This window comes from Miniopterus natalensis, chromosome 1 (assembly GCF_054644295.1).
Source record: "Miniopterus natalensis isolate mMinNat1 chromosome 1, mMinNat1.hap1, whole genome shotgun sequence".
NCBI lineage: Eukaryota > Metazoa > Chordata > Mammalia > Chiroptera > Miniopteridae > Miniopterus > Miniopterus natalensis.
Genome location: NC_142081.1, coordinates 60,213,383 through 60,332,332, shown reverse-complemented (window position 1 = coordinate 60,332,332; position 118,950 = coordinate 60,213,383). Strand labels below are relative to the sequence as shown.

Genomic DNA, 118,950 nt, shown 5'->3' with positions numbered 1-118,950 from the left:
TCCACTGTTGCCTCCCCCTTCAACCTCGGCTGCTTCCACCCCCACCCCACCTCCCGGAGGACCCGGGCATCCCTCTCGAGTCCCCTCGGCTGATGGGCTCAGCCCCCCTCCTTAGAGGGAAGAGAGCACTGGGCTGAAGCCGTTGCTCAATCCTGCTGGCTTCGAGGCTGGATGGCGATGGGAAACCTGTGAAAAGCCCAAGCCAAAGTGGTCAAAGCCCCGAGGGGAGCCCCGAGTCCCCGACGGCGTCCATGGCCTGGGCGGAATGCCCTGAATCTCCCCCAACAGCCTCGCCCTCAGCACCCGGCCGTCCCCCAGGACGCCCGGGGTCTCCTCCGACCTCCCGCCTCGGCGTCGGCTGCGGGGACGCCGTCCCCACAGCCCCTTTGCCTCCGCACGGCCTAGAGCGCCCTTTCCCGACCCCGCTCCGGCCCTTGCTGCTGGGAGAGAACCTCGCAGCCCAGCGGGTACACGGGAGGACGCCCCTAGAGAGGTCGGGCACTGTCTGCGCGGCCGCGGGACTCCAGGAGAGCGCCCCGGGCGGCTGGGGGCGCGCAGCCCGCGGGGCGGTCACGTGACGCGCCTGGCCCCGCCCCCCACGGCGGGGCGACCGCGGGGACGCCGCCATCTTGGTCCTCCTGAGCGTGACGCCTCTGGCCTGGAGTGTGGGAGGTGCGGAGGATCCTCCTCTTGCTGCGATGGCGAAGTTGGCGGTTTCTTTTAGGCTCCGCTTCCTTTATTATTGTTGTTACTGCTCCTTATCTTGTCGGCAGGGGCTGCCTGAGGCTTATAATTACACGTCGCCGCGACGACGTGGGCTAGCAGCCCAGTCTCCCGGCTCCACAGTCAGGCCTTGGGTGTAGCCGATGCATTTAAGAAAGATGAAATTTAGGAACACAGTGCACAGTTTACTAGGCCTTTTTATTGACTCTCATTTCCAAAAGGCACACAGTATAACCCAGGGCTGATGGATTCCAGGAATGAAGAGTTGGGAGGGAACAACATCCTGCGGGCTGATGCGAAAGGATGGGAAGCTGGGACAACCAAGGAAGGAAGAAGAAACGGTAAAGTGGAAGCTGAATGGGAAAAGGAATGTGTGTGGCATCTCGAGAAAGGATCTGGGGGGAAGAAATGGAGAAACGAGACAGGAAAAAGGCTGCTAAAGATTTGCTTGTTTTGACTTACGGAAACTGGTTTCTTTTTTAATAGTGAAAGGACGTAATTGAGGGCTTTGACGTATTGACTGATAGGACTAGGTCCCAGGACAGTAATTCTTAAGAACTGATTAAAATACAGTTATGTCTTGGTTGCTTCAAGGCTGATCGTGCTACAACATGGCTACTTCACTTTCACTGGTAACCCCGTTATTATTCGTCTTGAAAGGGCGAAAGTCTGTGTCTTGTACGTCTTTGGATTTTCACAATACCTGCACGTAATAATCCTCTATGCAAGCAGTTATTTTAAACATTTTGGAGGCCAAAAAAGAGATGGGGAAATTACTAATTGTAGTTTCAAAAAAAAGTTTAAAATTTGTTCTGGGAGTCCAAACATTTTCCAAGATGAAATACCCCTTAACATAATCATTACAAAACAAAAAGGATAACACTCCCTTAGGAAGGGTTGGAGAAGAATGTGAGTTGACTAGTAACAGTTGTAAAACTACCTTTTACCCACCTTCACCTGCCACCCCCTATTCAAAACTGATAAAGGTGTAGGAAAGAGTATTTAGGAAAGCAAGAAACCTCTTTTTTTTTTTTTTATCCTGAAAAGATACCAGTAAATTCCCTACAGTCCCTAAATTGGTGTTAGGGTATAGGATTGGTTGAATCAAGAAATAACCCGATCAGCTAAGTTTACCATGATTCTCAGACTTGTGGAAGAATTGCTTTGTGAAAATATAGGACCAAGGGCATAACTCCTAGGACATAATTTCTGTGGCTGTGTGGTATATGAATTTTTCACTGGCTACAGGAAAACTTAAGGTTGATCTAAGAGATTGGACATGATTTAAATGTATGTTAAGTGTCTATAGTAATGTTATACTTGTCAGGTCATCACAAACTTAGTGGCCAAAAGAAACAGCAATCCTTTATTTAGCTCACAAATATGCATTTGGGGCAAGGCCTCATGGGACAGTTTATCTTTGTATCACATGACATCAGCTGGGGCATCTCAAAGTTGAGGCCAGGTTCTGAAATCTGAAAGCTTGTTCACTCATGTCTGGCAGTTGATGCTGGCTGCTGGGACCTGGGCTGGGACCGTCAGCTGGAATACCTCTATGTGGCCTCTCCAAGTAGCTGCTTATCTTCCTCACTGCCTGCAGCTATGATCCAAAAGTGACTATTCCAAGAGAGACAAGAGGACAAGGCAGAAGTTGCATTGACTTTTATGACTTAATCTCAGAATGCAGTGGAAGTGATGCTATATGACTTCTATTTGTCAAAGCGGTCAAAGAAAACCCCACCACATTTACGGAAAGAGGACATAGACCACACTAAAGGGAGGATTGTCAGTCATAATGTGAGAAGAGCATGTGGAATGCGAGGTACGCTGCAGTCATTTAAGGAAAATATAATCTGCCATAATACTTATTTTCCTTTTGTCAGAAGGTCCCGTTTCCGGTATATTTCTTTTGGAATTAAACCTGAAGAGATAAAAAAACACAAAAATGAATTACAGTCCACTTCAATTACTTATGTATAGGTGTTACATGGACATGAGCTGGCCAATAGTAATACCTGGTAGCAATCTGATACACAGCCATGGCTGAAGGCAGGTGATCGGGTCTACCAGCCAACATGTTATATGCTAGTTAATTCTTACACAAACTTTCTGGAGCTACACTAAAAATAGGAAATGGAGTAAAAAAATAAGCAATCTCTGCCTCTTAGGTAATAAGTAATGGTCCTCTTCCATAATGAACAGTATAAGAAGGCATTCTCCCAATTTAAAAACACTGTGTTCAGAACTTACATGCATGTATGCGTGACCCAAGGACACAGGCAATAGTGTGGTGAAGGCCTGGGGCAACAGTGAGGTGCAAAGTAGAAGGTGTCAATGGAGGGAAAAAGAGGACATCTGTAATACTTTCAACAATAAACACAAATTTAAAAAACAAAAAAAACACTTTGTGTTCCCAAAGTTTTAAAGTTAGTTGTCTAGCACTCAGGATCTATTTCCCTATAGAAATAATAAACATGGTGACAGGGTTCCCAGGCAGGGTAGGGGGAAAAAGAGGGAGTGAGAGGCTCTAGGGATTAAGGACTTTCAGGGAGGTCCTATTCAGTCTATACCTCCCTCTCTGAAGGTCTTCCTCCTTCAGTCTTTTTAAAGAGTTACCTCTCATCCTAGGCAGTGTGGCTCAGTTGGATGAACATTGTCCCGTGTACCACAAGGTCACTAGTTTGATTCCTGGCCAGATCATATGCCTGGGTTGTAGGCTTGATCCCCAGTGGGGGGGGGGGGGGTGCAGGAGGTAGCCAATCCATGTTTCTCTCTCCCTCTCCCTTTCTCTAAAAAGTCATTCAGAACATTTTCTTTTAAAGAGCTACCTCTCTCATACCAGTAATTCACCCATTTAACAAAAACATGTTAATACCCTTGTGCTGGGAAGGCAGAAATACAGTAGTGTAGACTAGAACAGATTCTCATAGCTTTCTCCAATCACCTGATCCTTAATCATATACCTACTGGGATTTGCTTAGGAATTTTCCTTCTCTTAACCATAGGAAAATATGTATAATGGTTAATTTTATGTGCCAACTTGACTGGTCTATGGGTTGCACACATATTTGGCCAAATGTTATTCTGGGTTATCTATGAGAGTATTTCTGGATGAGATTAACATTTGAATCTGTAGACTGAGCAAAGAAGATTGCCCTCCTTAAAACAGGTGGGCCTCCAACAAACATAAGGAAGCAACCAAAGTGCCCATCAATAGACGAGTAGATAAAAACACTATGGGACATATATAGAATGGAATATTACTTGATCATAAAAAAGATGTTTCCCTCTTTCCCTCTCCCCTCCCCTCTAGAAATCAATTAAAAATCTTTTTAAAAATTAAAATAAAAAATGAAAGGAAAAGAAAGGACTAGAATTCTATATCCAATGAAAATATCCTTCAGGAATGAAGGAGAAGGGGATTGTGGTTTTAAAATTTGGTGTCCAATAACCGAACAATGTGAGAGTTTTCCCTTGGGAAGGTGAGGGTAAGTAGCAAGACCAGGAGATACACTTTGGAAGAGCAGGGAAGGCATGGAGAGGTAGAGACTCTTACTTGGAGAACTGAACTAAGTGTTTAGAGTAGACTTGGAAAATAAGAAAATCTTGGGATATACTGACAAATTGTGAACCCCACTTATACAATGACACTATAATCAGGCCATTGCTCCAAGGGCTTAGAGTTTATCTCCCAGGAGTTGGTTAAGGGTCAGTCTTTTGTTTGAAATACAGAGTTTGTATATCCCAAGCCTGCTGACTTAACCTTTTATTTCACATAGGGCAACCAAATGGAATTATGGACCTTGTTTGGATCCTGATTCAAATAAACCACTGTAAAACAACAAAACAACCACCTTTTTTCTTTTAATAGTTTAAGTTATAATTGACATTAATAAATTGCATATATTCATACTGTACAGTTTGATAAATTTTTATGTATGCATATATCTGTGAAATCATTACCAAGTCAAGATAATGAACATATCCATCAGCCCCAAGAGTTTCTTCTTGTCCCTCTGGAATCCCTCCCTCCAGCTCATCTCTGTCTTCTCTACCACAGGCAATCATTTATCTTCTGTTACTAAATTCATAGTTTTTAGAATTTCATATAAATGAAGTATGTACTCTTTGCCTGGCTTATTTCACTCAGCAAAATTATTCTGAGATTCATCTGTGTTATTATTCTTACATAGATAGTGTATTTCTTTTTATTGCTGAATAGTATCCCATTGTTTTAATATATCTCAATTTATTTTTACCTCAATTTGTCCATTACCTGTTGGTGAGCATTTGGATTGTTTCCAGTTTGGGGATTAAGGTGCTATGAACATTCATATACAAGTCTTTGTAGTGAACATATGCTTTCATTTCTCTTGATAATACCTAAGGGTGGAATAGCTGTGTCATACGTTAGATATATGTTCAACTTGTAAATTAAAACTGCATGATAGATCTACATGAAAAACCTAAACCTAGAAAACTTCTAGAAGAAGATGGGGAAAAATCTTTGTGACCTCGAATTAGGCAAAAATTTCTTGGTAACAAAAAACATTATTCATAAAAGGAAAAAAATGATAAATTGAACTTCCTCAAAAGTAGGAACTATTCTCTTTGTAAAACACTGTTAGAATGAAGACAAGTGACAGACTGGGAGAAAACCTTTGCAAGTCCCACATCTTATAATGGACTTCCAGAATATATAAATAATTCTCAAAACTCAATAAGAAAACAACTTAATTTTTTAAATGGCAAAAGATTTGGACAGAAGATATATGAAGGGCAAGTAAACACATGAAAAGATTCTCAACATCATTATTAGGGAAATCTAAATTAAGACACAATGAGATACTACTATATAGTTATTACAATGTTTAAAATTTAAAAGACTGACAATACCAATTACTGGCAAGGAGGTAGAGTAACTAGAACTCTCATAAACTGGTGGGAATATAAAATGGTACAGCTGCTTTGGAAAACAGCTTATCAGTTTCTTTTATTGTGCAGTTTTGACTTTGAAATAGTATTAAACTTACATGAAAGTTACAAGAATCAGTCAAAGAATTCTCATATATCCTTCACCTAAATTCCCCAATGGTTGATATTCTACATTTGACTTGTCATCTCTTATTTTCTGAATCATTTGGGAGCTAACTACATGTGTGGTATGTATTCCCCCTTAAGGCTGCAGTGTAAATTTTCTAATAAGAAGGACATTTTTCTATATGACCACAGTAGAACCATTAAAGTTACGATGTTAAAACTGATACAATACTGCCATCTAATCCACAGATCTGTCTGTCCCTCAAATTTTGCTAATTGTTTTATGTCCTTTATATGTCCAGCATCCAGTATGGATTCTAATTTTAGACAAATAGAGAATTTTAAACATATACTGGGTATTAAATGATATTGTTACATTTTTAAGCTGTAAGGGTGGTATTATGTCATGTTTGTAAAAAGTCTTTACCTGTTAGAAATACATATTTATGTATTTATAGAAAAAAAATGATATAATGTTTGAGATTTTTTTTGAGATTGACTCCCAGGAAAGTGGAAGTAGGGGAAAGAAATGAAATAAGGCTGGAAAGATACCTAGTTGTTGAAGCTGGATGATGAATACAGGGGTTTATTATATTTCCTCTACTTTTATGTGTGTTTGAAGATTTCCATAATTACAGTTTTTAATAAAAAGACCAGTGGAGAAATGGAAGGATTTAAAAGATTTAATATGATCATATATGTGATTTAGAAATATTACTCTGGCTACAATAGGAAGAATGGCTTCGAATGGAGCAAGAGTGAAGACTGATTGGTTTTCAAGGCCTGTAGGGAAGAGGTGATGGTGGCCTGAACTAAATTACTTGCAGTGGGGTGGAGTGAAGTGGATGGATTGAAGAAATTGTGACAATCTGGATGTGAGAGTTGAGAAAAAGGGAACCCAGGCTCATACTTAGTTCACTTGGGCCGATGTGAGGCCAGTAGTGACATTGATCTAGACAGGGATCACTGGAAGAAGAGTAGGTTCACGGAGAGAAGATGGTTTAACAGGGCCTTGGGTCAAATTAGTACATTTGTGTTATCCAGCCAAAACTGAGTGGATAAGTGACAGCAAGATACCCAAATAATTATTAACTAGCAAACAGAACAGGGGTAAGTAAGGTAGACAGAGAAAATGTCACTTAAACCTAACTTGAGGTAATATGATTATTCTACATTGACATGCAGCCTTAGTAAGTGACTGAAGCTAAAGTACAATGACAGTGTCTGGGTAGATAATTTTATAAAGTCCAAAAAAGATAATTGGAGGCAGAATATTTCAGAAAGATCCCTAAATTCACATTATTGGGCATGGAACGTAATACTTTTCATGGGACTGTAGTTCATGGAGATGCCTGAGTGGAAAGACTTTTCAATTGAAATTGCAACTGATAGATCCCTAAAGGTGGTAATGTAGGGACAGAGAGCATACATAGGATGTTGAGTCTGTGGTTTAAGGGGATGAGTTTGGGAGTTCAAAACTGGGGGAAAGGGAGTAGTGGTCATGACTTTTGGGAAAGTTTTAGGTGATCCTATGACTTGAAAACCCATCAAAGTCTGTCCCTTAAGATTTTCGTGTCACTACCTAAGCCAGGGTGAAGGAATTCCAGCAGGCATTTCTGTTAAAGAAACATTTCGTGAAAACTGTACCATTTGGCGTTATCATTCCATTCTGATTGATTTGATCTTCCGCGTTCCTCCAGATTCCTTTGCTCTGGTTCTCCCACATTACGCAGGCAGACTTGCGCGGCCGCCTACTCAGAACGCCAGAACCCGCCCCCGGCGCGGCGCCCCGCCCCCGGCACGGCGCCCCGCCCATGGACCGACCTGGCGTGGAGCCCCGGCCCGGGCCCGCTCCGCTCGAGCCCCGCCCACAGCCCGCCCATTGACCGCACAGGCGTGGAGCCGGGGCAACAGCCCTCCCACGAGTGGCTCCCGGCCCACCCGCCACTCCAGACAGCGGATCCCCGCCCTGGAGCCCCGCCCCGGCCCGCCGCAGCCACTGCCGGGCCGTCCCGCCGTGCCCGCCGCGTTGCAATGGCTGGGGGTCGTGGGGCACCCGGTCGCGGCCGGGACGAGCCGCAGGAGAGCTACCCACAGCGACAGGACCATGAGCTGCAGGCCCTGGAGGCCATCTACGGCGCCGACTTCCAGGACCTGCGGCCGGACGCGTGCGGACCGGTAGGAACCTGACTCGTGGAGTCCGGGCTGGGCTGCTGTGGCCCAGCCTCCATCCGCTCGGCCTCCCCGGGCCAAACTCGGCCCCGCCCTGCCGGAGTCGAGCCTCCCACCCCCTTCAGGATTATGCAGTCCTTTCATCTCCCCCAAATGCAGCCACGCTCACTTTTTGTCCTTTCAGCGGCTCGGCTGGTCTCCGGAACCCCCCCCCCCCCCCCCGGGCTGAATTCGCCCACAGTCTTTTCTTCACGTCAGCTCCTCTCTCTTACTTAGCACTTGAGTTGACACCCCGTAACCTCCCTGCTTCCTTCCAGTCATGCGCCTTTTCCCCCCTGAAAGTCCTTGAGTTTGATACAATAGCGCATTCAAAGGGGTCCATTGCAACTTTGTTCTGGGAACGCTTTTTGGGCGCTTGTACAGACCTTACTGATGAACTTAATAAAAATTCTCTTCACTCTCCCTTGTGTTCATAACTGTAAAGTACTCGAGACTTTACTTCCCAGGCATGCTCGCTGTGTTTTCCCGTATGGAGGAATTTTCCTGTACCTTCCAATAAGGCACTTGGCAGAGAGTTTAGAATACATTCATCTTAGCTGCAACGGAGAGGGCGTGTGCTGAGTCTAGACCTTTTTAAATGGCATTTGGTTTAAAAAATTATTTTTCTTTTTGTCTGAAAGTAAGTTAAGGCACATTATAAGCTGCTGATACAGTTTTTCCTCCATCCTTGAAGAGTTATATACCGAACGATTAGATCTCTGAATATTACCATTTAAAAGATAGTTTTTCCTTCACCTGCCTTTAATATGTATGTGGATTTTTTCCTGCCCTCGCTGGTTTGGCTCAATGGTTAGAGTGTGGGCCCCCGGGATGGAAAGGTCATGGGTTCAATCCCGGGTCGAGTGTCCTTACCTTTGTCGCTGGCTAGATCCCTGGCCCCCATAGACAACTAATCGATGTTTCTCTCTTTCCCTCTCTTTTCCCTCCACTCTCTCTAAAAAGTCAATGGAAAAACTATCCTCTGGTGAGCATTAAAAAACAAAACTCTCTTCCTATTCTCAAAACATTCTTAGAGAACAGCAACAACAATCACATGTCAAGCTTTACAGGTGTATAATAGATCCTGATCAAACATAGATCTAGATCTGCTGCCCCCTGCAGGCCCCCCTACTGGGGATTGAGCAGAAACCCAGGCATGTGCCCTGACCCTGAATCCAACCTGGACTTTTCTGTACATGGTCTGGTATAGGGTTAGAAGCTCAACCAACTGAGACATACTGGCCAGGGCCCTTCATCTGCGTTTACTTCTGACATTTCACAGCATCTTTTTGACACAACCTTATCTACACATCCACTATTTCCTCAACAAATAGGATCTTGGTTCTAGTCATTGGGAACAGCCCTAGACAAAAGACAAAACCCCTGCCCTCAGGGAACTTACTTATGTAGTGTTTAATTTGAAGAGTTACTTTTAACCTGAAATGTAAATATTCCCCTTATGCTTATAATAAAATAACATAACTTTCTGATGATCTGGTAATTTCTTTTCCTAAACATTGAGAACCAGCAAGTAGGCCCAGTAAGCATCCAAAATAGGTGGCACACCTGGACTCACTGCAAAGGCCCTAAGACTTTATTCAGAGCCAGTTTGTTTATTTTATATATGCTTAGTTATCTAGTCCAGTGGCTGCTGAAGGGAGAATGGAGCTGCTATAAGTAGGAATATCAATCCCAGAATTTATAGCTTGTGCCTTTCTAACAAGACAGAAGACTAAGCAAAAACTATAAAGGTCAGGCAGAAGAATTCAGATAGCCATCTGTGGTCCACCGTGCACAGGGCACATATCCTCAGCACTTCCATAGGCCCCACAGGCAAACAACTGATGGTTATAAGGATGAATCAGAGCGTATTATTCAGCAAGTACTTATTATCACCTGCTGTTTGCAGTCTTCAGGGAACGGTTACATAGCCACAGTCTTCTATCCAAAACTCTTGAGGCCTGGCGGATTTCGCAGTCCAGAAGTGTTTCCATTCACATTCGTTTGTGCATATGCCATACCTTACCTAACACCTCCCTCAGTGTGTGTTTGGGGCAAGTTGAGGGGCAGCATCTAAAATCAACTAAATGTGTACCCTGGATAAATAAAGACTATTAATAGCCTTGTGTCAGTTCAGGCCAAATTTGCTGCCAATAAATTCAGGTCAGAATTTATTGACCTGACTAAACTTCAGGTTTTTTAAACTTATGAAGTTTTTAAAACTTCTTTTTGGAGGATGTGTTATAATGTAGATTTCAATTTAGTAGCATATGTATATCACTTATAAATAGCTAAACATTTTGGGAGTGAATGCTAAAAATTATTTTACATATTAAAAAGTTTGGAAACCACTAGTTTAAAATATAATTGTCTCTAGAGTTATACACTTACTAATTTAACTATTTTGGCTAATTTCCCATGTCAGCAAAGGGTCTGCTCATTTTTAATTTGATGGCTATTGCAAACTTCCCTCCCCAAAAGGTTGATTCTGTCTCAAGTCCCACCAGTAGCGTGTGAGAGTAGTTTTCCTACATTTTCATCAATATGGTAGATGTCAGACTTTTTCATCTTTGCCAGTAAGTAAATGAACATTTTTATTTCTTAGTATTATGTAGGCTACCTTTGTTTGTAAGCAATGAATTTTTCTTTTTCTGTGAACTGTTTGTTCATGTTCTTTGGTTCATTTTTTCCACTGTATTGTATATTTTCTTGTTCATGTGTCAGAGCTATTTATTTGTTAGTAAAATTAGCATTTTGAGTTATATATTGCAAATATTTTCCCCTAATTGACCATGTGCATTTTGATATTTATGTAATTAACCCAATTTTTAAAACTTTAATATAGTCAAAATGACCTGTTTTTTGCTTTATGGTCCCTGTAGATTGTTTTATTTCTAGAAAATGTTTTTCTGCTCATTGTTATAAAAAATTGAAATCTTTGAGGTTTTCTTTTAATTTTTTCAAGACTTTATTTTTAAACTTTTATCAAATAAATACAGAAATAACTTTTTTTTAAAAGTTCTTATTTCCATCTAAGTATGAATCTAGGCTGTCCTCTCCCACTCCCAATTAGCCAGTTATATTAACACCAATGATTTTTTTTTTTCAATTTTTTCTAGTACTGTAGTTCCCACTTATCTGAGGGGAATACATTCGAAGACCCCCAGTGAATGCCTGAAACTGTGATACTACCAAACCCTATATGTACTATGTTTTTCCCTATACATACCTATGATAAAGTTCATTTTATAAAATAGGCACAGTAGGAGGTTACAGCAATAATAAAATAGAACAGTTATAACAATATGTTGTAATAAAAATTATGTGAATGTGGTCTTTCTTTCTCTCTGGAAATACCATATTGTACTGTATTCACCCTTTTTGTGATGATGTGAGGTGATGAAATGCCTACATGATGAGATGAAGTGTGATGAGATGAAGAGAGGCGAATGACATAGGCATTGTGGCATAGTTTTATTGATCTTCTGACAAGATGTCAGAAGGGAAGTAATCTGCTTGGGGAGATCCTGGGTCATCAAGCCATGAAGATATTGATAGTTGAAGATCCTTTTTTATTTTTTATTTATTTATTTTTAAATATGTGTATTGATTTCAGAGAGAGGAAGGAAGAGGGAGAGAGAAACATCAGTGATGAGAGAGAGTCATTGATCAGCTGCCTCCCGCACACCCCCACTGGGGATCGAGCCCGCAACCCAGGCTTGTGCCCTGCCTGGGAATTGAACCACGATTTCTTGGATCATAGATTGGTGCTCAACTGCTGAGCCACGCTGGCCAGGCTACTTTTTCTTTTTATTTATTGATTTTAGAGAGAGAGGAAGGGAGAGAAACATCAATTTGTTGTTCCACTTATTTATGCATTCATTGGTTGGTTCTTGTATGTGCCCCTGACTGGGGATTGAACCCACAACCTTGGGGTGTCCAGATGATGCTCTAACCAACTCAGCTAGTCGACCAGGGTAGTGAGGATCCTTAATAGTTGAATTGGATCACAGTTGACCTCAAGTAACTGAAACTGAAAAGTGTAACTACAGATAAGGGGGGATTGCTGTACTAATTTGGAACGCTACTTTCACATTATCTGAGACTGGTAGCTTCATAAGGACAGGATCGGTGTGTTTGTTCACAGCTACATGCCAAGTGCCTGGTAAAAAGCTCTCAAATTCTTTATTGAATGAAATAATTCCCAAATGTGTTTGGGTCTATTGTTGACTCTCTCTTCTGTCCCATTAATCTATTTAAGTACTGCTACCACATTGCTTTAATTATTATAGATTTATAATAAGCCTTAGTATTTAGTGTGGTCGCCATTTACTTTACAGAATTTTCCTGACTAGTTTTACTTTAGTTTTTCCATATAAACTTTGAAATCAACTTGCCTGGTTCAAAAAATTATGTTAGCTTTTTTACTGGAATAACATTACATGTATTTAATTTGGGGAGAATTCAGATTCTGAATATTATTTTCTTTCATTTTTTAAATTTTCTATTACTGTTGACATACAATATTATATTAGTTTTAGATGACAGGACATTTATATAACATGAAGTGATCACCCTGAGAAATCTAGTACCCACCTGACACCATACATAGCTATTAAAATATTATTGACTATATTCCGTATGATGTACTTTACATCTCCGTGACTGTTTTTATAACTGACAACTTGTACGTCTTAATCCCTTCCCCTTTTCCAGATTCTGAGTATTTTAATGTTTGTTTAAAATGGAGCTGTAGGTTATTAAGCTTTTTTAAGGAATCGAACATTGTTTAAAAATTCTTGCTAGCTTGACACACTTGAGAGCAGAGGTGAATGAACTTGATAATATTTACAAGATCGGTTACAGAAAGTATTCATTTTTAGGAAAAGGGGAGAAAAATCAGTGAATAAGGCATTTAACATAAAATCAGAGAAAGTCAAATATTGAATGGTCTCTTCTATATGTGAAATCTCAAACAAACAAAGCTCATAGACTGAATGATTGGTAGTTGGGGGGATGGGCAACCTATTAGGTTAAATAAGCTGAATTTTAAAAACATAAAATCTAGAAGAATGTTATCTAATTTCTATTTTCTGAGCTTTTACTATCATCATTTTTGTTTTTGATATCTTCACAGACTTATAACCAAAGGTTTGCCCAGATTACCCAGTTTATGCATGTTACTTTATTTCTAGATTTGTTATATTTTCTCACAGACTAGTTTCTTCCCCACAGAAGTTACAGAGTATGAGATCTGAAGCAGCTAAGAAACAAGAGGCCATGTTGAGCCAAATCTTGCTATCAAAATTTAAGAATGATATTAGCAGAATCCTAGGTAACACTTTTACGCCAAACATCTGAAAGTGATTTGAATTGTGTAACTTTTAAAAAATATATAATTGTGGTAAAAAACACATAATATAAAAGTTACCATCTTAACCATTTTTTTAAACATTATTTTTAAAAATACTTTTTATTTATTGATTTTTAGATTGAGAGAGAGAGAAACATCAATCTGTTGTTCCACTGACTTCTGCATTCATTGGTTGATTTTTTTTTTTCTTCACCCAAAGATATTTTAGAGAGGGATGGAGAGAGAGAGAAGCATCAATGTGAAAGTGAAACATTGATTGGTTGCACACCCCAACAGGGATCGAACCCCAAACCTAGGTATGTGCCTTGACTGGGAATTGACCCCGAAGCCCCTTGGTGCACAAGATGCCACTCCAACCAACTGAGCCATACGGGTCAGGGCTCTTTGGCAGATTCTTGTATATGCCCTGACCAGGGGTCAAACCCACAACCTTGGCATATCAGGATGACACTCTAACCAACTGAGCTGCCCAGCAGGGCCATCTTAACCATTTTTAAGAATACATTTTAGTAGTGTGATGTATACTTACATTGCATACAATGAAAAATTGTGTTGGTATTTTTAATTAATTTCCCAAACCTAATCCTCACTCTGCTGGTTATCTTGTAAGCAGGTGAAGCTTAATCATGGGCTGTAATTCTTATGCTTTAACCTTGGAACCAAAAAATTTGCTGCTGTGTGAAATGGCTGATAAAATCCTCAGTTTTTACTAGTCTTATCCTTTACTCCAGTACTTTTAACAGAAATAGACACATTCTTAAACCTGTTGATTTTGTTGGGCCTGTTAGAAAGTGCCTGAGGAAAGCACATTTCATACTGAGCAGCAGGGATTTGTAACAGCATTGGCTCCTCTAAGAGGTGTGCTTTGTGCCAGTGTTCCTAATTCTTTGTGGGTAATTTAAAGTCCTTGGGGTTTGTTTCTTGAAGAGCTTTGGGTTTTTTTATGAATTCTAAATGAGTATTACCTCTATTATGTAGGGCTGAATTTACATTACTCTCTCACTCTTTATATGCTTGAGGATTTGTTGGACTATTTTATAACAGTTCAGGAGAGTACCAGCTTCATGATCCTATTAGGAAGCAAATTTAACTCATATCTTACTGTAATATTACTTCTCTCCATTACTACTTTTTATGCGGCTTACATGTCACTTGCATTTCAGTCTTCCAAACAACTTTTTTTCTCAAGTAGGATTTTGTATATTTTGGAGCTGATACATATTCATTGTGTTTTCCTCTTCTTTAGTGCTCTCAAAAAATTTTGATTACTGTTAGGGTTTGGACCAGTGATATGGGCTGGGAAAGATTTCACAACTAAAAGAAGAGATACAGAAGGAAAGTTTATTTTTACTTTCTCCGAGAAGAGAAAGGGCCAGTGCATTGCTAATCAATACAAGGGCCAGAAACAAAAGGGCCAGCCTGCTTTTAAGCAGGTACTGTTGCTAGGTGACAAAGAAGGGAGGGGTTTGGGTTGTCTTGAAGTTGAGCAGATACCAGGGAGGTTGTCTTGAAAAGTTTTACTTTGTTTGCTTTCCAGGAGACAGTCCAGCAGATGTCCTAGTGAGGTGTCTTATCATTGTTTTTCCCAAGCCCATAAAATGTGCTTAGAGCAAAAGTTATGAAGAGTTTAAAAGAGGCTTGTTTGAAGGGGAGGGTGGAAGGGAACTTTCTACTGACTAGAGACTCCTTGGTGTGAATTATCCCTGAGTTGTGAAAACAGCAGCGAGGAGAGGGATGCAAGAATATACCTTGAGAGTAGCTTAGATTGTCTTGCAGTTTGAACAGAGGGGCTGTTTGAATCAGAGGAGCCAGCAATCTTGGGTTTTAATTACCAGATGCTTCTCATAAATCATGGAAGGCCACTGCACAGAAAAAGAAAGGCCTTTTTACTGGCATTACAGTTACCCCTTATTTTGTGTTTATTTGCCTGCAACTATTTCAAGATTTCCTTTTGCAGGTTAGGTCAAAGATTTTTATCAGTACTGAATTCTGGTGACTAGTTATCCTCTGAACCCATGAGCAGCCCTACCACACCCCACTCCCCAACACATCTTGGTTGTTAAATCATTTTTAATCAAGATATGTTCAGCTCCAGGAGCCCTTGAATGCCTTAATATGAGCTAATGCTTGGTATTCTAAACATGTTTTGCATAAAAGCTTCTTCACATACTGGGGAGTCTCTCAGTTTGCTTAAGAAAAACCTGACAAAGATTGTGTTATCTCTGAAATCACTGTTGCCTCACTGTTTTCCTCCCATAGGGAGCCTTTATTGGTTATGATTAAGTTTAGCAACATGTGACAGAAAACTACAAAGTTTGCTTTTTGCATGTAAAAGTCGAGAGTCTAGGGCTTTTTCTAAATTGCTGTTCCACCATTGACCTTCATGGTTCAAAATGACGGTTTGAACTCCCTCATACCTGCATTCCAGCCATCTGGAAGGATAAAGGAATGAAGTTGCATATGTTAGCTCTTTCATCTTATTGGCCAGAAATTAACTCAATGGCTACACTTAGATGCAAAGAGGTCTGATAAATGTATCCAGTTAAAAAAATCAGGAGTTCTATTCTTAAGAAATGTCAAGGGATGATCTTTGGTATCAATTCAGGCTGAAAAAGGAAACTTTGTTCAGTGCAAAACAGCTTAATTGTGATACAGCAGGGTGTGAAAACAGCAGGGCTGTGAGGCTGCCCTGGAGCCAGGCCCCTCTCAAGCTGGACAGCTTTGCTCTGCTTTTTTTTTTTAATATATCTTTATTGATTTCAGAGAGAGGAAGAGACAGGGATAGAAACATCAATGATGAGAGAGTCATTGATCGAGCCCGCAGTCCGGGCATGTGCCCTGACCGGGAATCGAACACTGATTGCCTGGATCCCAGGTCGACGCTCAACCGCTGAGCCACTCCCGGCCTGGCTGCTCTGCTTCTTGATGCGGCCCTCTCCTCTTCTCAGGCTGGTCTGCTCTGGCCTGTGCTGCTCCACTCCCCACCACCTTCTGTGTTTCAGCTTTCAGTGGAAAGGGAAAGTACACTCCCAGAGCCACAGGGGAGCTGGTTTACATAGACAGAGGTCCCCATTCCTGGCCTCTGATTAGTGTGTCCTCATGCAAATGAGGACTCCAAATCCTCGAAGTTTGATTGGTCTGAAAGGCACTTTCCTGATTGGTCAGAATGGAGATGCTCTGATTGGTTGGTGAAAATGTTGTTGGGGTTATAGCTGTGTAGCTTCCATAGATGGAAAGCTTCAATCCTATTTGCTGAAACAGAATTCCAGGAACTCTTGTAAGGGCTGGCTCCATGGCAGAAACAGTACAGCCAGGGAGGTCAGTGCAGAGGCATAGGGGTCATTGGAGGCCTTTCTGTGAACTACTGTTTGCATGAGCAGCCCCTTTGTAGAAATAGCTACTAGGTTCTGTTTTCAAAAATTTGAGTCCAGTTAGCCACCAGGAGTCCTCCTGAGTGGCTATTTCTTCCTCAGGATCCACAGAAATACCCTAAAGCATTCCCTTTAGTAAAATATCTTCAAAATGTGTGGTCCCCCAATAGGCCTCTGTGTGCTGAAGCCTGCTTCCTCTTTCAGAGAGACTGGCAGAAAGTGAAGGCCCCACCACTTGTACCATTTCCCAAGAAGGTTAGTTACATTCAGATATACTCTTCACTTTCTACATGAAGATGAAAGAGAATGTTAAACCAGACTTGTTATCTTATATATGAAGAGATAACACACTTCCTGTGGTATATATTGTCTGTATGTTACAAATTTGTTTCTCTGCTGGGCCCAAGAAAGGCCTATCCTTTGGTTTGCATTTGTAGTTTCTACTTATACAGCTTTCTGATATAGGTCTACTTCTTATATTTACATATTCTTGTTCTTTCCAGCTATAGGGCACTACTCCAACTTTGTTGCCTCCAAAACAGAAGATCTGCAATTTTTCCTAGGTGGTCTGCTTGCATTTTAACATTTTGACTTACCTCTTTCACATTGGGCTTGCCAGGTTTTGAATATTTTACTTTAAGACCATCTATCTGTATGGCATTTCCCCTCATTTTCATACCTTATTACTTTTGCCTCTTTTAAGCTATCAGTTGATACGGATTTAGAGCAGTATTCTCATTTGTTGTTCAGAAATAAAGTTTTCACTGGTCAACAGCCAAATGAGAAAATGAAAGGCAGAATAATGTATAAGTGAAGGTATGTTAGCATAAGATAAATTGATTCTTCTTAGGATAAGACTGAGCTCTACTGTATTTTTTTACTTCCTCCTACTTTCAGCACTAAAATATTCTTTATCTTCTAAAGTGATATATACAGTAAAGAGGGAACAAAAAAGTATTTTCTTGACAAAATTTATGTTGGTGATCGTAATGTCTCTCTAAAATCTGTGGCCTATGAGATGAGAAAGCCTATAAAGATTTGATCTTCTAAAAAGAAAACACAAGTGAAATTTTGTTTGTATCTGTCTCATTAGCCTGTCAGTTTTTATATATCTAAAATGGAGGTATATAACCTCTCTGCTTCACTGGATTGATAGAAAATGAGTAACAATACCACACACAACAAAGACTGGTTGGTAGGATTTACTTCAGAATAACCCAAGGTGGTGGTTGGAGGTAAGGGCAGCCTATAGATACACAAGATTGGCCATAAATTGGTAATTGTGGAAACTCTCTGGTACATAGTGTTCATTATATCATTATCAGCTTTGTTTGCAAATTTCCAAAAGTGAGCCTATTTAAGGAGACTGGTCAAGGCCATAGTCTTTCCTTTTCTTTTTAGCAACGAAAATGCTTCCTATGAGAAAGTCTCCCTAATATATAAAGCAGGTAACAGCTGGCCTGCCCTGGTTGAAGGGGGACCGAGAGGCCTGGGGCCCTGTTAGCTCAGTCTCACCCTTGCCCCTTGAAGGTGCCTCAGAGGAAACCTACCATGCTTTACTTGTTTTTTGTGTGTGTATTTTTAGTTGATTTTAGAGAGAGAGAATAAGACAGAGAGAGAGAGTGATTGATTTGCTGTTCCACTTGTTTATACGTTCATTGATTGATTAATCTTACATGTGCCCTGACCGGAGATCAAAGCTGCAACCTTAGTATCTGGGACAACAGGCTCTACCTGCTTTTTCTGTCACACGGAAGACAAGCCACATCTCCTGTCAAATACCAAAGCCCAGCCTGTCTCTGTCATCCCCCTCTGCCTATGGCCCTGTTCCCTGTGCCCCCTTACTGCCTAACCCAAACCTCCTTGAAGGGGTTGTTACCTAGACTTGCTGTGTTCTCTTCCTCGCCTAGCGTTTGCTCCCGTCACACTAGGGTCTGCATTCAGCGCCCACAGAAGCCACTCTCGTCAAGATCACCTACAGTCCCCGCATTACCCCAGTGCTGGATGCCATCTGTCCTCATCCTGCTCAGCCTCAAGGAGCATGTGTGACAAGATACTTTCCTTCAGTTTCCTCCCTTGAGGCCCAGTCTCTTGTCAGCTTTACCTTAAATTCAGATTTTTCTCTCTCCTTTGCTAGCAACACAGGCTGAATCATCTTAATAGCTTTTGACTTCTGCTCTTACTCTTCCCTATTCATTCTTTACTCAGCCACCAAAGTGATCTCTTAAAATATATGTTAGATCATACCATTCCCATCTTAAAACCCTGACAGATATTTAACCTGCCTGACAAGGCCCTCTGTGATCCAGCCTTTCCCTATGACCCCCACTTCACCTGTGTTCCAGACACACTGGCCTCCCCCATCTCTCCTGTGTTCCAGACACACTGGTCTCCTTTTGTTTTTTGGAATACACCAATTTCTTCCTTGCTTTGAGTCTCTCATATATTTTTCCCTTGTCTGGAATGCTTGGTCTCTGGCTTGTCTTAGCTTAAGTGCAACATTACAAATAGGTCTTCCCTGATAACCATGTCCAAGCGTGTTCCCTCCTACCCACCACCAGACATTCTCTAAGTACAGTGTAGGGGAGGCAACACTTTGCCTCTGTCCTCTTAGGGTCTCTGGCTGGGTCTGAGAATTAAATTAACATAAAACAGATTAACATAAGAAAAGCATATAGATTATTATATGTACATAGGAAGCCCCATAGAAAAATGAGGACCCAAAGAAGTGGCTAGGCCTAAAGTGTTTATATAGTAGGTTGAACAAAGAGAGGCAACTGTGGGAAAGTAAGTAAAATATATGAGGAGACTAAAGGAAGAGTTATTTTAACTTTGTTTAAAGTATGTTTTTATTTTATTTTTTTTAGAGAGAGGAAGGAAGAGGGATAGAGAGATAGAAACATCAATGAGAGAGAACCATCAATCGGCTGCCTCCTGCACGCCTCCAACTGGGGAGTCAAGCCCCAACCCGGGCATGTGCCCTGACCAGGAATTGAACCATGACCTCCTGGTTCATGGGTCGACACTCAACCACTGAGCCACACCTGCCAGGCGATAAGAGTTATTTTAACAGGATCTGTTTGCACATAATTCTCTTGGCCTCAACTCCATGTCGGTGGTGATAAGAATGTTTCCCTCTTCCTGGTATAGGAGGGCATCTTTCACATGGAAATATTGTCTCCTGCTTTTAGGAATAAAAGAGGAGGTGAGCCCGGCCGGGCGTGGCTCAGCAGTTGAGCGTCGACCTGGGATCCAGGCGATCAGGGTATGATTCCCGGTCAGGGCACATGCCCGGGTTGCAGGCTCGATCAGTGCCTCTCTCATCATTGATGTTTCTATCTCTCTTTCCCCCTCTCCTTTCCTCTCTCTGAGATCAATAAAGATATATTTTAAAAAAAAAAAAAGAGGAGGTCAGAGTGCCCTTCTTGTACCTGCTGCTGTTTTCAAGCACCTTTAGCACAAAATAATCCTTATGCGAAAGTGGTCTATTTTGGGATGGCCTATTCTGTCACCCTTCAAGGGCATCACACCATCTTTTCAATAGTACTTTCTAAACTTGAACTTACACGTGTATTGTTTGTTTTTCCCCACCAGACTGGAAGTTCTGTAACAACTGGAACCATGTCTGTTTTCTCACCTCTATGTGCTAACACTATCTGACAGCTGGCTCTCAATAAGTGTCAGTGACAAGGCACGATGGGTGAATGAGTGGATGAAATCCACTTATGGATCACAGATGTTTAACCCTCCCCAGGACGACATTCACAGAATTGTGCTTTCCTGGAGCCTTTCCACAGCTTTTTATCAAAGATTGTTATAAAACCATATAAAAACAGCTTACAGCCCTAGCCCGTTTGGCCCAGTGGTTAGAGCGTCAGCCCTCTGACTAAAGGGTCCCAGGTTCGATTCCAGCCAAGGGCACGTACCTCGGTTGCAGGCTCAATCCCCGGTCCCGGTTGCATGCGGGAGGCAACCAATTGATGTGTCTTTCTCACATCGACGATTCCCTCTCTCTCTGAAAAGCAATGGAAAAAATATCTTCAGTGAGGATTAAAAAAAAAGAAAACAAAAAAAACCCCTGAGCTTACATATTTTATACACATAGTTGATGAGAACTTTATCATGTAATTTAGGGTGCCATATGTAAGGTTCATGTTAAAAATTTCTGCTTGAGTTTAGTGTTGTAAAGTATTTTGTTGCCTCTAAAAGAATTTTTATGCTCGCTCTTTTTTGTAAAATGTGAAATAATGTCATATGTCTCTTTTTTCCCTGGCTGCTTGGACCTTCTAAGATAAAGTTAAGGCAACAGCCAGTCACAGCAGCTCAGGCTGATGAAAAAGACACAGGTTTGGGAGTTGGATTTGAATTCCAGCCTTGTCACTGTATATCTGCAGGCAGGAAACTGAAATCCTGAGCCTGAGCTGCTCCATCTATAAAATGGATGTAGCGCAGCCCTGGCCATTGGGGCTCAGTTGGTTGGGGGTCATGCTGTGCACCAAAAGGCTGCCAGTTTGATTCCCAGTCAGGGCACATGCCTGGGTTTTGGGCTTGATCCCTGGTGAGACCAAATGTTCTCCTTACCGGGTTCTTTGTCTCGTGGAGTGGAAGAATGAAATTCATGGACAACGTGAGAGTAAGGGAAAGAGTACAAAGGTTTATTGTGTAAACAAAGCAAAGCTCTTGGCGTGTGAGAGGGTTCCCAAAAGGGGTTGCCACCAAAGCTCACTAGTCTAGGGGTTTATATATTTCCTATATTTGTTCTTCATTGGCTCATTCTAAGAATTCTACCTGAGTAACAGCCAATCCCTCTTTGTCTTTAGTTTCCCACTTTAGGGGATCTGGTGTAGAGCAAACTTGTTTTTCCCTGTAGGGCAAACTTGTTTTTCTCATTTCCTGTTTGCTCAGAACATTTCACCTTTGCATGGTTCCTTTTTCCTGAGGGTCCCCAACACTAAACTGCCTGGCCGTTTTAACTCCTCACTGGTAGGGGGCGTGCAGGAGGCAGCTGATGGATGATGTTTCTCTCTCTCCCTCTCCTTTCCCCTCTCTCCACAAAGAAAAACCAATAAAAAATATTTTTTATAAAATAGAGACAGCACCTACCTTGCAGAGTTGGTAAAGTGCCTGGACCATATGAGTAGATGTTTCTTCCCTCAGCCTCCCCTTTCTCATGATATAAAGATAATAGAAACTGCCTCAAGTCTTTTTTTTGGAAAAGTATACTTAATACATAAAAGGACAGTAGAGTAGTTATTTGGTGAAAAGCAGTGGGTTGAAAGCATAAACAGTTTTAGAAGCTCTCAGATTTCCATGTGAAGGTTTTCACTTATTATTCTTAGTATCCACCTCTCAAGTGAAATATCCTCTGACCCCCACCTGTCTGAATGTCTTCTTCATGCCCCACTGTGTTCCGTTTCTTCACAGCGCTCACCACTATTGGAAAGTATTCATCTGTCTTCAGGTTTGCATCAGGTAGTTGGGTCCTTGTCTGTCTAAAGTACCCCTGTACTCCCAGCCTCTGGGACAGCACCCAAATGTAATTGCACTCAGTAACATTTGAATGAATGGAAGCTACAAAGAACATTTTAGTTCACTCCTTAGGTAACTTTGAAAAGGAAAATACATTCTTTCTGGCACAGGTTTTATTTTTAAACTATGCTTTAGGAAAATATGACCGAAAACTGTATCAGATATTATGTGTAATATTTAGAAAGTAGAACTTTTGAACTAAGATGATCATTATCTTAATCATTAATGATTGGCTCTCTAGAGTTAAAACATATATATATTTTTTTCTTTTTCTCTTTTAGGTCAAAGAGCCCCCTGAAATCAATTTAGTTCTATACCCCCAGGGCCTGGCTGGTGAAGAAGTATATGTAAAAGTGGATTTGAGGGTTAAATGCCCACCAACCTATCCAGATGTGTGAGTACATTATAAATAGCTATGATGTGATTTCAGTTCTTGGTTTCGACCACATAAAAACAGGTTGAATTCAACAGTATTTTCTCCTTCCTGCCGCCATTCCATTTAAAATCTCATTTCTTATCACTCGTATTTCATTAAAACTATACCAGCAATAGACATTTTCATAAAACCTACCTCTTGTTCAGTCAGCTTCTAGTTGTAGAATAGATACTACAGATACTAATATTTGCTTCATGACCAGTTGTTTGCTTCTTCTGATATGTTAGCTTTTGTTTGTTTAGTTCTTTATAAACTGAGGAGAGGAACAGTCTAGAAGAAAAGGAGAAAGGAGTGGTAGCTTGTGTACTCAGTTTTTAAGTGTGACCAACCTTAGGACTTAGAGTAGCCTTCTGGGACGAATGGGACTTGACTCCCTCTAGAGCAGGGATTTAGAGTCACCCTGCACAGCATGTGGCATCCCTGGCTCCTACCCACGATTACCAGGCCTGTTCTCTAGCCAATGAGATGACCACAGAACCCCACATATTTCCACATCACCTCTGGTTGAGAAGCACTGATAGAGAAGAAGCAGTAGCAATCAGGACTCAAGTTCTTTTTCTGAAGTATCATACATGTTTCCTGTAATCTTTCCCCCAGACATTCCGCACGGAAAGGCAGATCGGCCTGGATGATGTTTTGTGGTTTGGTCTTATTGTACAGGGAATCAGTGAAGAAAAGTGACAATAAAAGGAAGCACTGCCTTACACAGAGGGTGGTAAATTTATGGAGTTTGTTATCCTAAGAGGTGATGGAGGATATGCAAATATACATAGTTCAAGATGAGCTCCTTAAAGTTAGTGACCCTCTTTTGCCCCAACACTGTGTCCAAAGTAGGTAAGTAGGTATGCAGAAAGTTTATTAATGAATTGATTAAAGAATAATTAAATTTCTGAAAGCAGAATAAGATAGTGCCTCTCTAGGTTTTACTTCTCCTGATACCAACTGAATGTCCAACAATTCAATTCAGTTCTGATACAAACTCTTCTTAGTTATTGCAGACCCCATGGGTTAAGGCTTAGTCCCACAAGGCTTCAAATGCCAGTTGCAAATACCAGTACTTCTGACTAGCTAGCTATAAATTTGCAGGTTCCCACAACCCCTCCTTGGGTTCAATAGTTTGCTAGAACCACCTCACAGAACTCAGGAAGGCACTTTACTTACCACTGCCAGTTTATTATAAAGGATACAACTTAGGAACAGCCACATGGAAGAGATACATAGGTGAGGAATGTAGGAGGGGCATGGAGCTTGACATTGACAGATGTCCCTGGAGGACGATACAGTCACTCTTGGTTGAGAACTACTGCACCAGAGAACTATTCAGGTAATCTTGATGTGTCCACTTGGTAAAAGTATTATGAGATGATTTTTTTAAAAATAACATGGAAATGCTTATAAAAAGTAAAAATTCTAATATTAGCTACATAAAATTATGAATTATGTGGCTAGGGCTTAAAGAGAACATTGGTAAGTTTTATTAAAATTTAATTAGTGTTGTAGATGAAGTTTTCACTATTCTGTTAATACTGCTACATAATAACTGCTTAATTTAAAAAAAAATTATGTCAGGCTTGACTTGGGGAACATTCCTATCCTTTGAGATGATATGGTGCAGGAACTTTCCATTTCTGCAAAATAGTCCTTGATGCCACTGTAAGAGAATCCTGAGTTAGATGGACACACATAGGCTCAGCAGGGCTATATGGTACTTTTACTCTTTTTCTCATATATATAACCTAGTTTCTCAGATTCCCATCTATTCAAATAGATAATGATGGTAGCAATCTATTGTAACTCAAGCATTGAGAAAACCCATAGGTAATGAGTAGTAAAGGGTGTGCTAAGGTAAAACACCATGAATTACTCAGAAATGGTTGGTAGGAAGTGGAGTCATCTTTTGTTCAAAGATTTGATTTATAAAATCAAATAAAGCCTATTTAATCATAGTGAATTGTTATTGGATGTTTATCGGTTGGGAATAAAAGGAAGCCTGAGGACTGGCTGTGTATTTCCCTTGAGTAGACGGTGTTGAGTCTTAGTTGTGCTCTACAGGGATGAAGAGGGGTGTGAGTTAGGCATCTTTGGAAGAGGCAGAGTTTGCAGAGTGTGCAGGACTAGATTTACACGAGTGAGTGAGCATTTTTCCACCTCGTTTACAATCGGGGTGAGTGACTGGACACAGCATGTTGTGGGAATACTAGACTGATCAAAGCACTTGGCCTCTCGGGTGAACTGTCAGAGCTGGGTTAACTGATGTTGTGGGCCAGCCAGGGTCGAGCATTACCAGAAAAGGGAGTGCATGGTTAAGCTACCACACTGGAGTCACACACAGAGCTAGAGTGATTTTTTTTTTTAAAGGTGGTAAAATAGTAGTTGATGTGTAAAATTTTAATCAGATTGTGAAGCTGAAATCAGAGACAGAGGAGTTAGGGAGATCCTGGGATCAAGCCCCAGTAAGTCTTGGGGATCAGGGCATCTGACAACCCACACTGATGACTGGCCAGCCCACTCGCTCCCCACAGCCTGCAGGTGAGTCCATCATGAGCACTGTGTCAGCCGAGTTGCTGGGGTGTAGTTGAAATCCTTTTGAGATGAAAGGAAATGTTGCTGGGGGTATAGAGGGAGGTTCACAAATGAGCCCTATATGACATCCCCAGGCTTAGTGCTTGGAACTTAGCAAATATTAATGCAAACAGGTTACACTTTCTAGAGTAACTCCTTTTTGGTTTTTGGTTTTTGTTCTTTTCTTTTCCAGAGTTCCTGAAATAGAGTTAAAGAATGCCAAAGGTCTGTCAAATGAAAGTGTTAATTTGTTAAAATCCCGCCTGGATGAAGTGGCCAAAAAGCATTGTGGAGAGGTAAGATATGTTTAACTGGAATTATAAGAGCACAGTAAAATCTCATCAGTGTTTGCCTTTCTGCCTCTTCTTTGGCTTAAAGTTTTTTCCATTGTACCGTAAGTCCAGTTTTGACTAGAATGTTTTGTTTCTTACTGATATCTACAAAGGAGTACATTGCTATTTGTATTTCTTTAATTTACATAACTTATAATTTACACATTGTAGAGTGTATATAGATGGTACTGTTGATACTTAAGAATCTTCCCAAAAACAGTTCATATGAACCTGGCCATATTTTTTGCACACTTTGGACCTGGCCCCATGACTTGATCTTGGTTTGAACCTTTATGTTGGAAAATGTTTGCAGAAAGTGATTTCTGACCAAACTTTGGCACTTCGCCTCCTCTGTACCAGAAGAACTAACTGTTCTCCTTGTCAGCAACTAATAACATGGTCTAGTCCTTCAATACCTCTTCTCTACCCAAGCACTTAGTCTTAGTTCAGTGCTAACTCTTTCTTAATCCTCTGCACATCAGGGTCTATCTGAGCTCTCCCTTGGGTGACACAACTCTCTCTCCCTTGGGTGACACGACTCTCTCTGGAGGGCTAGAATAGGTGACTTCTTAAGGTAGAGTATTATTACTGTGTGCTTCTTAGGTCAGACCAATTCCCTTTACATATAATCCTCACTTTTGTGTAAAATCACAAGGCAGCTCATGCTTAACTGTTCCATCTTGTAAAAACTGAGAAGAGTTAAGTTAGAACTAGCCCTAGGGCCATGGCTGGTGTGGCTCAGTTGAGCATCATCTCATGCACCAGAGGTTGCTGACTCGATTCCTCCGGTTCGATTCCTAGTTAGGGCACATGCCAGGTTGCTAGCTCAGTCCCCATTAGGGGGCGTGCAGGAGGCAGCCCATCACATTTCTCTCTCTCTGTCTCTCTCTCTCGTCCATGTCTCTCTGCTTCTCCCTACCTTTCTCTCTAAAATCAATAAAAACATATTTGGAAAAAAAAAAAGAACTAGCCGTAGGTCTCTGTTCTGTTTCAGATCTCTAATAAAGTGCCTGGACAATTTTCACTTGTGTTCTACAACATAGTGAGCCACAGTGTGGCCCCCAAGATGCTTTCTGGCCCTAAACATTTTGCCCATTTGAGTTGTTGTTTCTACAAACTTCAGTGATTGCTGGGGTACAGCCAGTGATTGTAGAACAGCCCAGACAAAAAACTAGGCCTTGGGAATTACTCCAAAGTACTTTGTAGTGTAAGGTGACTCTAATGTCTAACTGAGAAATAATATGGAACTGTATTGAAAATTCAGCTACAGAATCCTCTGGTTTCTTGAATTCACGATTTATGAATCTTTTGAAAAAAACTTTTGCTCTTTATAGTACAATATTATTAACTACAATCACTATGTTGTATACTAGATCCCTATCAGTTATTCATCTTATGACTAGATTTTGTACCCTTTGACCAATATCTCTCCTATTTCCCCTACCCTCTGGTAACTACTATTCTAGTCTCTGTTTCTATGGATTTGGCTTTTTCATTTTTCATTTGGCTTTTTTAGATTGCACATATAAGGTGCTATCCTACAAAAGTTGTCTTTCTCTGTCTGACTTATTTCACTTAGCATAATGCCCTCAAGGTCCAGCAAGATGTCCTTTCTCATGACTAAATAATATTCCATCATATGTTTATATTTTATATCTTTATTCATTCATCTGTTAACTCACAGGTTGTTTTCATGTCCTAGCTATTATAAATAATGCTGTAATAACATAGGAGTGCAGATATCTCTTCAAAATCCTGTCTTCATTTCCTTTGGATATATATTGAGCAGTGGATGGCTGCATGATATGTTAGTTCTAGTCTTAATTTTTTGAAGAGCCTCCATAGTGGATGCACCAGTTTACATTCCTATCAACAGCGCACAAGGGCTCCCTTTCTCCAATTCCTCACCAATACTTGTTATCTGTCTTTTTGATAATAGCCGTCTAAGAGATTGAAGTGACATCTCATTGAGGTTTTGATTTGCATTTCCCAGGTCATTAGTAATGTTGAGCATCTTTTCATGTACCTGTTGGGCATTTATATGTCATCTTTGGGAAAACGTCTATAGACTTTTGAGTTAAGCATATTACCCTCCATAATGTAGGTAGATCTCATCCAGTCAGTTGAGGGCTTTAATAGAAAAAGACTGGCCTCCCTAGAAGAGGGAATTGCCAGGAAATGGATGGCCTTTGGACTTGAACTGCAACATTAACTCTTCCCTGCTAGCCTACCCTGCAGATTTTGGACTTGCCAGGCTCTATAACTGTATAGTTGCATGAACCAATTCCTTAAAATAAATCCCTCCCTCTCTCTCTCTTTCTGAACCAATTCCTTAAAATAAATCCATCCCTTCCCTTCTCTCTCTCCCTCCCTCTCTCTCTCTTTCTGAACCAATTCCTTAAAACGAATCCATCCCTTCTCTTCCTCCCTCCCTGCCTCCCTCCCCCTCTCTCTCCCTCTCTCTCCACCTCTATACACACACACACACACACACACACACACACACACACACACACCACCCCCCCACCCCCCGCCCCGTTGGTTCTCTTTCTCTGGAGAGCTCTAACACAGATGTGTATTGTGAGAGTGAGAGTGGCTGTTGTAAATAAGTTCAGGAGAGGCCTCTGATAAGGTGACATTTGAGCAGAAGCCTAAGGGAAGCAAGACAATGAACCATGTAGAGATGGGGGGAGAGAGGGACAATTGCCAGTTTTGAAAGTAGTTTTTATTTTCTTCTAGTATATATTTTATCAGATTTGTTTGTATAGAAAATGCTAGTGAATGAAACAGATTGGTAAAAGAAAAACCCTCCATCACTTGGCTCCTGGCTCCTCTCTGGTATAGAAGCGGTTTCTCTTTAACATAATAGAAACTGCCTACTTTTCCCAGCTTTTCTTTATTTTTTAATCCTCGCCTGAGGATATGTTTTTATTGATTTTAGAGAGAGAGGAAGGGAGGGAGAGAGAGAAACACCGATATAAGAGAGACATCGATCGATTGCCTCTCTTTCTCGCCTGAACCGGAGATGGAACCCACAACCTAGGTATGTGCCCTGACTGGGAGTCAAACTGCCAACCTTTTTTGGTGTACAGGACGACACTCCAATTGAGCCACCGGGCCAGGGCTTAAAAGAACTTGCCTCCTAGACTCTAGACTAGTATTTCTCAACTGCAAATCAAAGTATATCCAGTGAATGTCACAACTTCTGATATTATAAAAAATACTTTAATTTTCCCTAACAATAGCTGTGGTTTCTTTGCATTTACTCCCTGAGAAGGTAAACACTAAGTCAGTTAGCTTTATATTCTTGTGTACCATGACTTCTATTACTATTTATCATCATGTTAAGTCCCTTTAGAAGATGTTTTAAACGTATAATTGAAATAAGAATTTTTAAGCTGTTTCATTGTATAATTGAGGAAAAAGAAATATCAGTGTGGTGGTTCTCATGTGCAGAATTCTGGAGCTTGGCACTCTTGACCTCGTTGGGGTTGGGGTAGTCAGTCAGTGTGGGCTCCCAGAAACCCTTTTCTATTGATTCACCAACTCCGGTGTGATTTGTGACTCCCAGGAGCAGGGGAAGGTGGCTTCCTGTGGTCACATGAGTGTCTGAGAGGAAGGCCTTTTTCCTCCTGGTACTGTCTGAATGCTTCCCCAAGTGTGAATGAAGTGCCTTCTAGGTATTGATCAGCCTCCTACTGGCCCATTACTAGCAGCGACATAATGCGGGCTTTAAATATCAGCTTCCTGATCCCCAATAGAATTATTTTTAGTATGCAGTGTGGATAGATGAAAGCTCTGATGTTAGCAATGATTATTGTCTGCTCAGCTGCCATTTTGCAGACAGGTTTTCTAGTTAGTAAGGTAGTTTTTTCTTTTAATGCAGCCTTAAACATTTTATCAAAATATTTGTACAGGAAAATATTTTATCAGATTTATTCTACAGAAAATGCCAGTAAATGGAACAGGACTACAGAAGACAAGTGAAGCTTTTTATTAATCTAGCAGTTTGTCTTGATAGTAACACTATGAGATGAGTCCTGTAAAAGCCTTTTCCTGCTGTGATCAAATCGCATTCTTAATTCAGAATATGTGATGTCAAAATGCATATCGCTACTGCAAGTGGCTGGCTGATTTGCTCGCATGTTTTTATGTAGTCTCTCCTATGTGCCCTGTCTTCCCATTATTTGACCATTTGTGGTTTATTTTCACCTCCATGTTTAGGTGATGATATTTGAACTGGCTTATTACGTGCAATCATTTCTCACCGAGCATAACAAGCCCCCTCCCAAGTCTTTTCATGAAGAAATGCTGGAAAGGCAGGCTCAGGAGGAGCAGCAGAGGCTATTAGAGGCCAAGCGGAAAGAGGAGCAGGAGGTGAGACCCTTGTCACCACGGGCGGCCAGCCTGGACGACTGCGAGCTTCTTTCTATAGGTTGTGACTATCTCCACCTACACACCTATCTATATTTAAGTTTTGCTCAAATTTGATTCAAGAACTGTGGGACCATGTGAGTAGACTGGCCCTAAGTGTTGAGAAATTCTATGAGCAGTTCCCTTCTATCAAACATCAGTGCTGCCCCTAGGGCCCTTAGTCCAGGCCTTTAAATAAAAGTAAAAAGAAGGCAGTTTAGCCAAGTGTCTTGAGAGCTGTGCAGGAACTGAGTTTTAGAGCCTATTTCTTCTTCCCCTGTGGAGCAAGTATCTCATGCCCAAATGAGTAGCAAAAGGCAGAGAGGGAACTTTTTTTATGTTTACTAACCATTTGTAATTTTTCTTTATTTGTATAAGGATACCCTGTGTTATTTTTAAAATCCTTTTATCAGAGTTAATATACACATCTAAATTTCCTTCTCAGTTTTTAACTTGGTGAGGCTTTTAGTTCTGTGCCTACAGATGTTACTGTTTCTTACATTTTACTCCTAGGGTTTTGTTTTCCTGCTTTTCTTAAGTCTTACTCCTGGTTCTTTTTTTTTTTTCTTCTTCATTTTGTTCATTCTGTGCTGATGTTCACACTATCTCTGTGGGTCCCATTAATTTTGTTATTGTTTATCTCCTATTTAATTGTGCACCCTCATTACCACTTAGAATTTAAAGCTCCTTATTGTCATTGTTTTGAGGAAGGCACACTTTCATTGGAAGATAGTGAATATTTAGCTAACAATCTTGTTTTGATGTACTGCTGTAACTGCCTGTAAGTTTGGAGTATGTTGTTTCATTTTGTATTATTGCTGTTACAGTTTTTGGTGAATGTCTTAATGGTTTTGATATTAAAACCTTAAATTTTAGGGAACGTCTAAAAGCACATTATTTTTCCCTGTCTAAATTTAGACGCAGTTGAGCAATACAAATGTGAGTCAATTGGATGGGGATCAAAATACCACTTTAATACTGATGCAGCTGTTTGTCTGTGGCTGCGGGGGTGGTGCCGGTGCACCCTGGGCCCAGGACAGCTCAGCCCACTCTCCTCCAGGTCGGCCCCGGACCCCACAGCAGAAAGCAGGCACAAGTGCATGTTCCCCAAAGACAGGCAGACACCAAAGAGGAGGGGCTAAGTCAAGTGGGAGGATGTGAGAGTTGCTGTAGTGAAAGGCCCTCCACATGGAAACATGAAGAGTAGGGGGTAGTGTCGCTCCCCACACAGTCTTCACATTTATTTAAATGGGAATGCCCATTGCTTAAGAATGCCCATTGATAAAACTGACAAAACTACAGTTTGTACTGAGGTTCCATATATTCAGGTCTCTTAGGAAAGGAGGGCTCGAATTTTGTAAATTCACAAAGAGCTTTCGTAATTTGAGAATTAATTTGTCATAGAGGTTTCAAAGATTGGCCTTTGATGGCAATATGGTTTCTTTCAGCAACGTGAAATCCTTCATGAGATTCAGAGAAGGAAAGAAGAGATCAAAGAAGAGAAAAAAAGGAAAGAGATGGCCAAGCAGGTACTCTGTAGCAAGTCTGCCATGCTAAAATAGCTTACATTTTGTTAAACATAAAATCTTTTTATTGCCATTGGTGATATTTTCCCCTCCTGTGTTACTGTCAGTAGTAAAGCTTAAGACGAAGCACTAGAAGAATCCCCCAACAGGACGCAAAGTGTAGAAGTGCGTAGTATCTGTAGATGACTTCGGCTTATGCAACTATAGTAGTTTATCAAATGAGTCGAGGGAGAGAGGATACTGAAGCTTTGATAATTAACCCAAACTGGAATTCTTGATATTTGGAAAATAAAGCAATTTGTTCATACTGAGGAGGGAATGGAAACCATACGGCTGTGCTTGAGATTTTCATTCAGCGATGGAAAAGGGTTTAACAGAGCAGGCTTAAAAAGCAGGGGCGGAAAATAATAAAGTCTTTTTTCCTGTACTTCTCCTGTGTCCAGCTCAATAAAAGAGCCAGTTATGCATGTCTGGAGAAATCTAGAGAAAATTTTCCTCATTCTGTTTTCTAGAATGATGGCAGTTAACGTACAGGAAACTGTGAGGTGTAGTGGGAGGAGGCACTGGCGTACGAGTAAGCAGCACCTGGCTTAAAGCGCTGGCTGTTTTACTGCCAAGTTCTGTGACCTTTAGGTGACACTCTCTGTGACTTGCTCTCCTCATCCCCTAAAATGGGACTTATGATGCATCCCTTTCCACCTCGTGTAATTATTCCCACAGATAAATGTACTACCCTCTCTGAAAGTACAAAGTCGTGTACAAATGTAAGATGATACTGCTGTTCCCACCAGCTCCCCTGCCTTAGCCCGATCTGCCTTCCTGTCGGCCACTTTGCTCTCTCTTTGAATGCCGCCTTCTGTTCACTTCCTCTCGCTCTTCTTTCTGACTTTTTGTGCATATTTCAAGATTCTAGCATTTCCATTTTAAATTCACATTCTGTTGAAAGAGTTATCTGACCTTCAGTTCCTGAACCAGTACCTATTTGACCATTACATTTTTATTATTTTTATTCATTTATTTATTTTCCTTTTTATTGAATTTATTGGGGTGACACTGGTTAGCAAAATTATACAGGTCCCAGGTGCACAATTTCACAACACATCATCTGTACACTGTTATCATGTGTTTACCACCCCAAGTCAAGTCTCTGCCCATCACCATTTATACACCCTTACCCTCCTCCACCTTCCCCACCCCCAACTCACTCCAGTAATCACCACACTGTTGTCCGTGTCCATGAGTTTTTTCTAGGACATTAAATTTTTTAAAGTTGAATTGAATTTTATTACACTTGAAAGCATTCAGTTTAAATAAAAATGTGACCTCTCTACTGAATTCATAATTATACACCATGACTGTCTTCCATTTATCACCTGTGTCTAAAGTAGGTTTACTTTTCTTTTTTCTAGGAACGTTTGGAAATTGCTAGTTTTTCAAACCAAGATCATACCTCTAGGAAGGACCCAGGAGGACACAGAACAGCTACCATGCTACATGGAGGCTCTCCCGACTTCGTAGGAAATGGTAAACATCGGACCAGCTCCTCTGGAAGGTCCAGGTAAGTCCTTGAGATTTCTGATCTGGGAGAATAAAAGATGTAGAAGGAATAAAACAACTTGGAGTGAAATCTGATGACTTTTCAGATAGTTTTAATAACTTTTTCAAAACCTATATATCTTAATATACTGTTTGTTAGCAATATAAAACAAAATTTTCATTTGTTTTAACACTTTCTGTTGACACTTCCTAAGTATATTTAAACTAGCTTTATTGCTCATTCACCTTTATAATAGCCTATCACACTTCATAATCTTGCCTCTAATGCAGTTTGATCTGACTTTTAATGGTCTTAACTACTCAATAATTGATTTAAAATTTTTTCTTCCATCGGAATCATCATCTGGACAAATTTCACACTGTAACTCCTCAGGCCCCGCCCCAGATGTGGGGAATGCTTCCCGACGGGCCCAGTGTAGGTGATTCTTTACCTGAGACTAGAGCCCCGGTTTGTTGCCAGGGCTCCTTCCTGTGGCTGCTGAGGACCCTGGGCTTCCCTGTCCATGCAGGCGGCCTCCTGGCTTGTTCCCTGTCACCACGGGTCACATGAAAGATACTACCTCTTTCTCCATGTCCTTTTCCACCGAAAAACTGAGACATCCCTGAATATTTGTGGTGACCCCTGTGGATAAGAAATAAATTTTAGTACAGAATCCATTTATGGGTGGGTGGGTGGGTGATCAAGTAATGTAAGTATTGTAATTCAGCTTTGTTACGTGTTTAAACTATCTCTTTTGAGAATCTAAGCAGCACTTAAAACCAACATTTTTCTCTATGGAAAGAAACATTTTAGGTACCAAACTGAAGACTTATATAAACTTTCGGGTTATAGTTTGTTTATAAGAAGGAAACATTTCAGTTCTTTCCCTAATTACCGACTTGAAAAAAAAAATTAGCTTAGAAATCATTACCATTAAGGTGAGCTGAATTTTCTTTTGAATACTCAGGGGGAAAAAATAGAAAAGAGAAAGAGAGGAGGAGGAGTTGGGCTTTGAGTGTTTAAGAAAAGTCAAGAAGGGAAACGGCAGAGTATCTATCAAAGAGAATAAATGAACATTCAGTGATTGGGAACCCAACTGGAGACCAGGAATTTGTAGTGCTCCAAACCCGCTGCTTTTCAGCTTTCTCCAGAAATGCATTTGCATCTGGAATAAAGAGATTGTGGGGTCAATGTGGTTGAGCTAAATCTCTGTAGAACTGCTATGATGATGGAAATGTTCTATATTAATGCCATTCAATATGGTAGCCACTAATGAGTTGTGGCTATTGAGTACCTAAATATGACTACTACAGTTGAAGAACTGAATTTAAAAAAAAATGTTTTTATTGATTTTAGAGAGAGAGGAAGGGAGAAAGAGAGAGAAACATCGGTTGGCTCCCTCCTGCAGGCCCCCTACTGGGGATCAAGCCTACAACCTGGGCATGTGCCCTGACCAGGAGTCGAACCGGCAACCTCTTGGTGCATGGGACAATACTCAACTACTGAGCCACACTGGCCAGGGCAAAAAACTGAATTTTTGACTTGACTTAATTAGTTTAAATTTAGATAGCCACATATGACTAATGACTACCATATTGGACAGCAGAGATCTAGAGTTGGGGGTTTATAGAGTTCATGTGGAGAACTCAATGGGGAATGGGAGAATTGAACAACTTTCCCGTTAGCCCCATAAGCTAAATTCCTAGTAGAGATAGATGTTAGACTATGAATGGGCTAGTAAACAGGAGAAAATGAGGGGGCAAGAAGTTGGAAAAAAATAATCATTGTCCAAATTTATTTTTAAGGCGAGAGCGGCAGTATTCTGTATGTAGTAGTGAAGATTCTCCTGGCTCTTGTGAAATCCTTCATTTCTCTGTGGGTAATCCTGATCAGCTCATGGTGCACAAAGGAAAATGTATTGGTGAGTAAACTAGCTAACTTCATTTAAAATTTTTAAAGACAAAATTTAATCATGAGGAAACGAGGTAGAATAGACACCGTGTCCTTTAGACCATGCAGTCCAAAGAAGACTAGTAAGCCAATAGTTAGTCATTCTAGTTGCCATTCCTAATGACCAGAACAAGAAGTCATGCAGGTTTCCCCTCTGTAAGATGGAAATTAAAACCTAGGATCTTGGAGATATTATTAGCAGAAAGATAATTTAAAGTTTGCCATCATTATAATTAGTTGAGCTTTTTGAAACCAAAATGGTTGAAATATTATGAATTCTAATTTTACATTGTGTCCATTTATTGCTGATGAAATATATGTGACAAAATGAGTTCTAGTGCCTATGATCTTTTTTTAAAATAATTTTTAATTTTTCAGTTATAGTTGACGTACAATATTACATTAGTTTCATTAATGCCTGTGACCTTTAATGACCAAGTCCTATTTTCTTAAGTTGATATCCATCCACTTCGTATTTTCCTGCTGGGCATGTTGTACCTGACTAGGAAAACCACTTTCTTTTCTCTCCTTTTTTTCCCTATTTTGTTTTCTGTATCTTATTTAGAAGTTTTGTCTACTGATGGTTGTTCGGAGTGAAGCTGGTTCAGCAATTTGTAATTTGAATTGTTTATATTAAAATCAAGTTTTCAGTATCTACTCCTTTGCCCTAAACGTATGTCATCTTTTACCAGCCATACCAGTATAGCCACTAATGGTGTAGGAATCACTTGCATATAATTAATTTGACAATTAATTTTAATTTTAATTTTTTCCAAATTATAAGAGAAAGTTTATTTAGAAAATTACAGAGGTAGTAGAAGTGAGCCAGCTGAGCTGCGTAGGCTCAGGAAACAAGTTACTAAGGCAGAAGGGCCCTTGGAGCTTAGCAGAGAGAAAGGCAAAGGTAAGGGGAGGGGGGAGGGAAAGGTGCGGGCATACCCTCCCCCTCCCTCCCCCACCCTGGCCCCGGGGAGAGCACACCCAAGTTTAATTTTTAATTCCATGAATATTCTTATCACAGCTAACAGGTAGCCAAATTGCCTAAATTGGATTTGCTTTATTTTAGCATCTTTTTTCCTTCCTCTTTAAGGAATTACAAATAAGCAGGGCAGCTGCCAGGAAGCAGGCAGCAGGTAGAGGGAGAAGAAACCAAATATCTGAATAGTCTGTGAACTAGACACTTAACCTTGGCTGCCTGAACTATACAGAATTCTGCGCATAAACAAGGCCTGCCCTGTTCAGACAAAGCAACAATTTGGGCAGGTTCAAGACCTTGGTAGAGATGATTAGCTTTGGTTTTTGAGACTGTCCTTGACTTAGGGCATTTCAGACTCATGAATTGGCAACATAAAACTCACTACTTTAGTAATCTGGGGAGGTCAGGAAGGGAAATTAATCTAACTACTTATTACCTTAACTTGGTTTCCTATTGTCATCGATACCCATTAGACAGATTCACCTTAGCTAATACCCTTATCAGGAGACACATTCTCAGTCTGAAAGTTTTTTATAAAACAACTACAGAAGTTATTTTGTTTTCTCACAACGGATCTAGTTTTTAAAATATGTCCTAATTTTCTGTGAAATGTTTTTATAAAAGATCAACTAATTAGCATTTGTTTTTCAGTTTAAAGCTATTAGAACTTCCTTCTGGATATAGCACTGTAGACTGTTTAAATGATGATCGTTGTGAGCATATAATAGAATCAGTCAGAGTTCTTTTGGTAACATATTTTCCTTCAGCCTCATTATAGTTTGTTCTTTTGTCCCTTTTGTTAACCCCATCATGCAAAGGTGACAGGGAGAAGATGGCAATGATAAAATTATAAAAAGCAAAAACCCCCAGCAATTATGAAATACCCATCTAGCCCCAATTGGGGCAGGAAATACTGCAAGACATTGTGCTGCATAATGCACACATGTAGTTAGGCTTTATATAATAACGTCACACTTTATCCCAAAGATATTTGATATCTGTGTCTCCAATGTGTGCTGCTTAGATCCCACGTTGCACAGGTTGCTTCCTTTGGTTGACAGATTTTCAGACATCAGAGTGTTTTCCCCTTAGCCTAAGAATATAAGGAGTTGTTTATGATTAGCATAACAGATCATTTTAATTAAACTTTCTTAAATTGTCAGCATTTCTATGAAATAAAAACTGCTTCTCAGATAAAAAGTCTAGGTAAGCTAATTCAGCCACATTTCTCAAAGAATTTTTGCTAAGGCCACTATGTCCTACATATACAGGTTACTTCACTTTTCATTTTTTTAATGGAAAAAAACTATTACTGTTTCTTTAAAAAATTATTTTCCTTTTGAAGACAGTACATCATCATGGGAAGCTATTATTTATAAAACAAGAGAAAAAGACAGAGTACTATATATCAATAGTTCTCAATTGGGAGTGACGTTGTCCCCTAGGATGATGTCTGGAGACATTTTTGATGGTTAAGACTAGGGTGGGGGTGCTATTGGCATCTAGTGGGTAGCGTCAGGGATGCTGCTAATAAACATCTTACAGTGCACAGGATAATCCCTCAACAAAGAATTATCTGGTCCAAAATGTCAGTTGTGCCAAGGGTGAGAAACCCTGTTATATATGCTATGATTTGGTAAATTACGGGTGGGAAAAGGGTAGCAGAAACTAGAGGAGAAATAAAACAAAATGGTGATAATGTGGGTGATATTTCTTTTTATTTCTAATTTTTTGTTATCATCTTTAATGAAAATATAGATTTTTATGTACAGCACAGTGAATATAGCCAATATTATCATAGTAACTTTTCCGGGTGGCAGATGCTAGACTTGTTGTGGTGGTCACTTCACAAGGTATACAAATGTCAAAATCACTATGCTGTACACCTGAAACTAATATAATATTGTATGCCAACATACTTTAATAACATTTTTTTTAAAGAAAATATGGGTTTTTATAAGAAAATTTTTGGTATTACGGAAATTTAGCTCTCTAGGTACAAGTGAAAACCAAATTCCTATCACTAAATAAATGTATCTCTCTCTCTAGCTTCAAATTTAAGCTGTCATTCTGGTTCCTTCCCTCGAAACTGTTAGCCAGTTTGTATTTACTGAATACATTCAGATTTTGTGTTTAGAAAATCATTGATGTTTTCAAATTTCCAGATTACTGAAACCCATATATACTGTGCATGCTGATGTACATTGGTGGAGTAACCTGGGTGAAGTGTTCATATTTCCAAATTCCTCCTGTCACATGAGTTGGTATTTAGCTTTGTGAGGCTACACTATTGCACCGAGAGGCAGTCATCAGAGGTGAACTGGCTATGAAAGTAACATTGAATCCTGGTTACTAGAAGAAAACATTTGTCAGATACTAAGATCTCAGTGTTGATTCTGTCCCTCTATAGTAATTAATATTTTAGAGCTCATAGTATATTGTTAAATATGAAAATTTAGTTACAAAAGAGCATGTGTTATATGAAATCCTATTTTTCATAAGTAGCACATGGCCTCCACTGGCAAACGAAAGTATACGTAGCCACTCTTTTTTTATCCCCACAGAAGATGTACTAGTGAAAGTTAGTTACATTTTCTTTTACAGCCTGTGATGAACAGCTCGGAAAACTAGTTTACAATGCTTTGGAAACAGCCACTGGCAGCTTCGTCATGTTGTATGAGTGGGTCCTTCAGTGGCAGAAAAAAATTGGTCCTTTTCTTACCAGTCAAGAAAAAGAGAAGATTGATAAGTGCAAAAAGCAGGTAGGCATCCAAGAGGGCTCACTGAGCAAACGACTTAATCTCAAGCTTTAGGAGATGACCAGCCAAATATCGCTACATTTGATTGGCTAGTAAAGATGATCAGAGTGGTGTGAGGTCTCTTTATCCAAAGAGATGGTGGGGGACCAGCACCTTCTTTACCAGTTTCCTCAGCTTCTTGCTGCCTCTTTCAGAACTTTCACAACATGGTCCAAGCTTTTGCAGCTGCTTTCTTAATCTCCTTTCTCAGCCTCTGTTATGGCAATAATAGCGATCTCTCCAGCAGGGACTAAATAGTACTTCATAATCATACTTTTTGCAATCTTTTGAAATATTGCTTTAAAAATGAATTCTAGGGGACTGGAAAATTTTAGAGTAATTTATAATACTGAATTTAAAGAGAACATTTAATATAACATATTTCAGTGTTATTTAAAACCGTAGGTAAAGCTTTGTGTTTAGAAGGTATATGTGTTTCTGATAGAAGAAAAACTAGAAGTGATTACACCAAAATCATAACAGTTGTCTTTGGGTGATGACCACATAGATAATTTATTGTTTTTTCTTTTGTGGGTGTTTTTTTTTTTTGTATTAGTACTTATGAAAATTTTGACAGTGAATCTTTATAATCAGAAAGGATTATTTTAAAATTAATGTTTCTTGCCTGGCTGGGTGTGGCTCAGTAGTTGAGCGTCAACCAAGGATCCAGGCGATCAGGGTTTGATTCCTGGTCAGGGCACATGCCCGGGTTGCGGGCTCGACCCTAGTCGGGGGCGTGCAGGAGGCAGCTGATCAATGACTCATCATTGATGTTTCTATCTCTCTCTCTTTCCCTCCCTTCCTCTCTCTGAAATCAATAAAGATATATTTTAAAAAAACAACATATTCTTTAAAAAAAAAAAAAAGGTTTCTTTTCTCTGGTGGCCTTATCAAAAGAAATTTTAAAAGCTGTTCACTAATTTTATAGTATTTGAACACTAGGTTTTGAGATCAAAGAAGTTGAGAATTAACTAAATTTTTCCCATTTTTATGAACTATTAGGTTGACCATATGGTTTTGGGGAGTCAGTTCTGGGCATATTCTTTCTCTTATCCTTTGAAAGTATGTTTTTCTATTAAATATTTCACTTTTGAAGTGAAACACCAGTTAATGCTGATCATCCCAATATTACCTTTTTTTTCTTTTCTTATCAGATTCAAGGGGCAGAAACAGAATTCAACTCGCTGGTAAAACTGAGCCATCCCAATGTAGTTCGCTACTTTGCAATGAATCTCAAAGAGCAAGACAACTCCATCATGGTGCACATTTTGGTGGAGCACTTTAATGGGGTCTCCCTTGCTGCACACCTGAGCCACTCAGGCCCCATCCCTGTGCATCAGCTTCGCAGGTACACAGCTCAGCTCTTGTCGGGCCTCGATTATTTGCACAGCAATTCCGTGGTGCACAAGGTTCTGAGTACATCGAATGTCTTGGTGGACGCAGAGGGCACCATCAAGATTACGGACTACAGCATTTCTAAGCGCCTAGCAGACATTTGCAAGGAGGATGTGTTTGAGCAAACCCGAGTTCGTTTCAGCGACAGCGCCCTGCCTTATAAAACAGGGAAGAAAGGGGATGTTTGGCATCTTGGCCTGCTGCTGCTCTCCCTCAGCCAAGGGCAAGAATGTAGAGAGTACCCTGTGACCATCCCGAGTGACTTACCTGCTGACTTTCAAGATTTTCTAAAGAAGTGAGTATCATTGAGATTCTCTGATTGCACGTTACTCCTGTACCTTTACTGTGCTTGAGTGCTAACCGTCTAAGTGATGTGCGTAAATTGCAAGGTGAGCAGCTGGACTAGAGTTATCCTTTGTTCTCCAGTCCTTTCCCAGCCACCTGTGTTGTTTTCTTGCTTGTGTTTATTACTCCCTTAACTCCCACATTCTCCTAAATTCACTTGGACTTAATATTAGATTTTCAAGCTGCTTTTTGGGGACTGCCTGGTATGCTCTAGGAAGTCAATAGGGTTGGCTACGGGGGAAATGCCCCAGGTATTCCCAAGGGGTCCAAGGCAAGGCCTCCTATTTAGAAAACAGCTTTAGGAGAGTAGTAATTCTGCCTCGTGTTTTTCTTAACCATTCTTCATTAGCCATGTCTCATTCAGCCAAGCCCCAGAGTGCAAATGACTTTCTTGCTCTAGCTGGAGGATTTTCAACATTTATGAATTACAGGTGCACGTTTAACTACAGAACCAAAAGAATCCTTACTGAGAGGTTTTCCTCTGGCCTGCAGTCTTCGTGCAGCTCCTTCCATTCAGTGTTTTCTAGGTTAGCCCTGCCTCTGTTCTGAGTCCAAGCCAGACACAGGTTCTCTGTTTCTCTATTAAACGGGGAATAAGATCCCTTAAGTTTGGGTTTTTCTAGATACTCCCCTAGTCCAACTTCCCAGCAAGTTGACCTGGACTGATTTCTTCACTTTCTAACAATCTATTTCTCACTTTATTTCTTTTTCCCAACCATTCATTTTAATTCATTTACCCCCTACATTTCTTTTCTTTTACCCTTCACATATCTTTTTCTATTTCTGTCTATCCTAACTGCCATCTGACCTAATCAGTGTTATTTCCTGTCACTCATCTTACCCATTACAAAGTAAAATAGTTGCACTTATCTTTAAATAAGATAGTTTCTGTGTACCATGAAATAGAATTGGACATGATACGCATACAGTTGTGGAAATGGGCCAACTTTGATTCTTATGCTATGTTTTCTCAAAGTATATAAACATCTTAAGATTGCTAAAGAAATCTTCTGTGGTTTATCTTAAATGCCCTAGAACTTTAAAAGTATGTATTTAAATACTGATGATGTGGTTGGCTAAAATTACATCAAAAGAAATACGGCTATAGACTCATTTCATTCTTCAAAAGGAGCCTTTAGCCCTGGCTGGTGGGCTCAGTGGTTAGAGCCAGTGCACTGCAGGGTCTCAAGTTCAATTCCCAGTCAAGGGCACGTGCAGGAGGCAACTAATCAATGTCTCTCCCCCCTCTTTCTCTCCCCCAGTCCCCTTCCCTCCCCCCCCTTCCCCTCTCTCAAAATCAATGGAAAAAATATCCTCGGGTGAGGATTAACCAAAAAAATAGTAAAGCATCTTTAGCTTTCTGTCATTCCTCAAGAATAATTCATTGAAGGTTAGCAATAGCATTATGTATTTTTTAAAATAGCACCAGGAGAAGTGCAAGTAGAACACATCTCTCATATTAAATAGCAAAAGGACCGACTCAGTAGCTAACTTTCCTAGTTCTTAGAGAATAGCTCTACACTCTGTCAGTTTTGAACTTGAGCTCTGCACTATTTCTTACTCTGTTAACATGGTTGTCCTTCAGAATATTCTGGATGTTCCTCTCTTCCTAGAGTGGTTTCGTAGACAGTGCTTGGTTAAGAAAGCCTGCACAGTATCGTTTTACCACCTTTGCTGTCTAGCCCCCTATTAACAAAAGAAAAAAGTCACTCACAGACAATGAAAAAATGGCAACATTTCATTTGTAGTTATGTTTTTGCTTATTGGTGAACATCCTTTCGAGAAAATTTTGTTTCAGATCAGTTTCTGTGATGGGAAAGAGCCCAAACTGTGGAGCCAGACTGCTGGGTTCACATCCCAGCTCTAATCCCTAGGGGCTGAGTGACTTAAATGCCCAGCCCTGAGGTTCCTCCCTGTAAAATGAGAATAGCTCTGCCCGCCCAGTTGTGAAGATTAAATGAGCTCACACCTGCAGAGTACTTTCAGTAGTACCTGAGCCTTGGGGTGCTGAGTCAGGGCTTGTTATCTCCATTCTCAGTAGTGGGAACTATGAACCTAATGTGTAACTTTCCACTCATTTCATCCCTTTGGTTCAAAGCTGGACCTAGCATTTACCTCTGCTACGTATGGCAACTGTGATGCCAAAAGTATTGGCTCAGAGAATTTCATCTTTTTAACTGAGATCTCTTGAAGATACAATTCATTCTAGATAGGCTTTATAATTTTCTTGATTCAGCTTTGTTGCGATGTCAGTCACATTACTGTCATAGTTGGGTTGATTTGATAAGGTACTTAAGAAACCCAACAAGATGTGGATAGCAGTGTTCATTGCAGCATTTTGTACCCGTGAAAAATTGGAAATAATCTAAATGTCCAACAGTAGGAGTATGTGTAAATAAATTCTAGTAAAATTTAAGAAGATCTCTAAGTACTGGCTTAGAAGAATCTCTAAGACACATAGTATGATATTGTACTTTGTAATAAGAAATATATACTTTATTTAGTCTTTGTTCCTATTTCCTGCACAGCTAGCTCCTAAAACCCTTAGAATTTCCTAAGTGTTGACAGCAGCAAAGGTGTCCCTTATTATGTTAATAACGTGACTTTTGACTGTTCCTTAGTTACATCTTTTCATAATAAACCAGTAATCTAGTATGTAAAATGTTTCTCTGAGTTCTTTGAGCCTCTTTAGCAAATTAATCAAATTCAGGTGGGAGGTCATTGGAACCTCTGATCTATACTAGAAGGTCAGAAGCTCAGGTGACAACCTGGGCTTGAGATTGATGTCTAAAGAGGTGTTGGGGAGACAGTCTTGTAAGACTGAACCCTTAGCTTGTGGGATCTGATGCTCTCTCTAGGCAACTAGTGTCAGAATTGAGCTCAACTGTGGGACACCCAGCTAGTGTTGAAGAATTGCTTATTGGTGGGGACCCTCCACCCCACCTCCACAGTGGAACTTGGTGCAGAATATTTTATGTGGTCAAAAGATAAAAGCAAATTGAAGAATAATATGAGTAGGATGATGTCATTTAAAAAATTCAGTATCCACAAAACAAAACTATATGTTTTGTTTGGATGGTTGTCAAAGACTTTCAGTAATGTTTTCATAGTATTTGCAAGAAGAGGTATTCATGTTTTGCTGACATAATTAAAAATTAATTTTAAATTTAGGGGGAAGTATCTTATCCATATGCTTTTATTACCATCTTTTCTTGCCCTTTCAATGTATTAAATTAGGAGCGCTTTACTTTTTAGTGCTGCGATATAAAAAAATAAAATATTACCACTTATGATAGTTGCTGTCACCACTTTATATAGGTATAAATTTTAAGTCCAGAATTCAGAATGATGGTTGATTCTTTTAAATACATTGTTTATAATTAGGGTCAAGTGCTACCAAGTGGTGTTACTTGGGTCATTTGTGATGAAAGCCAAGCAGATTAGATTGGTTCGAACAGTGGTCCTCAGACTTTATCTTGCAATAAAACTACCTGGGGAGCTTGTTAAGGCACAGATTACTGCCCAGACTCCCAGAGTTGCTGATTTACTAGGACTGGGATGGAATAGAATTTGTATTTCTAACAAATTTCCAGGTGATACTGATACTGATGCTGTTGCTCAGGGACCCCAGTTTGAGAACCACAGGGTTAAAGGTATGACTTGTTTTCATTCATTAAAAAACAAAAATAAACAGTAAGTTAATAAGCTCAAAGAATGAGAATTAAAAGAAGGTATATGATAAAGCATGGGACTTTTAAAAAGCAGTTCTTAATTGTTACCAGCTTCATACTATAATGAATAGGCTTTATCTAAAGTTTATCATGTTGGGCCCCCACCCTACATGAGCTATCTGGTTTGCTTTTCCTTTGGAAAGCATTATGACTGGTCCCTGAAAGGTGTGGTTTAGCATGGCAAGTCATTGAACTGTTAATAAGAGTGAAAATTCATAGCATACCTGTACTATTTTAGATGGTTTCAAAATCTTTCTATGAGGGTAAGTCTTTCTGCCTCTGGAGTCTACAGTATACCCCCTTATCCAAGGGAAATACATTGCAAGACCCTCAGTGAATGCCTGAAACCACAGGTAGTACCAAACCCTATATATACTGTGTTTTTTCCTATATATACATACTTATGATAGTTTAATATATAGAATAGTAAAAGATTAACAACAATGACTATTCATAAAATAGAACAATTATAACAATATACTGTAACGAAAGTTTTGTGAATGTGGTCTCTCTCTCTTTCAAAATATCTTATGGTACTGTATGTACTCACGCTTCTTGTGATAATATGAGATGATACAATGCCTACGTGATGGGATGAAGTGAGGTGGGTAACATAGGCTACTCTTATGCATTATAAAGTAAAATAAGGGTCCCTTGAACATAAGCACAGTCAATCTGATAACTGAATTGGACACTAAGTGACTAACAGGCAGATAGTGTATATGCTGGGTGAAGGGATGAATTCACAGAGCAGAACGGTGAAAGATTTCAGAGCAGAATGGTTCTGCTCAGAATGGTGTGCAATATAAAACCTAAGAACTGTTTATTTCTGGAATTTTCCATTTAGTATTTTCAGACCACAGTTAACCGTGGGTAACTGAAACTAAGGGAGGACTACTGTATATATTTTTTCAATTCCCCATTTGTACCCAGCCTGGTGCTTAGCATGTAAATCTTGCAGGAATATTTATTAATTTATATTTACTTCTGAGTGCATTTTGGTCCATAAGTAATATGAATTCTCTAATGTGTATGTTTAGAAGATAAATCCATAGGTAAATGCTTTGGATTAACTAGCTTAGCATGTATTTTGTATGTTACTGAGATTCTTTCTTCCCTCTCACTGAGATGTGTTTGCCTGGATGACAAGGAAAGATGGAGTCCTCAGCAGCTGTTGAAACACAGCTTTATAAATCCTCAGCCAAAAATGCCTCTGCTGGAACAAACTCCTGAAGGTGAGTCTTTTACCATTCTTTCTTGATACGCTGCTTGACATAAATTATTTTGAAAGTATATATAAACCTAAAACTGGAAGGGACTACATGAATGATTTAAATTATACTGAGCTATACATAAATCCATTGACTTAATGTTCCCTGTGTGCCTGGAACTGTTTTGCCATCCTGGGTCCCCTAAATTCAATCAAAATACTTTTCCAGTCTCTACTGATGGAGTGTCCGTCGGTGTAGCCTCCTTTAGTGTTTAGTAACCTTTCTTGTCAAGTCACCCTTATTACCGTGTACTGGATTTCCCTGCTGCTACTTAAGTAGCATATTAAGGAATGTCAGTAGAGATTGGGATGAATTAGGAGACCTGGGTTTGGGTTTTGACCCAATCGCCCAGTCGTTTCCTTACTCTCTGTCTCAGTTACCTCCACCCGTAAACTCAGGCTAATTATATATTTCTACCTACTTTAAAGAGGACAAGGTGAGGAAAGTATGAAAGGGTCTTCCAGGTAAGAAATACCTTTTCAAACTACTGGTTGGGGCCCCTTCTTCCAGTGCCCAAATCGTCTTTGGATATTGTAGCTCTTCCTGTATTTCTCATGTCTCATTTGCCTCTTGCCTTTTGTTTTATCTCAGATTCTGGAGGACAAGATTACATCGAAACTGTTATTCCTAGCAACCAGCTACCCAGCGCTGCATTCTTCAGTGAGACCCAGAGGCAGTTTTCCCGCTATTTCAATGAGTTTGAAGAATTACAGCTTCTCGGCAAAGGAGCTTTTGGAGCTGTCATCAAGGTGTGATAGAGTTTTCCCCAGTCCCTTTTAGAGCTCCTGCTCTGTTCCATTTCTGCAGACGTATGGACTTGACTTCTATTTTGAGAGCAGGGAGTTAAGTGAATCCAACCATTTGAAACTCTGCTCATCTTCACCTTTATGGAGTTAAAGGCTTTATTTAAAGTTACACTGGACACATTAGGAACACATCATTTCTCTTCCCTTGGTTGATGCAGTGTATTAATGTGAAAACCACATGATTATAGCAGCCCAAGTGGAGTCAAGACCTTTACACAAAGAACATTTTTGTGTGCTTTGGTTCAGAAAGAAAATTCTTCTCTTTTTCTCCCATTTGCTTTCAGAGTTGCTGTAGATAAAAGGGCTGCAAGGTTAGAACTAAGATGGACTTCCAACTGGGAAATGGCCCCAGATGGTCTTGGTGGCTTTTATTTTCCAGCTCTTACTGAGATGGGAAATTAGCGATACATTATTAAGGTATGCTGTTGTTAGGTCTTCCCTTCTGTCCAGTCTATTTAGGTGACTTCTATTATTATCTGCCCCTTGAGAAAGAGATTTCAGCTGCTTTTATATAATTTAAGTATTTTGTTTGAATTTGGGAGGCCCAGATTAATGTAGTATTATTAAATTCATCTAAGATATAACTCATCTTACAGATCAGAAAGTAGGGCATATATCTATTTTTATTAGATAAAAGTGTTATTAGGAAACATTACTATTATTACTGTGAAAGGCCCTTTATACCAAAAAAAAAGAATTAAATTAGTTTTTCTGTGGTGATCAGGGACAGAAAGACCATCTTAAGCAAATTTTTCAAAAGGATGTTATAGTATGGGAAATTTTCAACTTTCTTCTTGAGATTATAGACATTACATTTAGGTGATTAAATAGCTATACTGTGGACAGATATGCTGATCAGGTCGTCATGGTTCTATTTAAGAGGAGTGAATGATTAAAGTATATATTATCCCTCTAGCTCAAACTGTAGTTTTTTTAAATATGTTTTCATTTTAGAGAGATAGAAACATCGATAAGAGAGAAGCATCATCGATTGGCTGCCTCCTGCACACCCCCTACTGGGGATCAGGCCCCCAGCCTGGGCATGTTCCCTGACCAGGAATCGAACCAGTGACCGACCTCTTGGTTCATGGGTTGGCACTCAACCACTGAGCAACACCAGCTGAGTTAGAAGTAGTGTTTTGGTAATCTAATTGAAACCTATGAACCAAACATGAGAATGCTGTGCTGTTTTGTCTTTTGTAATCAACTAGTTTCTCCCTCTGTCCAGGCCAAGTTGTTGATTTTCATTACCTCAATTGACCTTCAGGGTTAGGTCTAGAATATTCTGGTGAGTGGAATTTTATAAAAGGTACTTCAGTCAACCCAATTGCACAATGAAATTGCCCAGCATAAGGAGACTTGCCTTTGAAACTTTCACTTGTATTGTTCTTGTATTTTATTGTGTTCCTAATGATACTGTTCTAGTTTCAGTACATATCAGTGGTAAATCTTCAGTCTTTGTAACAAAATCAGTGGACAGTAGTTGTGTTAATACCAACTGCTATTACCTACTAAGCACCTTTCTCTGTGCAGCCTTGATACAGGTGCTTTATCCAAATCATCTCATTTATTTATTTATTTATTTATTTATTTATTTATTTATTTATTCCTCGCTCGAGGATATGTTTTCATTGATTTCAGAGAGAGAGGGAGGGAGGAGAGAGAGAGGGAGAAAGAGAGAGAGAGAAACAGTGATGTGAGAAACATTGAATGGTTGCCTCCCAGGATCAAACCTGAAACCTAGGTATGTGCCCTTATCCGGAATCGAACCCAAAACCTTTTGATGTACAGGACAGCGCTCCAACTGACTGAGACACCTGGCCAGGGCTCAATTAATCTTTATAGTCACCCTTTGAGGTAAGGAAAGTGGGATAGATGCCGTTTTATAGATGAGAAAATGAAGTGTCAAGAATATTAATTAGTCTAAGTTCACATAGCTTTATAAGTTGAGAATTAGAATTTTCATTTAGGTCTGCCAACATTTTTGGAATTTAGTTTGTGTTTAGTGACTTTGTAAAAAAAAACATAAGAAACTGAAATCGTCTTCTGAAACCTTACACTGACTTCAGAAAATAATTATTTTTAAAACAAGGTTAAGAAAACAAGGTGTACTCAGAAATTTACATGGCAGATGTGATATTGGAAAAGCAGGGATGTAATTGTCAATAAAAGTAATTGTTAAAGTGGAGATGGTTTTCCTCAGGGGCTCTTAGCAAGTTAAGTACCTCTAGTTTGGGGTGAGATGTTTGCTAAGCTTGGGGCAGTCGGGACTTTTCCCGGCCTGCGTCCGGCCGTAGCTGTTGGCTTGCACCCAGAACTCCGGGTTCCCCGGGGGCGGGTGACGCCGCGGGCGCCCGTCTGTAAGGCTCCGAGCGACGGCGGTGCCAGCCCTCCCCGCCTCGCCTCGCCTCGCCGCAGGTGCAGAACAAGCTGGACGGCTGCTGCTACGCAGTGAAGCGCATCCCCATCAACCCGGCCAGCAGGCACTTCCGCAGGATCAAGGGCGAGGTGACGCTGCTGTCGCGCCTGCACCATGAGAACATCGTGCGCTACTACAACGCCTGGATTGAGAGGCACGAGCGGCCGGCCGGCCAGGGCACCTCGTCCGAGAGCACCGAGGACACGGAGCCCCGGGCCCGCGACAGCCGAGCCTCGCCGCGGCTGCGGGCGGGCGACGGCGACAGGGACACCCCGGACAGCGTGGAGGCCGCCGCGCCGCCGCCCATCACCAGCTCGGTGGAGTGGAGCACTTCGGCCGAGCGCTCGGCCAGCGCCCGCTTCCCCGCCTCGGGCCAGGGCTCCAGCAGCGACGAGGACGAGGACGAGCGCGACGGCGTCTTCTCGCAGTCCTTCCTGTAAGCACCCAGGCGCCCAGCCCGGTCCGTCCCCAGTCCCCGGGCCGCCCCGGGAGGAGGGGCCTCGGCCAGTCCAGTCTGCCGAGTTAAAATGCGCAACAAAATATGAAACCCGCTTTCACAGGGTAACCACATGCAGTCCAAAGGGGTTTTTCCCCATTATCTTCAGAAGAGCTCCAAAATCCAGGCCCAGGAGAATGGAAAAATATAAATTTCTTCCAGTACCTCATCTTAATACCTTTAATAGACTTTTGAAAAGGCCATTCTTTTAGATAAGAGCTTCCAACTCTGTGGAACATTGAAGAACTGATTTGGAGTCTTGATATAGTGCCAACTGCAGCTCCAGAAAAGGTTACCAAACCCATAATTATGATCCTAAACTATAGTTACTCATCTCAGAATCCAGTAATTTAATTTCATGACTTGACTTCATTGTATCCAGTTGGATACAGTTTATCTTAACTCTTAGCTATTAAATTTTTTTCAGGAAAGTTACTCAGGCCGATGTTTCATTTAATCGAGTCTGTGTTTCATCCTATATTGGAATACAAATCAGCATGGTGTTTTGGACAGATTTATGCCTGCAGGGTCATGGTACCGTGTCTCTAGACTTTGCTTTCTAGTCATTAAGTGTTGATTTTCACAATTTTAACAGGGATTTTGGCTGCTTTAGTATTTTTCTATTTCTCTTTTTAAGACCTGCTTCAGATTCTGAAAGTGATATCATCTTTGACAATGAAGATGAGAACAGTAAAAGCCATAATCAGGTAGATGTATAAATAGAAATTACACAATTTTCTTCATCATGGGGTGGGTATGTAAGAAAACTAACGTTTGGTGTTACAAACCTCAGGTAAAACAGTAAACCCTTAATCTGGTATGCAAATATAGAACCTTCGGTTTTAAAATATTATTTATAATATATGCTAGTCACATGTTTATTTGTAGGACTTAATTTATCCACCTAATAAAACATGCTTGCTTTTAGAAAAGAGAAATAAATTAATTCCCAATATTTTTTTAAAATAAAAAAACCTTTTTCTTGAGGATTTTGGGAAACTTTATATGGTTAGGAGTGAGGATTGACTGTAAATTGAGTAACTGAACAGCCTAATTGTAGGGTTAAGTAGGTGTCTCACATAAATTAATGTTGATTTCTTATTTTCATAATCCATCTCCTAGAGCAGTGTTGTAACACTGAGCCATGACCCTGTAACAGGTTATGAAATCAGTTTCGAGAATCACAACCAGATTTATTTTATTCTTAATGCTCTAGAGAGCAGTGCAGAATACCAAATGTATCACAGTAATAAAGGTAAACTCTGGAACTTGTCTCTCATGAATAGGTGTACTTGGTGTGGTGTAAAATATATTTATTTCTTCATGTGGATCATGGTCATAAAAGTTTGAAAAACACTGCTCCAGGCCTGAAATCCCACTTAATTCTGGTGTTTTCCTCTGCCCAGGCCAGCAAAGTCCCTTGATGCTGGTGCATGGAGTCCAGGGTGAAGCTTTTTAATGACTAGGGCCTCAGTTGTTGATGCAGAGAAGCATTCTGCACCTGGGGGTTGAATTCGATGACTTTTTTCCCAGAAATAAAAATATAATCATTAGTAATTATAAGGGGCATTCATAGTAGATAAAGAAAAGTCTACATATAGATTTTTAGGTAAGCAGTTAAATTGATTTGAAGGAGGTTTGAATTCATTAGCCAGTGTTTTTTCTTTTTTGTTTTGTTTTTTTAATGCTCACCCTAGGATATTTTTCCCATTGCTTTTCAGAGAGTGGAAGGGGTGCGGGGGGTACTGGGGGAGACAGAAACTTCGATGTGAGAGAGACCCATTGATTGGTTGCCTCCTGCACTCACCCTAACTGAGGCCGGGGATTGAGCCTGCAACCAAGGTACATGCCCTTGACTGGAATCGAACCCAAGACCCTTTAGTCCTCAGGCTGACGCTCTAACCACTGAGCCTAGTAACTGGATAGCCAGTGTTTCTTACAAGTACTTTTCTTTTTTTTAAAATAACCCTTAAAATTGTCCTCTCGATTTAAATTTATAAAGTTAACCAGGAATAATAGTATAAATACTTTAAGTTGCTAAAGCAAACGTACTTTGGTTTTAACATTAGTTATGCATTTGATTATGATGGGAGCATCAGATTTACAATCCTGGCTTTGCTCCGTTAAGGACACTGTCCCACGGGCATTCTAATTAATGGGGAGAAGCCTCCAGGAGATTAACAATCTTCTACAGATAACCCCCAGAGTATACAAATGATTCAAGAGCAGGATGTGATTGTTTCCAGATCAGAGTTTTTTTCTTTAATAAAGGGAAAATGTTGAAAAATGCTTCCACAAAGAAAATGTAAGTCAGAAATGGTCAAGGCCTCAGGCCCAAATGGCAAATTTTTCTTTTTACTTACTGAGGCCATTTTGAAATATATTTTGAACTGGCATATTTGGTTAATAAATGCAAGCAATTTGGAGCAGAATAAAGACACTAATGACAGAAAAAGAAACAAGAAACGGCCAAATGCTGCCTGTGCCCAGGTTGGGGGTGGGCTAGTTACGTCTATTAGAAGAGAAAATAATATTTTGAAAATAGGTTCATGAGTTAGAAATTAGCTGAAGGGGACAAGCAGACTAGCCATGCGGAAAAGTGGCTGAGAGAATCAGTGGTTGTAAGTGGCAGTGGAGAGCCTGCTCTGCAGGATTGTAGCCCAAAGGGCAGTATGTTTTTGGCCATATGGTCCATTTAAATTGTTTTAGCTAAAGATGAATTTCTAATCTTCTGTTTCCAAAGGAAGGCATTCTAGTAAAACTGAAATCTTAAAATATTAGCCTGTACACAGTCTGCTTTTCTTATCCATAGAAAGATTTTTTGTTTTGTTAATCCTTACCCGAGGATATTTTTTCCACTGATTCTTTAGAGAGAGCGGAAGGGAGGGAGAGAGACAGACAGAAACATCAATGTAAGAGAGACACATTCACATTGATTGGTTGCCTCCCACATGCACCCCAACCAGGGCCAGAGATTGAGCCTACAACCGAGGTACATGCCCCTGACTAGGAATCGTACCCTAGACCCTTCAGTCCTTGGGCCAGTGCTCTAACCACTGAGCAAACTGGCCAGGGCCATAGAAAGATATTAATGGTAAGAAAGAATTGACTTGACATGGAGTCTTTCTGTAGATTGCACCTTTAATACCTACCTGTTTTCCATCTTCCCTTTCACTTATTCTGTACAGTGACAGACCTGGAAACTATACAGCAGATTCAGATAAAAGCAAAATTGCCTTTTGAATGCTGTAAGCAGCTAAAGGACAGTGGTTGTGTTCTGCCCACTAATCTCCCCTCTAAGGCAACGGGATGGCCATGTATTTGGTGGGGGGCAGGTACAAATGACTTGATGACAATGATGACCTTGTTTGATTTTAGCTCCATTTTGAGTTCTTGTGTGCTCCTCTTGGTCTAGGATAAAGACTGCAATGGAAAAAACAGTTGCCATGAAAGTGAGTCATCGACAACCACTGAAGCTGTGCACTACCTCTATATCCAGGTGAGGCCCTGGCATGCAGTGTGGTGACCAGTAATTGCTGGTGGGTACGTTTCAGGAGACTAGAGCAAGACAATGGACAGAACAGGACTCACTGGCACTACCAAAGGTGAATTGGCCAGAGAAGTTGCAGCAGGGAGGCCCTTTCCCTCAGCCTCTCACTCATGCTTTCCTGTACCCATAGCAGGAGATGGCATAGGGTGGTGCCCTTGGGCTCCGGACTCAGGCTGTGTAAGTTCACATCCTGGATCTACAAATCACAGCCGTGTGAGCTCAGGCAAGGTTCTTCAGCAGTCTGTGCCTCAGGTTCCCCGCCTGTAAGTTAAATAATAGCTGTATCAATGACTTGTGAAGCATAAGTGAAATAATGTATGTGAAGTAATTAGAACCGTATCTGAGTTCCGTAAATGCTAGGCTGTGCACGTAGGAAACTACTTTGCCTAACAAGTTGAATGTGGACAGTTAGGATAAGATGCACAAACATCCTTGTGTGTGCAGAAGAAACACCAACATGGCTTTAGGCAAACTGGCTTGTCCTGGAACCTCTGGGGGACAAGAGCCACAGGCAAACCTGTTCCAATGACTGAAGAAGAGCCTATTGGCTTTGGCCTGCTCCCACGCCTGAGGACTGGTATTCTGGACAGCAGTGAGCTCTGCCAGTAGAGGGACAGCCACAGACTGAAGAGAAAAACTTGCCTCTACCTCAAATGAACAGGACCATGGGTCATTATTAGTATATTCAGTCATATCTGCAAGTAGGCAAATCTTCAACCCTACGATACCATGTGGAAGATAAGCTTGACAGTTTCAGACAAGTGTTGTGTTTCAAAAGAGACTTATTGGGGATTGGAACTGGTTTTTGGTATTCCCTAACAGAAACATCTTTTTATTATTGGTTTAAGAGAAGGAGAGAAACATTGATTTGTTGTTCCACTTACTGATGCATTCATTGGTTGCTTCTTGTATGCTCCCTGACTGGGGATCAAACCTGCAACCTTGGCATACCAGGATGATGCTCTAACCAACTGAGCTACTTGGCCAGGCCTGACAGAAACATCTTTGAGATACTACTCACACACACAATAAAGCATTTGCCTCCCAAACCACTAACTATTGAGTATCTACTACATGCCATTATTCTCTAAACAATTATGAGACAGAAGTGCATAGAAGAGATGCGTCTGAGGTGTGGTAGGATCATGGGTGGGAGTCAGAGGCCAATGTGAGGCCTGGAGGGTAAGTCATAGATGGTTATTCTGATCATGAGAGGATATTCCTCTCATTTAAAATGAGATCTTCCTTTCTTTAAAAACAATAAAATCCTCCTTCATGAGAAATCTCAACTGATTTGAAACATATAGTCTAGTTTCATAAATCAAATGCTACATGTTGATTTAAGATTTAAATGATACTCCATACTCCATTGTTTTCTGATACATCAGTACACTCAAGGGGTGAGATAGAGTTCTTTCTGGAATGTTTTTATATTTATAGTGTTTTATTCTAGACTTGAAGGTCACTGTCATTAATTTAATGTACAAATGAGAAAGGGTAATGACATCATTAATTAATTAGTCCTTGAAAATTTGGGTTTAGAAATAGTCTTATAAATCAATAAATAAAATTATACTTCTCAGTTTTTTATATTATTTGTGACAGGGATTTTAAACAAGTAAATTATGTTTTAAATGAATAGTGATATGAAAAATTGGTTATGTTAGGATGCAAAGATTATGCATATTTCCTCCCCAATTTTTTTAATACTCTTGGTTTCTTTTTTCAATTAAAAAAAATCAAAATTTGAAACCTGTGGCACATGTTTTAAAGTGAAGGATTACATTAATTGCAATTGTCCCCCTTAATTGAAACTATATAATCAAATCCTGCCTGGTTTGTTCTTGTCCGTAGATGGAGTACTGTGAAAAGAGCACTTTACGCGATACCATTGACCAGGGACTGTATCAGGACACCATCAGACTCTGGAGGCTTTTTCGAGAGATTCTGGATGGATTGGCTTATATCCATGAGAAAGTAAACTTTACAACATTTCATATCTGGAAACTTCTCTTTATATAAAATTTAGGACCAAATAAAATCAAATAATATAAGATTGGAGGAAGATGGAAAGTTATGGGTATATTGAAAGAATCTATTTTTATAGGAACTAGAACAGTGTGTCAAAAGAAGAAAGTACAAGTTATCAAAGTTAAAAGAAAATATTGAAGGTTAGAACAAGGACCAGCACACTGTGTCCACAAGTCAAATCCAACCCACCTTTGTAGGGCCTGGCCTGTGAGCTAAGAATGGCTTTTACATTTTTAAATGGTTATTTTAAAAAAATCAAAAGAATATTTTATGACACATGAAAATTCTATGAAATTTAAATTTCAGTGTCCATAAATAAAGTGTTATTGGAGCAGGGCAGTGCTCATTTGCTTACATATTGTGTATGGCTGTTTTTGTGCTACAGCTGTAGAGTTTAGTAGCTGTGACAGATTCTATGGCCCATAAAGTCTAAAATATTTACTTTCTGGCCCTTTACAGAAAAAGTTTGCCAACCTCTGGGTTAGGAGGACATGCATGAACATACATGGAATGTGAGGCAGATTCCTAGAGTGGTTTAGAAGACAGTGAGAGTGTGATTGACACATGCCAAGTTATCTGATTGTGACTCAGTGTCACCCTTCCTAGGAACATGGAGAAACCAGAAAGTCATCTAGCAAGGACAGAGATGAGACTCTTTGAGTAACACGGTTTGCCACATGTATAAAATGCCATTATAAAGCTAGAAATTGCCATTGCAATGTAAATGCTAATGGGCCTAGCTTCAGGGTAAAACACCTATTACTTTTTAAAAAGTGGAATTGTCTAATGCTTTAGCCAGTATAAATACGTTATCTCCTTCGCCTCAATTTTCTTTAACCTCAAAATATTTATACTGTACCATATTACTACTAAAAAGCCAGGACTATAATTTACACATGTTTAGTTTGTAAATGATTTGGTGTAAGCAGAATTTGCAAGGCTGAAAATAAAATTGAGTTCTAATGAGGGTCACTAGAACTCTTATTACTGTGATATCATCCTGGGGTCTTACAACCGTGCCTGTGTGCTTTCTTCTCTTGATCTAATTTGCTGAGTATCTGCTAATCATTTGTTGGGTGTCTAACATTGTGCCACACCAAGAAATACAGAGAGGCATGGGTATATGATAAACCCCATACTTGAGAAGGACTTCTTGTTTATTGAGGGAGCCAAAATTCACCTTCGTGTAAAGGTAAAAGGGATCACACAGCGTACTTTTATTGCATTTAGTTATCTCCTGTTATAGTACCTGAAACAATAAGCATTAGGAGAATGCCATTAGGAAGGGGAGAAAGCACATTCCTGTATCAAGTAATCATTGAGCACCTTCCGTGTGTGCTGGTGATGCACAGTTGAAGTGTTAGAATTACTGTGGAAGGCTTCATGAAAATGTGTTGGCACTTGAAAATGTTGGTACAATTCAAATGAGTGGAGAAAAGCAAGAATTTCCTAGGCAGAGGAAATAGTGTGAAAAAAGGAATGGAAGAAGGAATGAAAATAGTGTGTGTCTCCCTGACCAGAGCAGGGGTTTTGTGATGCATCAGAGAAAGAAAATTGCAGACCTAGTAGAGGAGCTTGCGGTAGACTGGGACATTGTGGCAAGGTCATTGACAGGACAGTCGAGAGACACTGCAGAAGATCAACAGCCCAGACCAGCACGGTCTGTGGGAGAAAACTCCTCCAATTTTGTCACTGAATTGGCCTTTCAAATTAGGAAACTTGGTTTCTTTGCTCTCTTCCATCAGGGAATGATTCACCGGGATTTGAAGCCTGTCAACATTTTTTTGGATTCCGACGACCATGTGAAAATAGGTGATTTTGGTTTGGCGACAGACCATCTAGCCTTTGCCGTGAGTATTTTTAAAGTTACACTGTGCCTGAAAATTGACCTGCATGTCTTGATAGTCATGGCAGTGTCAGAACACAGGATAGTAATGAGTTCACTGAACTCTGCTGTGTGATCCCCGGAAAGCGATACAAGTGCAAAGGGGTGCGCTGTGAATGATCTTTTACGCTTTGAAACTGAATACATTTTAGTCAGTGCATTCCACGTGAGGGACATGACTTAGGACATAATTATGTCACTAAGCATACAGTACTTTATGAAATAATTTGTATTTTGGCCTACCACACCAGGCACTGAGCTAGGTGCTTTGCACTTGAGGAGCTTTTAGTTAAAGGAAATAAGACTCAAAAAACATAAAACATCACTCCTAGACAACACATAATCCACAAGTATGTGTTCTTCACACATTGTAGAGTAGTTGTTTAATACACAAAGCTAAAATAATGTGAAGTGAGAAGAATAATGATAGAGGAGTAAAAGACAAAAGGAAATTTACCTGTGGTTAGGAGGACCAAGAAAGGTTGTATAAAGAAAACAGCATTTCAAATGTGCCTTAAAGGATGGGTGGGAGTCGAGCAGTCCAAGCTTGAGGGCAGGGTATGGTGACACCAGGATGGGAGGTTCCATCAAAAATGGCGTAAGCAGAGGCCCTGAGGTGAACAGACACGATTGTTTGAAGGCCAGCGTGCCGTCTGGTGGTTGGAATGAGGTACAGGAGAGCAGTGAGAGAGGCTGCTGGGAGGCTGAGAGTCTTGTAGGCGGCAGACCTTGAGTGCCAGAGGAAGGGTTTTACTTGACATCGGAAGCCTCAGTTATTAAGTACCAAAATCTGTAGTAAATGTCGTTAATTTTAAGGGTGGTCAGAGAAAATAGGATTTGGATTAATGGTAAATAATCCATTTAGATAAATGGTAAATAGAGGCTGAATTAGAAGGAGCAGAGAGGGAGGAACTGGAAGGGGGGCCGTAAGAACCTGGCCCTGACCAGAACAAGACATTTTGAAGAGTGCTAAGACCAAGAGAGGGCTAAATGATCGGGATCTTGATCCCCAAACTCAAGAATTTCCAGAAAGCAAGCTAGCGCTTGCTTTCCTCATATAGTGAGGTAGATAAGAGCACAGCTCTGGAGGCCCACGGACCTGGGCTAGAATCCTATCTCTGCCAATTCTTCGTGGTGTGACGCTGGGCAAGTTAGTTAACCTCTCATGAAACTCACTTGTAAAAGGTGCCTAATACTAGTACCCACTCCAGAGAGTTGTCAGCAGGATAAAATAAGACTACAGGTAAAGCAGGTGGACAGTGCCTGGCACCGAGAATGTTAAGGCTGCTAATATCGATGGTGGTGCTTGTAATAGTGACCTGTGGAGTGATGTCAGCAAAGTAGTGGTTTAGGGTAATAGGTGAGGCAGCTCTGTCACAGATACAGTGGAAGAAGGTGAGGGTACTTAAGAGGTGTTAGCAGTGATAGTGGGATAGATTTGGTGACCAGCTTCTAGGAAAAAAGAATGAAAATTGACCCAGATAAATGGGAAGGTTAGAAAGTGAGGTGGTGGTGGTTAGTGTATTCTTACCCTTCCTAGTAAATAGATTCTGTTCTCGCATTGGCTTCTGTGAGTTTCCAGGGGCTTCTGTCACGAAGGAAACAGTTCTACAGTGAATTGCCCTCCTTCTTGATCTTGTTTGGTTTCTGGTAACCTTTGCATTAGTGGGCCAAGTAAACAAAACATTTTAAAGCTCAGAAAACACACATTATCATTATTCTGGTTTCTGTGTGATATTTTTCATTCAGTCTTCACAAATAAGCCATTCTGATGGAATAATATAACATTTTAATGATATTTGGCTTGCTTGTGTTTTTAGGCTGATGGCAAACAAGATGATGCATCAGGAGATCATTTAATTAAATCAGACCCTTCAGGTAAATCCAGTATATTTAATTCATGTATAAAAAAGCAGACCACAATTTTTCTTTTTTTCTCTCTTCTTATATTTTTACATACAAGAAGCTGTACATATGTGGTGTGTACAACCTGAGGGCTTTGTAGATACATAGACACCCAGGAAACCCTCACAGTCACCTATGCCACAAACGTCCATCACCTCCAGAAGTTTTCTTCTGCCCTCTTATTAATTATTATTATTAATTTATTTTGTGATAAGAATGCTTAACATAAGATCTGCCCTACAGTATAAAATTTCTTAATTCGAATCCTGTTTTCATTCGTAAAGATTTTATTGTAAGGCAAATTATAATTAATCATTACATTAACAAAATTATGAAAATGCTTTAATTATTTTTTTCCTGTTTATTATATTAATTTTCTTCAGAAAGTCAAGAAATTACAGGTTCAGTTAGAGTATTGACTCCCATGGATAGACAGTTATACTTTGTCAGACCCCTGTGGAAATGTGCGGTCACATCAGGGCCTATTGGGTCTTCTGTCTGGACCGCCTCTCCTCTGCAGCAGCAGACATCCTATGTGGAACAGAGTGTGTGGTCATACATGGCTTAGTGTTGATTTATTATGAAATGCACACTGTTTCTTCCTGTGAGTAGTGTGAACAATTAACAGATCATGCCTCATTCTTAAGAAACCTTTTGCTATTGATTTATTTCAGAGAGAGAGAGGAAGAGAAAGAGAGAGAAACATCAATTTGTTCCACTTATTTATGCATTCATTGGTTGATTCTTGTATGTGCCCTGACTTGGGATCGAACCCACAACTTTGGCGTATTGGGAGAAACTTTTTTTGTTTTTAAATACAAATTTGAGCCCTGACTGGTGTGGCTCAGTTGGTTGGAGCATTGTCCCATACACCAAAAGGTTGTGGGTTCGATTACCGGTCAGGGCACATACCCAGATTACAGGTTCAGCCCCCACTCGGGACATGTGCAAGAGGCACCAATCGATGTTTCTCTCTCCCTTCCTCTCTATGGAATCAACTTTTTTTAAATGTTTGTTTTTTTTTAAATTGCCTTCTCTGTGAGTCCTATTATTGGAAAGCCTTCCCTCGCCTTCTTCCATGCAGGTCATTTGACTGGGATGGTTGGCACTGCTCTGTATGTAAGCCCAGAGGTCCAAGGAAGCACCAAATCTGCATACAACCAGGTAAAGGGGAAGCTTTGGGGAGAGAAAGAAAGGTCTCAAGAGTGAGATAATAGTGCGAACATCAAGGTCATGGCATTTGGGATTTAGTTACCAGCTGAAATAGTCAGGAACATTTTATTCACTTGAAATATATCCATATGTGTATTGAATGACTACACTATAGACAGGACATGGGTTGCCCAAGGACAGTGACTGAAGCTGGCACAATTATTGCAGAGATAGCTTACAGTCTCTCCATCCATTCAAAGAAGATTTGAACTTACCGTGGTCCAGGCCATGCCCCAAGAACACAGGGAATAAGGCAGTCAAGTAATAGGATAAATATCTTATTCCAGCCTTCCAAGAGCTCATCCAATAAGAGCTAAGAAGAAAAGGAGTCCATTGACCACAGAACAATAGGGACATTGTCTTTACATTGGACCAGAGAAAGGTTTCTAAGAAGGTGACTTTTAGGATAAAAGAGAAGGGACAAACCTTGCAGAGTTGGAGGCTGGAGCATGTTTGGGAGGCAAAACGGGAGACACAGAAATAGCACGCATAAGGAGAAGACTGGATGAGAACTCGCTTGGCACGATTAAGGCATCCAAGAGAAGGCCTGTGTGGCTGCAGTGTGGTGAGCAGTGGGGAAGAGGCTCGAAGTGAACCCGGAAAGGGAGCAGGGGTCAGATCATGCAGGGCCAGCTTAGCTGTGATAAGGGCCATGTGCAGGGCCCACTGAAGGATCTTGAGCAAGAGTTCAGTCTTGCTGCTGCTTGGAGGCTTTGCAGAAGTCCGAAGCAGCTGGTATCTGGAACCAGAGCGGCAGCAAGTGAGGTGTGGAGAAGCATGCTGATACAAGATCATTTGAGGAGGCAGGGGTTCACAGGGTTTCCTCATGGAGTGGATTTGGGTGAGGAAAAGGGAGGAAAACAGGACACTGCTCAGGTTTCTGCCTGAAGCAGCTGGGAGAAGGGAAGTTGAATGAGATGAGAAAACCTGAGGAAAGATGTGGGGAAGAAGGAGGAGACAATGGCAGAAAAATTCCATTTGAGATGTTAAGCTTGAAATGCCTCATGAGAAATCCAACTGGAGATGTCCAGCAGGTTGCAAGAGACTCAGGCTCAAGACTAAGAAAGGCCAGAGTAAGAAGTATAAAATTGAGAGGCATGAGCACACAGAGATGGGATTTAAAACCATGAGACTGGATGAGATCACTTAGGGCAAGAGTTGTAGAGCTAAATTTTTAAAATATATTAGGCAGGCATTTCACATCAAAACATATTTTTAGGCTTGTAGTGGAAACACAAGACCGGGTTTGGCTCCAACAGGGAGCACTTAGCAGTGACAGAAAGTTAAGACAGACCTCTGACAGACCCATGGAGAGTGAGGTGAGGGCGAGGGGAGATGGACATGCACACACCGCGGGTGTGGGAGGGGACCTCTGTCATCTTTCTGAGTGCAGGTTGGAATACCATGATGAAATCCTTAAAGGGGACTCTACTCTTTGGCCCATCAGTTCCACCTTTTGAAATGTACCCAAAGGAAACAACCGGGGTGGTCCAAAAAGATTAGCGTAAAGGGTATTCTCCATAGTATTATTTATAACAGTGAAAAGTGACGAAAGTGTTTAAAAATAGAGAACTGGTTAAATAAATTATGTCACTTCCACGTAATTGAATACTGTATGTCATTTAAATCATATTTTAGAAGCTTGTTTTAGGAAAATGATACAGTATTTGAATATGTTCTCACAAAATTAAGGGGATAAAAGTTATAAAGAATAGCACTGGCTCTAGTTGTATAGCGTGTACATGTGTGTATACATTTTAATAAGCACGAAGTGGGCGTGTCTTAGACACTAACAGTAACTGTCCTTGGGTGGTGGGACTGAGCACTTGCTATTTTATTCTCGGTGCTTTTCTGTGGGTTCCACATTTTCTACAGCCAGCACGTGTAGGAAGTGCCACACTGAATGTTTGCTTTTAAGACTTCAGGGGTCATTGGTGATCATTAGAGAGGCTCTCCTGCTGATCCTTGAATCCAAATTCATTCAGGAGTTTTTCTTGGAAGTGGCTGCCGTGCCTGTGTGCAGTGCCCACGAGCAGGCTCCCCCTCAGCCGCTGTGCTCGGCTGCCTCAGGCACACTGCCCTCTGAACAGCATCCTCCCTCTGGCAGCTCCCTCTCAACCTTTCTCTTCATTACTTGCACTTTATTTCGTTAGGATATGTCACATCATCTTTCTGTGTACCATTCCTGTGCCTCTTTGGTAGTAGCTTTGCAATCAACAGCTGATCTTTGCTGTTAACTGCAGAGTTTGGTCTGTGTTTCACTTTGAGATTAGTAAAGATGCAAAGCAAATTCTTACAACAAACTTCGGTTGTCCTTGCTCTTTAGTTATTATCCTCAATGGTTGGCCAGTGGTTATCTCTGTCTGTGTATGTAGCTAAACCAGTCACAGTTTTCAAGGAAAATGTTGAGACGTCATGCCAAATATTTAATCTCATCTATACTGTATACCTATGCTTCTTTAGAAGAAATTAATTTTTTTCTATTTAATTGGCTTGTTTTTCACTTGTGCAGACTTTAATTCCAGTTAAAAGTGCTCATGAAATAATTCCCTGGTAAATAATATTTCATATTAAGAATCTCTAAATACAAATCTTTTTTCTCCAGAAAGTGGATCTCTTCAGCCTGGGAATCATCTTCTTTGAGATGTCCTATCACCCCATGGTCACAGCCTCAGAAAGGATCTTTGTTCTCAACCAACTCAGAGATGTATGTATCAGATGTTTTAGTGCATCATTTTCCAATAACCTAGACCTTAGCATGGACATCAGAATTCAGTGCAGGATATTTTTCTGATATTTATAATATAGAGGAAGCAACCTTGTTATAGTTTTCTATATTTCTAATAAGTAGAAATCTACCTCTTACATACCTCCAGTGATGAGAAACTCCCCAGTTTTGTTTATTTTTAGAAATCTTACTTGGAGAAATTGCTCGGTTATAGTTGCTTTTTAAAAATGATCCTGAGAGATTTACTCTTATATTTTAAAACAAAGGAGAAATCCAGGAGTTTTTGCATAATATCAATACAGCCACAGCAGTGAGGATGGGTTATAAGGATAATGGATATTTACTTCTAAAAATTAAAGGTTCCAGCTGGTGCCTAAAAAGGTTTAACCAGAAGTCAAAAGGGGTCTGGGGAAAATATCAGCCACTTGAATTTTTCCCCCAATGAAATTTCCATTTGTGTTCTTGGGATTAATCCTTGCCTCTGTTATTACCCACATTAAAAAGGGACTAATGTTAACAGTGTGCGAGGTCAAGGACGCTCATTAGAGTAGGCATGAAGATGAAAGTGGAGAGTAAGGTTTGGGTGAGGGTGATTGGGATTTAGATTGATGAGCAAGAGGGATCGAGCGTCTTCCTTTTCCTTCCCGAGCAGAGCTAGTGTTTTGGAAAACCTTTGAATTGTTTTACTGCCAGTATAGCGTGGACAGCTTTGTTCATAAAGTAGGGGAGTAAATAAAGTGATTGCTGTGCCCTTCCCTTGACTTGATGAAGTGCCTTTCTTTAGTCAAAAGTCATGTTTGTTCTCCCTTTTCAAGAATATCTAAACTGTCAAGTTAATGTTATACTTAGGGTCTTATTTACCAGAAAGGTGAGTACTTTGGGGGAAGTAGAGGTTTCGGTTAATATTTTTCTGTTACTCTGTGTTGATGGTTTGGTATTTTTGCCTTTTTTCATAAAAGCTACTTTCTCATTTTCTGAAACCGTTAGATTTTTAAATACTTTGTCCTCATATAAGGTGCTTTCTATCACCTAGGCTGTCACTTGGGTAAAGTGTATATTAATATGTATGTACTTGGAAGAATGGGCATCGGGTTTCAAGAAGGTGGCACCTCAGTGTTCCCTTGTTAGCAGATTTTCATTTCTGTATTTGAATTTCTTACCTCTAGTGAATAAATGCTTTCACTGTGGCAGTCTGCCAAGCGCTTGCTAATTTGAATGTAATATTCTTTTAGCCCACTTTGCCTAAGTTTCCAGAAGACTTTGATGATGGAGAACATACAAAGCAGGTAATTTTCTGATGCTTTAAATACTGTCTTCACACTTGGGTTTTAATTACTATTTTTCTTCTTTTTCAATTAGTAATCTTCTGTCACTCATTCTCTTGTGTCCTGGGAACAACGTAGGGGGGGAAATCAAAAGATAAAGCACTTAAAATGTTACTAGACTTGAAATACACCATAAAGTGCCAGGGATTGGCACAGAAAATGAACAAAGTACAGGATTCTTTTGTGTGGTTCATTGTGCTTTCGAGTGCTATTTGGAACCTTGCCTTAGCTGTTAAAAAAAAAAGAGAGAATGCTTTTACAGCTCACTGTTTTAGAGAAAGCTTGGGAGTTTAAGAAAAGAAAAATAATTTAAAACTATAATTTTGTTCTGTTTTCTGGTTCAAGTAGCTCAGATTGTGAAGGGGAAGATCAGATAGTCTGAAGTTATAGTATTTTAAAGGAAAATAATTTCTCTTCCATGCTATAAATATCTGAGTGTGTGCATGTAATTCATCATAGGTTAGTATTGGCATCCAGCTAATATAAAAGAATAATTATTAGTGAATTTATGTATTGTACTTCTGGTGTGCACTTTTTAGTTGCTTGTTTGTCTTGGTGAAGTGTTCCGTGGCTAATACTCTTGTCATATGGACATTTATTCCTTAAACCGACTGTCACATAACAATGTTTGGGTCAACGATGGACCGCAGATACAATAGCATTCCCATTAAGATTATAATGGAGCCCGGCCGGGCGTGGCTCAGCGGTTGAGCGTCGACCTAGGATCCAGGAGATCAGGGTTCGATTCCCGGTCAGGGCACATGCCCCGGTTGCGGGCTGCAGCTGATCAGTGACTCTCTCATCATTAATGTTTCTATCTCTCTCTCTCCCTCTCCTTTCCTCTCTCTGAAATCAATAAAGATACATTAAAAAAAAAGAACTTCTTAAAAGTTTAAAAAAAAAAAAATTATAATGGAGCCCGGCCGGCGTGGCTCAGCTGTTAAACATTGACCTAGAATCTAGGAGATTGCTGTTCGATTTCCGGTCAGGGCACTTGCCCTCTCCCTTCCTCTCTCTGAAGTCAATAAAGACATATTTTAAAAAAAGATGATAATGGAGCTGAAAAATTCCTATCGCCTAGTGTTATCATAGCCATCTTTTTTTTTTAAATATATCTTTATTGATTTCAGAGAGAGGAAGGGTTAGGGAGAGAGAGAGAGAGAGAGAAACATCAATGATGAGAGAGTCATAGATCGAGCCCGCAACCCGGGCATGTGCCCTGACCGGGAATCGAACCCCGATCGCCTGGATCCCAGGTCGACGCTCAACCGCTGAGCCTCGCCCGGCCGGGCTGTCATAGCCATCTTAACATTGTAGCTCAATGCAACACTCACGAGCTTGTGGTGGTGCTGGTGTAAACAAACCTATAGCACTGCCAGGCATATAAAAGTACAGCACGCACAATTATAGTAGTGAGATGTCCCCACCGAGGTTTGTGTCAGTACACTCTGTGATGTTCTCACAATGATGAAATTGCCGAAGGGCTCATTTCTCAGAATGTATCCCTGTTTTTAAGCAGTGTACAACTGTATTAATGTGGGGAATAGGAGAATAGAAACCTAGCTAGAACATGGCATTAATTTGCTGTTTCTTGCTAATTGGTTATGTATCTGGGTGGACAATTCACTTTTCTAGACTTTCGTTTTTCTCACTTGTAAAATAAAGGGACTCAATACCCTTTATTTATATATCAGCACTAGCAACCTGTAACTCGGTAGTGCTTATTATGACATTTATAGCTAGAGGAACCTGTTCTGCCTCATCTATTGAATTAGTAAAGAACCGCTAGAAAATACATTGAGTCATGTTTCTACTTCTTTTGTTATTATTTTTTCTTGTGTTTCTGGATGTCATAAGAAAATGTTCATTTCAAAGCCTTTCCCTGTAACAAGGTCAGTCTTACTCAGTATTTCCACATGTTGGCAGCTGTGGCGGCTCAGGAACTTTATTAAACTACAAACATGAAAGCAACTGTCCATACCATTCTCACAATGTGATTGTTCTCCATCACGACAAGTACTTACTGGGTACCCTTGAGCATTTGTGTTTGGACTATAAAACTGACAACCAAACCACCACCACTGCCACTTCCCACATCACAGTCACTGCTTTTCACCTGAAAGGGGGCAGCATAGAAAATGCTTATAGATGAGTGTAACACAAGCTCGCCACGCACAGAAATTAAGCAGTGTAATGGGGTCTGTTTTGCTGAATAATTCAGGCTATTGTTTTTACCAGTTTAATTCAACATAACTTTTCATAAAAGTTGTGACATGTCAGTTTCTTTCTTTACACGAAAAGCAATTACCTGTTTTTATTTCAGCCTGGGCCTGGGGTAGGAGTTTGGGGATTGGGGTGGTGAGGGGAGCATATATTAAAGATATATAATTAGAAAATGCTTAATATGATTCATCTAAAAATTGAGATTTTTCTGATCTCAGATATTCCTGTAATTCCTTGTAAATCCTTATTGTAAACAAGAGAATTAAGGAATCATTAAGGAACCTTTCGAAGGTTTATATTACCTTCCCATTGTTCCCTGCTTAATGCGGTGGTAGCTGTGACGGTAGAGTGTAACATAAATCTAGAGAATTCAAGGGAATGCTATCAATGCAGGTAACATAAATGGAGAAGAAAAAATGAAAACATGTTTTACACTGCTCTAAGTTACTACACATTATAATTTATACTAAAATTAGACATCTAAAAGTATTTGTTTTATATTCTCACTTTTTTTTTTGATACACTATTTTGTGTGTTTAGAAGGCCTAAGCTCTGCTTCTAGTTAGTTGTTGAGGATTTTGGGGGTCGTTTATGTCACTAAAATATAAAAAGAGCCTCTGTCTTTTAAGAAATATTCATGTTACATTGTTACACAACACTATGGTAGTACTGAAGTACAGCAAGGGGAATGACAAATTCAAAGACTTCCAGAAATGAAAACATACCCACTAAGTGCAAGAAGTGTGGTGTCTTTTCTTTGACTGGAAGTAACCACCAGCTTGTCAGGAGAATTCCTGAGCATCACCTGTTGCTTCTGATCACCGGTGTATGCTTGGGTTTTGTTACAGAAGTCTGTCATCTCCTGGCTGTTGAACCACGATCCAGCAAAGCGGCCCACAGCCACGGAACTGCTCAAGAGCGAGCTGCTGCCCCCGCCCCAGATGGAGGAGTCGGAGCTGCACGAGGTGCTGCACCACACCCTGGCCAACGTGGACGGGAAGGCCTATCGCAACATGATGGCCCAGATCTTCTCGCAGCGCATCCCGCCTGCCATCGATTACACCTATGACAGCGACATACTGAAGGTGGGCTTAAGCCAGGCTCAATAGAGAGCTTCACCTGGTTCATAGAAGGATCAAGTCAGTTTCTTATTTTTCATGGTTCTTTTAACATAAATTCTTAATCTGAGGTCTGTGTATTCGAGATGTGTGCATATGCATTAGTCTGGGAAGAACCACCCTTTTTATCACTTACTTGAAGGAATTTCTGACCCACCCCCTTCCACCCACCCAAGAGATTAGAAGGAGTACTTTTAGAGACTGAGCCCTGGCCCAGCTGCCCAGAGCCAAAGACAAGCAACCAGTTCAGTTACTGATCAGGTAGTATCTCCCAGTGCTGGCTGCACGTCGACCATACAGGGGCCCAGACCCTGCATCCATTCTGGAGACAGAATCTTCAGGTGTGAGGTACTTCAAGAGTCTGTTTAAAAGCTCCCAGGTGGTTTCTAAAGCACACCCAGGTTTGGGAGTCAACATTTTCTTTAAAAAACAAAACAAAAGGGAGGGAGAGGGGATAAAAAACAAAAAAACATGATCTGAAGCAATATAGCAAGATATTAAAATTTGATAAAGTTGAGTGGGTGAATAACAGATTTTTGTTATATTGTCTGTATGTTTCTGTATGCTTAAAATATGATATAATTTTAAAAGAGTAGCAGAGGAAGTAATGATAAGGTTTGTAGGAGATCAGTATAGATATTAGGGGCCAAACAGATTTTGCTGGCTGTCAATATTAGAAAGATACAGAATTATGGGTGACTCTTGTCTTTTTGCTTATCCATTGTGTCTAAATTTTCTCTAGTGAGATGGTACTACTTTTTCAATAAGAAACAAGTGAAAAGGAAAGCTCTTTACAAAATATCTAAATGCCACTTGGCTTTCAAGGGGCCCACTCTGAATCCCTTAGCTTGTGGGAGAGGGCCTGATGCTGTCTGATTGCCCCACAGTGGCCCTGAGAGTCCTCAGGGTGAATGTGCGTATTTGATCAGCTGTCTCTCTGAAAGGCAAATATCAACTTGGTTAAGAGCTTGGACTCTGAACCTAGCTGGCCCTCCTCAAGCAAGACGCATTGTAAGACTTGTGGTTTCTCTTCCCTGTTCAAAAAGGGACTGACTTGTTGACATCTCTTCTGTGATCCTCAGAATAAGCAATATAACTCCGACTGCAAGCCACAGATTAATATTTTAGGTGATCCTTTTGATTAGGCTTTGATGACATTTTAATTGGTTCTATTTTAGGGCAACTTTTCAGTCCGTACAGCCAAGATACAGCAGCATGTGTGTGAAACCATTGTCCGCATCTTTAAAAGACATGGTACGTCCTTTTGAAAAAACCATATGCCTTCTCAAAAGATGTTCTTTTTTTTAAAAGTACATTAAAAAGTACTGTTAATGGATTTGGGTGCAATTATATTTTACTTTTAAATACAATTACAAACAACTAACATGAAATTTAAGCTTATTTTTACAATACAGCTTGTTGAGGAGAAACAGATTTAATATTACAAACTTTCTGATTTGTAGAGCCAAAAATATGACTAGATTTGCAAACTTAACCTTAGGTGAGCTCTCCATTGAGAACTGACCACAGACTGATGATGATTCCCAGTCCCTGTAGCAGGGGACCTCACTGTCAGGTCTGTGTTCTTTTTAACTTGCCTCCTAGGAAGAACAAGAACCTGATGATTAGTTATTTTTCTCTACTTTGGTGTAGGAGCTGTCCAATTGTGTACCCCACTACTGCTCCCCCGAAATAGGCAAATATACGAGCACAACGAAGCCGCCTTATTCATGGACCACAGCGGGATGCTGGTGATGCTTCCTTTCGACCTGCGGGTGAGGCTGGGCACACTCTGCTGGCAGTTTGGATGCCATGTCTGGTCGCGGGGGTGGCACGTCTGTTAAAAGGTTACCCCCACCAATCTTTTTGGTTTTGGTTTTGTTTAGGCTGGACTTATAATCTAAATGTCACCCTTAGGGAACCTATTTCTTAATGAAGTTGTCAGGGTGAGAGCATTACTGGAATTTAGTAATCCTTTGACCCTGTGTGCATCCACTTTGCTAATCGCACAAGTGCTTTTGGCCCTAGAAACTGGGACCCTGCATATTTGCAGGTGCCATGTCTATACCTCAAGGTTAGCTCTGCTGAGTGACCATAGCAAGTTAACTAGGCCAATTGAGACAAATAATAAGTGGAGTTTTTTCTCTACTTCCTGGGTAGATCCTTGGTAACTTCCTATCATGTTGATGTCTAGAACAATTAAATTCTTTTTTTTAAAAATATATCTTTATTGATTTCAGAGAGAGGAAAGGAGAGGGAGAGAGAGGGAGAGAGAAACATCAATGATGAGAGAGTCATTGATCGGCTGCAGCCCGCAACCCGGGCATATGCCCTGACTGGGAATCGAACCCCAATCGCCTGGATCCTAGGTCGATGCTTAACCGCTGAGCCACGCCCGGCCAGGCAAGAACAATTAAATTCTTATAACAGCAGTGTCTCTGCTAACTGGGTGTGCTGAATTTTACTCATGCTTGCTTTCCTTTCAATCCCCAGGGTTCCTTTTGACGTGACACTCTTACCAGTTGTTCAGTCACAGGGTTGGCTGCTGACAAGCCCATCTGTGGCACTGTACATGCATAAGACAGACAAGAGTTTAACACTCCTAATGTACAGAAAGCACTGAAAAGTAGAGAAATGAGCAAAGGATATAACCACACAATTCTCAAAAGAAAATGCACAGGGCTAATAAACTTCTGAGATGTTCAGTCTCACTAATAATGAGGAAATACCAAGCAAAGGCATCTCCACTTCACCCATCAGACTGGCAAAACTATTAAAATTTTTAATATCCAGAGATGACAAGGGTGTAGGAAAATAGGTGCTTTCATATGTTGCTGATGGGAATGTAAATCGCTAAACCTTTAGAAAAGTAATCTGAAAGTATTTAATAAAACAAAATAAAAATTTGAAACACGAACTATACCCTGTGAACCAGCAACTCCACTTTGAGGAATTGATTTAAAGAAAATAAAAATACATTGGTGTGTGAATATTAAAAGTATGTTTATTGTTATATTATTTTGGTGGTCAAAAATTGAAAACTGCATGTTCATCTATAGGAAAATTGTTGAATAATTTACTATGGACTATTAAAGAGGTATAAGATCAAAATATATATATATGTACTCAGGTATATCCACATCTATATTTGATCTGTAGAAATGTCCATGGTATAGTGTTGGCTGGGGAAAAAAGTATGTTTCAAAGGAACTCTAGTATGATCCCATTTTTGTTATAAAGAAAGAAACTTTAAAAAAAAAAAACACAAAAAAACTGAGTGTATGCATAAGGCACACTGTATGTTTGTAATACCTTGTGTGTGTGCGGTATAAACATGCTCACATATATGTGAATGACCACGAACACCAGCTTGTCTGTATCACCGTAGAGTGAGTGTCAAAGAATACGCTGAGCCTCTAACTATTTTTCTGGAGAGGGTATGGAATCAAGGCATTTTCTTTTTCATATCTGTATTGTGTAGCTTATTGCAAGAACATGTTTTGCTTTTATGGTTTAAGAAAAAATGTCTTCCATATTCTTGGCTTGTTTTTCTCATACAGTAAGTAAAATGATTTTGGATTATTTTGAGTGAGAGGTGAATAAATAGCATATCAGACATTTGGGCTCTGTTGAAGAAAGGGTAGAAGTACGGACATTTACATAGAGATACTTAAACTGACCACTTCTGCCCTAGCCGATTTGGCACAGTGGTTACAGCAGCAGCCCTCGAACTGAAGGGTTCCGGGTTCAGTTCCAGCCGAGGGCACACACCTCGGTTGGTGGCTCGATCCCCGGCCCCAGTTGGGGCATGTGCAGGAGGCAGCCAATTGATGTGTGTCTCTCACATCCATGTCTCTCTCTCTGTTCCACTCTCTCTAAAAAGCAATGGAAAAAATATCCTCCGGTGAGGATTAAAAAAATAAAACTGGCCACTTCTTCTCTAGATGTTAGGAGACTAAAGTGTAGATTTTAAACATGAGCTCCCTTTCTGTGAGCTGATAGTCAGTTACAAAAGATAAAAAGTAATTTCCCTTTAGAATCTGACCCATTAGTTAATGATGCTTTCAGATCTCTTGGGGCAATCTGAAAATGGTTTTACAAGTTGTGATGATTATTAGTTGGTAGTTATTACAAATTTCTCCTAAAAGATCAATAGGAACATTAGGAAATTCACCACAAGAGAGCATACCCATTTTGATTGCAATATCATAAATGACACTTTTTAAAAATTCACAAATAACTTGCACTCATTTTAACTTGGCATAATAAAATTTTCCAGAGTATATTTAAAAGTGAATTTTTCTCAAACTTAAAAACCAAAGAAATACCACAATGAATATGGTTGGTGGTCTGTCCAGCAGTGGGTCTGCTGCTGGCTGACAGGAACATTTTAAGGATCGTGCATGACACGCAGTGCACAACTTTGTGAATGTACTGAAAACCACTGGATTGTACACTTGAAAAGGGTGAACTCTATGGTCTATGAGTTATATCTCAATAAAGCTGTTATTTAAAAACCAAAAGGAGTGTGCTAGTTGGCACATCTTGACATTGACCTTTGCAACTTTATTTCTCAGGTTCCTTTTGCAAGATATGTGGCAAGAAATAATATATTGAACTTAAAACGGTAAGAAACAATGGAGGTTTCATTTGGTGGGTGTGGGTGGGGGGAACCAGAAAGAATGTTTTATTTTCTGTGATCCTTACACAGTAAAGAATTTGAGGTTTAAAGTATTGCGCTTGGAATATGATCATAAAAACCCAGGCACAGTAGCCCTTTCTATAAAGTGGTGAGGAGAGTCAGCCTCCCCTTCAGGACGGTAGCAGTCAGGTAGGTACCCTGAAGCTCCTACAGTCTACTCTGTGACTTCTAAATATCCCCAAGCAACATAACTAATTATTTTCACAAATAGTGGCTTGGGGGAAAAAATCTGGCTGTTCTTGGATCAGAGATGGCCCCTTTTAAAATATATTTGGAGGGGTAAATGGGCAATGGTCCCTGTGTGAAAACTGCCTGCACAGGTAACTGAACAAAATCTGTGTGCAGGGCAGCGGAGTAAACCAAGCAGGAGTGCGAACACTGAGGAGCTCCGTGCACTTAGCATGGGGGGTATTTTCTGTACGTTCAGATACCGCAGGAGTCTAACACCGCGGGCTTCCTGAATTGGAGCAGTACTGTTGTCAACGAGGTATCCTACCTTAAGGCTCCTTTCCTCAGAAGAAATCAAAGCTCTTTAACATGCTTTTATTCTCAGCTGCAGGTGAAGTTAATAGTCATAGTTCTGAGGTGTGGGTATCACTGTGTAGAAAGCAAGCGCTTAAGGTAAAGTTATTTTTGTGTGTAATTTCATCTCTGTTTCAGACATTTAATGAAAAAAAAATAAGCCTTGTAGTTTAGTAATGCGAAGGCTAGGAGTTGGAACCTAGATCACAAGGCAAGATTGTTCTGGGCAAATCTGTCTTTAAGCTTTCTTGGTCATACCACTGATTGTTTTCATATTTGTTACTTTTATCTTGTTCAATGATTTCTTATGCATATTTGTTCCCAGTGAGCAATGACCTTAGAAATCCAGTTTCTCTCTCCAGATACTGCATAGAACGTGTCTTCAGACCTCGCAAGTTAGACCGATTTCATCCCAAAGAACTTCTGGAATGTGCTTTTGATATCATCACCTCTACCACCAACAGCTCTCTGCCCACTGCTGAAGTCATCTATACCATCTATGAAATCATCCAGGAGTTTCCGGCCCTTCAGGTTCCTTTCCGTATTCTAATATTCTGAGGTTATCCCACCAGAGTCCTCCCATCCAACGTGAGGTGGGGGCACCGGCCGCAGGACTGCTCCTCAGTGTGTGCTGACAGTGCACCACATTTTTACTAAAGTGACAGAAGAGTTCGATGTTTACCTCAGGCTCTTACCTCAGCCTTGACGTGAACAGCCTTTGTTTTTGTTTGTTTTGTTTTGGGAGAAGGGTGTTGTTTTTCTGCCCATTCTTCCAAAATGCAAGAAATTAGGCTAAGATTCCTGGGATGCTTTTTCAGCACATTCTAGCCTCTCCAGAGTCCTTGTGGCTGCCTCCTACACCCAGTCTCTCAACTCCCCAATGTCACTTTTGATCATGTCTGTCTGCTCCAGAGCCACTGGAGACTGGCACAAGGGTGTGCTGTCCTCGGGCCTTCCCTCCCCATCCCATGCGCCTGCGCTGTTCACTCCCCCCGCAGCGCTGTCAGTCACGGTGTCCCTTGTCTTGAAAGACTTTTCAGTACCCAGCCATGGTTTGGGTCCTTTCTCCCCAAGGAAGCCTGACTGCTCCTCCACTAATGGGCTAGCAAACCTTTCTTTTTCAACTCTCACAGCACTTGAGAGGAGATATCACCTGCTTCCTTGAGTTGTGTTTGTTGTCAGTTGTTCAGAGTGTGTGTTTTGTTTGTTTTTTCAAATTATTAGGGAAAGTTTATTTAGAAAGTTACAGAAGTAGTAGAAGTGAGCCAGCTGGGCTGCGTAGGCTCAGGAAACAAGGTATACAGAGGCCGAAGAAGGGCCCTTGGAGCATGAGGTGGGGGTGGGCAAAGGTAACACCTGGGGGGGAGGGGAGGGGAAGGGAAAGACTAGGGTGAGCTCCCTGAGGCAGAACTCGCCCAGAGTATGTGCTCTTTCAGGGCAGAACCCATGTGGCTGCTTTTCTGCATGCCCCACTGCACCTAGCTCAGCACACAGCTCATGACTCTGAACACTCATTAATTGGCTTGTGTGGACGAAAGCAAGAATAGCTATTTCACCAGCCATTGAACCAGATCCTTTCCCTCTTGAAATCTGTGAATTTGCTCAGCTTTTTTAACATAGCTGAAGGCCAAAGTATCTTTGGTGTGTGTAATAAAGTGTTAAAATATACTTTACTCTTTGATTACAACAATGTAAAAGGAATGTATATGAAAAAATAAGCTAGAAAGCAATATGCTAAAATTCAATCCTTCATGTTCAGTCCTCTCAGGTGTTAGGATCGTAAATTGGTGGTAAGACCCTAGGTTTGGTCATGTACCTATATTGCTTTTATAATTAAAATAATCTCTTTTGGGGGCATATCCTAGGAAAGAAATTACAGTGTGTACTTGAACCACACCATGTTATTGAAAGCAATACTCTTACACTGTGGGATCCCGGAAGATAAACTCAGCCAGGTCTACATTATTCTGTATGATGCCGTGGTAAGCATTTAATTACTTTGACTTAATATTGAAGGATAAGAATAGTTCATGGACATTTTCTTACTGATGTAACCATAGCACTGACTTGGGAGTTTATCTCCTTTCCTCATTGTTATAAGGTAAAAGAACCAATTCTCTGATTATATCAACAGTTAACAAGTTGAGCTTTTATTCTGGACTAAGCCTTGTACTAGTGGTAACCTCCAGGGTGCTTTTTTAAGGGTAACTTCTGATTTTAAAAGATCAGATTGTCTTATTTCATTTGCAAGGTAATAAAGTTCTTCACTAACCTACTTCTGGAGGCAAAAAAAATCAGTCCTGATACTTGCCAATAATGGCCTTTATTGAGGACCTACCCATGTGGCGAGCATTATTCTAATCTCTTTACATGGATTAACTCACTCCATCCTCACAAGTGCTGTTATTATACTTAATTTACAGCGGCCAAGAGAAGGGAGTGTCAATATTGAGAATAAAAGGCTATGTCCTGCCCTCGTTCTTTCAACCTACCTGTGCTTATCAGTCAAGTCATTTGCAGATTTGGATCAGCTGGATTGGGGGAGAGTGGTTTAAATCTGCTGGAGCCTCATTTACCGCCTCCTTCCTGTGGGACTGGGGCAGTGGCACCTCCAGTTCCTCTTCCGAATTAGCCACATCGTAGTATCAACTACTCTATAGTATGTGCAGAGCCTGGAGGGAAAACATTGAAACTTTTAAATAGTGTGATATTCGGAGGCTGGGATGGAAGTGAATGCTTGCTTATCTTCTATAACTTTTTTTCATATTAAACATTGTTTTTATAATAAGAGGCATCGAGGAGATTCAGTCACTAACAGTACCAGTCTGTAGTTAAGGCAGAACAAGCAGTGGTTGTGTTTTATACACCAAAAGGCTTAACTAGCTTTCCTTGCATCTGGCAAGTATACCTCGAGGCCCCTGACATTACTGTTTGTTTCCAGTGGTTCTCTCCTCCCCCAAAAGTGCTGCTGCTGTTTAGCAGTGACAGATACTGTATGATGTCAGTCAGACACTGGCAGAAGCCCCAGGGGTCTTGCAGAGGGGCCTCAGGTCAGCCTAACTGCCAGCGTGGTATGAAATGCTGAGCCTGTCAGTACGTGGTTTTTATTAGGGGAGCACATACCAGGTGACTCCCTCCCAACCCAAACAGAAACACCCTTATTAAGCCTATCCAACTCTTGAGTTGCCTTTTTTAATTCTTTCATGTCAGGGTTTTTCAAATTTTAAAACAATGTTAGTTATAGTTTTATGTGAAATGGGGGGGAAAATTTGTAAATCACAGAATTAATACATCCTTCATGATTAGGAGCAGTTTGTCCAAAATGAAGACTGTACTTATCAGAATTATCCTGGAAATTGTATCTTGTTTAGGGCCATTTGGTCACTCTCATTGTTACCTTTTTCTTCTACATTAGACAGAAAAGCTGACGAGGAGAGAAGTGGAAGCTAAATTTTGCAATCTGTCTTTGTCTCCTAATAGTGTAAGTACCTTCTAATGGTGTTATTATAGCTCTTTCTGTGAATTTGTGATACCAGAAAATGTCACCAAATTCTTGTTGCAGTGAGGCAGCAGCACTTCTGCCACCTCACAGACAGTTTTTCCCTTGAGTGTTAACAGGTACCATGGCAACATGGGATTAAGGGAAGAGGGAAACCAGTGCTGTGATCAAAGAAAGCCTCTCCATGCTGTGGCTTAATGTGCTGTAATCATCCTGTTCTTTCTCCATCACTAGACCAGAACTACTCTTTCACTCCCTGTAAAGGCCATGCCTGGTAGCACCTCCTGCTGAGCAGGCCTCGTACTAGCTATCCTATTCTGAAATAGATTCTATGGGACTAGAATGAGGCACAGAGCTCTGCGGATTCATGGATATCCACCCATCCCGCACCCCACCCCACCTGGGTCTTCTCACACCTCAGAACTGAATTGAAGCTCTTGCTTCCCTGGCACATTTCCTGCTCCTAAAATCTTGCATTTGATCTCATTGGCCATGATGAACACCTCATGGGATAACCTGGTTTGTATTCTTTCTACAGGCATCAGATGGGACCCAGATCTTTGGCGTAGTAACCCACACTTAACTGAGCTGCTGAAAAGCAGAACACAACAGGGACTTCTTCCATTTTCCTGAATATTTATATAAGAAGGGAGACTTTTTAAAAAAACTTTCCAGAACTCTTGTAGCCCTTGGATGGACATCATCCTGTGATCAGCAGAATTCACATATGGGATGGATTAAAATGTGATTGTGCACAGGTCAAGCAGAGTCGCTCAGTCTTTTGGACACTTAGTGTGGCAGGCAGGGTGCTAGGGATGGAAAGGAGTGGGTTGAAGAGTCTACAGACCACTTTCAATTCTTAATTAGTATTGGCCTTTAAAAAGACATGAGGGGTTACATGCGGCATGTATCTACCCTCAGCTCTTTAAAACAGCTTTCACAGGGCACATGTAGACTACAATGTAAAGAAACCACTCCTACAGTTTGCAGGCAGGGAAAGTAAAGCAGATATGTAGCACTGGGAGCTCTAGAAATTCAGCCAGGTTAAATTTTAAATGTTAAATATTGGAGGAGATATTGATGATATGCAAAGAGATCCAATGGCATAATATTCTAATACAAAAAACGGTATTTACATAATACCATAGACATGCACAGCTCATACCTGTGTGCACAAATAGCCCTGAGTATAAGTAACACAAAGAATTTGTTCAGGCCCGGCCGGGTGTGGCTCAGTGGTTGAGCATTGACCTAGGATCCAGGCGATCAGGGTTCGATTCCCGGTTGGGGCACATGCCCGGGTTGTGGGCTCGGATCAATGACTCTCTCATCATTGATGTTTCTAACTCTCTCTCTCCCTTTCCTTTCCTCTCTCTGAAATCAGTAAAGATATATTAAAAAAAAAAAAAAAAAAAAAGAATTTGTTCAGGCCCGATTCAGTAATTCCCTACCTGACAGTTCAAGCCCAAAAGGTTCTTGGGTCTGATGTCATATTTCAAAACTATTTCACACTTGCACATGAAAGCTAAGCATTGGTTGCTTAAAGTATTGGCTTTTTTTTTGCTAAATCTCTACCCACTGGTCATTTGATGATGATAAGCGTTAATTCAGAGTTATGTGTTTGGTTAGTTTAAAATGGAACAATTAGTATCTAATAAACATAATTAGTACTCTCATTTAAAAATGGAACTCTAAGTATATTAAAAAGGGGAGTAGGAATTCTGCAAAACAGTTTCAAATACCTGGCCCAGTCTTCTTATTTTACAAATGAGGTGCCAAGGCCCAAAGAGATACTATGAGTTGTCCATAGTGCCGAGGAGTTTGTCAAGGACCCAAACCTGGGGATGTTGATGCTATTGGTATTTTATTAATATGGAAATTTAATGTTAAAATTTATTGAGAAGAAATGTTTATTAAAAAGAAAAAATTTAAATGAATTTTTATTTAAATTAAATTTAAATTTAAAATATTTTAAAATTAAAATATTTTATCTTTAGTAAAGGAATTGTAGGAGTTTTTAACACTTTGGATATTTTAAAAAATATAAATAACTTATTATTATATTAAACTATATTAAGCTGACTGTTCATTCAACTCTTAGTTTCCAGGTGCCAGTTTAGAGGTGAACCAGGTTCTGCTCGCCTAAAGCCTTAAAATAGCTACAGTTTTGTTTCTTAATGGTTTCCACTTTCGGTCGGAGAGTTTTCCCTGGTCCTATGATCCTGTCCTTTCCTCTTCACCTGCTCTGTGCCAGCGCCGGTGCCTGGCCCGCAGAGGGGTCCGCATGGCCCTGCCCTGTCCCGGGAGAGACGGGGTGTACCACTGGCAAGAGCTAGGGGCTGGTGTCGGGGTCTGAGCTGGAGGGGAGGAAAGATAGGGGGCTGCCTGCAGGAGATGACAGCCGGGCTGCATCCCCCCTACAAATAGTAATCCCTGCAGCAGAGGGAGGAGGGGGATTTCTGGCTGATCGGCTGTGGTACCAGATAGAAGGAGTCGGACTTTGCCTCCCTTCCCCCCCTCCCCCGTGTGTGCCTGTAGTATGGGAATTCGTGAGAGCGAGGACAGAAAGGGGAGCAACACTGGCTCGAAAATAGATGATGGAGGCTCTGCTAGAGCCAAGGTCTGCTCGGCTGGGGTCAGCGTTAACTGAGCAAGTGTGTGACTAAGAATGAACTGGGAGGAGGCTCCAGAAGCACTTCTGGGAGGTGCCTTAGAGCTGTTGGGAAAGGATCATCCTCATCGGGGATTATGGTGAAGGCTAAAATAACCTTCAGCTACAAAATCCTCCCCTTGGAGCTGCCGGGCTCTGACGGCTTCCCCTGGGTGTAGGACACGCTGTGCAGAGGGTCTTCCCTGCCGCCGACTGCGCGCTGACTGTGCCTCTTTGCTTTCTAGCTGTGTCGACTCTACAAATTTATTGAGCAGAAGGGAGATTTGCAAGATTTAACACCAACAATAAATTCATTAATAAAACAAAAAACGGGTGTTGCCCAGCTGGTGAAGTATGGCTTAAAAGATCTAGAGGAGGTTGTTGGACTGTTGAAGAAACTTGGCATAAAGTTACAGGTTTGGCAATTGTTTGATTCTGGTGGTACAGATCTGTAGCATTAATAACAGCACAAAAGGGAAATGGGGTTTGTTGTATTCATGCTAATAAGTGTTTCCTTGTTCCAGAAGAGCTCTGCTTTCTACATTTTGGAACATTTGATACTTAGTAATAATTTTGGCTTAAATCAGAATTCGCTGTGCAAGCATCACGATTCCTTTTGTGCAGCAATTCTTATGTCATTTAGCCTCAGAGAACACAGCTGTTTCTCTTGCTTGGCGGGCTATAGCGAAACAGACTTCGTGCCAGATCTTACTGAATGCTAAATAGATTGTTCTGATGCTATTGATGGAAAACAGTGCCTTTGATCTGTTCGTGTGGCATTTTACTTGACAGGTCTTGATCAATTTGGGCTTGGTTTACAAAGTGCAGCAGCACAGTGGGATCATCTTCCAGTTTGTGGCGTTCATCAGGCGGAGGCAGAGGGCTATCTCTGAAATCCTTGCAGCCGGGGGCAGATACGACCTGCTGGTGAGGCTGGCCCTGGATTCATTGATCTGTTCTAGCTTAATTTCATTTTTCCCCTCAATTTGTTATTTTGAAGTTTTTCAAACCTACAGGAAAATGAAACCAGTGGTATAATCGAACACCTGTATATCTTTTATCTAGGAATAGAAATGTCTTGTGAACCACACTTGTAATGTTTTTAAACTTTTATTTTAAAATAATTTTAGATTTACAGGAAGTTACAAAGATAGTACAGACAGGTCTGTATACCTTTTACCCAGTTTCTTCAGATGGTTAAACCTGGCATAACTCTAATATCAGCACCAGGAAATGGGCATATGCATATAATTCTATGCCATTTTATCCAAGTGTAGATTCCCGTAACCGCCAATGAAGTGTGGAAACCTTGGCTGCCTTTATGTCCCTTTATCCCACCCCCCATTTATAATGTAATTGTTTTAAATACTTCCTCTGTATACATTGGGATCTACATCAGACAATGTTATACTTGTTACTTTGACAGTCAAACTCTGAGAAACTCAAGAGAAGAAGAAAGTCTGTTGTATTTCCCCAACATTTCTGGTTTCTGATTAGAAATCTGCTGTTATTTGAATTTTTCTCTATAGGAAAAGTGAGTCTCACTTGATAGTTTTAGTTTTAAAGAGTTTTTTTTCTTTGTCTTTATTTTGAAGTTTAGTTGTGATATGTCTTGACTGGAACAGGGCAGTTAATTGTCTGAAAGTTTCCTGTCCTGCTGGGTTGCCCCCTTTTTGGTCTTTTAGCTAGAAAAAGCAGGTTTTCATCAGGCTTTTTTGTTGGTTCCCCTTGGCATGTCTGGGTTGCCAGTTTCTCCAGCACCCAATCCAGGATATATGAGGCAAAGACCAAACCTAGGAAGTAGCTATGTGTCCTGTGGGCTCCTGGCCAGTCTGCCGCCTTCTCTCCATTTCAGAATCTTCTTACGTTTGTTTTATATGTAGTGTCCAGGATTTTTAGGTGTACTTAGCAGGAGGAATAGGAAGAAGTATACTTACCCATCTTGGGTCCAGAACCTACATGTTACATTTTAAATTACCTAGTATTATAAAATAAGAAACAGGTGGAATTAATTTTAATAATATAGTTTGTTTAATACAATATATCCAAAATATTATTTCAACACGTAACCAAAATATTTGAAATTTTAAAAATTGAGCAATTATACCTTCTTTTTTTATTCTGAATCTTTACAACCAGTGTGTATTTTACATACAGCATATGTCAGTTCAGATTAGCTGTATTTAAAATGCTCAAGCCGCGTGTGGCTAGTGGCTGCCATATTGAACAGTGTGGTTCTAGATATAACGTTTTCCTGAATTGCAGTTTCTTCTCTTTCATAACCAGAGCTGTGTGTCTTTCTCTGCAGATTCCCCAGTTTAGAGGACCACAGGCTCTGGGGCCAGTTCCCACTGCCATTGGGGTCAGCATAGCTATAGACAAGATATCTGCTGCTGTCCTCAACATGGAAGAACCTGTAAGTTCTGACTTTGCTTTCCAGTGCGCTTTGAGCTGTCTTTTATTTTGTAGTCATTTACATGGAGCCCCAGATGCAGCAGTGATAGACTAGGGTTAGGGAGACTACCTTTGCCATGATAGACAAGCCTAAAACTTGGTGTGAGTCCTTGCATTTCAGTCCTTAGTCTCTAGCCAGGGGACCTCAGACAATCCATCCTTCCTTTTCTAGCCTCACTCTTATCTGCAATGAGCTATGTAGGTGTGAGGTATTACAGTTGTTTAACAGGCTTATATCAAAGCCCCTTGTTCAGAAATCCTGCTGTACTCTACAGACCTAAAAATGGTTCTTTTTCCTTTGTGTTTCAAGTAAGATTAGTTTTCCAAAAGGAAAAGTATCTTCCTGATTGATGACTTAGGGTAAGCTGAAATAATTTCTATCTTAAAAGATGAATATTAAAGTTTTTTATTGTGCTTTTTTTTTTTTTACTATATAATTTTGAAATAAAGGCTTCCACACATATGTTGCTGTACAAGATTTCAAAATGCCAGTCTTCACATGGGTGCTGCCTCCTTCCTGGTGCTGGTCCCACCTACATGCCTGTAGTCTGGCTCTTCTAAATGTTATCACTCTGTTTCTGATCCAGGTTACAATAAGCTCTTGTGACCTCCTGGTTGTAAGTGTCGGTCAGATGTCCATGTCCAGGGCCATCAACATAACCCAGAAACTCTGGACGGCGGGAATCACAGCAGAAATCATGTATGACTGGTCACAGGTAATGAGACAAACAGCACCAGTGAATGGAGTGCTAATAGTCATGGCTTCCATGGCAAATCATCCTCTACCGATTTGGGTTTTCAGACTCTTATCTCTGTGGTTACAGTTGCTTCCTGCGTTAGTTTCTGATTGCAGCAGTAAAAAATCACCAGGAACTTAGTGGTTAAAAACAACACAAGTTCATTAGCTTACATTTCTGGAATTCAGAAGTGTGAAATCAGTTACTAACTGGGCTCAACTCAAGGTTTCAATAGGGTCATTCCTTCTGGGGGGAGAGTCCATTTCCTTGGCTTTTCCAGCTCCTAAAGGCTCATGGCCCCATCCTCCATCTTCAGACTTGGCAGTGTACGGCCTCCTTTCCTCTCCAACCTATGCTCCTGCCCTTACATTTCTAACTCTGACCCTCCTGTCTCCTTCTTACAAGGATCCTTGTTATTACACAGAGATCACCCAGATATCCAGGATAATCTCCCCATCTCAAGATCCTTAACTTTATCACATCTGCAAAGTGCCTTGTACCATAGAAGGTAATATATTCACAGGTTGTGGGGATTAGGACATAGACACCTTTGCAATCCATTATCCAGCCTCCCACACTTCCCAAAGGCATTCTGTGTATAGTGTGTTTGTGGCTTTATGTCGTCAGACCTCCCATAGCTGATTGAATACCTGTCTACCCTTTAGAATGTGGGGCCTTTAGATAAGTAACTTCTTACTGCCCCTCGGTGATCATCCAAGCTGTCCACACGTTTACCCACACCCAAGGTGCCCCAGAGCCTGAAGAGATGCCTGGGGAAACAGAACCCCCGCCCTCCGTCCTGCTCCTTTCACATCACCTGCCAAGTTGTTTCTGAAGCTACTGCTGTCCATTTTTGTGTTATATAAAACATCATATCAGAGTAGGCTAAGAGATAATTTTTTAATCATTTGAAAGTGCAGTATCTCTTCCATTTGTTAACTTGTTTCATAAATTGTTAGAGAAGTGCTCTGTGTTGCCGTAAAATATAAGCCCAGTAACGATGACATCAGTCCTGCACAGTGACACCCACCTGTAGGCTTCTCTGCTCTGTTATTCTTTGCTTTATGATTCAGTTCTGCTTTTCACCCTCCACTATTTCTTCTGTTGCCTTTGCTTTCCGCACAGGCTGTGTGTGTGTTGTGTTGTATAATTTCTGGCACCTTCCATCAAAATTTGAAGCTTCTGAAAACCTCTTACTGTGTCCTGACCACACGGATTGCCCATGGCCCCTTAGGACAATAGTGAAAGTAATGAAAGCAAAAGAGGTTGTATTCTGCGTTTGAATTCTGTACACTTCTTGCTTAATATTTATAACCCCTGAAGTCAGCATGTTCACTTTGAGAATACAATTGAACACAGTGTTTTCATTCTTTTTAATTCCTTGAAGCTGCTCCAGGTGCTCTGAGTTATTTCATACACTGTTTATTTATTTCAGTCCCAAGAGGAATTACAGGAATACTGCAGACATCATGAAATCACCTATGTTGCCCTCGTCTCAGATAAAGAAGGAAGCCACGTCAAGGTAAAGACTGGAGGGAATCTTTCACAATTCAATAGATTCCAAAACTGTGTTAACTGTGGAGCACCCAGCTTCCACCTGCATATGGGTGGAAATCCATTACTTTGCTCTCCCTCTGAATTGCTGGGCTTTTTATTGGAGAGAATATGAAATAAGGAAGAGAGGATCTAAACAATTCCTTAGAGCTTAAAAAAATAGAATAACTGGCTACAGTTTTTTCCTGCTTTTTTCCCCTTGTTTTCTTTTTCCATCTAAGAAAATAAGAATAATAATTAGAGCTGATACTGCCAATTGGCATATCCTCTGGCTGCTTACTATGTTGCATTTAACTAAAAATGCTCAGAACTATGAGTTCATAACCTTTATTTATGTTTTTAAAGGAAAAAATCAAAATCAACATTTTTCTTCTTTTTCTCTTATAATGTCTTTGGTTTTAATATGAGGGTAATATTGGCTTCATAAAATGAGTTGGACAGTGTTCTCTCCTTTTCTGTTTCCTGGAAAATTTTGTTTAGAATTGGTATTATTTCATCCTCATATATTTGGTGGAGTTTGCCAGTAAAGCCACATGGGCTTAGATATAGAGCTATTCAGGTTGCCTCTTTATTCATGAGTGAGTTTGGATAATTTGTATCTTTCCTAGAATGTTTCCATTTCAGTTAAGTTTTCAAATATTCCCTTGTTCTTTCACTATCTGTGGGATCTGTAGTGATATCCCCCTTTCATTCCTGACATTAGTAGTTTGTCTTCCATCTTTTTTTTCCTGATCAGCCTGACTAGAGGTTTATCACTTTTGTCTTTTCAGAGAACCAGCTTTTGGTGTCTGAGGTTTCTCTAATTTTTGGTTTTTTGCCTTCTATTTTATTGATTTCCATTCTTTATTATTTTCTTTATTCTGCTAATTTTGGATTTAGTTTATTCTTTTTCTAGTTTCTTCAGACAGAACTTTAGATCAGGGTTTGACAGATTACAACCTGCAGGCCAAATCCAGCGCAGAGCCTATTTTTGTATGGCCTGTGAGCTGCAAACTGTTTTTATATTCTTTGTTAAAAAAAAGAAGAAAAGTAAAAGAGTATGTGACAGAGACAGTGTATGGCCTAAAAAGTATAAAATATTACTATCTGGCCCTTTACAGGAAAAAAAATGCTGGCCACCTGGCTTAGATCACAGATTATAGGTTTTCTTCTTTTCTAAGTATGAGCATTTAATGCTATAAATTCACTCCAAGTACTGCATTAGTGGCATACCACATATTTTTTTTTGTAGTACTTTTATTTTCATTCAATTCAGAATATTTTCTGATGATTCTTCTTTTACCTATGGGTTATTAAGAAGTTCGTGTTTTAATTTCCAAATATTGGGGTAGTTCCTAGATATCTTTCTGTAATGATTTCTAGTTTAATTCCTTTGTGGCCATAGAGCATACTGTGTGATTTCAGTCCTTTAAATTTTATTGAGACAGGTTTTAAAGTCCAAAATGTGGACTTGTAAATGTTTCATGTACACTTCAAAAGAACGTTATTCTACATTATTAGGAGGAGTGTTTCATAAACATTAATATGCTCATGTTAGCTGGTACCATTGCTTAAATCTTCTATATCTTTACTTTTTTGTCTATTCTATCAATTTCTGAGAAGCTATAATTGTAGATTTATCTATTTCTCCTTTTAATTCTATTACTTTTGCATCATATATTTTGAAAATCTGTTATTTGGTGAATACACATTTAGGATTTTATACTTTCTAGATGAATTGACCTCCTTATCATTATGAAATGTTCTTTATCCGTGGTAATATTTCTTGTTCTGAAGTCTTTTGGTTAGTGTTTCCATGGCTTTTCTTTTTCCATCCTAACTCTATCTTTATATTTAAAGTGGGTCCTTCAGAGATAGTCACTATTTGAGTTTTGCTTTTTTATCCAGCCTTTTCAAAAACTGGAGTGGTTAGACCATTTATATGTAAGGCAATTATTAAAATGGTTGAGTTTAAATCTACCATTTTACTATCTGTTCTTTTTCCCTTTTTTTTCTGTTTTCATGTTTTCTTTTAAATTATTTTTTATTATTCCATTTTATCTCTACTGTTGATTTTACTGACTATAACTCTTTGTTTTTGGTGGGATTTTTTTTTTTTAGTGACTTCTCTAGGGTTTATAGTATACATCTCTAACTTATCACATTATACTTTAAAAGAATATGTACCTTCACATATATTGCAACAAAATAATATTACAACAGAATACTTCCATTTCCTCTCTCTCTCATTTTTTGTGCTATTGTTGTCAAATGTTTTTTGCTATCTATGTTATAAATCCCATAGTACATTGTTAATATCTTGGTTTTAATTAGTCAGTTATCTTCTAAAGTAATTTTTAAATAAGGGGGAAATGTCCTTTATATTTACCCACATATTTACCATTTCTGGAACTGTTTATTCCTTTGTGTTGAGCCAAGTGTCATTCTGATTTAATTTTTCTTCTTCCTAAAGAACTTCCTTTAATATTTCTGTTAGTGTAGGTCTGCTGGTGATAATTCTCTCAGCTGTTACTGGTCTGAAAAAGTCTTCATTTCACATTTCTTTCTTCTTTTTTTTTTATCCTCACTGCAGGACATGTTTTTAGAGAGAGAGGAAGGGGGGAGGAGAGAGAGAAACACCAGTGTGAGAAAGAAACATCAGTCCGTTGCCTCCATTCTCACTGATCACGTATGTGCCCTGACTGCGAATCGAACCCACAACCATTTGGTGTATGGGACTATGCTCCAGCCTACTGAGCCACCGGGCCAGGGCTCACTTTCTTAAAGTTATTTTTGCTAGGTATAGAATTCAATAATTAAATTTTTCTTTTCCCACTTTGAAGATGTGTTTTATTATCTCCTAACCTGATTTAAAATGTTTGCTTTAATTCTCTGAATATAATGTATTGTTTTTTCCTGGCAGCTTTTAAGACTTTTTCGCCATTGGTTTTCTGCGATTTGAATATTATGTGCATCAGCGTGGTATTCTTTGTTTCATGGGGCTTCTTTGACCTGTAGATGTATATAGTATTTATCAAATTTGGAAAATTTTTAGACATTATTTCTTCAAATTTTTTTTACCCTTTCCCCTTTTTCTGTCTGGGACTCTGATTATAGTATATTAATCATTTGATATTGCCCATAGCCCATCGAGACTCTCTTTTTGTTTTACTGGGTTTTTATCCCCTCTCTGCTTTATTTTGAATCAGTCCCTGATATTTTCTTTAATCTCTAATCTGCTGTTAATCCCATTTCTTATTTTAGATATTGTATTTGTTTTCATCTGTACAAGTTACATTTGTGTCCTTTTTTATGTCTTCCATTTTTCTCATTGTGGTTCTTATTTGCTTTACATTTTTTATAAGATTTAAAATAGGTGTTTTAAGGTACTTGTCTACTAATTCCATCATCTCTGTCATTTCTGGGTCTATTTCTATGTATTAATATTTCACCTGGTTATGAGTCATGTTTTTTACCACTTTGCATTCCTAATTTTTTATTGGTTGTTGGACATTATGAATTTTACATTTTTGGTGCTGTGTTTTTTTAGGTTCCTATAAGCACTGTTGACCTTTGTTCTGGGATGTAGTTAGGATGCTTGGATTCTGTTTGATCCTTTCCAGGCTTGATTTTAAGCTTTGTTAGCGCAGGTTCAGGGCAGCCTTTAGTCTTGCCCTAATTTAGTCCCTAGCAAGGCCCTTTGGAGTATTCTGCCTCGTGCCCTATGTATTATGAGATCTCTCTACTCTGGTAAGAACGAGAACTATTTCCATTCCTGTGAGTTCCAGAAATTATTACGCGTGCTTATTACTGGTGGGTGTTACCTCAGCCTTGGATGGTTTCCTGTCACCCATGCCAGGTCAGTTCTCTGGCAAAGATGTGAGTAGACTCCTCTGCAGAGCTTCAGAAATCTTTCCTTTTCTATGAGTGTGTAGCTCTCTCCGCTTTGGTCTTCTGCCCCACAATTTCTAGCCAACTTGGCCTGCCTAAACTTCAGGCCGTCCCTCCAACTCAGCAAGACTCCTGGTCTCTGTTTAGGTACCCCTCCCCAGCACTGCAGTCTACAGACTTCCTCAACACAATAACCTGGGGCACTTGTAGGAGAATAGTCCTCCATTGCTTATTGCCCAATGTCTGAAAACTATTGTTTATGTTTTATCTGGTTTTAGAGTTTAAAGCAGAAGGGAAATTCTTGTAGTAGTTAATCCTTCATGGACAGATTTGGAAGTTCCCACTACCGGTCTGCTTATTACTCACAAAATCATAAATAACCCTAAGTTCCACTGATCAGGCCTCTTCCAGAGCAGTGATTGCTCCTGCAGTATTACCAAGAGATGACTGACTAGCTTCTGCTGGATAATTCCAGTGTCATATGCACTGCTATGACATTTTAGAAACTTGAATCAGAATCTGCCTCCCAAAATTTACACTCACTGGTTTTAGTTCTACCCTCTGGAATAATCAAGGTAACACATCTAATTTTCCTCCTTCAAGTAAATTTTAGGAGACAGCTGCCATGCCACTTTAACTGTCTTCTTTTCTGGTGTAAACATTGCAGTTACTTAAGCCATTCATCATAACATGGTTTCCAGATCCTTGACCCTCTTAACCTCCTCTAGACACACTTAACTTTGTCAGTGTCTGTCTTTAAATGTGATACTAAAATTCTACAGAGTGCTCTAAGCATGTTCAGAATAAATGGGAAAGATCTCTGACCTCCCTCAATCCAGATACCATAGTTCTCCTAATACAGCCTATAAGTGAACCCTTAGTAACCACGTGGTTCCTTTGAATTTGTCATCAACTAAAACCCTGTAGGCTTTTCACAGTTATTACCATGTCTGGCTGGCCTTCTACAATGAGGCCTTTAATTTTAGGACTTCATATTTATCTGCATTCAATGTGATCTTCTTCATTTCAACATCATTCCAGCATTTCCAGCTCTTTTTAGTCTTGATTCTGCCTCTGTTAGTCATGTGTCGATAGCATCATCTTCATATTTGAAGGGCAAGGCATCACTTTATTCACCCATTCAGCAAATGCATTGTAAGCATTCAGTGTGGGAGGGATTAAATTGAGGTCCATGGAGGATACAGGGACATTTAAGCCACATGCCCTGCCGTCAAGGATCCTGTAATCTGGTAGAGAACATAAGACATTTGTGCATGATTATGACCTAGAAAATGTAAAGTGCCATGAAAGTCTTACACAGAAAGTTCTCTGAGGGTTCACCAGCGTAGCAGATTATTTCAGAGGTAGCAAGGATGTCTTCAGGGTGGAGGTGGGATTTATGCTGGATCCTCATGGATGGGCAGGATGTAGGTATGTGCTGAAAGGGACTTTTAAGCAGAAGGAATAGCAAAGGTAATGATAGTTCTTTCTGAGAGTGTCTGAAAGATAAAGGCAGGCCAGCCGAGAACTATTCTGGTATTACACTCAGTAATCTGTTTTGGGCAAAACAGAAGGATTGTAAAGAAGGGGACTTCAGCAGGAGAGAATGGTTCTAGCCAGATCATGAAGAGCCAAAATTCCTAACCAAGAAATCTGGACTTTAGTGAGCTACTAGTGGGGAGCCAGTGTATGTTTTAAACAGAAGGGGACATCAGAATTGTATAGGAGAGCACGGCCGGGCGTGGCTCAGCTATTGAGCGTTCACCTAGGATCCAGGCGATCGGGGTTCAATTTCCAGTCAGGGCACATGCCCGGGTTGCGGGCTCGATCCCTAGTCGGGGGGGTGCAGGAGGCAGCCGATCAGTGACTCTCTCATCATTGATGTTTCTCTCTCTCTCCTTTCCTCTCTCTGAAATCAATAAAGATATATTAAACAAACAAAAAAAAGAATTGTATAGGAGAAAACTTAACCTGCAGGGATGTGTGTAGTATGGAATGGAGGGAAAATTGAAGACAGGGATAGTGGTGGGAAGGATATCGGGCTGTCCCAAGCGAAGGCTGAGTGCTGGCCATGGTAGTCAAGATGAAACGGCAGGTACCATAAAAGTAGGACGACAGGAGTTGGGTTTGGAAAGGAGAGGGAGGAGCTGTAGAAACCGTGGTAACTGACCAGAGGATATCTAAGGGGAAGAATATGTGAAAGAAGGAAATGAAATTGGAGCTGGTTTGTCTTGGCCATTTTTAATTCTGTCATCTATGATAAGCTATTCTAGCCTAGACTTGGGATTCTCAACAGCCACACTTTGACATCGTGGGCCAGAAAATTCTTTGTGGGCGCTGCTGTCTCGTGCGTTGTAGGGTGTTTAGCGGCATGCCCAGCCTCTGCTCGCTAGATGCCCCTACAGTTGTCACAACCAAAAAGGTCTCTGAACATGACCAAATGTCCTGTGGGGAGCAAAATCACCCCTGGTTAAGAACCACCAACCTAAACTGTTGTCTTGTCTTACTATAGTATTCAGATTTAGCCTGTTGGATTCTGAAATGATGGATCTGTTTCATTCTTTTTAAGGTTAAGTCTTTTGAGAAGGAGAGGCAGACAGAGAAGCGTGTGCTGGAGTCTGACCTTGTGGACCACGTTGTGCAGAAACTGAGGACTAAAGTCAGTGATGAAAGGACTATCAGGTAACCTTAATAAACAACAGCCCAGAAAATCAGCTGGGACTACCTATATAGAACACAGGCACGTTTACTTTAGAAGTCAGTTTGACCCTTTTTGGAAATAAAGATAGATCTGGATAACTTTCAGTGAACCTTTCTGTTGCTTCTGAATAACTCAGCAGTTTAATTATATGACTAGTCATATCCTGCTTTCAACATTTGTTCCCAAACATGTCAAAGAATATTTTATCATTTTGAAAGGCCTAAGCTGCCAAACTCTGTCTGCCATTATCTTATTTGGTCTTTTAATCAGTGAATTTCCATAGTGTCTTGTCAATGTATTTGAAAGGTCTAATATGTTCTGGGAAGAGATCTCATATACTCATGATGGGAATGTAAATTGGTTCAACTGTTTGGATAGGAAGTTAATAAAGTAAGTTTTAAAAGCCTTAGAACTAAAACTAAAAAAATAAAAATAAAATGATTTTGCAATTCCACTTTCAGGAATTTATAGTGAAAATTATTCCATAGGGATGGATACACAGATGTCTAGCAAGGCATTGTTTATATTAGCAGTTCTCAAACTTTTTGGTCTCAGAACCCCTTAATACCCTTAAAAATTGAGGACCTTGAAGAGCTTTGTTTATGTGGGTTAGATCTAGCAATAATTTGTGTTAGAAATTAAAATGTAAACATTCTTTAAATACTTATTCTTAAATAACAGTAATAAATTCATTACATGCTAACCCAAATAACATATTTTTAATGGAAAGTAATTGTATTATCCAAAACAAAATAAATTTAGTAAGAAGAGTGGCATTGTTTCACATTTTTGCAAATATTGTTAATGCATTGTTTTAGATCTTTTTAATCTCTTTAATGCCTTAATAGAAGAACCTAGGTTGTCATACCTGCTTCTGTATTTAATGTGTTGTGATGCAGCACATTATGTAGTCTCTGGAAAATTCCATTACACGTTCACAAGAGGATGAAAATAAAAAGTGTAATTGGTATTTTAGGATCATTGTGAAAGTTTTCACCATGTAGACCCCTGTGAAAGGATTTCAGGGACCTCCAGGGATCCCTGGACCCCACTTTGAGAATCTCTATTATAATATTCATTGGTAGATGATTGTTTGGATTATGCTGTGAAATACTGTGCAGTCTTTAAAAATGATGATTCTGCCCGGCCGGGCATGGCTCAGTGGTTGAGCATCGACCTAGCATCCAGGCGATCGGGGTTCGATTCCTGGTCAGGGCACATGCCTGGGTTGCGGGCTCGATCCCCAGTCGGGGGCGTGCAGAAGGCAGCCGATCAGTGACTCTCATCATTGATGTTTCAACTCTCTCTTCTCCTTTCCTCTCTCTGAAATCAATAAAGATATATTTGAGGGGGGAAATTTTTTTAAAAAATGATTCTAATAAAGCCCAGTTTATTGACATGGAAGTATGTCCACAGATAGGATGTACAGTATGATCCCATTTTTGTTTCAACCAAAATACATAGCCCATACATATAAAAATGTCTGGAATGATGTACCACATTTTTAACTTGTAGTTATTTCTAGTTATTGGGATTACAAGGGATCTTAATTTTCTTTAAACTGTCCTACATATCTGTTACTCTTATAAATATATTCATAATCAGAAAATATAATACTCTACCTTTTTTGGCTTACCTCAGTGTCCTCAATCAGCCTCAGTTTTGCCCTCCAGGGTACACGATGGCAATATCTGCAGACGTTTTTGTTTGTTACAACTAAGGGTGTTATTGGTATCTAGTAGACACCAGGGATGCTGCTAAACATTCCACAGTGCACAGGACTGACCACCCACCCCCAACAAAGAATTATCTGGCCCAAAATGTCAATAGTGCCAAGAGTGAGAAATCCTGGCTTATATGAAATAAATGTTTTTGCTGTCTTCTCCATCCCTGGCTCCGCCCCCTCCCATGTGCACCCAGCTTGCATAAATTCATCATCAGGCTTTTCCCAAGGGAATTTTTTTTTTTAAGTCACCAGGTAGTATGGTTGCAGATCCAAATCAAAGACAGAAATTTAGAAAACAAAAAAGTCAACTAATTAATAGTGAGTACGCGAACATTATGAAGACACTTAATAGGCCAGATGGGATTTAGTTTTAGCAGGAAAGGTTTAAAATCTTCTCTCTCATATGATTATTTCCCTGTTTTCCCAAGATAGAGTGCTATTGTGTCTCTCAAAGACTATAAATTAATTCACAGTCTTTGAAAGAATATCCATTCACAGCTTTTTAAAGAATCTCCTTACTTACTAAACGTTCTCCTGTGGGTGACTGCCAAGGTTGCTGCCATAATGAAGGTGGGGCCTGCCCTTGCTAATGTTTCCTTGTATTGTGAGGGGAACAGAAAGAAAACCCATTACATTTCATTGAAATTAGCTTCTTCTATTGAGCCAGGATTTCAAACGCAGCTGAATAAATCAGAATGTTGGCTTTAGACATTTGTTAATTTGAAATGACATCCTTTATCATTTTTACCTGCTCTTGACTAAAAGCATAATTAAGTGCAAATTAGTTGTTTTTGTTTTTCACTAATAACCAGTATTTATGAAATATTTTTATATTTCATAGAAAAACTGATTCACTTTAAGTATAGATCACTTTTAGTAATCTGTGTTGCTTTTGGCTTATTGACTGTTTTCTAATTGTTTTTGTTTTGATTGTTTTTAGAGAAGCTTCCGATAATCTTGCAGTACAAAACCTGAAGGGGTCGTTTTCTAATGCTTCAGGTATAATCACTAATTATAATCTAAACATAATGATGCTTTTATGTGTGTGTTTGCTGTAAGCACTTATGACTGTGGCTAACTCCTTGTTGCATCAACTATATACTTTTAAAGTAACATATACGTAATTAATTGTACCAAATGGAACTTATCCCTGTTTTGAAACTCACATCTTAGAAAATAAGACGATGACTGGGCATTTGGTGACTTCTGATCCTGCTATTCTTTATCATACTGACTTATTTTTACAAGTGGTTTAATCTTTCTTCCGCTTGGTTTAGGTATAGATTTATTAAATGTGGATAATTTTCCTGGAAATTTTCCCCACAGAGGATTGAAGGAAAGTATTTTGAAATCACTTGGGGAAGACACTACATTTTGTTTTCATGAAATCCAAGTGGGAACAGTGGTGATAGAACACCCTGCCTACTGGTCACGGGTATACATGTGTTTGTGTGTCCAAACATTGCTGACCAGTCACAAAATAACTTGTATCTGCACTTACTTTAATTTAAGTAGTTTTCAACACCTTGCTGACCAAAGTAGCCAGCTGCATGGGCGAGTTCTGGCTTGAAATAGTCAGTCTGCAACGTTTAAGCCTTTAGTTTCATCACCTTTATCATACTGAAAAAGAAATGCCCTAATTAAGTCCACAAGAAGACACATTTGGCTTTGAACAGAATTGGGTCTTTTTGGTTCATTTCTGTTAGCATTCACTCTCTCCCACCATCAAATTTTAAGTACTTTGAGAAATTTAAGGAAGTATTAGAGTTTCAGAGACAATGTTTGATTTTTTCATAGGTTCGTGACGCTTTGGTGACTCATATTGCTCCCTATGCTTTTATCACTTTCCACACCCACCTGAGGAGAGAAGGCTGTTGGTCTTAAAAGAATTCTGGGTGTTGAGGTTCTGGGTTCTCCCTGGGCAAGTGCAGGCAGTTGCAGAGAGAAAACAAGGCCCAGACATAATCTAGCCCATCGAGTCACCCCAGAGTGGATTCTGTTATCTCTGTCCTCTCACTGTGTTACACAACATAGGACCAGATAAGGCCATGAATTCTGCAACTCTCTGTTTCAGGCCTGTTTGAAATCCATGGAACAGCAGTTGTTCCCACTGTGAGTGTGGTAGCCCCGGAGAAGCTGTCAGCCAGCACTAGGCGGCGGTATGAAACTCAGGTACATGGCAGTTTCCAGGGCTTTCTAATGTGAGCTACAAAGGAGGAAGAAAACAGGAAAGGAAAATAAAAATGTTTCCTGAAAAATAGTTTCCTTCCCACTTCCCTAACTTGGTGACTTCTGAACATTTCATCAACACAAAGCATCTCTCTGGTGCCAGGACTTCGTCCCATCTCCCCTCCAAAGAGGTGTCAGTGTGGACTGTGGGCCCCTAGAAGCAGCTGTCACAATTATTAGATCTAAGCAAAACTTTCTGATCTGGCTCTGATGGCAGATGGGGTTTGTTTTTGCTTTAAATAACAAAGCAGAAGAGATCTATTCCCAAGACTTGAGGCAGGCTTCTCATTGCATACATATTTTTGGTGTGTGCTATATGCCTGATTCTGTGCTAAGTGCCATGCAAAATATATAAGACATAGGACATGGCCCCACTCCTCAAAGAGTTTATAATCTTAGAAGCATATGCATTTTATACGTGGAGAATAGGTGAGACTAAGTAACAGAATGCTGAATTAAATATATTTGAGTGTTGGGGTGTACTACAGACATGTGGGAGAGACAGATCAGTGTTTGCTTCACGGCAGTGGGCCCTGAAGGACTGAAATGGGCAGGGGGAGGTTAGGGTATTCCAAATGGGAGGGGCAGTATGGACAGTGCTAATGAGCCCAGTCAGGACCCCACCGCTTAGGAAGAGGGTGAGTGTTAGCAGTCATTTTTTTAGAAATGTAATTAGATTGAAATACAAAAGATGAGGTTACCTCGTTTTTGAAAGCTCTCCTAGCTGTTTCTCAGGATGTTGGGTGGAATCTCATTTTTCACATCTTTCTACCATATTTCAGTTCCATGTTCTCATTGCTGTCACCTTCCCCTTTTTCCAAATTTAGCTTAATACTGAAATCTCCCTGCTCCCACGTGCTCTGTTTCACCACACTGAACTTTTACTAGGTGTCATTTCAAAATTATAAAAAATCAGCAACTAGGTGGGTTATTAAACAAATTATAAAGATAGGCTATAAAATCTCATTTCCTGAGATTATAATAGGATACACATACATCTTTCTGAGGTGGGTTAAGAGCAAGTTTTAGGGTAATATTTGGGATCCCTTTTAGGCTTTGGTTTGTTACCAGTGATTGTTCTGGAATAGGATGTAAAATAGCAAGAAAGATGCCTTGGTTTGACAGGTTCTGAATTCTGACATGTTTTCTTCTTGTTAGGTACAAACCCGACTTCAGACCTCCCTTGCCAACTTACATCAGAAAAGCAGTGAAATTGAAATTTTGGCTGTAAGTTGCTTTCTTTAATCTTCTGAGGATGGCTTCTGTCTGTACTGTCAAAGTAGTTTTCCTCAGAGGTTGGGGCTTTTTTGCTCAGTGTCAGCAGTATTGGGGTACAAGCCTGTTTTCACTGATGTGAACCACATGTAACCTAAATCTGTAAAGAACTGGGGAGAAGACTGAAGGTTTTGTGTTTGTTTCTCCTACTTCCTTCTTCTGAAAGATGGAGGGGAAGTGAAAACAAAAATCATTTTTCTAAGTGTTTCAGGCCTTTGCCTCACTAAGCCTACACTGAGTGCAGGTAGCATTGTCAGTCCTTTGGAGTGTGTGTAGCGCGTGGGAACCAGGAGTATTCATTCGCCAGGGCTGAGATCTATCCATGTGAGGTTCATTAGGTCTGCTCTACAGCACAGTAGCGTCCCAGGCTCTGCAGGCCCTACTCATCATGTGGCTCCCTCCAGTGACACCATCGTCACAAGTCAGGATGTGCTGCCGTGGGTTCTCTGACAGGTGACAGACATTTCTCTGTATTGACAGGTGGATCTACCCAAAGAAACAATCTTACAATTTTTATCATTAGAGGTAAGCAAAACGAAGTCTTCTGCATTATAGTTTTTAAAATTCCAAAGCTTTGCCAAAGGAAAACTGAAAATAGCATTATTTTCTTAGTGATACTAGGTATTTTTTTTCTGGCAGTGGCAGGAATTTGATAACATTATTCCTTTATGTGACACATATATTATTAAATCAGATTTTAAAGGAATCATACTTGTCTAGTGACTTTCTTTTAAATTTCAGAGGTTATATTTAACAAATACCTAGTGCTTTTTTATTGTGTCAGGCTTTGGCAGGCACTGTCCTAAGCATTTTACAAGTATTAAACTCATTTAATCATAACAACCCCAAGAGAGAGGTACCATTATTATACCAATTTTACAGAGAACAGAAGTATCTTACTCAAGGTCACCCAACCAGTAAATAGGAGAACCAGGATTTGAACGTAGGCAAAGTGGTAGAATATATGTTCTTAATCATATATGTGCTCTGTTGCGTCAAACCTTCATTCCAACTAGGAAAGCTCATTTGTAGAACTGGAACTATATGGAAGATCTTTTTGTAAAAATTAAATTAATTTAGGTTTTTTTTTTTTTTTTTACAGGTACATACCCTAATTATCAAATAACCAAATAAGAACTTTATCATAGCTGTAGGTGGTTTTCCAACATGTCATATCAAATACTTTGTCTATCCAGAGTGTTTAGTCACAGATTAAATCAGATGAAAAATTAACTTTGCCCCAGAACATTTCATACACTTTGTTATCTTGTAAATAAGCATATACCACTGTACTGACAATGCTTTGCTTTATGATCCATTCAAAGGGATGCACATCAGAGGTGGTGTGCACAAAGTAGGCAGTGGGCAGAAATGACTGGTCTAAAGTCACATCAGCACACTGCAGCTGCAGTATCACTAATCAGGATCTAATAAGGTGGTCTGTTGTAAAGAAAACTGATGCTTCAAATGACGAACCCCAACAGTCTGCCCACCAGTTGTAGTACCTCCCTATGAGATTTCTTCAGTATATTCAAAGGGGGGAATGGCATTGGCCTTTCATAGTGACCCAGAAAAAGCCACTTAATAAACCCTAGTACCTGTTGTTATCAATTTTTTCCTAGTGGGATGCTGATGAACAGGCATTTAACACAACTGTGAAGCAGCTGCTGTCACGCCTGCCAAAGCAAAGATACCTGAAATTAGTCTGTGATGAAATTTATAACATCAAAGTAGAAAAAAAGTAAGTTATCACTTGGGCAGCGCAGATTTCCAAATGGGTTAAAACTCGAGGAGGGGTTTTAAAGTGACATAGTTTATTGTCTTGTTGAGGTTTGATGGCTGATAAGCTGTTGTTAGAACTGCAACTCAACACTGAATCAGTCACAATCTTGTCAATAATGAAACAGAGGACCCAGGAGTAACTGTCCCAGTTATAACTTTAATCACCCAGGTAACGCCTAGAAATGTTTACATAATAGAAAACAGCTGTGACTACTTTGCTTTATGTCCTCATGTCAGAAGCCAGCTGATACCTTCCGCTTAAAAGGCAACAGCAAAGCCTATGAAGCGAAAGGTGGTCTCTTTGAGTGGGACCTTGCACTGCAGACCTTTGCCAATCAGTCACAGCTTGTAAAACGTGTGTAATGTTAATCCCTGGCCTTCCATCTTGTTTTTGATTAAACAAAACCCCTACATTTAGGTGCTCTAAAGATAATTACTTATTAACCCTGTTCTTCACCCATTATACTGATCCTGCCTTTTCTCTTCTTTTGCAGGGTGTCCGTGCTATTCCTGTATAGCTACAGAGATGACTACTACAGAATCTTATTTTAATCCTACAGAACAGTCATTACATTGTTCAGATAGGAACTATAAAATGTTGTACGTTCACTGTAATTTTAAATTAACTTTACATTCTAAGAAGCTGTCACACAAAGTTGAACTTTGTGTTTTTCATGTGTAATATATATATGTGTATATATATATAAATTTATCTTTTGGAATAAATGCTTTCATATATTTGCTGTTTTTTACTCGCAAATCTGTTGACACTAAAGGTTCTGTGGAGCTAGAAGAAAACAGCCTTGTTCTCCCTAGTCCCGATGCCTGAGCACATGAAAATGTCCAAGCTGAAGGGCATAAAGAAATCAAATAGCATTAACTGTCATCTTTATTCTTAATTTGGTAATATGCTTATCCTAAGGAGGTTAAGCAAACTCTCATTTGGCAATGAGAACTCACTCAAATTTGCTAAAGGAACTATAATGATAAAGTTATATAGCCAGTTGGGAAGAGGAGCCTTGAGATAACAAAATTTTCAGGTTTTGATTCCAATAACCTAGAAGATTGGGCTAAAGCCTCTTCATAATCCCATCATTCCAGAATCAGTACTCATTGCCAGAAACTTTTAATACGGGGAGGGAAAAGAGGAGATATCAGTGCTGATAAACTACATTGGTCTTCACAGACGGCTGCAGAGACTTTAAATGGTAATCCAGGAATGTACAACTATGCAACACAGACCAATTAGCCAGATCTCAGATAAACTGGCTTCTTGTAACTACCCTATAACATCACAGCTCTTCCATCCAAAATGACCCTAATCTCACATGAAAACAGTTAATGTAGGGGAACCAGAAACCTAGCTGTGTGGCCAAAAGGAAAAACCAAAGGAAAAATAGCGATTCGGTGGTTGGTTAGTGAGAACAGGGAATCCGGTGCCCCTCACTGTGCTGCTTTGCTCTTCTTACTCTTGCTCTTTTTGTCCCTCTTCTTCAGCCCATCCATGTTAGCTCTCAATAGGTTCGAATAAGCCTAAAAGACACAAAGGCACGACTTAGTGGGAAGAGTTACAAACTGGTGGAGCAGCTGCCCCGTTTCCATAATGGTTTTCGTGTAGCCAAAATCAGAAAGTCTGCCTGATGAAGCATATACCATGGGACACTTCCACTAAAGGAAAATGGTGTAAGAGGAAAACATGCTCACATTTTAGCAGCTTTGCAACACTCGCCCGCAGTGAGTTACACATTTTTTCTCTTTTAAGCAAAAAGGGGCCCAGCCGGCATGGCTCAGTGGTTGAGTGTCAACCCATGAATCAGGTGGTCAGGGTTTGATTCTCAATCAGGGCACATGCCCCAGTTTCAGGAGCTATTCCCAGTAGCGGGCATATAGCAGGCAGACAATCAATGACTCATCATTGATGCTTCTATCTCTCCCCCCGTCTTTCTCTCTCTGAAATCAATTAAAACATTTTTTAAAAAAACAAAAAGGGATAAACACAGGCAACTTTTTGTTCAACTTTACTATAGGCAGAGCATCTCTGAAGCCTAAGATGGCAAAATCTAGCTTATAAAAACTAAAAAGGAAGACAGTATCAGAGTTGAGAGTAAAATTCACAGCCTGGCAGGTTTTGTTCGTAAACTACTGGTAAAACATAGGAGAGCAGTGAACCTAAATATCAATTTTAACCTAGTGTTCAATATTATGCTGACTCTTGCCCCAAGAAAGGGAACATAGGGAACAGCAGAAACTCACCATCTGAAACTTATTCACTTCTTTGGAGCTCACCTGGAAAAGGAGGGGGAAAAACGGTGACCCCTAGTATCCATGTAGGAATCCCCTGCCTCACCATAGATAACAACCCAAAAGCCTCATGAAGACAACATCCTAATTGTTAAAGTATTTCTTCCCAACCTCAGGGTTCATGATACACTAAAGGCTATTCCTCTATTCCATTTTCCTCTGCCTGGGGTATAAGCAAAGTAGCTCTGGACTTTTTTTTCCCACATGAGACTTGTACAAAGATGGGAAAGAGGCAGAAGCAGGTTCCTAAAGAAGCTATGCTTCTCACCTCTACTGAAATCTCTTACACACATGGCACTGACTTTTTCTCCCTGGGTTCTGAGAGATGTGAAAGGGCTAAGTACTAATTTTTTGTGCAAGATACATTTAAACTATTCCCCATCTTCTTTTAAACCTACCTTCCATTAATGCAGGCCTATTTAAGCAAAGTGCAAGCTACCACAAGAAATTCTACCTCTAAAAATTCCTTAGGTTTTCGTATTTCGTGATACCCAACTTTATTTTTATTTTTTTATCCTTACCCGAGGATATTTTTTCCATTGCTTTTCAGAGAGAGTGAAAGAATGAGAGAAACATCGATGCGAGAGAGACACACTGATTGGTTGCATCCTGCACGCTCCGACTGGGGCCAGGGATGGAGCCTACAACTGAGGTATGTGCCCTTAGCCGGAATTAAACCTGAGACCCTTCAGTCTGAGCGCTGACGCTCTAACCTCTGAGCAAAACCGGCTAGGGCCCAACTTTATTTTTAAAACCACATAAGCTTTACTGTAAATGTGCTCTCAAGATAAAGGGAGGCATCAGCTAATTATGATCTCCAATCTCATGAATATCTTATACTGGGAGGGGAGTCTGGTTCGGCCCTAGCAGAATAAAGAAGTACAAGCATACCTCAGAAACACTGAATTTGGTTCCAGACCACCGCAGTAAAGCGAGGATCGCAATAAGGCAGTCACCACCTTTTTGCCGGTGGAGGGTCTTGCCTTCAATTTAGAATAAATGCAACATCTGGCAGCACGACAAAGCAATGCACAATAAAAAGAGGTATGCCTGGCCCTGGCTGATGTGGTTCAATTGGTTGGAGCGTTGTCCCATACACCAAAAGGTGGTGGGTTTGATTTCCAGTCAGGGCACATACTCAGGTTGCAGATTCGATCCCCAGTTGGGATGCATACGGGAAGCAACCAATCGATGTTTCTCCCTTGCATCGATGTTTTTCTCTCCCTAAAAATCAATGGAGCCCGGCCAAGGTGGCTCAGTGGCTGAGCATCAACCTAGGATCCAGGAGATCAAGGTTCAAATCCTGGTCAGGGCACATGCCGGGGTTGCAGCCTCGATCCCCAGTTGGGGGCATGCAGGAGGCAGCCAATCAATGACTCTCATCACTGATGTTCCTCTCTCTGAAATCAATAAAGATATATATTTTAAAAAAAAAAAAAAAATCAATGGAAACACGTTCTCAGGTGAGGATTAAAAAAGAAGTAATGCCTGTATTCATTCAGAATCCAGGGAGTCTCTTGCTTTACCACCAGTCAGCCTCCACCTTGAAAGGGAACATTAGAGCTCTAAATTTATACTTTCTCAAGTACCAAGCCTACATATAGCTACCTGCTTACTATGTGAACCACAAAGAAAAGGAATAACCAGCTTAAAAGCATCATCTGGTTACAAGAAATTGTTCATGGAAGGCCCAGCACAGTAAGTTAAGGGCATAAGTAATCATATATTTATGCCAACTGCTCTTACAGTGCTACTACGAGTAAGGACCAATTTGCTAATTTTATTTCCACAAAAATTTCAACAGAATAAGTGTTTGGCTTCTACCTTCATTTTAATTTTGTTCTTGAGTTTTCTACTACAGTAATAAAAGAAAGCGCTGATCCCATCCTGGCCGGGTGGCTGTCGGTTAGACCATCATCCCATATACCAAAAGGTTGTGGGTTTGATTCCAATCAGCACACATACCTAGGTTTGCAGGTTTGATCCCCCGTGGGGGCACGTACTGGAAGCAACTGATCCATGTTTCTCTCTCACATCAATGTTTCTTTCTCTCCCTTCCTCTCTCAAATCAATAAAAACATCCTCTGGTGAGGATGGGGGGGGGGAAGCCCTGATCCCAAAACAGCTGGCGAGTTACAGAGTAACTTGCCTTTATTTAAAAGAAAAAAGAGAGAATAACCTGGTTCAGATATGCCGCATACTCAGTTAAGTTTAAGTTTTTAACCTCCAAAACTGTAGTGTTACAAACCCAACTCACCACTGTGCTAATCTTCTTTTTCCCATCAGTAGCTCTTAACAGACACTTGTTGTCTGAGGGCTCAAAGCCCTCCACTGAACCTTTCCTTGGAATGGGTTTAGTTCGACCATCATCTGCAAGAAAAACACATTCCTGTGAACACGGCCACAGATGTTATTAACAGGTAGTTAAGAAATCAGGATACCTAATCCACCCGCACTGCTCTAGTTCTGTTAACCACCTCATCCAACGTTATCGCCAGTTTGGCCAAACTAGGGAAAGTACTTGCTACTTCCACTAACAGTGGCGGGGTTTGGGATCCTTGACCAGGAGAAGAGCCATGACATGCTGGGCCCCACTGTAACCGGAACCGCACCCTCCACGACCCCTAATATTCTCCGGTCCCTCTGCCCTGAATGTGTCCAGTACGAGGTGGAGGAAAGTAAGGGAAGGCGGGGATACGCCGCAGACTCGGCTCATGATTCCCAGACACTGGGCACCCAGGCTGGGGCATCGCTCGGCCTCCCAGGTCCCTTCCGGCTCTGCCGTGTCCACAGCTGCTTACACTTCTTCAGGGTGATGAACACACTGCCTGACAACCGGCACTTCTGGAAGAGCCTGGTCAGCTCCGTCAGGAACTGGAACACAACAAACCAGGCCCCGTTAAGCAGCCCCAAGTCCCCGCCGCGTCAGGTCCCAATCCCACCCACCGAAAAAGACAGAGGTCCCGAGCGAAGCCCCGAACGGCCTCCCTGCCTCGGCGGGCCAACTCCGACCCCACCTGCTCACTCTCCAGCAGAACCATCCCAGCTCCGCTGACTCCTCTCCGTCGGCTTACGCCTTAAGCATTCGGAGCCGGAAGTTCCGGCCAGGCTGGGGGAGGACTTCCGCTTTTAGATTGCAACTCTATTCCACCAATCCCTGCCTCCGCTTCCCCGCCCCTCCTGCCCCGCGCCTGCGCTCCGGGCGCCCGGTCCAGTACCGGGGGAGGAAGGAGCCAAACGGCTTGTGGGCCGTCCAGGATTTCACCCGCCAGACATCCTCTTGTCCCAGTCGGAGGTTTGATAGAAACTTATAGCTGCTACCTAACAATATAATGCCTCGGTTTCCTCATCCGTAAAGTAAGGATAAGAGTAGTGTCCACTTCACTGGCTGTGAAGAGTAAATGAATTTATATTAAATACCTAGAACAGGGCCTGGCACATAGGAAGTACCGGATAAGCGTTAGCTGTTATTATTTTCATTATCATTATCGTCATTTGTATGAATCGCCGTGGCAGCCCTCTGAACTCTCCCTCTTCTCTGACCAGGCTGAGTGGCCTCTAACAAGAGGAACTGGAACCCGGTCTTCGTTTTACCTCTGGATTCAGTCAAGAGACCTGTGTGCCAGGCCCTCCTTTGCCTGCAGCCAGCCTGACCCCTCGGCCCCCTGCAGCGCCAGGAGCTCAGTGGTGCGATGGGTTTTTACTGAGAACCCGTGAGCCTGCGCCAGGCGCTGTTGTAGGAGTTGGGGATCCAGCAAATACAAGACAAGCTAAGCTCCTAGTTGCCTGGAACTTGGATGAAAGGAGTAGTGAAGAAATAAACAGTAAAACACGCATAGCTTCCGATAATGATGAGTGCTGTGAAGACAAGCAAACAGGGCGACGCCGATGAGAGTAACAAGCGAACTACTTTAAGTTGGGTCGGGGAAATCTTTCTGAGAACTTTGAGCTGAATGGGGACAGAATGTTTTAGACAACCGGGAATGCAGGAGTGAAGGAGTATGGAGAGCTTGGAGAGGTAGTCATGTGGGGCCTATGCCCATGGTAGTTTGGGATTTTGTTTCAGATACAAAGAGAAGCTTCTTGTTAAGCTTTAAACAGGATAGTGACCATCTAATTTACATTTTTAAAAGACCTCCCTTGCTGTGGTGTGGGAAATGCCCTGTAGAGAGAGACAAGGCAGGAAACAGGGAGACCCTGTAGAGGATTGTATTAGCTTCCTTCACCACAAACTTAGTGGCTTAAAACAACATGAATTTATTCTTTTACAGATCTGGAGGTCAGACATCTAAAATCGATGTGTCTGCAGGGCTGCTGCGTTCCATCTGGAAGCTTCGGGGGGAAATCTGTTTCCTTGCCCTTCTAGAAGTCACCTGTATTCCTTGACTCGTGGCCCCTTCCTCACATCATTACAACCTCTTGGTTCCGTTATCACATCTCCTACTACTGACTGATCCTCCTGCCTCCCTCTTATAATGACCTTATGGTTCCACTGGGCCCACCTGGATAATCCAGAATAACCTCCCTATCTCAAGATCCTTAACCACATCTGCAAAGTCCTTTAAACATGTTAAGGTAGCATATTCACAAATTCTGGGTATTGGGACATAGACTAATACCCAGTCTATGGGGGGTGGGCAAGGTAACCACAGAAGTTATTGCAAAAGTCCAGGTGGTAGTACACTTGCAGTCAGATTAGGGTATACAGCAGGTCCTCAAATAATGTCATTTTGTTCAAACATTGTTTCATTATAATGTTGATGACATGCCCTAGGAACTTAACTCATCTTTATGTAAATTAGCCTATGGTAAAATTGTTTTCATTATAGGTCATTTTGCTTAAAGTTGCAGAACCTATAGACAGTGTTAAGTGAAGACACTGTACTTTGAAGGTAGAGTCAACAGGACTCACATTGAATTGGATGTGAGCGTTAAGAGGAAAAGAGAAATCACAGATGTATCACAGGGTTGTTTTTATTTGAGCAACTGGGTGGATGATGGTGCCATTTGCTAAGATAGGAAAGACTTAGGGAGTAAAAAGGTTTGTTTTGCTTTGTTTTGTTTTGTTTTTCACAAGAAATAAAAAAAGACCTTGATATTCCACCCTTTGAGTTACAGCTATTATGACAATTGAAAGGGGGACGAGGGGGGAGTGGCTGAAGAATTAATTAGAAGGAGTTCAATGGCTGCAAGTTTAGTCCACTTGGTTTTTGTACTGGAAAGGCTCGTTGCCAGTTTCGTTGAGAAGATACATTCATATGAGGGCTTCTGTCACCCTGTAGAGACCACCGTTGGTAGAGGGGCACCTGTCTTCAAAGTAACCCTTCTTTTCCTGGCCAACAGCCTGGGGACGTTAGTGCTACGGGTGGCCAAGCTAGCAGAAAAGCCATTGATGTTGGAGGTTTCCTTGAACCTAGTTAGGCACTGGGCATTGTCACTGCCCTCCTTGGGATTGTAGGCTCAGATTGGTACTGGTACCACTTGCTCAGCCTCTGGATGGACTCCTCAATGTACTTCAGACCAGCCTCTTCTCCCGTGGCCTTGGTGCTGAAGTTGGTGTGGCAGCCCACACTATTCTAGTTCCCAAAATGGGCTTGGGGTCAAAGGTTGCTGTCACTCCAGTCTTCACATCCTCGGTGCTAAATGAAACAGGCCACCTGGAACTGGGTGGGCATGACCTTGGCATTTGTCCTAGGGATTTTTGATGCCAACATATGAGCAGGCCTGCCTCCACAATATAGCTGCCGTAGGCTGTGTCTGCTCCCACACCACAGTAGTATAGACCTCGGGGCCCAGGGAAGCCACTGGAAAGCCAACCAAAAGGGTGTTCATCTGTGCCCATAAGAGTATATCCCTGCTTCATTGCAAACCAGGAGTGTTTTTTGCTCACCAAGTCCATTGTCTGTTTACAGGTGTGCCTAAAATTGGTCTCTGCAGGCTTTCAGCTGTATTTGATGACTTCACAGAACACCAGCTTGTTGGTGTCCTTGCAGAAAGCTTCCCAAAACATGGCAGCAGGGACAAGATACATGTCACTGTTGGAGCCTTCAGACTAAAATACTAAGGCCATCAAAATTCCACTTGGGCAACTGTTCTGTACACTTGGGCTCACTGTCCAGGGTCCAGATCTCGCATTGAAGTCCTCCTCCTGTACATAGCTTGGACTCTGTCATCCTGAGGCATGGACATGTACACCTCCTTGACGCCTTTGTTCAAATGGGAACTCACCGGGGTGGCCATAGCGGAAGAAGTTCTGGGGAACAGGCAGGTGGCAGGGAAGGCAGGCCGGGAGAGCAAGGTGTGGAGAGGAGGGAGGAGGCTGGGGCGCTGCTCAGACTCGGCTCTGCCAGGAAGTAAAAAGTTTTGTAAAAAAGCAAAAAGTTTTTGTTTTGGCCAAGTAATATATGAGATGCCTGTTACACGTCTAAGTGGAACTATTAAGTAAGCAGCTGAATATACAATTTTGGAGCTCAGTGGTGAGATAAACATCATAAATAAAAATTGGAGAGTCATCTTCATATGCCACGGGACTAGCACAGACTGGAACAGCCTGGTGAAAACTCCTCTGATGAAGCTGCCGGCACAGAACCACTCTTCGATGACACCACTATGAATAACTTCTAAAGCGCCCTGGGCCTTGGATTCTCTAGTTCAGAAGTCAGAACTCTCTAGTTCAGGACTCCCAGATTGGGAGCCCCAGATTGGCCAACCCTAGGTCATATGCTTGAGTCTAAGTCCTAAGCTCGGGTGAGAAAGTGACCCCTCTGACTTCTGACCCTCTGACCCTTTTATTTTCTTTGCCTTTCACCAAGAACCACACAATGGGGGATTACAAATAGGTTCAGATCCTGGAGAACCAAAAGCCAGCATAGATCTGCTACAAAAGGTCATCAGCCTAGGATGAAACGTGGGCAGAGGGTGCTGAACATTTGAAATAAAGCATGAAATTATCCGAAAGTAAACATTTTCGAGATGTGTTATCAGATTGTCAGAGAACATTATGAATTTAAGTGGAACCAGTTGTAGTGCTTAGGTAATCTGAGGGTTGGCCTAAATGATGATTTTGCTCTGAGCTTTCTATGATTATTGAGTGATATTCTTTGGAACCATGGGTTTGGTGCTGGGGGCACCAGAGTAAAGGAAATGGTCCTACCCTATAAGAGAACAGAGCCTGGAGGCCATGATTCATCTGGGGCTTCATCAGGATTACTCTCAATTGGACACATCTCAGTGCTTCCCATGGTCTCAGTCATACCTCAATTCCATTCCAGAATTAACAGTTATGCTGGCCCCTGGGTGATATCTCAAGGCCGTCTATGACAGAATAAACCACTCTAGTAATAGCAGTATCCAAGTCTGCCAGTTTTAGCATCATCCCTGGCCCAGTACAATTCAACTACTGACAGAGTATTCTTTGGGCTCTATTTTTCTGTGGGAAGTGATTAAGAGCAGCTGTTCTGGCCCTGGCTGGTGTGGCTCAGTGGTTAGAGCATTGGCCCACTCACCAAAGCATCTTGGGTTTGATTCCCAGTTAAGGGCACATGCCTGGGTTGCAGGCTCGATCCCCAGTTGGGTGCATGCAGGAGGCAACCAATTGTGTGTGTGTGTGTGTGTGTGTGTGTGTGTCTCTTCTTCTCTCTCTCCCCTCCTTTCCACTCTCTAAAATCAACTAAAAAAAATTTCTCTGGTGAGGATTAACAACAACAAAAAGAGCACTTGTTCTAAAGTCGAATGATCTGGGTTCAGATCCCACCTCTACTACTTATCAGTTACATGACCTCAAGTAACCTCAGAAGGTTTAAATCTCTTTATCAGCAAAATGACTAATACTTCATAAATGTTATAAAGATTTTATAAAACACTATAATTGAGACTCTTAGACTTGCTCTGTCTAACATGGCAAGTATGAATACTTAAGTTTATATAATTAAAAGAAAAGAAAAAAATTCAATTCTTTAGTCCCAATAGCCACAATTCAAAGATTCAATAATCACATATCTTAGATAGTGCAGAGATAGAGTATGCCCGTCATCACAGAGTCTACTGGACAGTGTTACTGTGGATGGCATAGCATTGGGGCTGGCACATATGAATTCCCAATGAACAGTAATAAATAGAGTTATTATTTATAGACCAGCCACTTTCCATCATTTGGATACCACCTTTTTTATTTTGGCTACTGTATTTTAGTTAACATTTTTCTACAGGTTCACTCATTTTACACTAACCTTTATTTAATATCACCATCATAAATGAAAAAACAGTATCATTTGCTATAAATAAAAGGAATCATAAAAATAAGTACTATGGAACAAAATAATGTGGTTAAATTTAAAATTTTAGATTTAAAAACTTTAAAAAAATGAATAAAGCAATAATGAAGCAAAACAATTTCTAAAAATAGAGATCCAAAAATAAATTCCCCAATGAGGAAAAAAATGGATTGTTAATGACCAGTCAGGGATAAAGGCAGCTCAGTGAACAATGAAACTGAGAGTCTATCAATAAGACATGGTTAAATTTTAATGTCAAGCACACAAAACCCCACGTTGCAACTAGGTTGGGGCTTTGGGCCCTTGGAGCGGAGTATGTGAGGCAGGAAGCTGCGTCACAGTCTCCAAGTCGCAGGAGCTAAGTGCCTTCTGGCCCCTTCTCCCTCACTCACCCTAAGAGAGCTGGGAAATGAAAATGTCTCCCAAATCCCCTCCCACTTCCTGGGGCCTTCGGCGAGCACCGAGGAAGGCCTAGGAAGCACGGGGAGCAACACCCAGCAACCGGGAGCCCCTCAGCACAGAGCACCTGCGTCTGCTTGGCCAGACTTAGCTGCCCCCCAAGTGCGGGGCTGCTGCAGGAAGGCCCGGGAGAGAACGCCCGCACTCCCCAGGGGCCTGGGGCCTAAGAGCCTGGAGAAGGGTCCTGCTTGTACCACCTAAGATCATCTCTTCAGAACGCTGTGGTCACAGGCGTCCTTTCCTCAGAGTACGATTGAATTTATTAGGTTTTAATTAGGGCTAGGGTTTGAATTAGGTTCAAAGGTCTTATTTAGGTGGGAGTTGATTAATTTACAGCTGTGGTTACTCTAATGCACTTAAGCTTTGCAGTGTCTGGACTATAGAGTGATGGTTATAAACACAGATGCCGCCTGGCTCCCTGGGTTTGAATCCCAGCTCTACCTCTCCTTGTCTAAGTGACTGGAAGCGAATTACATCACCTCTATTAAAAGGTCACCCTTTTACAAAAGGTGAAATGACCCTCATACACATATTTAAGATCTGTTTATTTTATTATTAATGAGGGAACCTGGGAGATGTTACAGCTCATTCAAGGTGAATCGAAAGAACAGACCATTTATAGATCAGGAGTATTGAAATGAATTTGTAAATGGAAGCAAAATTGAATTTCTCACTAGAGAGGAAGGTTGAACAGAATCATTTGCATATTCATAGACTGATCCTTAGCACTGCCATCAGTTCTCTACAATCTATAGGGTTGCAAACTAGCTCAAAGGAAATGAAAAGCTATAATCAGATGGCACAGAAGGGTGTGCTCTAAACAGTGCCTGGTTTTTCATTGGAACACCTAATTTCTTTATTCCAAATTTACTTAGATCCTTCTGTCTTTCAATTCCCTCATGTGTAAAATGGGGACATAATTCAAGTGCCTACCTCACTGCGTCTTGGGGAGGGGTAAGTGAGCTAAGGTGTACATTATTACACCCCAGTCCCTTAGATTGGAGTTGGCTGTTCCCTTTCCTTTTCTTTATTTTTTTAATCCTCACCGGAGGATATTTTTCCACTGCTTTTCAGAGAGAGTGGAAGGGAGAGAGAAACATTGATGTGAGAGACACGTCGACTGACCGCCTCCCGCACACGCCCCGACTGGGGCCGTGGATGGAACCTGCAGCCGAGGTACGTGCCCTTGGCAGGAATCAAACCTGGGACCCTTCAGTCTGCAGGCCGACGCTCTAGCCACTGAGCCAAACTGGCCAGGGCAGCTGTTCCCTTTGGTATTTTTGAAGGTGGATTCGTTCTACAGAAGCAGGTCACGATAACAACAAGCATGGATTAGTGCCCACCTTGCCAGATACTGTGCTGGTTTCCAGTTTCACTCTGAGGGGCACCACGGGTTCTGAACTGCCTCACTGTAGCCCAGTGTGCTGACTTCAGGGTCAGCTCAGAATGAAGGAAGGAGGGAGAGTGTCATGGAAACACAGCAGGGAATGGCATTGGCAGGTCTGGGTTCAGGGTGTCAGGAGTGAGGTCCTAAGGCCTGGAGACCTCCTGACTCTGTGGGAAGGGGTTAGCTCTGGTGGTGGCATCCTAGAGGAGGCCAGAGGGGTGGCCAGAGGGAATTGAGGGTGTGTCCTAGATGTCTGGGTGCCCAGAGTGAGAGAATAACCTCCCTGTAGCCATGGCAACACACTCCTTAAACTGAATCCACCCAGACACTCCAAGATACCAATTCCTTTATTCTTTCTATCAGTCACTTGATTAACAAGTGTTCACCATGTGTCTTCTTGGGAGATACAGGGCTCCAGGGACTTCTGCCACCCCCCACCCCTAGGGATGAACTTCTGGGTTTAGGTCCCAGCTCTAGTGCCCTGGAGAGACAGCATGAGAGCACTGGACAGGGAGTCAGGGAGCCTGGGTTTGCTGCTGGTCCCTGACTTTGTGAGGGACCTTGAGCTAGGTACTTACCTGAACTTTCCTCTGCACAGTACCTGCCCCAAAGGATTGTTTTCAGGTTTCAGTGAGACAATGTATGTAAAGAGCTCATAGTAGGCACAAAATAGATGCATTTCTTTTATGTTTCGCCATTATATTAAGGACTTAGAGTAGATTGCTAAAGTTACTTCCACTTCCAAACTTCTAAGAGCTATCGCTTCTCTGTCCTGGCCCCTTCAGGGGGCCCTAGGGAAGTTTCTGCAGCCCACGAGTGTCAGTGGTTAGCACTGGCCTTCCCTTTGTTCACAGAGAAATAGGGGAAGTAGGCCACCATGCCCTCCCTCAGGCGGGCATCGGAGAGGCGGGAGCACCCGGGAGCCCTGCCTGCAGCACTCCGCGGGGCCAGCAGGGGACGCCCTGACCTCGCCGGACAAGCGCAGCTGCGGGCAGCCCCAGGCTCCCAGAGCGTTTGTCCCATTACCTTGGACCATACTCATACCCAAGGTTGTGGTCATTATTTCTCAAAGTCATTTCTGCTGCAGCTAGAAGTTTCTGCCTAAGGGATATTATCACTCATTCAATCATTGAACGAGCACTAAATGAGCACCCACTCGTGCCAGCCACGGAGCTCTAGGCGCTGGAGTCACGAGAAGCTGATGGAGACCTGCGTTGAGACTGATTTTTTTCTCAGATAATAATAGCTCGCTTATATTTGTTGAGAATTTACTAAGTGCCAGGCCCACTACTAGTGCTTTAAATATCTTCTTTCTTGAGCTCTCATAATAGTCCTGTGAGGTAAGCGGTGTTTACATCCATTTTCCTGCCAGAGACACTGAGGCACCAGAAGTGAACCCACAACGCGCCTCTGGTTGCAAAATTAGTAAGGGGTGGAGTAGAGATTTGAACCCCAGGCCCACTGACTTCAGAGCCAACAACCATGCTGCGCTGTCTCTGTGCCTTGGGAAACAATAGCAAATGAGCACAACCTGAGGGACCCCAGGCTGGCCACAGGGCCTTTCAGCTGTGGGAGGCGGTGGGAAGTCAGAAAAGAGGCCAGGCCTAGGCAGAGTAGAAAAACCTGGGAGTCCACTCTCCACCTCTCATCTTCCTCTCCCTCCTCCTTGATATGCATCCGCATCCCAGGCCCCTGTCCACCACCATCCCAACCACACCCCCACACCCCCACCACCACACAGGCCAAATCCTGCCTCCTGGGTCCTCAGTCCTGGGTTCTAGGCCCCACACCTTCCGGCTGTGTCTCTGAAAGAATGTCACTTCTTCAGTACCGATGAGCCTCCATTTCCTCAACTGTCAAGTAGGAGTGTCTTCCTCACACTGCTGTGGGTTGTTATAGTGAGAAAGCATGGTGAAAGGCCAGGTTTCATTGTTATTTCCCCTCCTACTCAAGCACTGCCCTGAGTACAAACATTCCATTCTCCGAAACCCCCTCTTCTCCACCCCCACCAAAACCCCAATCTCTCTCTAACCTCAGCTAACTGCGCAGAGCAACCCATCTGGGAGCGAAGCCATGCTAATATGTTCATGACAAATGGTTACATATGTCACACACACTCCATTTTTGGAGGCAACTTAAGCAATATTAAACAAAGAAAAGAATCTGAAGGTGGACCCCCATGGACAGCCCCAACCCCACATGTCTAGAAGGTCAGCGTGTACAGAACTGGGTAGTGGCACTCAGGACACGTGCAATCTTTCACAGGTCCTCCCCTGTGATGGTTTCTTCCTTGGTGAAACTTGGGAAGAGGAGGGTCACCACAGAGGGGAAACTGAGACCAAGAAAAGCAAGCATTGTTACTGCTCAAACAGTCCCAGTGAGGCTGGAAGAACTCTGCCCTCCAACCCAAAAAGAACTCTGTCCTGTTCCTGCCTTCCTCCTTCCCCCACTTCCATGGGTAGTGAGTAGGAGGAAAGGCCCCTTTATTCATGCTGATTAGGGGGTCCCAGAATTTTAAATCTCCTGCCCAGAAGTCAAAGACAGGAAATTATAAAGCCAGAGTTTCTGCACAAATTACTAAGGTGTCCTAACTCCCAAAAGTAACAGATGCTGTTCATCTCTTGGCCCCTGTCATCATTCATCCTTGATTGGCCAAGGAAGCCACTCCACTGCTCTAGGACCAGCAGATGCAGAGTTATGTAGGGAACCTAGACAGACACAATGAACATGTTCTCGTCAGATCTGAGCCAAGTCCTGCTAATAACATCCATGAATCACTGACTTCAGTGAGTCACAGCATCAAGCTGCAGGAAGCCTCCAAGATCTTTCGGACCAAGCATTTACCACCTAGTTACCAACAAGTAAGAAAACTGAGCGAGCCCGGCCGGGCATGGCTCAGAGGTTGAGCATCGACCTAGGATCCAGGTGATCAGGGTTCGATTCCTGGTCAGGGCACATGCCTGGTTTGTGGGCTCGATCAATGACTCTCTCATCATGGATGTTTCTATCTCTCTCTCCCTCTCCCTTCCTCTCTCTGAAATCAATAAATATATATTTTAAAAAAAAGAAAAGAAAAGAAAACTGAGCGAGACCGAGGAAGGGAAGTGACTTACCCAAGTTCACAAAGCTTGGTAATGGCAGAGTAGAGGCTGGAAGCCCTGAGCCCCAGGCCCATGCACTTTCCACTGCCCTTCACATACCTCTGAAAGCCCCATGGGACTGGGACAGGGGGCGAAAGGGGAAGCATAGGCCCCTCATGATCAGCCAAGGGCAGCTCAGTCTGTCTCCTAGCAAGTGGGCTCTGTGTTAGCCTCAGCCCTCCCTTGGGAAGGAAAGAGCTTGAGGTCCATCCTCACACCCCAGGCTCCAGGACTCACATTAGAGGCTATAGGAGGCAGCTTCCTGCTTGGCCCCCATCCAAGGCCATTCCACAATGGGGGAAGAGCACTGGGCTGAGAGTCCAGGGTTACTGCTCACTTTACCCCTACCCCAGCCCCTCTCAGATCCCCTGGGTAGAATGAACTAGGCCCTACCTGAGATTTGGGGTGTGGAAGGGAGATGAAGGCTGGAGAGCCCCACTATGAGTGCTCTATGAAGGGTGCCCTGGAGAGGACGTGGGGGAGGCCTTGCTGGTGCCCACCAGCCTTCCCTTTCCCTTGCCATCCACCTGCAAGCGTTCACACTCCTTTGTAGGACAAGAGGTGGTTCATTCAGACCAGCCCCACAACTCTCATTATTAGTCAGAGGGAACCTGAGAGCAAGCTTGGAGAGGGGCAAGGCCTTGGTCAGCTTCCTATAATGAGGCAACGTGACTGCCAAGCAGAATATTCTGGAGAAGGAAGCCCCAGCCATCGCCCTCCTCCTCCATGCCCAGTCTGGCATGACCGAAATTTAGGCAGGAACCAAGACAGAGACACTGGGACATTCAGCGAGGATTTATTATGCCCTTACAATAGTTCAGCTCTGGGCTCTGCTCCCTAAGGGATCTTTTTTGAAGTAAGAGGCAGTGGTTAGGGACCCAAATTTTCCTGTCTTTAAGCCTTCAAGAGGAGACAAAACAAACCCAGGTGAAATGTCAAACCACAAAATGAGGCAGTGTGAGATTGGGGCCCACGTTCTCATGCTGGACAAGCCTAGGACCAAGTGGGGGTGGGGGCAGGGGTAAGTCACTGTGAACAAGGCTGAGGGGGCCCCAAGAATGGGGAGAATTCAGGTCTGCAGAGATAGTGGGAAAAGTCTTCCAGGCAGGGAAGGGGAGATGAGGCAGTAATGAACATGCATGTTCAGGGGACAGGACACTGTTTGCACAGCAGTGAGGCTGGGAATGTGCCTGGTCAGGAGACATGTCCTTCTTCAGCTCTCAGTCCTTAACATGGTCTTCCTCTGTGTCCATGGGAAGTCACTGGCCTCCTGAGGCAGGTGACCACGTAGAGAGCTAGGCGGAGGCAAAGGAGGGCCAGGGAGCTCAGCCCCTCAGTGGAGGAGCCCTCTGACAACAGGAAGCAGCTGCAGCAGACTCCAGGGCTGTGATGGTGTCAATCACTCTCCTACCCCGGCTGTAGCCCCTGAAGAACAAACTGTTCTTCAGGAAGCTCTGGGGACAAAGGGCCCACACCTGCGCCCAGGTCGGTTTGGACAAGCCCTCATCGGCCCACGCAGGGAGCCCAGCAGAGCCATGACAAGGCTTAGCAGCTCCCCTCACCCCTGGCCTCCTCCCACCCCAGAGCCCTGCTGCACTTTACTGAGTCAATGGAACACAAAACAAGAGTGTTTCAGGGGTTGGGGTTACAACAGGGACTGATCCTTCATAAAGACCTCATCCCTAGGTCCCAGACTGTGAACTGAGTGGGGATGCTAAGTGGTGTGGCTTTGTGGAAACAGCACTGGGTTGGAAGTCAAAGTGAGTTCTCATCTTAATTCTGCCACTAAAAAGCTGTGTGACCTTGGACAAGTCATTTCCCACTGGTAGACTTCAGTCTCCTCCCCTGTAACATGGGGAGTTGGAACTGATGAGCTCAAGGGTGCCTTCCAGCTTAAAAATGTGAGTCCAATGTTGTGAGGTAGCTTTCAGGTTGCTGAAGTGACTCTCAGGGGCTGGGGTACCTGGGAGAGAAACTAGGATGAGAACCTGATTGAGGTCTAGATAAAATGGAATTAGATTCAATTTAGGACCTGAGGTGGGTTTTGTTTCCCCAGATCCCCATGATAAAGAGATGTGGGTCTGTCGGACTGAGAATACCTCAAGAAGAGATAATTTTATGGAAGAAGATTCCCCAACACTTGAAGAGCTAGAATCCTCCCAGATAGTTCCTCAGTCACAGCCCCCTCCCCAATTCGGAAGGAATTGGGACAAGGAACGTGCTTAAGAGCAGAGAGGTGGGTGTGGTAGTGCCAGGGAGGAAAGATCCCAGCCCTCCCAACGTTCTTCCTCACTTCAGCTGCTCCTTAAAATTCCTTCAGCTGGGGACCAAACCTCCCATGCCACAGTTATAGATAAACTGGGCACAACCATTTAAATCCTATCTTTCTAGGACTGGGGGTATGCTGGGAGAGGCTGGAAGAGGGGTGAGACTGGAAGAGGCAGGGAAGGTAGAGTTCCAAATATCACAGGAGCCAGGCTTTCTCTGAGGCCGGATCTAGGCCAGGCAGCTCAGACCACTTCCCCGTGGGCAGGGATATGGCAGAAGGCCGTGGGCTTCCTAAATGCCTTCTCGTTCACTTTCTGAAAGCCCCACATTTGCCTCCCAGGCCCCAGCAGCCCCTGAGAAGAGGGGCCCAGTTTAGCTGCTATGAGTCTACCTGGTCATCTTCCAGTGGGGTGGGGCAGAGGCCTAGCCTCCCACCAGATTACCCATGTGGTTTAGGTGAAATAGACTCTTTCTGGGCTGTTTAAAAAAGAGCCCAAACCCTAGGCTCTTGGAGGCAGCTGCAGTACCATGTGGAGTGTGTAGAGTGGAAGGAAGGGTGAGAGCAAGTGGGAGAGGGGAACACGCCAGTCTCCGTTGGCTTTTAGTCTGCAGGGCTGCACACTGCCAAGACCAATGTTGGCAAAAAGCTAAGGGAGAGGAGAAACAGGCCAGACCAAGCCTATGTGCGCTGCTTCTCAACTGCAGCCTAGGCTTGGCACGCTCCAGTGTGTGTGTGTACACACAGGCGAGCATGCACAGCAAGAGGGTGTGTGTTTGTTGGCCTGAGTGAGCACTGGCAATGACAATAGAAAAGATGCCAAAACTCTGTATTTACCATCAAGGTCAGTGGTGCTGGGAGACGCAGAGCCCACCTCCCACCCTTGCCCATCCCAAGACACTGCTTCTCACAGCACAGAGGAAAAAGCGAGGAGGAGAGGCTTCGTCTCCGTGGGTGCTCAGCCAGGCCAGGGCCCTCCTCCCTCCAGCGCAGCCTTCTCCTCTGTCAGTCAAGGAGCAGAGAGCAGGCAAGCCCTTTTCTCAGGGCACTCCGAGCACCTCAGTTCCTTCCTCAGAACACATGCTCTCTGGCCACGGGGGAGTGGGGGGCTGGGGGTGGGGGAGGTCATGCGAACAGGGAAGAGCTTCAAAGCAGCACCTCTAGTACCAGCTTGTGAAGGAGGTGCTGCTTTGAAGGAAAAAAGGATTTGGAAAAACTGAGACTAGTGAACATGGAAGGGGAGGAGACATTTCAGGCAGGAGAAGGGGTTAAGCAGGTGATTTATAGGGAAGGTTGTAAGGAGCTTTCTTTGGTTTACTGACACATCTCTGACACCATCTGAGTCACACCAATTGTCCTGCAGTTCATTTCAGTGTCGATTCTGATGCTAACTACCCAGAGTTAGCACTAGATCCCACAAGTTAAAGGGCAAAGTCCACAAGAAGACTGCCCTTACTCCTGATACCAGATGCGAAAGGGGTCCCCAGGCCACTCATCCTTCTGCCTGACTTGGCCCCCACTACCCGCCCCTTCAGGTTCGATAATTTGCTAGAATAAGTCACAGAACTCACTAAAAGCGCTGTGTTTACAATTAGAGTTTTATTATGACATACAGCTCTGGATCAGCCAAGGGGAAGAGGCATATAAGGAAGGTCTGGGGAGAGGGGGTGCAAAGCTTCCAGGCCCTTTCCACAAGGAATCAGGTGTGTCACCCTCACAGCACATCACGTGTTCACCTACCAGGAAACTCTCTGAGTTTCAGTGCTGGGGGTTGTCATACCAGGTTTCATTCCATAGGCACGATTGATTGATTACATCATTGACTATGTGATTAAACTCAGTCTCCAGTCTCCCTCTTCTCCGCAGAGGTTGGGAGTGGGGTGGGGATGAAATTTCTAACCCTTTAATCACACCTTCCCACAGTCTTTCCAGGTGGCCAGCCCCTCACTTGAAAGTATCTAAGGGCCCACCTGAGTCATTCATTAGCATAAACTCAGGTATGGTGGAAAGGGCTGGTTATGGATAACAAAAGACACTGCTATTACTCAGGAAATAACAAGTGTTTATGAAGTGCTGTGCCAGATAAAGGGGACAAAGATTACTGGGGCACAGAAGGGGAAGCTGAGGATGGAAAGGTAGGATGGGACAAACTTATAAGGTCAGAAATTGATGGATAAGAGAAGAAGGAATCACTGGCTCCCTCCTAAGGAAGTGGAGGCAAAGGAAAAGCAGTAGAGACAACTCCCTCACTTTAGTATCTTGGTAGAATCTCTCACCCTTTTTATATGTTTAATTTCCTCCCAGGTGTTTGACCCAGAAGGAGGAGTCATCCCCCAGTCTCTGCTTTGGCACCAAGGCCCCCAGGACATAGGTCCGCCTTCCCCCAACTCAGCCTATTGACATTCCTCCTGTTCAACTAGCACCTCCTTCCAGAAGCCTTCCCTGTTTGCCCCAGTGAGAAGCAACCCGGCTCTAAATTTCCAAAGCCCTTTGGGTCAGTCAGGCCCCTAACGCCCTATATTGTGACTCCTGTTCTAACATTCCCAGTCTGACCCCGAGCACCTCGCCTTTCCTCACTCTGCTTCATTCAAAGCAACCAGCACTATGTGTTTTGTACAATGTTTGTGAGCTCTCAGCAGACATCCATTATCATCACTGTCCTATTCTCTGTCCCTGAGGAGCTTGGTGCCTTCCCTCCCCAGAGGCCCCATCTCTCTGAGTAGAGTGTGAATGTCTCTCTCTTGGAAGAGCACAACTGCCTATCTTTGTGAATAGTGTGAATGTCTACCCCCCCCAGACTGATCCTCCAGGGCAAGGACGCGTCTCTACATTGCAAGCCTTAGCACAGCCTGAGAAGTAGTTGGTGCTCAGACATGTGTGCAGAATGAACTCAGTTCCTCCTAGGAAATGTTACCTTTCTCGTATTTAGGAAAGATCAAGAATGTAGAGGATGAGTTATACTTGGGGGGAAGGGGGAGGCCAAAACAAGGGAAAGGCTGGCCTTTCCCATAGGACCCTGGGCCTCCTGGGCCTCTTGCCGGAAGACTGCTCTTGGTGGGTACTCCACCAGCAGGCAGGTGAACGGCAGGGTGAGAAGTCAGACCAACCCAGGCAGACTGGCAGGCAGATGGGCAGCATTAGCACTGCAGTAAGCCCTGGGGACAGGCATAGCTGAAAGGAGCCCTTCTGGGAACCGAGTGAAAGCTTTCCCTTTGAATGACTTCCAGGCCCTTTGACAACCCCAGAGCAGTGTCCAAACCATGGTTTACTTGCCACTAATGGTTACCACTTGGAGGCCCTGGGCTGAATGGGAGCAGATCTGCTCAGCCACCCACCCCGCCTCTGAGGCTTGGCCTCCGATTGGTCCTCAGTGGGCACACCCGGGTGGGTGTGAGTGCCACACTTGAGGATGAGTTTCCCTTCTACCCTCCTCCAGGTCCCATGACAAGGAATTGCTCAGGGGAACAGGAAGCCAGACATGAAAAGGGACATGATGCCCAAGGCTTCTCAGTGGCCTCCGAAGCTGGGCCAGAGTCAGAGCCCATGCCTTCGTCTCTCTCTCTCTCTGCAGGTGTCAGGGCCTCTTAGGCAGGGGCTTGTCACTTGAATCCTTAGATCACAAGTTCTTTGGCTTTTCTGTGGCTGGGTATCCACCCCACACTCCCCAGAGTGGTACCCAGCATCGTGGGGAAGCCACAGTTCGGGAATGGAAGAATGGAGAAGACTTTGCTCCTAAGAAATAGTTAATCCTCTCCCCTTCCCCCAGGCCCCTTGCACCTGCAGGCTGCGGTGTGTGGTTTCCCACAGCTGCAGCTGGCTCTGCAGCAGCCCCCTCCCTCTGAGGGAACCTGAGAGGCCCCATGGCCTGAGGCGTCTGGGAGGGGCTCCTCACCAGCGTCCAGCTGCTAGGGGTGGCATGAGAGGGTCTTGCTGCCCTCTGACCTGGACCTGCCACAAGGAGTGCTCCGGTTGAGTGACCAGTCCTGGGAAGGGTCTGCTGGGCTTCTCGCTAAAGCCAAAGGCAGAGATTCCAGTTTGGGAGGTGGCCAGAGACTCCCTCTGCGGGGCCTCTCAACCCCTCCCTTGCTCCAACTTCAACTGGCTTCTGGAAGGATGGCCTCTTTAGTGTGGGCTTGGCATTCGCCCTGCGGGAGGGGAAGGAGTGCTGCTCCTGAAGGAGAGGGTGAGTTGAGTGTGAGAGGTGA

General features: G+C 41.6%; 2 protein-coding genes and 1 pseudogene across 6 annotated transcripts; 1 reads left to right on the top strand and 2 right to left on the bottom strand.

The window, feature by feature from the left end:
- Positions 1-7,747: 7,747 nt before the first annotated feature.
- On the top strand, positions 7,748-97,545 carry EIF2AK4 (eukaryotic translation initiation factor 2 alpha kinase 4). 5 transcript variants are annotated; one of them, XM_087822338.1, is made up of 39 exons: positions 7,748-7,941; positions 22,530-22,642; positions 25,440-25,542; positions 29,803-29,955; positions 31,440-31,520; positions 32,927-33,075; positions 34,860-34,975; positions 38,585-38,742; positions 39,933-40,468; positions 45,378-45,484; positions 46,112-46,269; positions 48,745-49,181; positions 49,879-49,948; positions 52,657-52,740; positions 54,646-54,768; positions 56,568-56,672; positions 58,528-58,585; positions 59,697-59,776; positions 62,430-62,531; positions 63,785-63,838; positions 66,949-67,185; positions 68,397-68,472; positions 68,872-68,993; positions 71,796-71,845; positions 72,805-72,973; positions 74,308-74,424; positions 75,858-75,923; positions 78,837-79,007; positions 79,384-79,518; positions 80,900-81,007; positions 81,633-81,761; positions 83,218-83,304; positions 89,776-89,888; positions 92,574-92,632; positions 93,708-93,805; positions 95,021-95,089; positions 95,618-95,662; positions 96,760-96,878; positions 97,414-97,545. In XM_087822338.1, the coding sequence occupies exons 1-39, from the start codon at positions 7,798-7,800 to the stop codon at positions 97,469-97,471; spliced, it is 4,959 nt and encodes a 1,652-aa protein (XP_087678464.1). In that variant the 5' UTR covers positions 7,748-7,797; the 3' UTR covers positions 97,472-97,545. The 5 variants fall into 5 exon arrangements, 4 of the variants coding, with proteins under 4 accessions (XP_087678464.1, XP_087678466.1, XP_087678472.1 ...); XM_087822340.1 differs by lacking the exon at positions 29,803-29,955; XM_087822346.1 differs by lacking the exons at positions 7,748-7,941; positions 22,530-22,642 and adding an exon at positions 23,412-23,518.
- SRP14 (signal recognition particle 14) lies at positions 96,253-102,310 on the bottom strand. The gene is made up of 5 exons (XM_016220395.2): positions 102,238-102,310; positions 102,022-102,094; positions 101,478-101,590; positions 99,173-99,205; positions 96,253-98,452 (listed from the first exon to the last, which is right to left on the bottom strand). The coding sequence occupies exons 1-5, from the start codon at positions 102,259-102,261 to the stop codon at positions 98,363-98,365; spliced, it is 333 nt and encodes a 110-aa protein (XP_016075881.1). The 5' UTR covers positions 102,262-102,310; the 3' UTR covers positions 96,253-98,362.
- A 2,104-nt stretch (positions 102,311-104,414) lies between these two features.
- Positions 104,415-105,466, bottom strand: LOC107542955 (glutamine synthetase pseudogene; annotated as a pseudogene).
- Positions 105,467-118,950: the final 13,484 nt, after the last annotated feature.

Bases quoted from the DNA above. Each gene is read 5' to 3' on its own strand.
- EIF2AK4 (XM_087822338.1), top strand. From the start codon at position 7,798: ATGGCTGGGGGTCGTGGGGCACCCGGTCGCGGCCGGGACGAGCCGCAG. The intron at 25,543-29,802 runs GTAAGATATGTT...CTCCATGTTTAG, and splicing joins CCAAAAAGCATTGTGGAGAG to GTGATGATATTTGAACTGGC. The intron at 74,425-75,857 runs GTAAGCATTTAA...CTTCTACATTAG, and splicing joins TTATTCTGTATGATGCCGTG to ACAGAAAAGCTGACGAGGAG.
- SRP14 (XM_016220395.2), bottom strand. From the start codon at position 102,261: ATGGTTCTGCTGGAGAGTGAGCAG. The intron at 101,591-102,021 runs GTAAGCAGCTGT...TTTTTCTTGCAG, and splicing joins GTTCATCACCCTGAAGAAGT to ATGATGGTCGAACTAAACCC. The intron at 98,453-99,172 runs GTGAGTTTCTGC...TGTGTCTTTTAG, and splicing joins AAGTGAATAAGTTTCAGATG to GCTTATTCGAACCTATTGAG.